Source organism: Zingiber officinale, chromosome 4B (assembly GCF_018446385.1).
Source record: "Zingiber officinale cultivar Zhangliang chromosome 4B, Zo_v1.1, whole genome shotgun sequence".
Classification (NCBI taxonomy): Eukaryota; Viridiplantae; Streptophyta; class Magnoliopsida; order Zingiberales; family Zingiberaceae; genus Zingiber; species Zingiber officinale.
The window spans coordinates 101,066,637-101,204,003 of NC_055993.1; the positions used below are offsets into that span (position 1 = coordinate 101,066,637).

The 137,367-nt window shown below is 38.9% G+C and overlaps 11 protein-coding genes and 1 long non-coding RNA gene across 16 annotated transcripts; 9 read left to right on the forward strand and 3 right to left on the reverse strand.

Moving 5' to 3' along the window:
- Positions 1 to 37,829: 37,829 nt before the first annotated feature.
- LOC121975735 (chaperone protein dnaJ 10-like) lies at positions 37,830 to 44,130 on the forward strand. Of its 2 annotated transcripts, none has more exons than XM_042527564.1 (10): positions 37,830 to 38,305; positions 39,598 to 39,657; positions 40,728 to 40,810; positions 40,999 to 41,158; positions 41,954 to 42,083; positions 42,371 to 42,529; positions 42,798 to 42,976; positions 43,066 to 43,146; positions 43,624 to 43,770; positions 43,866 to 44,130. In XM_042527564.1, exons 1-10 carry the CDS (start codon positions 38,219 to 38,221, stop codon positions 43,956 to 43,958), a joined length of 1,179 nt encoding a protein of 392 aa, XP_042383498.1. In that variant the 5' UTR covers positions 37,830 to 38,218; the 3' UTR covers positions 43,959 to 44,130. The 2 variants fall into 2 exon arrangements, with proteins under 2 accessions (XP_042383498.1, XP_042383497.1); XM_042527563.1 differs by having other exon boundaries at positions 37,831 to 38,305; positions 43,621 to 43,770.
- Positions 44,131 to 49,045: 4,915 nt separating this feature from the next.
- On the forward strand, positions 49,046 to 49,555 carry LOC121978458 (transcriptional regulator TAC1-like). The gene has a single exon (XM_042530801.1). It carries the CDS (start codon positions 49,046 to 49,048, stop codon positions 49,553 to 49,555), a length of 510 nt encoding a protein of 169 aa, XP_042386735.1.
- Positions 49,556 to 49,958: 403 nt separating this feature from the next.
- Positions 49,959 to 50,735, forward strand: LOC121977780. The gene is made up of 2 exons (XM_042530204.1): positions 49,959 to 50,184; positions 50,274 to 50,735. Exon 2 carries the CDS (start codon positions 50,279 to 50,281, stop codon positions 50,654 to 50,656), a length of 378 nt encoding a protein of 125 aa, XP_042386138.1. The 5' UTR covers positions 49,959 to 50,184; positions 50,274 to 50,278; the 3' UTR covers positions 50,657 to 50,735.
- Positions 50,736 to 63,892: 13,157 nt separating this feature from the next.
- Positions 63,893 to 67,198, forward strand: LOC121975736 (ETHYLENE INSENSITIVE 3-like 3 protein). Of its 2 annotated transcripts, none has more exons than XM_042527566.1 (3): positions 63,893 to 64,112; positions 64,904 to 66,755; positions 66,846 to 67,198. In XM_042527566.1, exon 2 carries the CDS (start codon positions 64,956 to 64,958, stop codon positions 66,753 to 66,755), a length of 1,800 nt encoding a protein of 599 aa, XP_042383500.1. In that variant the 5' UTR covers positions 63,893 to 64,112; positions 64,904 to 64,955; the 3' UTR covers positions 66,846 to 67,198. The 2 variants fall into 2 exon arrangements, with proteins under 2 accessions (XP_042383500.1, XP_042383499.1); XM_042527565.1 differs by having other exon boundaries at positions 64,948 to 66,755.
- An 803-nt stretch (positions 67,199 to 68,001) lies between these two features.
- LOC121975738 lies at positions 68,002 to 77,803 on the reverse strand. Its single transcript, XM_042527567.1, has 18 exons — positions 77,671 to 77,803; positions 77,443 to 77,539; positions 77,247 to 77,300; positions 77,114 to 77,160; positions 76,079 to 76,112; positions 75,036 to 75,126; positions 74,519 to 74,610; positions 73,762 to 73,836; positions 73,391 to 73,470; positions 71,797 to 71,926; positions 71,152 to 71,241; positions 70,530 to 70,595; positions 69,545 to 69,636; positions 69,263 to 69,325; positions 69,106 to 69,169; positions 68,753 to 68,841; positions 68,469 to 68,595; positions 68,002 to 68,354 (listed from the first exon to the last, which is right to left on the reverse strand). Exons 1-18 carry the CDS (start codon positions 77,718 to 77,720, stop codon positions 68,301 to 68,303), a joined length of 1,395 nt encoding a protein of 464 aa, XP_042383501.1. The 5' UTR covers positions 77,721 to 77,803; the 3' UTR covers positions 68,002 to 68,300.
- Positions 77,804 to 79,250: 1,447 nt separating this feature from the next.
- LOC121975739 lies at positions 79,251 to 95,314 on the forward strand. The gene is made up of 2 exons (XR_006110411.1): positions 79,251 to 79,360; positions 93,517 to 95,314. It is a non-coding gene; the product is annotated as an uncharacterized LOC121975739 (long non-coding RNA).
- A 388-nt stretch (positions 95,315 to 95,702) lies between these two features.
- Positions 95,703 to 99,582, reverse strand: LOC121975740. Its single transcript, XM_042527568.1, has 6 exons — positions 99,170 to 99,582; positions 98,358 to 98,567; positions 98,143 to 98,271; positions 96,721 to 96,840; positions 96,566 to 96,652; positions 95,703 to 96,480 (listed from the first exon to the last, which is right to left on the reverse strand). The coding sequence occupies exons 1-6, from the start codon at positions 99,512 to 99,514 to the stop codon at positions 96,016 to 96,018; spliced, it is 1,356 nt and encodes a 451-aa protein (XP_042383502.1). The 5' UTR covers positions 99,515 to 99,582; the 3' UTR covers positions 95,703 to 96,015.
- Positions 99,583 to 100,754: 1,172 nt separating this feature from the next.
- On the forward strand, positions 100,755 to 101,772 carry LOC121975742. Its single transcript, XM_042527572.1, has one exon. The coding sequence runs from the start codon at positions 100,890 to 100,892 to the stop codon at positions 101,547 to 101,549; it is 660 nt and encodes a 219-aa protein (XP_042383506.1). The 5' UTR covers positions 100,755 to 100,889; the 3' UTR covers positions 101,550 to 101,772.
- A 29-nt stretch (positions 101,773 to 101,801) lies between these two features.
- On the reverse strand, positions 101,802 to 105,323 carry LOC121975741 (disease resistance protein RPM1-like). 2 transcript variants are annotated; one of them, XM_042527571.1, is made up of 3 exons: positions 105,192 to 105,323; positions 102,154 to 105,005; positions 101,802 to 102,081 (listed from the first exon to the last, which is right to left on the reverse strand). In XM_042527571.1, the coding sequence occupies exon 2, from the start codon at positions 104,920 to 104,922 to the stop codon at positions 102,175 to 102,177; it is 2,748 nt and encodes a 915-aa protein (XP_042383505.1). In that variant the 5' UTR covers positions 104,923 to 105,005; positions 105,192 to 105,323; the 3' UTR covers positions 101,802 to 102,081; positions 102,154 to 102,174. The 2 variants fall into 2 exon arrangements, with proteins under 2 accessions (XP_042383505.1, XP_042383503.1); XM_042527569.1 differs by having other exon boundaries at positions 102,154 to 105,323.
- An 858-nt stretch (positions 105,324 to 106,181) lies between these two features.
- Positions 106,182 to 109,743, forward strand: LOC121975743 (disease resistance protein RPM1-like). Of its 2 annotated transcripts, none has more exons than XM_042527573.1 (2): positions 106,182 to 106,448; positions 106,680 to 109,743. In XM_042527573.1, the coding sequence occupies exon 2, from the start codon at positions 106,740 to 106,742 to the stop codon at positions 109,470 to 109,472; it is 2,733 nt and encodes a 910-aa protein (XP_042383507.1). In that variant the 5' UTR covers positions 106,182 to 106,448; positions 106,680 to 106,739; the 3' UTR covers positions 109,473 to 109,743. The 2 variants fall into 2 exon arrangements, with proteins under 2 accessions (XP_042383507.1, XP_042383508.1); XM_042527574.1 differs by having other exon boundaries at positions 106,683 to 109,743.
- Positions 109,744 to 110,380: 637 nt separating this feature from the next.
- On the forward strand, positions 110,381 to 113,579 carry LOC121978459 (putative receptor-like protein kinase At3g47110). The gene is made up of 2 exons (XM_042530802.1): positions 110,381 to 113,129; positions 113,206 to 113,579. The coding sequence occupies exons 1-2, from the start codon at positions 110,381 to 110,383 to the stop codon at positions 113,577 to 113,579; spliced, it is 3,123 nt and encodes a 1,040-aa protein (XP_042386736.1).
- On the forward strand, positions 113,217 to 114,793 carry LOC121975744 (UPF0014 membrane protein STAR2-like). The gene is made up of 2 exons (XM_042527575.1): positions 113,217 to 113,967; positions 114,035 to 114,793. Exons 1-2 carry the CDS (start codon positions 113,722 to 113,724, stop codon positions 114,593 to 114,595), a joined length of 807 nt encoding a protein of 268 aa, XP_042383509.1. The 5' UTR covers positions 113,217 to 113,721; the 3' UTR covers positions 114,596 to 114,793.
- The last annotated feature ends 22,574 nt before the right edge of the window (positions 114,794 to 137,367 follow it).

A 137,367-nucleotide genomic window follows, 5' to 3' on the forward strand; every position in this document is an offset into this window, starting at 1 on the left:
CAACCTTGACCTAAGGTTGCACCAACACATGTCCTGCAAGGCAGCCAGCTGACGAGCTCGATCCCTGGACATGCGCTCCAGTTCGCGTTCTTTCTCGGCAAGTTGCGAGGTGAGTTGATCTATCCGCATTTGGGAGGGTGGTTGATCAACCTCATCAGAAGAAGGAGAATGCATCGCGAGGGGAAGAAGCTGGTGGAACGCGGGTTATTGAAAGAAAATAAGAAGCATGAAAGAAGAATGGCATGACAAAGAAGCGGCTGGAAGGTTCTTTAAAAAGGGGAGCTTGTCTTCAAGTCAAAGCAATTATGTAAGCACGGTATCCCAAGCGATTGGTAAAGCAATTAAGGAGGCACAGTATCCCAGGCGACGGGACACAGAGGTTGGTACGTGAGGCAGGAAGCAGAGGGCGCAGAGGTATGGTAAAACATAGAGATATGCTGAGGTCGCAAAGATATGCTGAGATCTTAGAGATGTGCTGAGGTCTAGTCAGTCAGACTGTCGTCCTCCTTCGACTAGACTTGTGGGGGAGGCTTGTGATACGGCTGGCAATGGAGGGGCCCAAAAGGAAAGAGTACGAAGGGTCAAGGCCCTACAGCGGTCAGAAGTCAAGGTGACTTGGCAGTCAATAGTCAAGCTGATTGGGCAGTCAATGGTCAAGCTGACTGGGCAGTCAAAGTCAAGCACATGTGGAAGTCAGAGGTCAGGCAGACTTGTCGATCAAGGGGGCAAATAGTTGAAAGACAAAAGGAGGCGACAGACAAAACGCAGGGTTCAGGTCGGGATCGGCAGAGCTGTTTAGAGACAGCTCGATCTACAGGCCTACGGTCGAGGGCCAGGAAATACAAAACGCAGGGTTCAGGTCGGGATCGGCAGAGCTGTTTAGAGACAGCTCGATCTACAGGCCTACGGTCGAGGGCCAGGAAATACAAAACGCAGGGTTCAGGTCGGGATCGGCAGAGCTGTTTAGAGACAGCTTGATCTACAGGCCTACGGTCGAGGGCCAGGAAATACAAAACGCAGGGTTCAGGTCGGGATCGGCAGAGCTGTTTAGAGACATCTCGATCTACAGGCCTACGGTCGAGGGCCAGGAAACACAAATCGCAGGGTACAGACCGGGACCGACTGAGCCGTTCAGAGTCAGCCCGACTGGTAGGTGATGCTTAGATATTAGATCTGATCGGAGGACGCGAGGCAGATGCAGGCCACAATAGATCGGATAAGCTAAGCCGTGCGGAAGTCGGAGAATCACAATCGTCCGTCAAGGAGTAATCATTACATACCAGCGATATGGGCGAAGGCGGAGGCTTCTAAACGAGAAGATGCTTTCACAGCCAATAGCAACCTGACAGATGACCTTCATTACAAGACAAAACCCATGTGTAAAGGCGGAGGTTCCTAAACAAGAAGATGCCTTCACAACCAATAGCAGCACGGCAGGTGTCCGGGACTACACGACAAAGCCCGGCGTCTAACGCTTTCTGACATAGTTGCAGGTTCTAGAAGCGAGGCGGGGGCATAAAAAGGAGAGGCTTCTTCGGACGCGGGTACGCTCTCTCGTCACTTTTTCTCCACAACTTTTCACTTTCAGTCAGTTTTTTTCCTTCTCTTTGCGTTTTCTGGGGAAAAAGTACCTGACTTGAGCGTCAGAGGGCCTGATCCGGGGACTTTTTCCCTGGGTTCTGGTCTCTAACGTGAGGGGGGGAGATCGTCTGAGTGTGTGCAGGGGCCTGCAACATCGTCAGCCGCCCGTGGGAGCCAGATCACCCACAACTTTCCGTCAATAACCAGGCCGTCGCGATCAGCTTTCGTCCGACTCAACTTTCGGACAGGATCATAAATGATGTAAAGGAGAACAAACTAAACCAAATCAGCAAGTACAAAATTAGGTCAATTCTAGTAGTAGATTGATTGACTCTAGATAATGATAAGGAGAAAATTGTCCACCTTGATTGATGATAATGCACTTCGGATTTTAATTGATTGTATTTAATTATGCTCCTTAATTGGAGGTATAATTATAGATTCTATAAGAAAGAATCAGATAATAGCTGCTTTGCTCATTAGAATATGAAAAGTTATCCTGGGATTATGGTATCACAGTTAGACATCCAATTTATCATCCAAGTACCTACGATTAGATCCTTAGCTATGACGTATTTGTAGGAATTTTTCCTCCAAATGAGATGCATAACTAAAAGATGTTGGATTTTTGGGCTATCCGCCATGTGCACTTCCCGATTTACCCTAATGATACATGAAAAATTTTTATGAAACCGAATCGATCACTTCAGAACTAGTCAATGAGACTAACTTTATCAATTAGAAGAGGAAAAGTTTTTGCTGAGATGATAATAAAAGTGAATCTACCATACCCAGCATCAACATCAAGATCATGATGCCCCTAACATAACCTATACAAATTAGAACTAACCACTTTCACATCCTAGCTATGATGATATTTTGTGAATTATATATATAAATAAACTAAAGTTTATTAATAGATCATCAAGAATACAGTGTGCCTCTCAAATCACTAAATTATTTAAAATTTCTAAATATGTATAAGTTTTTTTTTCCATTGATCCACTAACAAACATGAATTCTGAAACTGATATTGGAAATAAATTGGCTTAGAACATGAGAAACGTAGCAAGCTTATTGGAATAAAGTTCATTAGAATATCGGTAACTTTAGTTTGAGTAGGATTAGTTTATACATATACATTAACTCTATTTAAAAAATGGCAACTAGCCAATTTAATTAGCAATACGAAGCTACACAATTCAAGCAATGCCATTATTTTTTTTATAGCATAAATATATACACAACAACATCAACGAGAGAATATGAATCACAAGTAGACCATCTCTAACAACTCATATAGTATGAACAACAAAATGGACAATTTTTAAATTGAAGATCAAGAATACATACCTCAAGTAATGCTCCTTTTGAACATCACTAAAACCCTTCAATTCAATTAGATAAATTATTTTGAGCACTTTCTTCACCATGTGCATAACGAACTTGAGTCCATGTTTTCTTTTCTTGAAAGGCTTTCAAAAACAATGAACAAAAACTGAGCAACTTCCATGATTTGAAACCAACATGAGAACTTGTTTGATCTCATAACTAGTTAATAGTCATCGTGTTAGGGTTAATGAGAACTAGCAATGTAATTTTAAACAAATATATATAAGTATCGTGCATTTAGACCTTAATGCACTGTTAATTAGATAGGGAACTTACAGAACAATAACAAAAAATTTCATGTACCAACAGATAAAAGAAAGAAGCCAATATGTTATCCAATCTAACCTTCATACACTCCATATCTTGTCTTTGGATTGCTAGGAACTAAAGAACAAAAGAGAAGATTCAGGTCCCACCATGAATTAGGTTAAAGAAAGATTGAGATCACAATAGAGGAAAGAATCAGCTGAGGTTTATGGAAAGAAAATAAATATTGAGATTAGAAGGAAGGATTCACCAAGGTTTTGGTTAATGAAAAGAAAGAATGAGATCTCAATAAAGGGAAAGATCCATAATGGTTTAGGTTAAAGAAAAGAAGAATCAAACAATATTAGTTTAAAAAGATGGTAAAACCCAAACCAAGATGAAACATTCATTTCAATAATTAAAAGAAGCATTTTAGATTATTCTAAATAAGAAATTTGATATTGGAACCAAACCTTTGAATCTTCAAAGAATGAAAGAGTTGAAAAAAATGGAATCAAGTAGATAGCGACATTGACATTGACATTTGACAGCGAGATGTAGTGTGAGACGAATATGAATCAAACCTTTCAGATAATCTTGAAAAAATAGATACAAGACCTTAAAAGATAAAAATAACAAGATTAGAACATCAAATAGAAAATGATATTTGTGAAGAAAAGAGACATATCTTTTCAGATTTTAAGAAAAAAGAGGGATGACTTCTTCACCAGTAGGGGAGAAAATGAAAATGGAACCGAACCTTCAAAGAACAAAAAAAAAAAATCATTTGCAAATTATAGCATGGATAATAACAAAAAAAGAATCAAATCATTTGCAGATAATAACATCAATAATAATTTCTTTGAAAGATGAATCATACCTTGAAGACTGCTGAGATCCCAAGGCTTAAATTGACAAGGGAAAGAACCCAAAGAAGGTGAAGAACTCAAACCAATAAGACTGAGGCTTTTGGGCGAAGAAAAGATCCACCAAATGAAGAACCCTAAGATTTTCGATTAACAGAGGATTAGGATTCGCGACTTCGTGATGGAGGTAGGGAGTTCGCAACGTGCATCGTTGATGATGCACTGTGGAAAGTCATATTTCTTGTATAACTTTCATATTGGAGGAATTTTCTTGACCATTTTATTCCTTTTAAAATTGTTCTTATTTTGACTGAATGGGTAATCAATTGGTAAAAATTTTCAATGATTATCAAACCAAAATAGCTTTCCACTACAAAGTAATGAAAATGCATCAGACTCACTCATGCAATGTGGACATGTTAACTTACCAGCCGTGGTCCATCTTAACAACATTGAGTATACTGAAAAATTACTAATCGTTCATAACAAAGCAACATGCATTGCAAAGTTTGATTTACTTACAATGTCATAAGCCTCAAATCCTACATTCCATAAATGGTTCACTCTGCAATCAAAGGTTATAAAGAAGCATCTATTTGCTCTTTTAGATTCTGAGCACGTAAAATAAGCACAATAAGAAACATGAATTCATCTTTCATGCATATTCATAGAGGTAAGTTATATGGTGTTAATATAACTGACCAAGATGAATATTGTTCTCCATAACTTCCCAATGCGTGAAATTCATCTACTGAAAGTCCAAGTCTCACATTATGTGATTCCATTACAAAAGAGGAAAATGTTGTATCAAGATATTTTCATATAGGGGAGTCACTAGGATGACACATTATATCTCCTTCGTATGCATTAATTTCATGCCTCCTCATGTGGCTTATAATTGTGGCAAATGCATATAAGTATTAGAACCTAGCAATTAACGGAAAGTAATACATGACTTTCAAAAGAATATGTTTGTTCTCTTATAACAAGGGGGATTATACATTATGCATTGCATCAGTTCGCTATCTTCATTCAAAAGATAATGCAATTATTGATATATCAACAAATCTTCTCTACTAACAAACTCAAATTTCTAATCAATTTTTTTGTGTTGTAGAAGCTATCAGTCATGTACTTATCAGCGGGGATTAACTCTGACATCAATTGACATATTTCATTGTAACATTGTTCAGAGAAATGATGTTTTACTTTCATGTTCAGTAATCTTGCAATAGTTGATAGTTGAGAATGGTTAAAAGGAATGCTTTCTTATACTTTTCTTTCACTAGCCTTCAACATGTTATACATTTTCTAAATTTCGGGCGTAGGTGTTTCCTCTATATTCAATTGATTATATGCATTCATTGTGTTATAAACCATTGATTGCATTTCATTCACTTGCCTTGATGATTCGTCTGGAGCAATTGGGCAGGATGTCAAAGCAACGGAAGGTCCAATTTGGTTAAATACACACGACTCTCGATGCCAATACCAGTTATAATAATTTGGAACAATTCCATACTTACATATATGCGTTTCCACTGTATTTTCATCATGAAAAGTTGTATTTCTACATCTGTGCTGATTACATGGACACTTTAACTCAACATCATTTAAACATTCTTGATGAGACTTAGCGAAGTTCACAAACTCTTTAACTCAAAAAAAATTTTTAACTGATAAATCCATTAACTAACCTATTGTACGTCTAAGCTTTGTTCATATACATTGTATCTTACTGAGAATAAAATTTCCAACATACTTAATCATGTCAAACTAAGCATGATTATATTTAAATCATTTTTTATTTAACTAAGCATGCTCTTCTAACGTAAATGTCAAAAACCATAGTATCTTGTAAAATGATCAAGGCAAGTCGAACAGACAAAACAACAATAAGCTTGGGGAGATTATCGAAGTTATCTATCAAGTTATCGAACCATACAAATAGGATGACATCCTAAGTTATCAGTAGATATACAAGTCATCAATAATATAATATCAATATGGATAAATATTGAGCATCAACATGTATAAATATTACTAATAGTCTAAATCTGATAAATCAATTAGCAAATAAATCATGGGAGGCAGTGTCACTTAAATACACTAGCATTGGCATTGCTTGGCCATGATTAGTAGAGTAGGGTCACGACGAGCACTGCTCAACTGTGATGGGCACTGTTGGGCTGCTGCTGACCATTACCTAACTGTGGCCATGCTTTGTCAGCCGCAGTCGAGCAATGTCAGCCGTGACTCTACTATACTGGTTGCAGCCCTGCTCTGTCGGTCGCGACCCTACTCTATCGACCACGATCGAGCAGTGTCGGTCGCGATTGAGCAGTGATAGCTATGACACTTCTTAGAGCAATGGCAAGAGGAGTACCTAAACACCGAAGAAGGAAAAGCCAGAGGAGGGAGGAGAGATCACAAGAGCAGTCAAATCGTCGGAGTAGGGAAGAGATCGCGCGTAGAGAAGAGAACGGGTACACGGAAGCCATAATATCTCAATTTTAGCAATAGATTAATTATTTCGTTGTTAATAGCGATGAATTAATTATTCCGTTACTAATAGCGATGAATTAAGAATCCATTGTTAATAGTAATCCGTAGTGAAAATGGTGGATATTAGGGTTTAGCGCTTTTGTCCACTAAATACAAAGAACTTAATGATAAAATATTATTGTTCGTCACTAATTCCAACGCTATGAGGTGTTTTTTAAGTGGGGGATAGATACATTAAGAAGGTTTTCAAGAGTACATTGATTATGATTTGATGTGATCTAGAATTTAAAATTTTTAAAAGTTTGATATTTTTCGAACTAAGGGACTCCTAGGAATCTATTAGTGGTATTGATTAGTGAGCATCATTATCCTAGACCTTATAATGAGTTTATGATAAATTTTGTCGAACTTTTATAAGTTTAAAAATTCACTGCTCTCAATTTTTGCTATCGAATTCAGATCTAAGGGCATAAATATATTAAAGAAGCTTTTCAAAATTATATTAGTTTTGATTTGAAGTGATTCAGATTTAATTAGGTCCATCAATAAATTTCAAATGAAATTGACTGATGAATCTATACAATTCAAAATTTTAATATTTTTTAAATTAAAGGAGTCTTAAGAATCCATGGATGGTATTAATTAATTAATATCATTATTATCTGAAGTTTTATAAGTAGCTTGTAATAAAATATTATAATGTATTTGTTGTTGGATATTGGAACTTTAATGGACTAATATCGGTTTTGTGGAAAATCGGAATGCCATCAATAGATAGAAGTCATAATTGACTTCAAAATTGAAATCTACGTTTCGCGTAGATAGATTTAGACTATTAATTTGCTCAAAACCGATTAAATGTGAATGAGAAATTAATTGTTTAAAGTCGGCCCAAATAAACATTAATTACTCATTAATGATATATAAGGAAATGCATGGGAGAATAGTCCCATATCGGGAATTTTCGATGTGCATTCTTTGCTTATTAATGATGCTATGTTAATGGAGTTAACTCAGAAAAAGACCAGGTGCTCTCTTCTCAGGGGCGAGCAGGTGCTCGCACCTGTGAGCCCGCCACCCGCCACGTGCGCAATGAGCGCTTTGTAGGCGCACTTTGCACTATCCACTCACCCAAAAGGCATTCAACCTCTTCATTTGGCATAAATAGAACCCTCCAGATGCTGAAAAATTCATTTGAATCATCGAATTCATCTATTCTACTCTCTCTTGAGCATCTCATCTTGTGCATAAAGAGTCCAAAAAGCCTACGAGAAGGTTCGTTGGTCTCAGAATTCGGAGTGCTACGATTCTGAGATGTTCATCGTTGTATCTTGGGAACGAATTGTTGCTATCCGTTAGCACCATAGCGGAGCAATACCGTTTATGAAGATAGTGTCGAACACTAGCCTCGACGATCCATATCAGTTTGCGCACTCCGGGAGATACAGTTCCCAACAGTCGTAAACGATATTCTGCAAACTGATATGGCTACTTCCAACGACGTTCCGACCGCCATTCCGCCAACATCAATTCCGTACGGAGAAAAGCCGGAGAAATTCACCGGAGCCGACTTCAAAAGATGGCAGCAGAAGATGCTGTTTTATCTAACGACGCTAAACCTTGTACGGTTTTTGTAGGAAAACCCGCCAGCCGCTTCGGAAGGTAGTAAGGCTGCCTGCGATGCATGGTCACACGGAGATTTCCTGTGCCGCAACTATATTCTCAACGCCTTGGACAACACTTTGTATAACGTGTATTGTTCATTGGAGACGACGAAATCTTTGTGGGAATCACTTGAGAAGAAATACAAGACCGAAAATGTCGGATTGAAGAAATTCATCGTCGGCCGGTTTCTGGATTTCAAGATGATGGACTCTAAAAGCGTCTCAGCTCAAGTCCAAGATATGCAATTAATACTGCATGATCTGGACGCCGAAGGCATGAAGCTGAACGAGTCATTCGCAGTAGCTGCAGTAATTGAGAAGCTCCCTCCGTCATGGAAGGACTTCAAGAATTACCTCAAGCACAAGCAAAAGGAGATGGGACTGGAAGACCTGATCCTGAGGCTACGAATAGAGGAGGATAATCGAAAATTATCCGACTCTAGAGGAACCAAGCGGACTATTGATGAAATGTCCAACCTGGTCGAGCCAAACGTCAAAAAGCCAAAGCAGTTCAAGAAGAAGGCTCAAGTAAAGAAGTTCAAGGGCTCTTGCTACAACTGTGGAAAGTCAGGACACATGTCCAAGGACTGCAGACGCCCGAAGAAGTCGACCAAGGGGCCAAAAGATGCTGCAAACCACGTCGCAACCTCTCTTGACGACTTGGATCTCACTGCGGTCGTGTTTGAATCCAATACATTGGAGGATAACCTGAAGCAGTGGTGGATCGATACTGGAGCAACTCGTCATATCTATTCAGATAAGGCGATGTTCTCCAAGTATACTCCGATAAATGGAAGGAAGCTTTATATGGGCAATTCCACGACATCTCCGATAGTCGGACTCGGAAAAGTTGTTCTGAAGATGACGTCTGGAAAGGAGCTAACTCTGATTGATGTGCTCCATGTTCCCGACATCAGAAAGAACCTAGTTTCTGGATCGGCACTTGTTAAGGCCGGGTTTAGACTAGTGTTCTAGTCCAACAACTTTGTCCTTACGAAGAATGGTGTCTTCGTAGGAAAGGGGTACTTAGAACAAAGTCTATTCAAAATGGTTATAATGACTGTACTCCGAAAATTTGATGGTAATAAAATAATTGCTTCCAGCTATGTGGTTGAGTGTTTTAATTTGTGGCATGATCGACTCGGACATGTGCATAATAATACTCTGAAACGTTTCGTCAAACTAAATTTATTACCGAACGTCAATCTTGACGAAACACACAAATGTGAAGTGTGTGTGGAAGCTAAAATGACAAAACTACCTTTCCATTCGGTGGAAAGGTCAATGACTCCTCTATAATTAATACATAGTGATCTATGTGATTTGAAATTTGTGCAAACTAGAGGAGGTAAAAAGTATATCATTACTTTTATCGATGACTGCACGAGGTTCTGTTATGTTTTTCTTTTAAGAAGTAAAGACGAAGCCTTAGAGGCGTTCAGAACCTATAAAACAGAAGTTGAAAATCAACTTGACAAACGAATTAAAATAATTTGTAGCGATAGAGGTAGAGAATATGATGCACTGTTTGATGAATTTTGTTCAGATTCTGGCATTATCCATCAAACAACGGCGCCTTACTCACCTCAATCGAATGGTGTTGCTGAACGTAAAAATCGGACACTAAAAGAGATGATGAATGCATTGTTGATAAATTCAGGCTTACCTCAAAACTTGTGAAGGGAAGCAATATTATCGGCAAATCACATTCTCAACAAGATCCCTCATAAGGAAAGTGATAAAACTCCATACGAACTATAGAAAGGCCGCGAGCCATCATACAAATACCTGAAAGTGTGGGGGTGCTTGGCAAAGGTCGAAGTACCTAAACCAAAGCAAGTAAAGATCGGACCTAAAACATTCGATGCGGTATTTGTCAGATATGCCCATAATAGTAGTGCATATCGTTTCCTAGTTCACAAATCAGACATTCCTGATATTCATGTGGGAACAATCATAGAATCTCGGAATGCAATATTCTTTGAAAACGAATTCCCAAATAAGAAGGGAAACGTTGAAAATGATAACAACGGAAGTTCAAGCAAAAATGATGTAACCGAACTTAGCTGTTATAAAAGGACTATTGACGATCATAGCGAAGGGCCACGTCGTAGCAAACGGGCTAGAGCTGAGAAATCGTTCGGGCCAGATTTCATGACTTTCATGTCGGAAATGGACCCAAGAACATTAAGTGAAGCTCTCTCTAGTCCCGATGCTCCAATGTTGAAAGAAGCTGTCAATAGTGAAATTGAATCCATCATGAATAATCATACTTGAGAATTAGTAGACCTTCCTTCTGGTAATAAACCATTAGGTTGTAAGTGGATACTAAAACGCAAGTATAAAGCTGATGGATCAATTGACAAGTATAAGGCCAGACTTGTAGCCAAGGGGTACAAGCAAGAGGAAGGCCTTGATTATTTTGATACCTACTCACCGGTGACAAGGATTACGTCCATACGAGTGCTAATAGCCATTGCAGCATTGTATGACCTTGAAATACATCAAATGGATGTTAAGACTGCGTTCTTAAATGGTGAGTTGGAAGAAGAAATTTATATGGAGCAACCCGAGGGGTTCGTGGCTCCAGGAAATGAGAAAAAGGTGTGTTTGTTGGTTGCTACTCGGAAAACCTAGAGGTTCCACTGTACAAAAATTTTGTACAAAGGTCTGAACCTTTTCCTAGCTACCATGTGTTCTTTTAAATTAAATTTTGGATCGCTTGCGGAACTTAACACGTTTGATCCAAAACTTAATCTATTTGTTCTTTTAGGTTTTGACTTGGATCTCCTGCGGAACTTAACACGTTCGACCCAAGTCACCTTAAGTTATTAATTCCATTAAATATTAATTTCCATAATTAGTTCCCAGTACTGACGTGGTGAGGCACATGACCTTCTTGGATATGGGAGCAACCACCACCGACTAGACAAAACCTTTTATGGAAAACTAATATTTAATTTCCTAAAATAACTTTAGGTTAACCGAAAGGAACAATCAAATCACAAGGAAAAGAAAAAAACAAAAGAACACAACATCGAAAAAATATATTCGAAATCCTAGAATCGTAAGCCTCTTGTATTTGGTATTATTTCTAAAAATAACTAGTATGATGCGGAAAGAAAAAATTACTAGTTATACCTTTTAGAAAGACCTCTTGATCTTCTACCGTATTCCTCTTCTAACCTCGGACGTTGTGTGGGCAACGATCTTCCGAGATAAGAAACCACCTAACACCTTCTTCTCCTCCTAGCTAGGTTCGGCCAAAACAAGAAAGCTTCACCAAGGAAGAAGAAAACCACCAACCAAGCTCCAAGGGATGCAAGCTTTCTCTCCTTCTTCTTCTTATTTTCCAAGTAGTATCCGGCCACCACAAGAGCTTCAAGGGAGATGAAGAATTCAGCCACCACAAAGAGGAAGAGAGAAAGAGAGGATGGCCGGCCACAACACCAAGGAAAAGAGAAAGAGAACAATAGAAGTTGTCACCCATGAAGGCACCCCTACCCCTTCTTTTATATTCCTTGGCTTTGGCAAATAAGGAAATTTATTTATAATAAAATTTCCTTAACTTTCCTTGACAACAATTAATTAAGAAAAATTAAATAAATTTTCCTAATTAATTGTATGTGGCCGGCCACCTCATGTAGAGCAAATAGGATAATTTTAATCAACAATTAAAACTTCCTTATTTGTCTTTGAAAATTTTAAAAAATAAAATTTCCTTTTAAAATCTCTTCATGGTTGATAAAAAGAAAATTTCTATAATTTTAATTTTCAATATGTGAATAATTTTTCAAAGAGAAAAAAAAATAAAATATCTTTCCAATCTACAAATAAGGAAAGAGATCTAATCTCTTTCTTTTAATCTATTGTAGATCTTTTAAAAAGAGATATTTTAATTTTAATTCTCTGTAATAAATTATATCTTCCACATAATAAAAATTAAAATTCTTTTTAATTTAATGGGGGTCGGCCACCTAAGCTTGGGTTCAAGCTAGGGCCGGCCACCCATGAACCAAGGCTTGGCCGGCCCTAGCTTGAACCACAAGCTAGCTTGGCCGGCCCCCTTCTCATGGGTATGAAGCTGGGTATAGGTGGATATAGTACTCTATAAATAAGAGGCTACGATAGGGACCGAGAGGAGGAATTGGTTTTGGTCTCCCGATAAAATTAAGCATCCCGTGTTCACCCCGAACACTGATAGTCATGATTTTGGCTATATTATTGTGAATCATAATGCATGTTTTTATTATTTTATTCATAGCTTAATCTCTCATTAGCATCATATCTCAATATTACATTTGATTTTGGACTTAATTGTAAATTAGCTAGTTTTCATGGTATTTGGTGCTAATATTTGACTCTTATTTTGTAGACATCAAAAGGGGTATGGACCCGATCAGATTGGACCACACTTGGGCTCAAATCAAAGGCAAATCAAGTCGATCAAGCCTCGGAGTATTATGGGCCGTTCATCCAAGATTGATCAGATCTGAGCCGTCCATTGAAGATCTGGCCGATCCAACTTACTGGGGAGCAGATCTGAGCCATTTATGAAGATCCAGAAGTTTTGATCCAGATCTGAGTTCATCCAGCCATTGATCCAGCCGAATAAATTTGGACCGTTCATTTAAGACTGGTCGGATCTGGGCCATCCAGTGATGATCTGATCGATCCGACCTACAGGAGAGTAGATCCAGACCCTAGATCAACATCAGTACCTTCGGATCAGATTTTAGATGACTCTTCACCGTTGATTTAGCTCCAAATCAATCTCAGCCGTCGGTTCAAATATGAGATCTGTTTAAATGAGAAGCTACAGTGTTCCAGCTTCTTCGTCGATTCCTCCGCGCTCAGCTCCGCGTCCTGGCGTTTTCTTCAGGATTTCGGCCCCATCCTCCTTCAGATCTACTTCTCAACGAGTCTAATTGGCGTTGGAGCTTCCATTCTTTTGCTTCTAGGCTCGGATCTTTTGCACGCGCCGGCGAACATCTCTCCAGAGCTCAAATCTGTTCGTATGTCTTCTGTTTCAGCCATCATCGGGGGAATTCTTCGGTGATAGTGGCTTGCTCTCTATCAGAGAGTATCGATCCAGAGAAATCGGATTCAAGATCTGCGAGATTTCGAGCTGTGCAGTTCCAATTTTCACCGGCTTTTCCAGGAATGTTTTCCTTGGTGCTGGAAGAGGTTGAATTGAGTTGAAGTTTTCATTCAATTAGCTTGTGTTGTAGCAAGAGAAGCCTTGTTAGAGGAGTAGTTTTGATTGGAGATGGTTTAGAATTTAGTTTCGCAGTTTATAGTTTCTGCGTTTTTTGTTTCTTGTAGATGTTGTCATTGAATTCATTGTTTCTTTAATTCTGAACTATATAGTTCTAGTTTTGTTTCCTTAGTTATCTTTTGTGCAAGTTAATTTTGTTTTCTTTCTTGTTTTTACAGCTAGAGTTTTGCATTTCTATGCTACAGTTATTCTTCCTGCAATTCCAGTTTCGAATTAAACTTTATGCACATGTCATTTTCTGCAATTTAAGTCTGATGAATTCCTTTTAGTTGCAAAATCGCATAGTAAGTTAGTTTTCTTTATTTAGATTAATTGTGTTTAAGATCAGATCTATTAATTGCACTTCAATTCTTTACTTGGAATTTGAATAAAAATTAGATACTTCTATTTCATCAGGAGAAAATTTCAAAAGAAAAATAATTCTGATCTAAAATCAATCATCCTTCAATTAGTTTCCTTGTGAGAATCGACTTGGGACTTTATGCTACATGTTTATCTTTAGTTTTGGAATGTTCCGATCTTTATTAATTTGATGTACAATGTGACATGGAAATGGTGCACACCAAATTTTGGCGCCGTTGCCGGGGAAACTAGTGGAGTTTACTTGTTTTTTTTGATTGCGTATAGTTCATCTTTTCTTTGTTTTCACTTTCTTGATTTCATTGTCTATCTATTTTTATTCTAACTATTGATTTTTGGTGATATGACCAGGTCCTCGTGTGGTAAACTACTTGATTTTGATCCAGAAATTGAAAGGACCTTCAGAGCTTTGAGAATTCAAGAGAACATTTCAGAGGACTCAGGAAGTTCTTTATCATCTTCAGATACCCCTATGGCTAATCATAGCAGAACAATGAAGGAGCTTGCAGCTCCTGATGAGGCTTTCAAATATTCTTGCATTACATATCCAGATTTGGCAGGAGACTTCGAGCTTAGATCTGGATTGATTCATTTACTGCCAAAATATCAAGGATTATCTGGAGAAGACCCAAATAGACATTTGCATGAATTCCATGTGGTCTGTTCAACCATGAAGCCACAAGGAATCTCAGAAGAAGATATCAAGCTGGGGGCTTTTCCATTTTCATTGACTGGAGTAGCAAAAGATTGGTTGTATTATTTGCCACCAGGATACATCACTTCTTGGATAGATATGAAGAAGGCTTTCTTGGAGAAATTCTTTCTGGCTTCAAGGACTGCAATTATCAGGAAAAGTATCTGTGGGATTCAGCAAGTGGTGGGAGAGACATTATACGACTATTGGGAGCGATTCAAGAAATTATGTTCAAGTTGTCCTCAACACCAAATCAGTGAGCAGCTACTAGTCCAGTACTTCTATGAGGGTTTGCTACCTATGGACAGAAGTATGATAGATGCAGCAGCTGGAGGAGCTTTAGTGAACAAGACTCCAGAATAAGCTAGGGAGCTTATTTCAAACATGGCAGAAAATTCACAACAATTTGGAAGTAGAGCTTTGACAACAAGAGGGGTTGGAGAGGTTCAAATGGTTTCCAATGAACAAAAGGAGATAAGAAGCTCATTATTGGAGTTAACATCTTTGGTAAAGCAATTGGCACTGAATAATGCTAATCAAGCTTCCATTTTGCCAAGTACACAGTTTCCATATCAATCGAAGGGAGTTTGTGGCATTTGTTCATGCCAAGATCACAATTCAGAATTGTGTCCAAATCTTCATCAAGATGAGTCAGTAGCAGCATTTTCTAGAGCTCAGTTTCCTCAAAAATATGACCCCCACTCATCTACTTATAATCCTGGTTGGAGAGATCATCCTAATTTTAAGTATAGCAACTCATTCTATCAAAAACCATTTTCAAATCAGTAGTTCAGCAACACTTCCAGCAATTTCCAGCAACCTCAGCAAAGTTTCCAGCAGTAAAATCAGCCTTTCCAGCTATATTATCAACCTGCAAATCAATTCCAGCAGCAATTTCAGCATTTTCAGCAGTTTCCAAATCAAAATCAGCAATGGCAATTCCAAAATCAGGGAGTTCAGCAGGGGCAAAATGCAATCCAGAATGCACTTCTAGCACCTTCAAGATTAAGTCCGACTCAAGGAAGTTCTAATAACTCTTCCAATTCAGATGCACAACAAAAGATGGATGACTTGATGCAACAAATTTTGCAACAGCAGCAATTATTTTTATAGCAGCAGCAACATCAACAAAGGACAGATTCAGCTTTGCAAAATCTTGAAAGACAGATCAGCCAACTAGCAACGAACTTAAATCAAATGCAAGCTCAAGGTTCAAGCAAACTACCTTCTCAAACAATGCCAAACCCAAAGAATGTGAGTTCGTTGACTCTTCGAAGTGGAAGAACTATAACTGAACCCATGAAGAATATTCCAATTGGATCATATTATGTTGCACCAGCTCCGGATTCACATTCACCAGATCTTGCACCAAGAAATTTGAATTCAGAATCCCCTCAACCAGTACAGAACAGTGGAAGAAATACAAAAGAACAGATTTCAACAGATTTTGATTCAGCAGAATAAAATGACTCGCAATCAGCTCCAATTTCAGCTCAAAATGTAGAGAAAGAATCACAACAGCAAGGTACTGAGATTTCTGCTCCATTACCTTTTCCTCAAGGAAGAATCCAGCAAAAGAAACATGTTGAGGAAGAGAAAGCTAGGGAATTTCAAGAACTTGTTAATTTGTTTAGCAAAGTGGAGGTGAATGTGCCCTTGTTAACCATGATAAAGCAAATTCCGAAATATGCAAAATTTCTCAAGGATGTATGTGTGCATAAGAAGAAATTAAAGGGAAATGAATTAGTTAGCATGGGAAAAAATGTTTCTGCTCTTATTCGACATATTCCTCAGAAGTGTGATGATCCAGGAGTTTTCACCGTGCCATGTACTATTGGAAATTATGTATTTGAGGATGCTATGCTGGATTTAGGAGCTTCTATTAATGTAATGCCGAAATCAGTTTTTCTATCATTGGGTATTGGTCCTCTACAGCCTACGGGAGTTGTAATTCAGTTAGCCAACCGTAGTCAGGCTCATCCAACTGGAGTGATTGAGAATGTTTTGGTTAAAGTGAGTGACCTTATTTTTCCAGCTGATTTCTACATTTTGGATATGGAAGGCGATGTATTAATGAATAGAGCTCCAATTATTTTGGGAAGACAGTTCCTTAAGACTGCCAGAACTAAGATTGATGTACATGCTGGAACTTTATGTTGGAGTGTATACTGAAAGCCTAAGCTTTGTAAACATTCATTATGAATAAAGAATCACATTTGGTCTAATTATCTACATTTGTTTGTAGTTGTTCATTTAATTTATATTGTAGATAACATAGTATGTGGTGTCTCATACAGAAGATGATGTTATCAGTACCTTATAAATTATAAACAGTAACTCACGACCAGAATGGAAAGGAACAAACCATTAGAAGGTCGTAATGTAATTAGGTATTAGTTTATCTTAACTATATAATTACACTAGTACACTCAGAGTGTATTGAGTAGAACCATTTGAGGTCGTTTCTTTTATACTGACTTTATAAAGGAACAAAGACCTCGGTTATTATGGAAGTGTGTGCTCTTAATCCTAATATAATAACAAGCACATATATTTGATATTTATTTCTTTAATTTATCAATGGGTGAGATTTAGTTCGATGAATCAATAAGCCCGATAAATTGGGAAATGATATCACTTATAGTGTGTGTTGTTGATTATAGAAGGAAACTGTGTCCTAGAGATACTAGGTTGATAATGTCCCCAAGAGGAGCTCATAAGGATTGTCATGGTAAACCTGCAGGTGGACTTAGTCCGACATGACGATAAGGTTGAGTGATACTACTCTTGGACTTAGACATTAATTAAATGAGTTGTCAGTAACTCACTTAATTAGTGGACATTCGATATCTTAAACACAGGGAGACTAACACACTCATAATAAGAAGGAGCCCAAAATGTAATTTGGGATTGGTGCGGTAGTTCAATGATAGTTCTCTAGTGGAATGAATTATCATTGATTAAATTAAGTTGTGTGTTCGGGGCGAACACGGGATGCTTAATTTTATCGGGAGACCAAAACTAATTTCTCCTCTCGGTCCCTATCGTAGCCTCTTATTTATAGAGTTCTATACCCACCTATACCCACCTTCTATACCCACCCAATAGGGGCCGGCCAAGCTAGCTTGGGATCAAGCTAGGGCCGGCCTAGGTATAAAATTGGGTGGCCGGCCCTAGCTTGAACCCAAGCTAGTAGGGCCGGCCAAAATAAATTAAAAAAGAAATTTAATTTTAATTTTTATTATGTGGTAGATATAATTTAAAGAGAATTAAAATATCTCTCTTGTAAAAGATTTACAAAAGATTAAAGAAAGAGATTAGATCTCTTTCCTTATTTGTAGATTGGAGAGATTTTTTATTTTCTCTTTAAAATTATTCACATGTTAATAAAATTAAAATTATAGATATTTCCTTTTATTAACCATGAAGAGATTTTTAAAGAGAAATTTTATTTTTAAAATTTCCGAAAACAAATAAGGAAAGTTTTAATTGTTGATTGAAACTTGTCCAATTTGCTTCCTCTTGATGTGGCCGGCCATTAGAGTTTATTTGGGAAATTTTATTTTATTTTTCTCAAATAAATCAAGTCAAGGAAATTAAGGAAATTTTATTGTAAATAAATTTCCTAATTTGCCTAGGCCAAGGAATATAAAAGAAGGGGTAGGGGTGCCTTCATGAGACACAACCTCTATTGTTTTCTCTCCCTCTTTTCCTTGGTGTTGTGGCCAGCCATCATCCTCTCCCTCTCTTCCTCTTGTAGTGGCCAAAACTACATCTTTCTTGGAGTTCTTGTGGTGGCGGATACTACTTGGAGAAGAAGAAGAAGAAGGAGAGAAAGCTAGCATCTCTTGGAGCTTGGTTAGTATTTTGATTTTCTTCTTTGGTAAAGTTCTTCCTTTGTGGCCGAACCTTGCTTGGAGGAGAAGAAGGTGGTTGGTGGTTTCTCATCTCGGTAGATCGTTGCCCACACAACGTCCGAGGTTAGAAGAGGAATACGGTAGAAGATCAAGAGGTTTTTCTACAAGGTATAACTAGTAATTTCTATTTCCGCATCATGCTAGTTATTTATGGAAATAATACTAAATACAAGAGGCTTACGTTCTAGAATTTCGAATATGTTTTTTCAAAGTTGTGTTCTTTTGTTTCTTTCTTTTCCTTGTGATTTGATTGCTCTCTTTGGTTAACCTAAAGTTATTTTAGGAAATTAAATATTAGCTTTCTATTAAAGGTTTTGTCTAGTCGGTGGTGGTTGCTCCCATATCCAAGAAGGCCATGTGCCTCGCCACGTCAGTACTGGGAACCTTTTATGGAAATTAATATTTAATGGAATTAATAACTTAAGAAGACTTGGGTCGAACGTGTTAAGTTCCGCAGGAGATCCAAGTCAAAACCTAAAAGAACAAATAGATTAAGTTTTGGATCAAACGTGTTAAGTTCCGCAGGCGATCCAAAATTTAATTTAAAAGAACACATGGTAGCTAGGAAAAGGTTCAGACCTTTGTACAAAATTTTTTGTACAGTGGAACCTATAGGTTTTCCGAGTAGCAACCAACAATTGGTATCAGAGCTAGGGTTTTGCCTCTGTGTATTTGGTATTTAGTTTAATTATGCACATGTCATACATAATTTAGGCAGGATAATAGTAGGATGTGCTAACTTTGTAGATGCAGGATCCAACTATTATGGCTTTTAGTTAATTATGTGTGTGATTGGACCCTTGGACATGTCAAGGGCAATTTATATGTGTGTGCATGATTGTATTAAAATACAGAAGCTGTATTTAGTTTTATTAGGATTTTATTTTGATCTAGATACATGTACATTCCTTTTATGGAATATAGGATCAAAATGTAAAATTCTATTTATGTCATGGATCGAATCTTGCAAAGCGTGGAACCTTCTAAGGACCAGAGGCGCAGCGGAACTCGGAGCAAGATGGATGTGACAGTTAGACCCGGTGGCGGTGGCCAAATATGGCAGCAGCTTCGGATGACAACACACGGAGGACAATTAAAGATAAAAGCCATAATAGTTGAAAATTAGATTTTCTATTTATTGCTATTATATTGTGCTACGTGTGCATGTTAGTTTACAAGTTTAGTAGGCTAGCATAGTTAAAATTCCTCATTTATAAATAACTAAGTGGGAGAGGGAATTTTAAATAAATCTCATGGTCTCCATTACTGGTTTGTAAGTGATGCAAACAAGCTTGCGCGTTGGCTCTGAGTGCCTTCCTCCATAACGGATGAGCTTGTTTGCGGATCACTAGAACAGACTTCCATTTTTGGATGACTATAGGAAGTTAATTAAGAGCGTGTGATCTTCCCCAACGGAAGGGGCATAATCTTATTAATGGACTTAGTGTCAAGTAATGGTGTACACTTAGACACATCTAATAGTATCCTCCCCAACGGAGTCACTGCTATTATTTGTGTGACCAAATAATACCAACTATTAATTTTATTTGTCAAAAGTTAGGTTGACAAGATAATAAAATTAATGGGTTAAAACCCTCCTTTTACAAATGTTGAATTTGTATACGTCCACACTAACGTGGCATACAAAATTCACGGTGTTTTAAGGTGTTGGTTAATTTAAAATAGTATTGTTTGAGGAATCAATATTATTCTAAATTTAGAGTTCGACCAAAAGTTATTTGTGATTCTTAGGATGTCTTTCAACACATCGTCCATCATACTTCAACAAAATAGACTTCTTGGACCTAACTACATAGATTGGAAAAGAAACACGGACATTGTTCTTCATCTGAAAGCTATAAATTTATCTTGTTGAGCATTGCCCCGATGCGCCATCTGGTGAATCTACCCAAGAGGAGATTGAATATCATAGGAAATGGGTAAAAGCAGATGAGATGGCGCGGTGTTACATTTTGGCTTCAATGTCAAATGTATTGCAACATCAGCATCAAGATTTACCAACAGCCTATGATATCATGAACAATCTCAAGGAACTCTTTGGTCATCAGGATAGGGCTTCTAGGCAAGAAGCCATGAGAAAGATAATGACAGCCACCATGCAAGAGGGTACTCCTGTAAGGGATCATATCCTAAAGATGATGGCTTATCTGAACGAAATACAGATCCTTGGAGGAGAAATTGATGGGGAAACCCAGATCGATATGATCCTCCAAACGCTACCTAGAAGTTTTGAGCAGTTCCGCCTGAACTATAATATGAATAAAAGGATTTATTCATTAGGGGAACTACTGACAGAACTTCAAGCAGCAGAAGGGTTATTTCGTCACAATGCTCAAATTCACTATGCTGAAAATGGTTCTACTTCTAAACCGAAAGGAAAGAAGAAGAAGAAACAAACTGGTTCAGCAAAGAAAGTGAATAAATCTCAGAGTACGGGATTTAAAGCTGGAATGAAGAAGCCGAAGGGCAAGTGCTTCATCTGCAAGCAGGAAGGCGGACTGTCCTCGTAAGAACCAAAACAAAGGTATATCTCATACTCTAGTTGTTGAAACATGTTTAGCGGTGTTATCTACTAGCACATGGTGTGTAGATACGGGAGCCACTGATCATGTCTGCAATTCCTTGCAGGGGTTCCAGGAAACCCGACGACTATCTGAAGGGGAGATTACCGTACATGGGCAATGCTACTAAGGTGGCAGCTGTTGCAGTGGGAGACGTCTACTTGTCTTTTAGTAGAAATAGAAATTTGATTTTAAGAAATTGTCTTTATGTACCCAGTTTTAGAAAGAATTTAATTTCAGTTTCTAAACTGTTTTTAGATGGATATTCAGTTTCTTTCAGTAACGATGTAGTTATTAAAAGAAATAAAGTGATTATCTGTTCTGGTGCATTAGTTGGCAATTTGTATATTTTAAATCCAATTTCTTCCACAAAGCAAAACATGGAAATTTATAACTCATCTTCTAATTCTAATAAGAGAAAAGAACCTTCAGAAATGAACCAAGCATATCTTTGGCATCTAAGACTTGGTCATATTAATTTAAGTAGGATTCAGAGGCTTATAGCCGATGGACTTTTGAGTTCATTAGAGTTGGAAAATTTTCCAACTTGTGAATCTTGCTTAGAAGGTAAAATGACCAAGAGGCCGTTCAAGGCCAAGGGGTATAGAGCCAAAGAAGTGTTAGAGTTGGTTCACTCCGATTTGTGTGGTCCTATGTCTGTCCAGGCAAGAGGAGGTTTTGAATATTTTGTCTCTTTCATAGACGATTATTCAAGATATGGATACATTTACCTAATGCGCCGCAAGTCCGAATGCTTTGATAAATTCAAAGAATACAAGGCTGATGTGGAGAAACGATTAGGTAAAAGTATCAAGACACTACGATCTGATCGTGGTGGCGAATACCTCTTAGGAGAGTTTAGGAATTACTTATCAGAGGCTGGGATTCAATCCCAATTGTCTGCACCTAGAACACCCCAACAGAATGTTGTAGCAGAACGAAGGAATATGACTCTTATGGAGATGGTTAGATCGATGATGAGTTATTCAGAATTACCAAATTCGTTTTGGGGATATGCTCTGGAAACAGCAGTATACGTTCTGAACTTAGTACCTTCTAAATCAGTTTCTTCTACTCCCATAGAATTGTGGAATGGGCGAAAACCCAGTCTAAGACATATTCGGATTTGGGGTAGTCCAGCACATGTGCTGAAACCATATGCTGATAAGTTAGAATCTCGTACAGAAGTTCGCATGTTTGTAGGATATCCTAAAGGAACGAAAGGTGGTTTATTTTATAGTCCTAAAGACCAGAAGGTCATTGTTAGCATCAATGCCCAGTTTTTAGAAGAAGACTATATAATGGATCATAAGCCCAGTAGTAAAGTTGTTTTAGAAGAACTTAGAGAGGACATGTCTACTTCAGTACCAACAGTACAAGATGAAGTACCACAAGAGACTGCAACACGTGTCACACATGATACACAACCACAGACAGTGCCTCGTCGTAGTGGGAGGGTTGTGAGGCAGCCTGAGAGATTCATGTTTTTGGGAGAGTCTTCGGACTTGATCCCGGGTAAACATGAACCTGATCCCCGGTCATATGACGAAGCACTCCAAGATACAGATGCAGCATCTTGGCAAAAGGCGATGAATTCTGAAATAGAGTCTATGTACTCTAATAAGGTCTGGGAGCTTGTAGAACCACCTGATGGTGTAAAAGCTATTGGATGCAAGTGGATCTACAAAAGGAAAAGAGGGACAGACGGGAAGGTAGAAACCTTCAAAGCTAGGCTTGTTGCAAAAGGGTACACTCAAAAAGAGGGAATCGATTATGAGGAGACCTTTTCACCGGTAGCCATGCTTAAGTCTATCCGGATACTCTTATCCATTGCTGCTCATATGGATTATGAGATTTGGCAAATGGATGTCAAGACAGCTTTCCTTAATGGAAGTCTTGAAGAGAACATCCATATGAAGCAACCAGAAGGGTTCATTGAAAAAGGCAAAGAGCATCTAGTGTGCAAGCTCAATCGGTCCATTTATGGACTGAAGCAAGCTTCAAGGTCTTGGAACATCCGATTTAATGAAGTAATCCAGTCATATGGATTTATTCAAAGTCCGGATGAATCTTGTGTATACAAGAAGTGTAACGGAAACGTGGTGGTATTTCTTGTACTATACGTAGATGATATTTTGTTAATTGGCAACAATGTCAAGGTATTATCAGACGTAAGGGTATGATTGTCCAAACAATTTGATATGAAGGACTTAGGAGATTGTGCACACATTCTTGGGATCAAAGTTATAAGGGATCGTAAGAAAAGAATGTTGTGTCTGCCCCAAGCTTCATATATAGATACAATCCTTGCTCGTTTTAGCATGCAGGATTCCAAGAAAGGTTTCTTACCTTTTAGACATGGAGTAGCTCTATCTAAAGAGATGTCTCCAAAGACATCGAAAGAGATAGAGGACATGAAAGCAGTTCCTTATGCTTCGGCTGTAGGAAGCCTAATGTATGCAATGCTATGTACGAGACCCGATATCTGTTTTGTTGGTCAGCAGATTTCAGAGTAACCTGGACAAGGACATTGGACTGCGGTAAAGCATATATTAAAGTACCTGAGAAGGACTAGAGATTATATGCTAGTTTACCAAGCAAACGATCTGCTCCCTGTGGGTTACACGGATTCAGATTTCCAATCAGATAGGGATAACAGTAAGTCTACATCAGGCTATGTGTTTACTTTAGGAGGTGGAGCCATTTCATGGAGGAGTGTTAAGCAGAAATGCGTTTCGGACTCAACCATGGAAGCTGAGTATGTAGCATCCTCTGAGGCAGCTAAAGAAGCAGTATGGCTCAGGAACTTTCTAATGGACTTAGATGTGATTCCTGGTTTGCCCAAAATCATCACAATTTATTGTGATAATAGCGGTGCAGTTGCAAACTCGAAGGAACCACGAGCTCATAAGGCAAGTAAACATATAGAGCGCAAGTACCACCTGATACGAGATATTGTGAAGCGAGGAGAAGTTGTCATCGCCAAGATTGCATCAGCGGATAACCTGGCAGATCCTTTCACTAAGGCCCTTCCGGCGAAAGCTTTCGATCGGCATGTGGAGGGAATGGGAATCAGATGTATGGTAGAAGATATGGCAGCTTAGTCATTAGTATAAGTGGGAGATTGTTGGAGTGTATACTGAAAGCCTAAGCTTTGTAAACATTCATTATGAATAAAGAATCACATTTGGTCTAATTATCTACATTTGTTTGTAGTTGTTCATTTAATTTATATTGTAGATAACATAGTATGTGGTGTCACATACAGAAGATGATGTTATCAGTACCTTATAAATTATAAACAGTAACTCACGACCAGAATGGAAAGGAACAAACCATTAGAAGGTCGTAATGTAATTAGGTATTAGTTTATCTTAACTATATAATTACACTAGTACACTCAGAGTGTATTGAGTAGAACCATTTGAGGTCGTTTCTTTTATACTGACTTTATAAAGGAACAAAGACCTCGGTTATTATGGAAGTGTGTGCTCTTAATCCTAATATAATAACAAGCACATATATTTGATATTTATTTCTTTAATTTATCAATGGGTGAGATTTAGTTCGATGAATCAATAAGCCCGATAAATTGGGAAATGATATCACTTATAGTGTGTGTTGTTGATTATAGAAGGAAACTGTGTCCTAGAGATACTAGGTTGATAATGTCCCCAAGAGGAGCTCATAAGGATTGTCATGTTAAACCCTGCAGGTGGACTTAGTCCGACATGACGATAAGGTTGAGTGGTACTACTCTTGGACTTAGACATTAATTAAATGAGTTGTCAGTAACTCACTTAATTAGTGGACATTCGATATCTTAAACACAGGGAGACTAACACACTCATAATAAGAAGGAGCCCAAAATGTAATTTGGGATTGGTGCGGTAGTTCAATGATAGTTCTCTAGTGGAATGAATTATCATTGATTAAATTAAGTTGTGTGTTCGGGGCGAACACGGGATGCTTAATTTTATCGGGAGACCAAAACTAATTTCTCCTCTCGGTCCCTATCGTAGCCTCTTATTTATAGAGTTCTATACCCACCTATACCCACCTTCTATACCCACCCAATAGGGGGTCGGCCAAGCTAGCCTAGGGCCGGCCTAGGTATAAGATGGGTGGCCGGCACTAGCTTGAACCCAAGCTAGTAGGGCCGGCCAAAATAAATTAAAAAAGAAATTTAATTTTAATTTTTATTATGTGGTAGATATAATTTAAAGAGAATTAAAATATCTCTCTTGTAAAAGATTTACAAAAGATTAAAGAAAGAGATTAGATCTCTTTCCTTATTTGTAGATTGGAGAGATTTTTTATTTTCTCTTTAAAATTATTCACATGTTAATAAAATTAAAATTATAGATATTTCCTTTTATTAACCATGAAGAGATTTTTAAAGAGAAATTTTATTTTTTAAAATTTCCGGAAACAAATAAGGAAAGTTTTAATTGTTGATTGAAACTTGTCCAATTTGCTTCCTCTTGATGTGGCCGGCCATTAGAGTTTATTTGGGAAATTTTATTTTATTTTTCTCAAATAAATCAAGTCAAGGAAATTAAGGAAATTTTATTGTAAATAAATTTCCTAATTTGCCTAGGCCAAGGAATATAAAAGAAGGGGTAGGGGTGCCTTCATGAGACACAACCTCTATTGTTTTCTCTCCCTTTTTCCTTGGTGTTGTGGCCGGCCATTACCCTCTCCCTCTCTTCCTCTTGTGGTGGCCGAATACTACATCTTTCTTGGAGTTCTTGTGGTGGCCGGATACTACTTGGAGAAGAAGAAGAAGAAGGAGAGAAAGCTAGCATCTCTTGGAGCTTGGTTAGTATTTTGATTTTCTTCTTTGGTAAAGTTCTTCCTTTGTGGCCGAACCTTGCTTGGAGGAGAAGAAGGTGGTTGGTGGTTTCTCATCTCAGTAGATCGTTGCCCACACAACGTCCGAGGTTAGAAGAGGAATACGGTAGAAGATCAAGAGGTTTTTCTACAAGGTATAACTAGTAATTTCTATTTCCGCATCATGCTAGTTATTTATGGAAATAATACTAAATACAAGAGGCTTACGTTCTAGAATTTCGAATATGTTTTTCAAGTTGTGTTCTTTTGTTTCTTTCTTTTCCTTGTGATTTGATTGCTCTCTTTGGTTAACCTAAAGTTATTTTAGGAAATTAAATATTAGCTTTCTATTAAAGGTTTTGTCTAGTCGGTGGTGGTTGCTCCCATATCCAAGAAGGCCATGTGCCTCGCCACGTCAGTACTGGGAACATTTTATGGAAATTAATATTTAATGGAATTAATAACTTAAGGAGACTTGGGTCGAACGTGTTAAGTTCCGCAGGAGATCCAAGTCAAAACCTAAAAGAACAAATAGATTAAGTTTTGGATCAAACGTGTTAAGTTCCGCAGGCGATCCAAAATTTAATTTAAAAGAACACATGGTAGCTAGGAAAAGGTTCAGACCTTTGTACAAAATTTTTGTACAGTGGAACCTATAGGTTTTCCGAGTAGCAACCAACACTTTATCTATGGAGATTGCTGATGTAGTTGTTCAATTCAGCATTTTTGATACGATGCAACAAAAGAAGAACCATTCTATTTTCAGTGTTTATAAATCCGAATGGCTGGATACTATGAATTTTATTGATGCGGATTATGATAAAATTGTTTCAGACTCTAATGAATTGGGTTGTGAATCTAAACATTTTAGAGGTTGTATTGATAACAGGGAAATAGTTGAGGTAAGATCTGATTGTGGTCAAACTTCTGTGGATGAATCTATAAGTGTAGGGGATTGCATGGAAGCATTACCCCAAGAATCACCTAAATTGGATGCAAGTGAAGATAGTGTAGGGACTTGTGCTATGGAGCCAAACACCCAAGAATCACTACCATTTATTGTACCTTCATCAGAACTAGATATTGAATCACAGGAAATTTCAAAGGACAATGCAGAGGAAGTTGTGGAGCCAGTGAGACAATCAAAGGAATTAACTAACCAATTGAACTCTTTTTGTGTTAGCAATATTTTTTCTAATGGTGTTATTGAGATGCAGGAGGTGTCTACTGGTCAACCCTTCAAAGTGTATAGCAACCAACTTAAGAAATTCCTTCGGGGGAGGAAATGATGCAGAGTGGACAAGGTGGACAATAATGATGCAATTCACCAAAATCAAAGGGGAGTTCGTTCCAACTTAGCTTTTATTTTTGTTTTCACAAATAATAAGTCTTTGCTTTCACAACTTAGTTTTTAGTTTGTTTCTTTTAGCTTGCTTAGTTGCTTAATAAATTCTTTGTTTTCAAATAATAAGTTTAGTATAAGGGAATAAATTCTTTACTATTTACAATTCCCTTATAGAATAAAGTTTGAATTTGGAATAAGAAATGGTACCCCCTTGACAATTTTTCTATAACATGTTAGAAGTAAGGAATGTGAGCTAGATTTGAGAATCTATTTTGGGGCTTAATGTCAATAATGGACTTTTAATTTTCTTAAGGTTTCTACTTAATGATGGACACTTGATTGGTAAATTAGATTGATACATTTTCATGCCTAGTGAGGATAAGCCTTATTTGAGTGATGCACTTGTGTTATTGCACTCTAGAACTTGCTTTGATTCTTTCAAAACCACAATTCAATTGATTGAATCATGTTTATGAAGGTAATTCTATTTGCTTCTTTCTTCTACACAAATCTTGCTAATTTTTCTTGATAATCATCATATCATTTGATGTCTTTTCATTTGTGGATATGGATATATTGCATGTTATATGATGGATATTTTGGCTAAGGTAGATTAAGTTGAAGTGTGGGGGAAAGAGTTTTTGGAATAATGGGATGTATGAAGTAATTGGAATGGTGCATGATTTAGGAGAGCAAGTGTTAAAGGGTTATTTTTGGAAAAAAATTTCTTGTGCCAACTGATATTTCTGATTTTAGATAGCATGGTTTAAATTCAAGCTTTTAATATTACATTGCCAAATAGAATCATTCTTTGAGTTTATTCATGTATAGAGCAAGCTTAATTAGCTTTGAATTATGGAAACTAGTACCATGGTGATCCCTTGAGAACAATCTTTGTGCTGTTTTGATTTGAAACGAAATGGATCAATATATTATTGATTGAAATTGAGAGCTGGAGTCTCCGCAAACAGATATGCAGTTGCAAAGATCAGGTTGGAAAACTGTGAATTTCAGAGAGAGTTATGAGCATTCAAAGGAAGTTTGATCCGAAGACTAAGTTTGTACCAATTAGTGTCATCAGTTTTCTAAATTGCAGGAAAAAGCAGTGAGCATTTTATGATTGCAGATTCTAATGGATATCTGTTTTGGAGAGCAGAATTTGGAATTAAGTTAGTGGACAACATTTCATTTATAGAGCACTAGAAGATATCTCATTTAAATTGAAAAGAAGGAATTTTAGAGTGAGACTTTGATACAAAACAGTGATACAAACTGAAACTGCAAGAATCTGTTCTGGAATTGTTTTCTGTTTCCGGGAATTGCAGCTAGCAGAATTTGATAACTGAAGTGTTGATTGAATTGCTGAATTCAATAGCTAAACTTAGCTACGGAATTGTAACTAATCATTGTGAAGAAATCAGTAATGAGCTTGGTTGCTATTAGTAATTCTATTGTGGTGTGGAGCTTGTCAATCTGAAATTAAGCTTAAGAAGTTGCTGAAACTGTGGAGTTTTTATAGCTACTGATATTTGATTTAAATGGATCCAAGTTCGGAATTCTTTTGTTGAGCATCATTCCTCTCATGGAGAACCTTCAATTTCTATTTATATAGTACTTCAAGATATTATCATAATTTTGTAAATGAAGGAGGTGAAACATGGGAATTTCATAACTATGAAATTGAGCTACAATTCTGTGATCAAACTATTGGAAACTTACAGCTGTACCAATTTTTTTAATTGATGTTATGATCATTTAGAGGATTGAATTCAAATTTTTATTGAGTGAATGCTAAATGTGGGACATTGATAAGTTCAATTATTCAATTATCATGCTTGTATGACTTGGAATTCCAAATCTTGATACTCAATCCGGGAAATTGAATCAAGGTCAGTGATATATGTAAGCTTCTGATTTTGTGTATTTTCTGTTGTAAATGAGGAGCAGTTGTAAGCCGATTCTGAAAATGTGAGTTGGGAGCTGCTGAAACTGAAAAGTTCAGGGAACTGAAATTGGAAATCTGACTATTTCATTGAACTGAAATGAAGTTGCTGAATGCTGAATTGTTGTAGAAATGCTAGAGGATTGCAGAATGGCAGAGAGGAACAGATTTGAGGAGATTCTGATTTCTGTTATTAGGGTATACAATGTCATGATAAATTGTAATAATGTCATGATAGATTTGAGGAGATTCTGATTGTAGTGGGTTGCAGTGACAACTACTTGAAAATTCTGTGTCAGCTGCATTATAATGCTTTTATCAAGTAAACCTTTGGGAGATCATTTAGTTATGGTTTAGTTGCTGTTGGAATGGAGAAGCTAACAGCTGATGCAGATTTGATCCAAGTAATCTTTAAGTGAATGAAGTGTTGGGTTCTTCGGGCCGCGAAAACTGCTTTTTCGCGTCGCGGAAACCCCGAGTCACCCAAAGCCATGGATCTCGTGCAAAGATTCGTAAACAAAATTATCGAAAAACCTTTTCTTGTACGAGTTTGTAAAAACTTTAGATCTACACTAAAGTTAAGATCATTACCCTTGTAGCGAAGCCCTTCGCGTTCCCGCTTGTCCAAGATGTCGCCGGATCTCTAGTTGTCAAAGTAGACAACCTCTATATGTATCCACACGGACACAATTAGAAGGAGATGACCAAAACACAAGGTGTGCTAGCACCAATGGAGTGTTCGGCCAAGGAATGGGAGAAGGAGAAGAGAGAGCACCCAAGGGAGAAGAAGAGTGAATGAATCAATTAGAGGAAATTCAAACAACCCCTTAGCCATCAAGTGGCCGGCCACTCTAGGAGGTGTAACCCCCACATTAATTCCAATTAATGTGGAGACCATTAAGAGTTGTAACCCCCATGAGGTGGCACTCTAGGATGATGTGGATCAACACTATTGGTCCACATCTTGCCACCTCACTAAATGACATGGCAACAAGTGTAACCTCCTCATTTAATGTGGGTCGGCCACATTAAATGCTATGGAGGCTTGTAACCTCCATGAGGTGGCACACATTGATGATGTGGAGCAATCCTATTGGTCCACATCTTGCCAACTCACTAGTGATGTGGCAAAAGTCAAGTCAAACATGACTTTTCTCTTCCTCTCAAATCAAGTCAAACTTGATCAAATCTTTCTCATGGTTGATCTAATCCAACCATATGATTCAAGCCAACTTAATATAATGAATCTAATTCATTAAATTAAGTTGATTTAATGAGTCATAATCTAAATTAGACTCATTGAATACATGAATCAACTTGAGTCCAACTCAATTAGCCCAATTTGGATTACTCTTAATCCAATATGATTCATCAAATGAATCTAATCCTCTTGGTTCATCATATGAACCAAATCTCCATCTAATTGTCCTTAGTGTGTGACCCTATAGGTTCTTGTAACGTTGGCAATGTCCTAAACCCATTTAGGAGCATAAGTAATGAGCGGTATCTAGCAACACATCATTACTACCCAAGTTACAAGAATGTCAAGATCCGACATCACCTTGTGACTACCAATTGTGACTCCTCACAAAGTATGTGACATTGCCCTTCTATCCTAGACATCTAGATTGATCAATATGAGGCATAGACCGTGTCATCCTCTAATCAATCTAAATCTTGAACTCCAAGTAGACTCACTCGATCAAATAAGCTCAACATCTCATGTTGACTCATTTGGGCATGGTCATGCACTTCGTGGTCTAACTCTATCAAGAATATTGATGTCGCTCCCGTCATATGGGAGGGATAGATCCCATCACATCACTCACATCCCTCTGCATAATTTATTACATACCCAGTAATCGCCTTTATAGTCCACCCTGTTACGGGTGACGTTTGACGAAACCAAAGTACATAACTCCTTATGTAGGGATCCATGGTGACTTCAGGTCAAAGGACTAATAGTCATACTAATAGCCACATGAGAAAGTATATGACACTCATATAACGATCCATGATACTTTCTCATGGTGGGTCATTCAGTATACATTCTCTAATGCATACCCATGTGTCAGCTTGATATCTCTATATCCATGACTTGTGAGATCAAGTCATCGAGCTGACCTACATGCTAGTCTTATTGTATTAACATTGTCCCTGAATGTTAATACTCGACTAGGAATGATTTAGAGTAGTGTTTCCTATATCATCTCACTATCGATTCAACCAATCGATTGATATAGGTAAGAACCTTTCTACTCTAGGACGTTACTATACTTATTTTATCTGGCACTAATACAAATAAGCATAATAACCAAAAACCAAATGCCTTAATATATATACATGAATATGATATACATGAGTCCATACAATCATCAAATGATTGGCTCTAGGGCTCTAACTAACATGAAGTATGCTGTAAGTTGCTGCAGTGAGGAAATATTCAGGAATTGAGCAAGTTCGTGCTTAAAAGTTCAAGCTAATTGATTATCAGAAATGAATTGAACCTAAGCTAGATAAAACAGAAGCTGTTAATAGCAGATACAAAGAACAGAAGCTACAGCAGGAAAGGAATAAAACAATGATTATTTATTGAGTTTTATTGCTCGAGACGAGCAAGGATTTAAGTGTGGGGGAAGTTTTAGATTTTCTTTTCACAAATTGATTGAGTTTTGTGTCTTGTGTATTGTAGGTGATGAAATGCAGCTGAAATTTGATTGTGAACTATTTTCTGAAATGAACTAGGAACAAAGCAAGAATGTGCATAGAATTGCTGAAACATTGCAAGGAAATCTAGTAACTGAATTGAAACAGTGAGGGAACAGCTGGATATCAAAGGTGAACTGATGGAAGCTGTTGAAGTCTATCAATTGGAATGCTGTGCAGGAAGTCTTCAAGTTACAGAGGAAACTTTTCAGAAATTGATACTGAATAGTGCTAGTGGAGCTGGTATTTGTTTGTGCCGGAATTGTGAAAGGCTAAGAATTGAAGCTGAGTAAATGAAGATTGCTGGAATTTTGAATGAATGAAATGGTTTTCAAGGGTTAATTTGTAGAGATGCATTAATTGAAATTAAAGAATGAGGAATTGGAAGTTTTGATTAATGGTGAAGCGATTAGAAGAGAGTTAAGGAAGAAGTTAAAGAAGGGAGTATGGTCAAGTATTCATTAGATAGCATTCTTTTGTATCCATGTCTTCCACTAGAACTAAAATTCATTCATTCTTTCTTATCTTTTCCTTGTTGCTAATTCTTTCTTTTCTTATCTTTTCTTGCAATTAATGTTTTGATTTGCACTTAATTCATATTCTTACATTTTCTTGTTCATGATTAACCTTTATAATGTGATTGATATCCATGATCATGGTGGAGAGTAGAAGATAAGCAAGCTTATGGTAGAGCAAGAAGCACAAGTAGCATGAGCGCCCTCCAATTGTTGCGACTACATATGAAATAGGACGAGGGCCACCAAAAAATTAAATCTTGTGAGGTTTTTAGTGTGAAATCAATTCCAATTTACTCATGATAGATGGAAATTATTATGTTGTTAACCAAGAGTAAAATTTGAAGTCCATGAATGCTTGAGATTTTTGAAATGTGATAATCTTAGATGGGTTACCTTCTTTATTTTCTAATCATGTTTAGGAATTTGTTTAGGGGGTGCCATTTAAGTAGGATTTTAGTTCTCTTTACTTGCACGAGACGTTCAAGACTAAGTGTGGGGGATTTGATAGCCATGATTTTGGCTATATTATTGTGAATCATAATGCATGTTTTTATTAGTTTATTCATAGCTTAATCTCTCATTAGCATCATATCTCAATATTGCATTTGATTTTGGACTTAATTGCAAATTAGCTAGTTTTCATGGTATTTGGTGCTAATATTTTACTCTTATTTTGTAGGCATCAAAAGGGGTATGGACCCGATCAGATTGGACCACACTTGGGCTCAAATCAAAGGCAAATCAAGTCGATCAAGCCTCGGAGCATTATGGGCCGTTCATCCAAGATTGATCAGATCTGAGCCATCTATTGAAGATCTGGCCGATCCAACTTAATGAGGAGCAGATCTGAGCCATTTATGGAGATCCAGAAGTTTTGATCCAGATCTGAGTTCATCCAGTCATTGATCCAGCCGAATAAATTTGGACCGTTCATTTAAGACTGGTCGGATCTGGGCCATCCAGTGATGATCTGATCGATCCGACCTACAGGAGAGTAGATCCAGACCCTAGATCAACATCAATACCTTCGGATCGGATTTTAGATGACTCTTCACCGTTGATTTAGCTCCAAATCAATCTCAGCCGTCGGTTCAAATCTGAGATCTGTTTAAATGAGAAGCTACAGTGTTCTAGCTTCTTCGTCGATTCCTCCGCGCTCAGCTCCGCGTCCCGACGTTTTCTTCAGGATTTCGGCCCCATCCTCCTTCAGATCTACTTCTCAACGAGTCTAATTGGCGTTGGAGCTTCCATTCTTTTGCTTCTAGGCTCGGATCTTTTGCACGCTCCGGCGAACATCTCTCCGGAGCTCAGATCTGTTCGTATGTCTTCTGTTTCAGCCATCATCGGGGGAATTCTTCGGTGATAGTGGCTTGCTCTCTATCAGAGAGTATCGATCCAGAGAAATCAGATTCAAGATCTGCGAGATTTCGAGCTGTGCAGTTCCAATTTTCACCGGCTTTTCCAGGAAAGTTTTCCTTGGTGCTGGAAGAGATTGAATTGAGTTGAAGTTTTCATTCAATTAGCTTGTGTTGTAGCAAGAGAAGACTTGTTAGAGGAGTAGTTTTGATTGGAGATGGTTTAGAATTTAGTTTCGCAGTTTATAGTTTCTGCGTTTTTTGTTTCCTGTAGATGTTGTCATTGAATTCATTGTTTCTTTAATTCTGAACTATATAGTTCTAGTTTTGTTTCCTTAGTTATCTTTTGTGCAAGTTAATTCTGTTTTCTTTCTTGTTTTTACAGCTAGAGTTTTGCATTTCTATGCTACAGTTATTCTTCCTGCAATTCCAGTTTCGAATTAAACTTTCTGCACATGTCATTTTCTGCAATTTAAGTCTGATGAATTCCTTTTAATTGCAAAATCGCAGAGTAAGTTAGTTTTCTTTATTTAGATTAATTGTGTTTAAGATCAGATCTATTAATTGCACTTCAATTCTTTACTTGGAATTTGAATAAAAATTAGATACTTCTATTTCATCAGGAGAAAATTTCAAAAGAAAAATAATTCTGATCTAAAATCAATCATCCTTCAATTAGTTTCCTTGTGAGAATCGACTTGGGACTTTATGCTACATGTTTATCTTTAGTTTTGGAATGTTCCGATCTTTATTAATTTGATGTACAATGTGACATGGAAATGGTGTACACCAAACACACAACTTAATTTTATCAATAATAATTCATTCCACTAGAGAACTATTATTGAACTACCGCATCAATCCCAAATTACATTTTTGGGCTCGTTCTTATTATGAATGTGTTAGTCTTCCTGTGTTTAAGATGTCGAATGTCCACTAATTAATTGAGTTACTGACAACTCATTTAACCAATATCTTAATCCAAGAATAGTACCACTCAACCTTATTGTCATGTCGGACTAAGTCCACCTGCAGGATTTAACATGACAATCTTTATGATCTCATCTTGGGGACATTATCAACCTAGATTACTAGGACACAGTTTCCTTCTATAATCAACAACACACACTATAAGTAATATCATTTCCCAACTTATCGAGCTTATTGATTCATCGAACTAAATTTCACCCATTGATAAATTAAAGAAATAAATATCAAATATATGTGCTTGTTATTATATTAGGATTAAGAGCACACACTTCCATAATAACTGAGGTATTTGCTCCTTTATAAAGTCAGTATAAAAGAAACGACCTCAACTGGTCCTACTCAATACACTCTAAGTGTACTAGTGTAATTATATAGTCAAGATAAACTAATTCCTAATTACACTATGACCTTCCAATGGTTTGTTCCTTTCCATTTTAGTCATGAGCTACTATTTATAATTTATAAGGTATATTGATAACATCATCTTCTGTATGTGACACCACATACTATGTTATCTACAATATAAATTAATTGAACAACTACAACAAATGTAGATGATTTGACCAAATGTGATTTTTTATTCAAAATAAATGTTTACAAAAGCTTAGGCTTTCAGTATACACTCCAACAGTGTCGACTTGTTAAGTCGTTGTACGGACTTAAGCAAGCGCTTAAACAATGACACGAAAAATTTGACAAAGTAATGCTGTCAAACGAATTCAGAATAAATGAATGTGACAAATGCATTTATGTCAAAGACACACCTAAAGGTTATGTAATCATCTGTCTATACGTAGACGACATGCTGATAATGGGCAGTAATCATGATATAATCATGACTACAAAGAAAATGTTGACTAAAAATTTTGATATGAAAGATATGGGTCAAGCAGATGTTATATTGGAAATTAAAATTTTCAGGACATCAGAAGGGATAGTTCTGACACAATCCCATTATGTAGAGTTAGTATTGAAAAGATTCAATGCGTACGATCTCTCTACAATAAAAACACCTATGGATCTAAGTCAACACTTAGCGAAAAACCATGGTGAGACCTTATCGCAGTTGGAATATTCTCAGATAATAGGCAGTTTGATGTATCTCATAAACTGCACACGTCCGGATATTGCCTGTGCGGTCAACAAGCTGAGTCGTTTTATGAGTAATCCAAACGACACCCATTGGAAAGCATTGATGCGAGTTCTTAGATATTTTAAATATACTATGAACTATGGATTACATTATGGAAAATATCCCGCTGTGCTGGAGGGATATTGTGATGCTAATTGGATATCAAATACAAAAGACTCCAAATCCACTTGTGGATATGTTTTCACGATCGGTGGGGGAGTAATATCTTGGAAATTCACTAAGCAGACGTGCATTGCTCGGTCAACTATGGAATCCGAGTTTATAGCACTAGACAAAGCAGCTGAGGAAGCTGAATGGCTGAGGAATTTCTTGGAAGATATTCCGAGCTGGACGAAACCTGTGCCTGCCGTACTGATCCACTGTGATAGTCAATCGGCGATTGGAAGGGCACAGAGTAATATGTACAATGGGAAGTCACGACATATACGTCGTAGACATAATACCATTAGGCAGTTGATCTCGAATGGAGTGATTGCAATCGATTATATTAAGTCCAAAGATAATTTGGCAGATCCTCTTACGAAAGGGTTGAGTCGAGATCAAGTATACTACTCATCAAGAGGAATGAGATTAAAAATCTACAACTAAAAATGACTGTAGCGGTAACCCAACCTTGTTGACTTGAGATCCCAACATCTTGGTTCAAAGGGACAACGAAGTTACAGAAGTTGTGTTACAGCACATGAGATATTTTATCTCTATCCCAATTCTAGGATGAATTTGTGCTGTCTTACCTCATGTAGTGAGGTTAAGCTTATGCTTTTAGTGACTTCTATACCTTATAAGGTAGAGTATGGTAGGATACTCCTGATAGAAGTGTCACCTATATGAGTGTGAAGATAGGCCGCTTCAATGAAACACTCATGAATCCAAGATGGTGTCCATGGCCGAAACGGAACCAACCATGAGAACCTAAAGTAAGTGAGATAGGTCTCTGTGTGGGTGTTATTGTCTTAGTATACACCAACAGCTGAGCAGTTAAAGACATCACGTTCACTGCGCAACCTAATATACTCGATAGCATTCCACTATGGAAGGTTCAAAGCCACAAGCTACCTCTCCCGATGCAGTGACTTATCGATTGGACTCTTGTAAAGTGTCAGCATGCATACATGCATTGCATTAATTTCCATTCATGTGGGAGATTATTGGATATTGGAACCTTAATGGACCAATATCGGTTTTGTGGAAAATCGGAATGCCATCAATAGATAGAAGTCATAATTGACTTCAAAATTGAAATCTACGTTTCACGTAGATAGATTTAGACTATTAATTTGCTCAAAACCGATTAAAGGTGAATTAGAAATTAATTGTTTAAAGTCGGCCCAAATAAACATTAATTACTCATTAATGATATATAAGGAAATGCATGGGAGAATAGTCCCACATCGGAAATTTTCGATGTGCATTCTTTGCTTATTAATGATGTTATGTTAATGGAGTTAACTCAGAAAAAGATCAGGTGTTCTCTTCTCAGGGGCGAGCAGGTGCTCGCACCTGTGAGCCCGCCACCCGCCACGTGCGCAATGGATACTTTGTAGGCGCACTTTGCACTATCCACTCACCCAAAAGGCATTCAACCTCTTCATTTGGTCTCGGAATGGAGTGATACGATTCCGAGACGTTTGTCGTTGTATCTTGGGAACGAATTGCTGCTATCCGTTAGCACCGTAGCGGAGCAATATCGTTTACGGAGATAGTATCGAATACTATATCAATTTGCGTACTTCGGGAGATACATAAGAAGATTTTTAAAAATATATTGATTTTAAACGGATAGACTAAGAGAGAAGAAAGAAAAGTATTTCAAGAATAATTACGTGATTTAGATATTATAAAAATCATGTTACGTCAAATTCAAAATCCGGAAATATATACACGGTTCAGTAAAAAAGCCGAAAAGATTTGTTATTGGATTCAGTTGACTCGAGGCGGCAGCAGGACGTCTAGGGAATCGATTTGCGGTCAGCGACGAACTGGGACGATTCCACTCCGTCGGACACTTTTCGCCTTTATTTTTCAGTTGCCTCCGTGTCATCTCGGCCGCCCTTTCCTTTCGTATGGTCCCTTCCCATCGAGGCCCCTAACTTGTGGAACTGACGACGCGGAGTGGGAGCATTTGCGGAAAGGGGAAAAAAAGCTGCGTTTTTGATTCCTTGACGACTAGGAGTGGGATCAGATTGCTGGAACAAATTCGCCTACTACTTGGGCTTGTCAGGCAGGAAGCTAGGAGCGGAACGTAAGAGGAGGAGAAGGGAGCGCAGAGGCTCCGGCGAAAGGCTAGGAAGATGGTAAAGGAGACCGATTACTATGACGCTCTTGGGGTCAGTCCGTCGGCCACGGAGGCCGAGATCAAGAAAGCATATTACATGAAGGTATGCTCCGCTCCCTCCGGGATCTTAGGTTTTTTTTTTTTTTTGAAGAATAATAGGTAATTCCGCAGTCATTTTTGTTACTAGTTTATACAATACAACGTAGCTGGATTACTCTATTTCACAGTGGCTCTAAATCATCTATAGAACTCTATTGCGGCCTCTTATCTGATCTGAGCCCCACAGATTGCCCTCTTTGCAACTGGCATTTCCCCTTTCTTTGAAAACATTGTTCCTTTCTCAGCGACCAACTGTGATGTTTCTTCCCACTTCGGACACAAGACCTGTTATGTTATGACAACAGAACACTGCGCTTCTGAAGTATTTAAATTGCCATTTGAGTATGCTTCTACCAACAACAGCACCAAACATCTCAACGTAAGCTGTCAAACTTGTTCACACTACCAACACTGGCGTACTTATGGAAAAAATAAAGTGCTTAGACTAGCTGGCGACTTTCCTTTTGCTTGTTATTTAGCCTATTGCTGGGTTGTCCCCCACCTGTTTTCAATAGCATGTGCTTCTTTGCTATGAAATATTTGTTGTTTCATAGAATGATTGAACAGTGTGTAATCACATTGTTTGCACTGTGTCTACAGAGAAACTCAAACCAAAGCAGAAGCTGAAAGTCTGAAATCATAGATGAACATACACTTTCAAAGCAAAAGCTTTATCTACTGATGCAATTATTTAGGAAGCAAAGCTTCCTGAATTTGTTATATATGTTTGGCATAGTTAAGACCAAGGTTCAAAACCTCAAGCCTGACAAATGGATTTAACTTAGCTTCAATGGGAGCACTTATTCTATCACCACTGACATTAGTGAGCTTCAAAGAAATTGCTGAACTCCAAAGAGTCTACAATAACTGTAGGATGCTACAGGATAGTATTCCTATGAAAACACTTCAACTGGCTTACAAAAATATAGCAATTTCAAAGTCTTCATGACAACTTTCCACTGTTTTTGTCCACGTTGCTTCCTAAAATGTCCACAATTTTTTAAAATTAATTTTGTATGTTCAACAATGGTATTGGGAGAGTTATCTGTAACATTTATGTGTTAGTCAATCTCAAGGAAAATTTATGTGTGCATGGTCGAAGGTTAATATCTTCCTTCTCAGTGTTTCTGCTTTGACACATGATAATTTCTCAAATTTCACTGATTATATATCTTTCCAATCCTCATGAATATGAATTTTCTATTTCATACCTAATTGTTATATGTTATCACTGTAGAAATATTTCTTAGAATGCATGTTATATGCTTAAGTTTAACATGACACTTGTATTTGCAGGCAAGGCAGGTGCATCCTGATAAAAACCCAAATGATCCTCTTGCAGCTCAAAATTTTCAGGCAAGTGATATATTTTCGCCCAAAAGCTTATACAATTCGGCTTCTTTTGGTTGCTTTAATCAATATCTAACTTGAAGTTGGAGTTCACTAGTTTTGTTGGGTAGTGTGTCTCTTATAATTTGCCTTTTTCTTTTTACATCTTCTGGATCTAAACTTGTTCTTTCATTTACATCTCAATGTATCTAGATTGTGATTTCTGACAATTTGACCCTTTTTTTTTTTACATCTTCATCTATACTTGTTCTTCCATTTACATTTCAATTTATCCAAATAATCTTGACATAAATGTTGACTTTGTCAAACATTTGTATATATTTTTTCTTGATGATTAATGCAAAGTATTGTGTCGTATGCTTGTGCATTTGGAGATTCTAAGTGGTGGTATGCCAACCCCTAGTGAGTCAATATCTTGCATCTAGTATTACGTTGATGGATTATCCAAACATTTTCTAAGAAATATCTCACATGAACACTGATTACACAACCCAACATCGCAAATGAATATTATTACCATAATGCTCCGAATAATCTTACAAACCAAAATCGCCATGGCACATATAATTGTTTTCCTCTCAAGGGTAATCACAATAACAACAAGAATAGATCAACATAATTGAAAACAAAGAGTGATTCCGTCCACAAATACGAACTTTTATGTTTCCCAATGGAGGTATGCAAATCGTACCTTGATCATTAGGTCCTTATTTGGAGTTATTCTTCCTAGATGGAGAACCTTTCAAAGTCATCATGATTGATGAAGAAGATAACTGTCTCCTTGCACCAGTCTCTTCCTTCGCCACTTAAACCTCCCTATTCTTCCTCTCTAATTCTTGGCAATCCATGCATCTCTAATCCTCTCTCCAATGTGGTTATTGTGAGTAACTCCCCTCAATCCTCTCTTAATTTGCTCTCCTAATTCAAGTCTCTAATTGCTCGTGGCAACATCAAACTTAGTCGATAGTCATGGTTTCTTTGTTGTTATGATTGTTGACCTGAATTATATAATTACAGAGGGATTGAAGGTTTTCTTACTCGCCTTTCAAGTGTTTCTAATTCCCAGTGTTCTTCAGGCTTTGGGTGAGGCATACCAAGTGTTAAGTGATCCAACACAACGTCAAGCTTATGATGCTTATGGAAAATCAGGCATTTCCACGTAAGCTAAATTACTGTATAATAACTTTTAATGCATCACAGAGTACCAGATGTTATTAAAGATGAGAAATGGATTCATCAAATCTGCATCCTATTTCAATAGTTAAAAAATGTTTTTTTTTGTTTTGAGTTCATTTCAAAATCAAGGGTCAAGCATGGACTGACATTTTCATATTTATGCACTTTCAGGGACACAATTATCGACCCTGCAGCAATCTTTGCAATGCTATTCGGGAGTGAATTATTTGAGGACTACATTGGCCAGCTTGCCATGGCGTCAATGGCTTCACTTGATATTTTCACTGAAGGAGAACAGACTGATGCAAAAAAGTTGCAAGAAAAAATGAGGGTATCTATCTGTTTTACCTATTTCTAACATGTTTCTCATGGACTCTATTTATTTTATGTAAACCCAAAAGCATCAGCAAAGGATTCATGTGAGTTATGTGCTTAGTTGAAAGTTTTATTAAGAGATGGTAATTTGTTCATTGGCAATTTATTTATTTCATGTATTTGGCGAAGAGAGTCATGTAGTGCTTTATCATTTCAGAAGAATTAGAAAGATATAAAGATTCATGCTAGACAGAATATGTCTTGTCTATCAGTCAGATTATTGCATGGTATGTGTCCATTTGATGCCTACTATTTTGCTTATGGATGGAGAAGAAATGGATAATTTGGGTAATTTTGCATTGCTGTTCATATTGGTTTAGCTCTAGCAGCCTAAATTGGTGAATCAATAAGTAAATCTATCGTCACTTGTACTTTTACCTGTTATGCCAAAATAATTTACCTCTAGTGTTTTATTAGTTGATAACTTGATGGCACATAATATTCAAGTCTTTCTGCTGAACTAAAGATCTTTCTCCCTCAGTAATGATGGTATTATAACTTACTGTTTATTTTTTCCTCATCCAGTAACGTCCATTTGTTGGTGTGACATTATTCTTTCCTAAGGTAATGCTGTGTTTTTTTTTTCAGTCATGCCAACTTGAGAAGATATTTATTTTATTTCTTAAAATTTCTACTGTATTTCTGCTTCAGTGACACAAATGTTTCCAAATATACTGTAATTTCATGATTTTATGTTTGTTCTCAATACCTTTTTCTTTGATCAACAACATCTTCTGAATTTTATATGTAGGCTATCCAAAAGGAGAGAGAGGAAAAACTTGCTGACATACTGAAAAACCGGCTCCACCAGCATGTTCAAGGAAACAAAGATGAATTCATTCGACATGCTGAAGCTGAGGTCACAAGGCTTTCTAATGCAGGTATCCATACTTTCATTGCTTGTGGTTTTTTCTGTCATCACGATACCTATGCTGGTCTCTCATGTGCTGCTGGCATGATCAAAAGTGAAGCATGTATAGGCAATTGTTCTGAAATTTAGGCTTTAAAAAGCAGCTTGCATTTTTTCAAATTCAAATTTTTAAGTTATAATCACACTCAGCTTGATGATTCATCTGTTATATCTCATCCCATATTACACCATTTGTTCAACTATTTTCTCAGGCTATATCAAGTGACAATCTAATTGATCACACTATTTTTGCTACAGCCTATGGAGTAGACATGTTAAATACTATAGGCTACATCTATGTGAGACAAGCGGCCAAAGAGCTTGGAAAAAAAGCCATATACTTGGGTGTTCCATTTGTTGCTGAATGGTTTAGAAACAAAGGTCACTTTATAAAGTCACAAGTAACTGCTGCAACAGGTACGCATACACTTGTTTCTTGGATGCTTGAGTTGCACTCTATATAATTTTTTGATTCAGTATACATTTAGAGCGTTCCTAATCATTTCCAGTCATTAATTTTGAACTGATGTGTCCACTGAATCTCATGTGTTCTCTGCATCCATTAATCTTAAGATAACAATTGAAATGATAATTTTTTTCACCAAGAAAAGTTATCTGAAAACATATCATGACACATCAGTTCCATATTCATAATACAATTCTTGGCATTATTCTGGATTTGCAGGTGCCATTGCACTAATGCAGCTACAAGAAGACCTTAAAAAGCATCTTAGCACTGAAGGCAATTACACAGAGGAAGAACTTCAAGAATACATGCAAAATCATAAAAAAGTGATGGTTGATTCGTTGTGGAAGCTTAATGTTGCTGATATTGAAGCTACCTTGTCCCGCGTTTGTCAGATGGTCTTCCCTTTTCGATTTATGTTTTTCTGAGACATTGTCATCTTATGTCTCATTCATTAGTCATGCTAAATTCAACTTTTCAATTTCAGGTGCTTCAAGAAAACAATGTCAAGAAAGAGGAGCTCCGTGCTCGAGCCAAAGGTCTAAAAGCTCTTGGAAAAATATTCCAGGTATATCTCCAGTGAAGTTCTCTTTTGAATTCCTTACATTTGCTCTTCATCCCAATCCACCTGTTGATATCTTTCCTTTCAACCATGGTGCAAAATATAAACTTTTTATCCCAACTTTTTTTTTCACGTGGCTTCAATCTACATTTTCCTGCTCAACCTCCAGCTATGCCTTCATAGTTGATATTGACTGTTTGATCAGTTTGTCTATGGTTTGTGTAAGAGAAACTCAATTATTTGCATTAACACATGATTCTCGACATGCTTTGCAGTAGATAAGCTGTTAAATTGATTTACTTATCCATAAACACTCCATGGCTGTTCTGTGCTAAATTTTTGACGTGCTTTGCAGTAGATAAGCTGTTAAATTGATTTACTTATCCATAAACATTCCATGGCTGTTCTGTGCTAAATTTTCAGCTGTAGTTAGTTCTCTGAAATTTCCCAAGTAGAACTAAGTTGTTTGCCTTAATTTAGAAGGTTAAAGTTAACAACGGAAGTGAAGAATCAGAATCAACACGAAACAAATTGGGTGGAAATGATGGATGCGATGGTGGCAGTTCACCAGACACACCACCAAAATCCCCTAGTGGGCAATCCTCATATGCAAGCCCTTCAGCTACACAGGTTCTGTTGCTTTTCCTATAAAATATAGTTCATTGCTATCCGAGTCAATTTCGGTAACGGAGATGTTCATTAAAAACTGGAATTATCACTGGCAGAGTCCATACGTGGTGGAGGCCCCTCAGTTTACTGCTGCTAACTTCAACTTCCCCATGCCCACTGCGCCACCCGGCGCTCAAAGAAACCCATGATCATCATCAACTTGCTTGTTTGTAGTTTTAGCGACTTGCTTTCTTATGCTTTTCTGGAAAGGTTTGTTGTACATCAGAGTTTATATTTCATGTCTGGCTTAATCATTATTTCCTGCTGTAGAAAGATGATGCCATGTAAATAATATGTATTATACATGTTTGTATACTTGAATCCATCCATCGCCATATGTAAACTAGAACCCCGAATAGATTATGCATTGAGCTACTTGATTTTAGTTAGAAGAGACAATGTCCACTGAAGAGTGGGCATGTTCCAACTCTTGGTTTATTGGGATGAACAAAGCCACTCTTCTTAGCTATAGCCACTGTTTAGAGATATCTCGAAGAGTACTATACATACATATCGATATAATATAATGCTTTCCTAGAAGAAACTATAGTCGTTGAACATATTAGGCTTCCAATGGCATAGTTACTGAGGATCTCATTATGTGTAGACCATAACTCTGCTCTCAACCTTACTCTCCTCAGTGACTTGAGCACCTTGTTCCTGTTCCTGTTTGCGTGTCCTGTGATCACAACTTTCTGAGTGCTTGCATCTACTTCAACCTTCTCTATCCCTGACAAAAATGCCATCAAGGGTGTCTATTTCTATATTAAAAAATATAACCAAAAGCTAGTTATGATGAACAATCCTTCGATCGACCTTTCACTCAGGGGGTGTTTGATTTTTTCATAGGAATAGAAATCGGAATGAGAATCATTGTATTGTGGAATGAGAATGAGTATGAGCATGAATACCACTCTTAAAAGCAATGTTTGATTACTTGCATATTTTCTATCGGAATAAATCAAAATTTTCTTTTTTACCTTTAAAGGAAAATAAGAGAAAAAATTAGATGTGAGAGAAAGATGAATGTGAGAGAAAAATATGATGAAAGAGAATGATGAGAGAGAAAGTGTGATGAGAAAGAATGAAAAGAGAGAAAGTGTGATGAGAAAGAATGAGAAAAGAGAGTGTGATAGGAGAGAGCATGATCAAAGAAGATGAGAAAGAATGAGAAAAGAGAGTGTGATAGGAGAGAGCATGATGAGAGAAGATAAGAGAGAAAGTATGATGGGAGAGGATGAAGAGAGAGAAAATGCACTGAGAAAAAAAAGAGGAGAGAGTGTGTGATGAGAGAGATTGAGGAGAGAGAAAGTATGGTGAGAGAGAAAGTATGATGAAAGAGAAAATGTGATGAGAAAAAAAAAGAAAACAGTGAGTGTAATAGGAGAGATTGAGGAGAGAGAAAGTATGATGAGGGAGAAAGTATGATGAAAGAGAAAGTGTGATGAGAAAAAAAAAGAGAACAGTGAGTGTAATAGGAGAGATTGAGGAGAGAGAAAGTGTGATGAGAAAAAAAGAAAAAAGAGAGTGTGATGGGAGAGATTGAGGAGAGAGAAAGTATGATGAGAAAAAAAAGGAAGAGAGTGCAATGGAAGAGATTGAGGAGAGAGAAAGTATGATGAGAGAGAAAGTGTAATGAGAAAAAAAGATGAAAGAGAGTGTGATAGGAGAAATTAAGGAGAGAGAAAGTGTGTGATAAAATGATGAAAGAGAAAATATGATGAGAGAGAACAAGGAGAGAGAAGTGATATAAAAGAATAAATAAATAAATATATTTTGATATTTGATATTAAGGGAGAAAATTTTAGTTTTAGGTCAAGGGTATTTTTGAAATAAGGAAATATTTTGATTGATGAAAATAAGGTAATGACTCATTGAAGGGGAGGTACATCGGAATGAGTCATTACCCAATTTCAAGGATTCATTCCCTTATTTGTATTCCTATTCCTATAATCCAAACATTAACAATGGCAATCAATGATTCTCATTCCTATTCCCCTAAACCAAACGCCCCCTTAATCTCTTCTCATGTAATGCTACCATCTTCACCTTCAACTTGACATTCTGCATGAAGGAAGATGCATTGACGATCAACAAGATAGAAGTGCCCCGACCAGAACTAAGTGTTACGAATGTGGTGCTTCCGTAGTATTGTCAATATTTTGAATTATGAGCATTTTTGGCATATTATTACCTCCATGAAGACTCTGAGATTGGAAGAGAGTGATCAGGACCGGTCCTGAGGTATGTGACCGGGGGTGATGGCCAAGGGCCCCCAATTTTTAAAGGCCCCTAAATTTAACATGCATATATAATATATATTATATATACTTAGATTGTTTTAATAAAAACCTAAAAAATATATTTGATTGGATTATTTTAATAAAGGTCCAAAAATATATATATTGTTGAATTGTTTTAATAAAGGTTCAAAAAAAAATATTTTTTCTATTAAAATTTAAGAAAAAATCTAAAAAATAAAAGAAAGAAAAAAAGAAGGAAGGTAAACGATCATTTTCTTCTCTTTCCAAGATTTTATTTCTTGTACAATTCTTTCTTCATTAATTTGTTTACAGAAGTCATAAGACTCTAAAGAGTAAAGTATGAATCTTGAACGCTAATTTCCTCCTTTTTTCTCCTTTGAATCTCTTCTAATTAAATTAAAAAAGTTTATTAATTTTAGTTTCATCAATATCATCATTCATCAATATATAAATTTACAACGTAAGTTACCTACTTATCTATATTTTTTCTTATTGTCAATATTCAATATTGATTTTTAATATTGTATTGGAGTCAATATTTTATGATTTTTTTTTACAGATTTGAAAGAGTTTAAATAAATTATCCCAATTTTAATCATTATAGAATAAGTTATATCAATCGCTTCAAGCACAAATCAAGCTTTATTGTTCTTTGACTATTATTTTCACTGCTTGTGTTTGTTTAATTGTTAGTTTTGTTGTTGGTTTTGTATGTTTTATTTTTACACTTGAAATTTGTAATACAAACATGTTTCTAAAAAAATATCAATCTTGGAGTTAGAAAATAAACAAAAGAAAAAGAGTGGAATAAATTATTAAAACTCACAAAGGTGTTCTTCGTAAGTTTTTTTAAAACTAGCTCTTCAATTGAAAATTTAGTTGATGAATTGCAAGAAGAAAGTAAAAAAGAACTAAATGATCATGTAACAAATGAGCAACAATCGAGTAATCAAGAAGAATTAAATAATCATGCAATCAATAAGCAGGAAGAATTGAGAGAAAATGATGATCATAATCATGCAACGAATGAGCAGGAAAAATTGAGAAAATGATGATAATGATTTGAATGTAAATGACTTGACAATTTTATGTATCAAAAATAAGGTGTTAGAAAAACTTGATTTTGAAAACCTTATTGATGATTTTACTTCTCAAAATGCTAGAAGATATAGATTTTTTCAATGATTATTGTATACTTATTTTTTTTATTTGTAGGTATTATATTTTTTTGGAGAAACTTAGGAAGCATATTTTGTTTGGTGTTGTACTTTTTGAATAATTTTGAGAAATAAATTTTGTATGGAGTTTACCATATTTTAAATGAAATATATTGATTTTTAAGTTTTTCTATTAAACTATATTCAAATTGTACGTTAGTAAATTTTTTTTCTTATAGAGGTCATATTTCTCTTTTCGTCCAAGGACCTCCAAAAATCAAGGCCGGCCCTGAGAGTGATTGGGGAAGAGTGTGGAGGAAGGAAATGGTAGACACATAAGCAATGGGAATCAATAAAACTTGTATGAGAGAAGGCTTGCTTATATAGTGTCGAGGTAAAAGAAGAGGAGAAGGGGTAGCCAAAGTTGATTCCGAGTGTTCGATCAGAGAATGAGAGCTTCTTTGTTTATGTTGCTTTTCTTAAAGAAAACACGGTTGAGATTGAGGGTGTGAAGGTGGCCATTAGGCTCTGTTTACTCTGCACAAAAGGAGGGGAGGGAAGTTAATGAAAAGAATAAGGAGAAGGGGACTGACAAGAGAGAGAAGAGAAAGAAAGGTTGATTACTTTGACAAGGGAAAGAAAAAAAGGATCAAAAGAATGGAAATTAAAAAAATTATCCTCTTCCATTCTCAACCCAACCTTGTCTGGTACTAGTCGTTGCTTCGGAGGAACTCAAAGAGGATGATCAAGACGAAGGCTCAAGTTATATATGTGCCGTTATCTTTTGTACACTTTTAGCAAAGTAGAAGCATTTTAGGCAATCATGCTTCGGAAGTCATACCTTTCCGAAGTTATTTTTGTCATCCTAAGTAAACATAGGCATCATGAGTTCAAGCTCGCTTATGGAGTTTTTGAGCTAAACATTGTTAGGAATGTATGGAAATCAAAGAAAGGAAAAGAGGAAAGAAAAAGTGACAAAAGGGAAAGATCTCTATCAAGAATTAGACTACACAAGTTTGGTATATTGTTTTCTTCCTTTTTTGTGGATATTAATTGCTTGGAAATGTACATATTTGATTATTTTCTTCTCCAACTTGAGTTTAGTTCTTTACATTCTCAAAGAATTATGCACCTCCTTTGAGATTGCTACAGAGTTGTATAATTTAATACCGACAAGAACATCATGATATTGCTTTCAATGCTCAAAGGAAATTAACAACCAGCATCTTGTACGAGATTCAATCCAATCGATCTCATTTGATCTACTTCACTGAATAGACAACGATGTTATAGAACTTGCGACAAAGAGGACCGTTGCACTTTGTCGTCTTGCTTGAACGAGGCGGGCTTAATTCAGTCGATTGATTCACCAAATAACGTCTAACTCGAAAAGAAAATTTAAATTGGTTCACACTATCGATTAACTTCTCGAATCATACCAAATCTTTAATATGTTATGTTGATCATGAAATCTTCTCATCAATGACATTACAATTATCTCGAGAATGAAATTAATACTTTGGTTGAACTAACCCAAAAATAAATTGAAATCTAGCAAATATTTACCCATTTACGCCAATGATTCTCTTTCCACTTAATTAGCTTCTAGACTCTATACATTTTCTCTAAGCATATCTAAGGGGTTGCCAAAATTCATCCAATCTTGGCACTAGATCCTATAAAATCTACTAAAGATTTAGTGACATTCCAAAATTAAAAAATTGTATATAAATACAAAAAATTCCTAGTGCATGCTCCAATTTTCGCTATAAATACTCATCAAGCAATCCCACAAGTATCCACACCACTGTAAAGATGAGAGCCACACAGGAGAATAACGATGGCAACCAAAGCACCGACCCGTCTCCAAAGCTGAAGATGGATGGCTTCTATGCCTGTCCAGTGTGCCCGCGTAACTTCCGCAACGGCCTAGCCCTCGGTGGCCACCTAGCCTCCCATCGGCGCGCCAAGAAGAATGCAGATCAAGGCGCCTCGAACCAAGCCCAAGTGAACCACCTGCCCGCGAATCCGTCAAGCCAACCACAAGCCCCCACCCCAATCGGATCCGATAGCTACTCGAAAAGGTCACTTAAATTTAACTTTGCACAGAGTCAACAATTCATGTCGAGTGCTAACCGTGCAGGAGAGAGTTCCACTCAACCAAGTAACTTTCGATTTCATCGAGTCATTCAACGCTTCGACGGTTGGGCAACTGCTGAAAGGTTACAGACTCGAGACTTTCTCGGTAAGATAAACCTCAAGCACGGTAGAAAGGAAGAGGCTGGTGGTCACTGGGACAGCTTGGATCTCTCTTTGCATCTTTAGAGCTCTACTATTTCTATTTGGCCATGGGCACATGATGTTGATGTTGTTGTTGTTGTTGAATTCTTCAGTTATATTATCGCAAAATAAGTGCCAAGACTTCAAAGAACAAACTAGTATATTGTAAAACCTCTTTAAATATGCATGAACAATTCTATATATATATAAGCATATAGATATTATATATATGTTTCTTCTTATCTAACATCTTTGTTATGGAAACTAAACAAAGATTTGAAGTTGATTTCGAATCTTTGTTGTCGTGGAATCGGCATGTGGAGGCAGCAATGGTAGTTTTGATCAAAACTATTCTTCTTGATGAGAAAAAAAAAATTTCTTTTTTGCTTTTGCCTAGGCAAGTATTTATAGGTTGGGCTTTTCGGCTGTTCTTTCCTTCTCTCGGAGATTGGAGTCTTCATCTTTGTGCTCAAGAATCAGTCTTGCCTTTAAAATCTTCGATTTTGCGCCGGCAAGGATCATAAAAATTTGATCTTTTCGACGGCTCTTCCTCCAGTTCTCAGATTCGGAGGAAATGGGTGCGACGTGCGGCGGCGAAGACCTGCTGTCCATGTGAGGTCAGATTCAAGAACTATAAAAAAAGGGATTTTGTAACTCTTCCGGTGATTCCCACGGTGAATGTGTTTTTCTCTTCCCTTGCTTTGAAGACTTGCTTTTATTTCCCTGAATGCTTCTTGAGTTCTCTTTTATTTCCCTGATCCAGTGTTGATGGGTAGAGGCAGAGGGAAAGGGAAGAAATTGACTGCGTCCACTTCTCATGAGGATTCAGGCAAGAGTGGTGAAGAGGTGCTCCCTTATAGGAGAGGAAGGCCTCAGAAACCTCTGAAGGGTGACGTTGATGAAGATGGTGCTGAAGAAATTGAAGGAGAAGATGATCTCAAGCTCAGTGCACCAAACCAAGAGGCCAAGGGAGCAACCACAGTGAATGTCAAGAAGAGGAAGAGAGACTCAAAGTCTACAGAAAATGGTGTTGCTGGATCTGAATCCATGGAGCAGCCAACAAGTTCTAATGATCTTCGGCATAGCAGGCGCCGGAGGAAAAACAAACCTCGTAGGGCTGCCGAAGCTGGAGTCGAGTGCAAGTGATCAGCACTTCAACTGATTCTACAGAGTCCCTATGCCATTTCATTCTCAATTCAGTTATCTTCTGATAGTTTTTGGTTGTTCTGCATTCCTACGGATACGTTCATTGTGTCTAAAACAAGGTGCATTCAGTCTTCTTCTGCCATTTATTGCATGATTCTCTATCATATATGAAATGTTCCAACACTGTAAAGAGTACTCGTTCCTCGTGGGTTACATTCTGTTACAACTGTTCATATCGAACATGAACTGGTTGCTTCATGATGATCTTTCCTTCAACATGAAGGATTGATCTGTCTGTTGTCTGAAGATCATGTTAGCTGCTGCTTGATAGATCATTCATCATTGCCTGTGGAACAAGTGGCAACCTGCCTTGGTGACAGATTAAATGCAGTGCAAGCACATATTTCTGACCAAATGCAGATCGCATGCCTTGTGTTTTCCTTTTTCCTCTTGAAACTTGATTGGCTAATCAGAGAAGGGCCATTTATTTTGCATTATATCATTAAAATAAAAGAGAGAAAAATATAAAGAGAAAAGTGCCACTGTCATTGTTTTGTTTGGTTGTGTTCTAGTGTTTCTAGACAGATTAAATGCACACGTTCTGCATTTAACTCTTTGTCTATTATAGACAGAAACGTGTTATTAGCTGATCCCGTCCGGATGAAAGGCCGGTGACGAGGGTAGGGATGACAGAGCGGTGACTTGAGGCGGGGATCCGACGATGAGCTGAAAACCTCAGACTTCCATCGGCCGTATAGGGTAAGTAGGTGGACGAGAAGGTACTCACGGTTCTACGCATGTCAAAGAGACAGCACAAGGGAGCATTAGTGCAAGAACCAGAGAGAGGGTCCATGACACAGACACTCTGACCCTCAAGTCAGGATCAGAACAGAGCGAAAAGTATGGTAAGAAGAAGATAAACAGTAGTAGATGTGTGTTTGCACGTACCTGCCAAACGGAGAGTATCTTTTTTTATATCGTCTCTCATAATCTCTGCAATAATAAGACATCAGAGAATGTCTGGCATTAGAGTATGTCGAGTCATGGAGGATGTATGACAGATTTCCATTGGGTAGAGGTATGTTACATGATATACATGTGGCAGAGTATCAGAATATTTTCTAACGAATAGTCGTATTTCCTAAGAGGTGGTTGTGATTACTTGATAGTGTTGTCTCATGGCAATAGTCTGATCGGCTTGGAAGGCGACCATGAGTCATGCCATGAGAAGTGAGGGGCTGAGCCCTGAGGGTCCAACCTGCACGGGGGCTGACCAAGAGTAAACTGAGAGTTGTGCCCATGAGAAGTGAGAGGTTGAGCCTTGGAAGTCCGACTGGCTTGGGGGCCAACCGGGAGTAGATTGGAGATGTGCCTATGAGAAGTGAGGGGCTGAGCCCTGAGGTCCAACCAATGCTAGGGCTGATTGGGAGTAGACTGAGTTATGCCCATAAGAAGTGAGAGGTTGAGCCATGTGGATTCGACCTACTCAAGGGTCGACCGAAAGTAGACTGGGAGCTATGCTAATGAGAAGTAAAGGGTTGAGCCTTGGGGGTCCAACCGGCTCGGGGACCAACTGGGAGTAGACCCACATCAGCAACCACGTGGCACGAGGAGCTGTCCCAGAAGATTCGACCAGCTATGGGGGTCAGTCGACTAGGAACTAAGAATAGTGACCCTGAGACGAGAGGAGCCAAGTTTTGGGGAAATGGTTCGTTCTGGCACATACTCCCAAACCTTGACTACTACCTTCTTTTGATTTTTGCCCACCATACTATCTTGATTATTGACTTCACACTATCCCTAGGACCACCCATTATATGTCGTATCATTAGCAAAGAGTATAACCCTAAATGGATTGAACAAGAATTTTGATATATGAGGCTGCATCTGATCATTATTCATGTTTCAATATTTCATCATCTAGATTTTTCGATTCGATTTGTGTTTGAGTCTTTTCTTTAACTTTTGAGACAACATTTCTCTGTTTTGAGCGATCAAGCCAAAAGGTTTGTTTAGTTAGGCGGATGGAACAGGCTTGGTTAGATGAGTAATTTAATCTGGACAAAAACTATGCAAACCAGATCAATTGGATGATTATGTGATCGTAGCACACCAGTCGAGTCGATCTAACAACGACAGTCCGATGGACTCCAAGGCCACATAGGCCATTGTTGTAGCATCAAAGCATGGGCTCTTTCAGCCTAATTCATTGACACTGGATTCTTATTATTAATAATATTATTATTGTTCCTGTCCGGAATCTGAGAAGACGGGGCTATCGGAATGACGTGTCTGGAATGCTAACCGCATCTCCATGACTCAGATGGTGAGTTGTCCTCTGTGTTGACCAAGTCATTAGAGGTCCTCCGGTCAATGCTACCTGCAACCAGCGACCGGATTGCCCCGGTCTCTGTATCCCGATACTCGGGACGGATCCCGCGGATATATAAGCAACCGAATAATAACAAAACAATGGAATAAGTACAAGATGATTACGATGACGTACCCTGGCCCAGGGGGGCGCCCTCGGATGGGTCGTTGAGATGATCACGGTGTCGATCGAGTCATTGTGGCCCTGACCAGTAGATGGGTGTGAGCCAGCTGAGGAGCCGGATCTGAGAGCGACGACATGGAATCCAGTGCAACAGGGATCCAAAAGGATGATGTGTAGGTCGGATATGATAACGGCTCGCAGGCCGGCACACGGCACGCAGGCCGGATATGATAGCGGCTCACAAGCCGGAGGAGCTGTTGGTCCCTTTGGTGGCCAGCAAGAGGAGAGGGGTGAATTGCCCTACAAAAATTAAACCAAAAACCTTTCTCGGATATTCAACTAATTAACAGACACTTGTAATAATAAAAAGAAGAGACTAAATGAAAAGATCAGATATAAGAGATTTACTTGGTTTGCAATCAGGGGATTGTTAATCCAAGGAAAGTAAGCGCACTATCTGACGATCTCCTTTGGGCGGAGTAGCCTCTTTACAGCGTTGAGAGGACAGACAGAAAAGTAGAAATGAAAGAACTGATTACAAGTTGTTGTTCTGAATGAATTAATTAGCTTCTGGACCAAGACTATATTTATAGCCTTGGTCGGGGCGCCTGGAAGGGTTCCGGGCGTCCTGGGGGGATAAATTTTATCCCCCAACGTTCAGATCGAGTCAAACCTCGATCCTAGTCAAAATCCACTTCCGGGCTGCTCTAGGCGCCTGGAATGGTTCCGGGCGCCCCGAGCCTTAAAGTCAACAGAGTTGACTTTTTCGTCTCCGGTTCAACTCATCTCGGTCCGGGTCTTATTCGCTCCGCCTCCGCTAGCTTGGGTGATCTCAGCCATCCGGAATAGGGCTCACCCGAACCCAAGTTTCGGCCTTCTCCTCGAGCAGTCTTCCTTCCCGATTTCTCGTCCCTCGAACGTCGCACACGTTCTTCTCATCCACCAGTATACTCTTCCGCCGTCACCTCTGTTGGTGCAATATTTCCTAGGTCAAGGTTGACCTGGTTGACTAAGCTTGAGTTGGCTCAAGCTTGAGTCTTGATGTTTGGGTTTCGATATTTGACAATACATTGAGACAATACATGGAGACTGACAGGTCGTGGAGATTGCAGGTGAAATCATCCGTGTGGGAAGTCCTGATGAGTGAAACCAGGTAGATGAAAATCCTAGTTAGTGAAGCTAGGTGAAAGTCCCGGTGAGTGAAGTCGGGCAGTTGAGAAGTCCTAGTGAGTGAAGCTAGGTGAAAGTCCCGATGAGTAAAGCCGGGCAGTTGGGAAAGTCCTGATGAGTGAAGCCAGGCAGGTAGAAGTCCTGGTGAGTGAAGCCAGGCAAGTGAAAGTCCTGGTGAGTGAAGCCAGACAGGGGAAAGTCCCGGTGAGTGAAGCCGGGCAATGGAAAGACCTGGTGAGTGAAGCCAGACACGAGGAAATCCAGATGAGTCAAGGGTGACCGGACATCTGGTAGAAGGAAGTCCAAGTGGGTCATGGAGGACCGGACATTTGGCACAAGATGATAAGTCCAAGTGGGTCAAGGTTGACCGAACACTTGGCACAAGGAGAAAGTCTAGATGGGTCAAAAGTTGACCAAACTCTTAGCGGTCGTAAGTCCAATAGGGAGTTGGCATGGAACTAGAAAGTTCGGACGTAGTGAGCTTCCGAATGCCATAACTTTTGACTCGGATATCGGAATGAGGTGATCTCGGATGCGAAACGAAGCTAATTTCAAGCTCTATCCAGTTTTCTGCTTTCTAATCGATTGCGGGGTTCAATCGATTGGGTGGCGTGAATTCATGCAGAAATGGGTTGAATCGATTGGTTAATCGATTGAAACTTCCCCAATCGATTGGGAGAGTTTTTGAGCGAGCAGTGAGCTTCTGAATCGATCGGGCAATCGATTGAGAGGCTGGGAATGTGCACGACAGCGTTGGAAAACATGCGAGACGTGCTGGATCGATTGGGCAATCGATCCAGGCAATTCCCAGAAGCATAGAGGCACTCTGGATCAATCGGCCGATCGATCCAAAGCCTCTCCAATCGATTGGGAGCAATCCAATCGATTGGGATTCAACCGTTGGCGTCGTTTTTAGCTGTTGGCGTGCGTTCATCTTCGATAGTTCTTCCTTGATTCTTCTCCAGCGACACAACAGCTCTCCACAGTTTCTTTTCCACTCTACCGCCAGTTCTTGAGGGGTTCTTGGAGCAAGGTTTGCTGGTGATCCAAGATCAAGAGGCGGGCTACAACAAGAAGTCAGGGTTAGGGTTTTCAGTGCATATCTTGTATGCTTTTGCTTGTATTTTGTTTTCCCTTTCCTTACTTCTTGTATTGAGAGTGTTGTAAGGCTTCTCCGTCTTCGGTAGTTACCGTAAAGGAGTGTTTTCATAGTGGAGGGTGCGTGAGTGTGTGGATCCTTGGATTAGTCACCTCTTGTTGAGGTGGATACCAAGTAAATCCTAGAGTTAGCGTTGTGTGTTTGTTTCTTTGTATTTTCCGCTGCATATCTTTGAAGAAACAAGCAACGATGAGCACGAGATCGCGCCGAGCTATTCACCCCCTCTAGCTCCATTTCCGGTCCCAACAACCTCGTCCCTCGGAGGCACCGAGCACGTCGGCTCTCTCCTGTGTCGTCCTTCTCGCTTGCCGCGTCTTCCACTCGACTTCCTGTGTTCCTAAGCTCCTACACATTTAGACACAAGAGTTAGACAAAGCAGGGCCTAACTTAACTTGTTTGATCACATCAAAACACCTTGGGGTTCCAACAGAGACAAGTAATTCACAAGCATGATAATAATATGAATAGTGAAATACAACATGGCTCGATGACCGGAACCCCATCTCGACTCGAAGGTCGGAGAAAACAAGCAGTACGCAGGCGGCGACTGCCCAGAGGGTGACGACGTCCACGGGAGACGGCGGCTGTGACCGCGGGAGGAGGCGACGGCGGTTGCCGGAGGCGACACCCGCTGGAGGCGATGCTTGTAGCCGTGGGAGGAGGTAGCGGCAACTGTCGACGGCAACACCCGTTGGAAGCGACGGCTGCCAGCGGCGATGTTCGCAGGAGGCGGTGACGATGCCCGCTGGGGGCGGCGGCATGCACTGGTGACAGTGGTGATGGCCGCAGAAAGCGACAGTGAGAACTGCTAGAGGTGACAACTAAGCTCCTCGGCGACGTCAGCGCCGAAGGGAGTGGGAGGAGCAGAGGTAGAGGAGAAGAGCGGCCGGAGGTTTCTGCCGACGAGCATGGAGGGATAGAGTAGCAATGGCCTGTCTGTCCGGTGATCCGGCGGCAACGCCACGAGGAGGAGAAGGAGAGGAGAGGTAGTTGTCATCGACGTCGTGAGGAGGAGAGGGAGAAGAGAGGTGGCGAGGACCGGAGACGGTGCCGGCGAGGAGCATGAGAGGATGAGGAAGAAGACCTTTCCCATCTTGTTGGCGACGGCGGAGAAACACGAACCAAGCCCCCTCCCTCTCTCGAATCGGCCTCTTCCTTTTGACACATGAACAGGGCCCCCTCCCAAGCCCTAAGCATCAAATGACAAAAATAGCCCCCTCTATCTCCATAATCTCCCCTATATCCTCATGCTACATCCACATCACAAGTCTCCCCTTCAAGTCTAGTCGAAGGAAGCGCAAGCCCGACTGACTAGACCAAGCCCAAAATAGAATCGCTACCGAACGCGAAATCATATCACTGGGCTCGTCTTATCGCATCGAACGAGTAGTTGTGGCGATGCCGAGCAAGTGACTCAAGTAGTATCGAGTGAGCGACGAGAAGAAATGCGGTCCAGGCAACGGAGATAATGCTGATCAGGTAGAAAGACTGGCGATCGAGCCGAGCGCGTGATCGAGAAGATGCCGATTAGGCAACCGAAAAAATGCGAATCGAGTAATCGAGAGAGCGTCGCGCGAGAGATGGTAGAGATGCCGAGCGAACTAAGAGAAATAATACCAAGTCGGCAACCGGACCGACGCCGAGCGAGCGGCAGAACGTCAAGCGAGCGACGAGTAAAATGATAGTAGATCGAGCGACACGCGGGAACATGAGTAGACCAAGCGGACGAGCGATGCCGAGCGCACGACCGCGAGGATGCCGACTGGATGATTGGAAAGATGTCGATCGGGTGGATAGACGTCGGGCGGACGATGCCGAGCGTGCAACCGCAAAGATGTCGATCGGGCGATCGGAAGGATGTCGAGTGAAACAAGCACGTGGCTGTTGGTTAGTCCTAGGAAAACGTACCGGTTCCACTGTACAAAAATTTTTATACAAGTGTCGAACCTTTCCTTAAATAACATTGTGTTCTTTAGAAGTTAAATTAGGAATCGCAGACGGAACTTAACATCATTGATTCCAAATTTAACTTATCTGTTCTTAATGGTTTAGATTTGAATCGCAAGCGAAACTTAACACTATTGATTCAAATCTACCTAAGTTATTAATTCCATAAATATTAATTTCCAAAATTGGCTTCCAGGACTGCATGGCGAGGCACATGACCTTCTTGGATATGGGAGCAACCACCACCGCCTAGGCAAAGCCTTTTAAGGAAAGCTAATATTTATTTCCTTAAATAACTCTAGGTTAACCAAAAAGAACAATCGAATCACAAGTTCGAAAAAGAAGAAAACACAAACTCAAAAAACTATTTCGAAAAACTAGATCTAATTGCCTCTTGTATTTAGAATTCTTACAAAGAAAATAACTAGTATGATGCGGAAGAAAATTACTAGTTATACCTTCTCTTTGTAAGCTAATAAGCTCGAGATCTTCTACCGTATTCCTCGCCTTGCCTTAGACGTCGTGTGGGCGACGATCCTCCAAGATGAACACCACCCAAAAGAGTCCTTCCTCTTCCTCTAGAATTCGGCCACCACCACCACCAAGGAGAAGAGAGCAAAGGGAAAGGGAGAAGGGAGAGGGCCGGCCACCAAGAGATCCTCCAAGCAAAAGAATAAGAGTTGTGTCTCATGAAGCCCCCTCACCCCTTCTTTTATATTACTTGCCCAAGGCAAATAAGGAAAAACCTTTTACAAAAATAAAATCATCCAAGAGTTTTTCCTTTTCCCTTTTTATTTTTCCTTTTTTTTCCTCTTGATTGAATCAATCATCAATCAATGGTTGTGATTAATCCTATTTGGTTTAGGATTAAGCTTGGCCGGCCCCTTGCTTGGGCACCAAGCAAGGTGGCCGACCACCATCTTTTAGGAAAGGAATAATAATTTTTTTATAAAATTTTACAAGAGAAAAAAACTCTTATAAAATTTTACAAGCTCTCTTTCCTAGAGTTAAAAAATGAAAAGTTTTAAAAAATGAAAACCATGTTTTAAAATTTAAAACTTCTCTTATAAAATTTCATTTTTTAATATGATGATAGAAAATTTTAATTTTAAAACTTATCTCCCTTTTTTCTTAAACCATAAGGATGGTTAAAAAAGGTAAGTTTTAAAACTTTTAAAAACTCTCTATTAAAACATGTGGCCTAATTCAAATAAGGAAAGTTTTAAAAATTAAAATCTCTCTTTTAAAACTTATAGTTTTCTACAAAGAGAAGATTTTAAAAATTCAAAACACCCCTCCTATTTGAATTAATCTTGGCCGACCCCTACAAGCTTGGTCACCAAGCAATAGGGTCGGCCCCTATAAGAGGATGCGGCCGGCCATTGCTTGGTCACCAAGCAATGGTCCGACCCCCTTCTTGGACACCAAGAAGAGCCTTACATTTGGATGGACTTGAGGCTATAATGAGGCTACGACAGGGACCTAGAGGAGAAATTGGTTTTGGCCTTCCGATGAGCTTGAGTATCCCGTGTTCGCCCCGAACACATAACTCAAGTTCATCGATAATAATTCATTCCACTAGAGAGTTATTACCGCACTACCGCATCAATCCCAAATTACATTATGGGCTCCTTCTTATCATGAGTGTGTTAGTCTCCCTGTATTTAAAATTACGAATATCTACTAATTAAGTAAGTTACTGACAACTCACTTAATTAATATCTAACTCCAAGAGTAGTACCACTCAACTTCATTGTCATGTTGGACTAGGTCCACCTGCAGGGTTTAACATGACAATACTTATGAGCTCCTCTTGGAGACATTCTCAACCTAGATAACTAGGACAGAGATTCCTTCTATAATCAACAACACACACTATAAGTAATATCATTTCTCAACTTATCGGACATATTGATTTATCGAGCTAAACCTCACCCTTTGATAAGTCAAAGAAATAAATATTAAATATATGTGTTTGTTATTATATTAGGATTAAGAGCACACACTTCCATAATAACTAAGGTCTAGTTCTTTTACCAAGTCAGTACAAAAAGAACTTACCTAAATGATCCTACTCAATACACTTAAAGTGTATTAGTGTAATTTATTAGTCAAGATAAACTAATACTTAATTACACTACGACTATTCTGATGGTTTGTTCCTTTCCATCTTAGTCATGAGTAACTTGTTTATAATTTATAGAGAACCGACAACATGATCTTCTGAGTGTGACACCACACTCCATGTTATCTACTATATAAATTAATTGAACAATTACATTTAACAAATAAATGCAGATATTGACCAATGTGATTCTTTTATTTCAACAAATAAATGTTTACAAAAGCTAGGCTTTTAGTATACACCTAACAGTGGCTAAGTGGACGATTGGGCAAAGCATCAGGCGACTACCAAAGTGTCGAGTGAGCGACGAAAAATAGTGCCGAGCGGCTGCCAGGCAAGCTCTCAGCCGAACGCCAAGTGAACGCATAGGCGAATACCAAGCGAGCGATGAAGCAGCGCTGGGCAGGAGTGGAGCCCGAAAACCGAGCGGGAGCATAGCCCGTGAAATCGAGTGCGCAAAGACGCAAGTAGTGAGCCGAACGGCCGCATCGCATGTGAACTGAACTGGAGTGTAGCCCGTGAGTCGAAGGCGCATGGAAGCGAAAGTCATGAGTCGAACGGGCGCAGAGCCTATGAGATATCCTAGTCTGAAACCAGTGGAGATACTTTTGTCCGTGATCATCGGCGATAGTTCGACCCCCAACAGGGGAGATAAGTTGCTCTGATATGCTCCGTGACCAATGAAGACCTCTCGACCCCGAACGTGGGAGTTATGAGATCCAAGGAGCTGGTCCGAGACCAGTGAAGATCACTCGATCCTGAACGAGGGAGATAAGGAAATATGATATACTAGTCCGAGACCAATGAAGACCGCTCAACCCTAAATGGGGGAGATAGGAGATCCGATGGTGACGATCGCTCGACCCTGAACGGGGGAGATAGGAGATCCGCTGGTGACGATCGCTCGATCCCGAACGGGGGAGATAGAAGATCCGATAAAACTGGTCTGTGACCAGTGAAGACCGTTCGACCCCGAATGGAGGAGATAGGAGATCCGCTTGTGACGATCGCTCGACCCCCGAACAGGGGAGATAGAAGATCCGATGTGACTATCGCTCAACCCCGAACGAGGGAAATAGAAGATCCGATGGTGACGATCGCTCGACTTCGAACGGGGGAGATAGAAGATCCGATGTGACGATCGCTCGACCCCGAACGGGGGGAGATAGGAGATCCGCTGGTGACGATCACTCGACCCCGAATGGGGGAGATAGAAGATCCGATAAAATTGGTCTGTGACCAGTGAAGACCGCTCGACCCCGAATGAGGGAGATAGAAGATCCGGTGGTGATGATCGCTCGACCCCGAACGGGGGAGATAGAAGATTCGATGTGACTATCGCTCGACTCCGAACGGGGAGATAGAAGATTCGATGGTGACGATCACTCTACCCCAAACGGGGGAGATAGAAGATCCGATGTGACGATCGCTCGACCTTGAACGGGAGAGATGAAATATCCGCTGAGCTGGTCCGCGACCAGTGACGACCACTCGACCCTGAACGGGGGAGATAAATGCTCTGATAAGCTGGTCCGAGACCAGTGAAGACCACTCGACCCCGAGCGGGGGAAATAGATGCTCTGATAAGCTGGTCCGAGATCAGTGAAGACCACTCGACCACGAGCGGGGGAGATAGATGCTCTGATAAGCTAGTTTGAGATCAGTGAAGACCACTCGACCCCGAGCGGGAGAGATAGATGCTTTGATAAGCTGGTCGGTGAAGACACAGGTTTAAGGTCGCCGCTCGACCGCCGGTGGAGACTTGGGTTTAACGTCGCCGCTCGACGATCTTCAAGGCAAGGTTTAAGGTAGTCGCTCGACCGCCGGTGGAGACTTGGGTTTAACGTTGTCACTCGATGGTCTTCAAGGCGGGGTTTAAGGTCGCCGCTCAACCGTCGGTGGAAACTTGGGTTTAACGTCGCCGCTCGACGATCTTCACATGGGTTTATAGTCGCCGCTCAACTCTGGGGTTTATAGTCGTCGCTCGACTCTGGGGTTTATAGTCGTCGCTCGACTTCTAGAGCCTGCGAGTCTAATATAACTCAAACCCGACCGATTGACACGAGAGTCTTCGCAATTAAGCATGTGGCTATGATATAATATAATCTCGGTCGATCGGCGCGGGAGTCTTCACAGATATAATCCCGGCTGATCGGCTCGGGAGTCTTCGCAGATATAATCCCGACCGATCGACGCGGGAATCTTCACAGATATAATCTCGGCTGATCGGCTCTGGAGTCTTCGCAGATATAATCCTGGCCGATCGGCGCGGGAGTCTTCACAGATATAATCTCGGTCGATCGGCTTAGGAGTTTCCGCAGATATAATCTCGCCCGATCGGCGCGGGAGTTTTCACAGATATAATCTCGGTCGATCGGCTCGGGAGTCTTCACAGATATAATCCTGATCAATCGGTGCGGGAGTCTTCACAATTGAGCCTGTGGCTCTGATATAATATAAACCCGGTCAATCGGCACGGGGTCTTCGACAACGAGCCTGTGGCTCTAATATAATATAAACTCAGCCGATCGGCACGGGGTCTTCGACAACGAGTATGTGGCTCTAATATGATATAAACCCAGCCAATCGGCACGGGGTCTTCGACAACGAGCCTGTGGCTCTAATATGATATAAACCCGGTCGATTGGCACGGGGTCTTCGACAACGAGTCTGTGACTCTAATATGATATAAACCCGGTCGATCGGCACGGGATCTTATGGTGGAAACCCGACCGATCGGCACGGGAGTCCTCGCTCGGGAAACTATGATAGATTCTATGACCGAAAGAGAACGTAATGGAAAAACTAACCTGCCGACCAGCTGAAGGCGATGGCTGTAGCCGCGGGAGGAGGCAGCGGCGGCTACCGGCGGCGACACCCGCTGGAGGCAACGACTGCCGGCGGCGATGTTCGCAGGAGGCGGTGACGGTGCCCGCTGGGGGCGGTGGTGTGCACTGGTGGCAGCGGTGATGGCCGCAGGAAGCGGCAGTGACAACTACTAGAGGTGACGACTAAGCTCCTCGACGGTGTCAACGCCGAAGGGAGGGGGAGGAGAAGAGGTAGAGGAGAAGAGCGGCCGGAGGTTTCTGCCGACGAGCAGGGAGGGATAGAGGAGTAATGGCCGGTCTGTCCGGTGATCCTGCGGCAACGCCGCGAGGAGGAGAAGAAGAGGAGAGGTAGTCGTCGCCAACGTCGCGAGGGGAGGGAGAAGAGAGGTGGCGGTGGCCGGCGACGGCGCCGACGAGGAGCATGAGAGGATGAGAAAGAAGACCTTTCCCATCTTGTTGGCGGCGGCGGAGAAACACGAACCAAGCCCCCTCCATCTCTCGAATCGGCCTCCTCCTTTTGTTGCATAAACAGGACCCCCTCCCAAGCCCTAAGCCATCAAATGACAAAAATAGCCCCCTCTATCTCTATAATCTCCCCTATACCCTCATGCTACATCTACATCAATAATAATAATAATAATAATAATTATTATTATTATTATTATTATTATTATTATTATGAAGGTTGACCATCCTATGATTATTGGGAGAGAGAAAATTAAAAAATCAAAATTAAACATTATATGAAAAGTAATTTTTTAATATTTATTATAATTCGATGTTGACTCAATATTAAAGTCTATCATGTCTGAGACACTAATTTATTGATATTAGAAAAAATAATTAATCAGATTAAATAACGTCGAGTTTAGAGTAATCGATTTGACTCCATAGATATTTTCTATCGATCATCAGGGTAAATCAGGAAATGCTCACAGTAGATAATCTAGGAGTCCAATATTCTTTTAATTATGTATCTCATTAGAAAAAAAATTTCTATAAATTTATCATAATCGAGACACGAATTATGAATATTTTAATGATAATCTAAATAACCTACTGTTGCATCAGAGCCCGGGACAACTCATTGGCAGTAGAGGTCCAACCAATGGTAGTTATGATGGGCTCTTAAGCGTAAGAGTGTCAAGTAACAGTCAATCAGAATTCGATTCTTAATACAAACGAATATTTTAGACATCTACGGCTTCATAAGCTCCGAATTTATTACCTTCTGGATTAGTTTTGACACCTAAATTATTAAAAAAAAATAGTCAATGTCTTTTTAATAATATTTTAAAATAGAATATATTTTAATGATAAGGGAAATAATGGTGCTTTTTTGTTTTTTTTTGTTTTTTTGGTAATTGTTGTTGTTAGAGCTTTTTGTCAAAATTTAATCTTCCCGGAACATTGTTACCCTGTCACAGACCCTCAGAGAGTCAGGTATGGGCCCACTAAAAGGGCCTTCTTTCCTCCGATAATGTTTTGGGTGATTAAAATAAATCCAGATGCGTTCCTCGTCGTTTCCCAATGTCATTACACGCCGCCGCGAAGCTCGCAACGCAACTGGCGACCAAATCCAAGTTGTCTTCGTGCCGCTCTCCATCCTTTCCTCTCTCGATCATCGCCGACCTGAACGGAAGAAGAAGAAGAGTAAATAGTCGGAAGCGAGAGCTTAGATCGCGGATCGCCTTCGGTGGAAGCCTGGGACGCAGCCTCGATCGATTTCATAGGTATCATTTCAGGATCGATTGGTTGTGTTGTTCTTTTGCGGGTTGAATTTGTGGGGTAGGCGATTTAGGGCTCATGGGGGAATGATTTGTTTAAGAAACATTTTGACCGTGGTTCGTGATCAGGTTTAGTTTCCTAACCGATGGAAGAGATTCGATTTTGACCTCTTTTTTGTTGCGTAGAGCAAAGGGACCTTGAGTTTGTTGCGAGGGAGCTGAATGCTTAGTTTATTGATAGAGATAAATAGAAAATCTATTACTTTTCTTTCCATTTTGTAGTTCTTTGGGATTTATCGAGCCGGCAGTTCAATGGGATCTGATATCTGATTTATTAGGTTTCGCGTGGCATTTCATTTTCTAATGACTGTGAAATAAGTTTTTTTTTTTCTTTCCGAATAGATCTATTGTTTTCAAGATTAAATTCGAGAGAGCGTTACATGATGAGAAAGCCGATTCAGGTAACTAGTCAGATTGATTCATCATAGTAGAATGCAAATAGTTTTGCAGTTTCAGATCTTTTTTATCCTGTAGAAATTTTCTGATGAAATTTGACATGAATATATTTATCCAATACGTCATCCTCAATACTTGTTGATTGACTTTAGAATTGTTTTAGAGGACTTAGTTATCTTGGATGAACTTGTTTTTTTCTTAATGGTTTGTGCTTCTGTAAAACCATATATATTTTCCTCCCTTTTTCATTTGCTGGAGTAAATATAGTTTTTTCTGTTAGATGCTCGAAACAAGATTTTATTTTGTTAGTTTTCTTTCCTGTGGATCTCGATCTTCTTAAGGTGTCATTCTTGGAGAAGATAACACTGTTTTGTTGGCTTCAAAGGAGAGATTATGGATCATCTGGCAATAGTAGCTCAGGACTTTGGAGGTGATGTTTCCGATTTCGAGGTCGATGGTATTCAATGCGGCAATCTCAATGAGCATGATGTTAGTGATGAAGAAATCGAACCAGAGGAGTTGGAAAGAAGAATGTGGAAAGATAAGATTAGGCTTAAGAGAATCAAGGAAAAGGAAAAGCTTGATGCCCAGAAGTCTAAAGCAAAGCACACATCAGACCAGGCTCTTAGGAAAAAGATGTCCAGAGCTCAAGATGGGATTCTCAAGTATATGTTAAAGTTGGTGGAGGTGTGTAACGCCCGTGGGTTTGTCTATGGAATAATTCCTGATAAAGGAAAACCTATAAGTGGCGCTTCAGACAATATAAGAGCTTGGTGGAAGGAGAAGGTTAAGTTCGACAAGAATGGGCCTGCTGCCATCGCCAAGTACGAAGCAGAACACTCTGAAGCACAGAATGCACAAAAACGCGGGGATAGAAATCATCATACTCTGATGGATCTCCAAGATGCCACACTAGGATCTCTCCTATCATCACTGATGCAACATTGTGAGCCTCCGCAGCGAAAATACCCATTGGAGAAGCATGTTCCACCACCTTGGTGGCCCTCCGGCAATGAAGACTGGTGGATAGCTTTGAACTTACCCAAGGGCCAAGCACCCCCATACAAAAAACCGCATGATCTGAAGAAACTATGGAAAGTAGGGGTACTAACAGGAGTTATAAAACACATGTCTCCTAATATTGGAAAGATCAAAACTCATGTGCGGAAGTCAAAGTCCTTGCAGGATAAGATGAGTGCTAAAGAGAGCTCTATTTGGTTGGGAGTTCTTGATAGAGAAGAGATGACTGTCAATCAGCTTAGCGGTGGAAATGGCATGTCTGATCTAACACAACATAGTGGTTATGAGGAACAAAGGGAGGAGACAAACAGCTGTAACGATGAGTATGCTGTTGATGGCCTTGAAGATGCTCGAGGATCTACTTCATCCAAAGATGGTGGACAAAATATGCAGAGTGACACACAAGTAGAGAATGTAACAACTTTGAGGGAAGTTTGTCCTGCTGGAACTCCCAATCAACTTAATCAAAGCACAGAGCAAACAAATGAACATGCAAATCCAAAAAGACATCATGAAGCTGTTGCATCTTCCGACAAGCAGATGTCTATGCCGAATGAGGGAAGACCAAAGAAAATAAGAACTGCTATTCCAGACAGGAATGGCACAGAAACAGCAATATTGGTTCAACATCCACAAAATACGAACCAGGACTCTTGTGTCAATGCAAGGTCAATGCATCCAGAGACAGTTTCTCAAAGTCAATACCTCATATTGGAATCTGGGGTTGTTGATTATTTGAGCATCCCTCTTAATGCTGCTGCAGATAACATGTACATTGGTAGGCAACCATTGCTGTGCCCAGGAGTTCCTGATAATGAGTTGTACAATGATACAGTAATTCATACTGGAGCCGAGGATGGATTTTATAGGGGTTTCAGTAGCTTGCACGATACGCAGCAGAAGGAAATGTCTGTCATCAATCATGGAGTAAGGAATAATGGAAGCAGTAACCCTGCTGAGAATAATTCATATGAGCATCTCCTAACACCAAATCTAAATCCACATCCAATCAATGGAGACATGCATCTATCTCTGGATGACTCTTTCTTCACAGGACCTGATAAGTATGATTTGCCACCAGATATTTCTGGACTCGATTGTTCAAGCCCAATTCTTGACTTGGGCGAACTTACGAATAGTGACCTATGGATAATGGAATATTTGGGAACATAGGTAACAATCTTTTCTTTTCTTTTACTTTATGGTCCGTCTTCTGTGCTAAGTTTACTAATGCATGCTCTTGTCGCAAAATCTATTTCACAGGGTAGCATTCCTAAATGTCTTCACAGTAGTGGGAACTAAGCAGTTACTGACTAAATCGACGTGCTAAGTATGATGTTCGTTCTTATTGGCCCAAACATCAACTCGATGTTCCAACTCAGTTCTCTCTGTCAAGTGTCAATTCTCAGGGAGGATTCTTATTTACTGCAACAATGAAGAACTTGATGGTTACAAATTCTTTCCTCTTGAATTTTTGCTGTATATACATCTTTGTGCGTCTGTGCATTTTCTGTTCCTTCATTGTTGTCACCTTGGGGGATAAAAATCCTTCATTTTCTCGGTAGTTTCTGGGAAAAGTTATTGTCATAATTAATTTTTCAAGAATTGGACATGGCTGATCATTGGACTCTATCCCTCTTTCCCTGCTTATTTATAGAAGCAACCTTCACAATATTAAATGATCACCCTCTGAATACTACAACTAACATGAATATTACAACTAACAGGAACTCTGAGAAATCAAATTTGAAATATATATTAAACGCCAAACAGTGGTGGAATACATGCCTGCATTAGTTCTGAAAAAAAAAACTAATTATAAATGAATAACTTAATTTAGGATCACTTTCGATAAAGAGAAACTAAAATATCTCTAACTTAAAGTAAAAGAGAAATTCGAATAGTTTATTTATTTTAGGAAGATCAGTTTTTTTAATATCTATAATATTGGATTTGCATAAAAATATTTTATTTTATTTTATTATCAAAGTACCCCTCTTCTTTAATAAATGAATGATTTAAAAAGATTAAATAGATAATATTAATGTTTGATAGAAGATATTTTGATGATAAAATAAATAATTTAGAAAGCATTTTAACATTTATTAAATTTTGAAAAAATAATAAATATTTGTAGTTCTGTTGTGATTGGAAATGAAACAAAGGTTTTGATTTTTTTTTTGTTTAAGATAAATAAAATTTTGATCTTTCATACTTCAATATTAGTTTTAACAACTTTATTTCTAATTTTTTGGTACCAATCAATCATTTACATCCATTTTAAATTATATTACAATATATTTTAAAAAATGCTTGATGTTTCTTATAGATTACATGCAGACACGGTAAGATCTCATAAAGTTTGATTTAAAAAAAAAAAATTAGCTCATCCAAAACAATTGTGCTTGTGCAGCATGCAAATTTCTCAATTGAATTCTAATTTTGATGTTATTGCATTTTTATCAATGAATTTCTCTTTGAAGAACTTGGTAAGGATCGGAACAACTTAGATACAAGGATCAGATTTACTCTCACCGGCTTCATCAAAGTGGCTCCTCACTTCCCTTTTTGTGATCAGGCACTTGTAGTAAATAAACATGCAGAATGTTAAAACTCTTGGTCAATACGTTGACAACTCAAAAGCTTCATTTGGTCTATATTCTTCACATTTTAATTTCAATGTTCAAATGTATTAGCACTTTCAGGTAGTAGTAGCATTTAATCACCATTGTCAGCCTTATGCTTTGGAGATATCATCATTAAACAAGATTGCTGCAAAGGAAAAAAATTATAAAAGAAAATAAATAAAATTAATTATACTGAGAGCACAAAGTGAGCAATTCAAATTTAAATAACATTTTATTTTTTATTTCGTAGATTATTTACCTTAGTCCCAGCAATTATAGTATTGTTAAGGGGATGAACAGCACAAACTAGTATGTTTTGTGACACAGGAATATGTTTGTTTTCTAAAATTCTACTGCATTCTTGAGAATTGCTTCTTGCTTCTGGACTGACAATGAAAAGAAAGATACGTAAAGAATTTGATGGAAAATCAATATTAAATATCTTTTAAGTAAAAATATTATAGTAATAATTTGACAGAATTTTAAAATTCATTTTCATTTTATGAATAGAGCTTCTAAAAATAAATAAACAATAGAGCTTACTTAAAGTCCACGTGACATGCAGAGTCTTTTCTTGGAAAGAAGTCCAACAAATATAATCCTTTATCAGAAACAGATCCAACTGCGTAAATCTGAAGACAATATAATTAGTGAACAAGTTGAGTGTTCTAATCATGATTGTATCCAAGAAAAACTATAAGAATGTCGTGTAATAACCAATTAATTGAATGCACAAATGATGCTTTTAGCCAATTAATTGAACACATCTCATGGGATGGATTTTAGATTCAACAGATCAGGCTAACTAAAATTATCAGTTGCATCATGTGGCTTACTTAAAAGCATTTCTGAAGACAAAGTGAGGATAGTCATCTTGTAATTACAGGAAAACATACCGAGGATGTTGGAAACCACGCGGGTCTTCTCATAATTGAGTGTGTTGATATATCTGTTCCATCTCTATTCGCACAACAAAAATATCAGAACAGCGTACAATGGGGAATAATGCAATAAAAACAAGTGCATTGTGTGGGCACAAGTTTATGAACTTACGAGTCAGCAGGTGGACAGTGCACATGCGTCACAACAACATTCCTGAGATCAAGAACTCCAGACCTGAAGGAAACCATACAGGTTTATTAGAATTTAGAAAGTTGAGCATTGCGTCTAATAGCTTGATACTCAATCTGAAACCAACTGAGGAATTTGATCAGATAAGTTGTTTAACAAAAACAATGAAAGCCTTTTTTCTGTATAGCACAGAAAATAAGGGAAGGCGTTGCAAATTCCAAGAGTTGATAACAGAAAGTTGGTATTTAAGCCAATGTGAGTTACCAGCCATCAACCATATGGAAAGCTAACTGATCGGAACAAGATGGATTGATGTTGATGCTGTGGATTTCTTTTGGAACAATGTGTGTTTGTGCCTGAAAGTTAATAAAAATTAAATTTCACTCAGAATATATTTGAAACTGGATGCACAAGTTGAATTGAAGGATTCTACACGTTGGCATGATCATGTGACAACATGATACAAGATACACCAGCATCATAACATTGACAAGCCATAAGCACAATGTTTAGGCAGCATCTTGCATTGAGATCAAGAATAAAGCATAGGTGATTTAAGGATACAGATATCCAGCTAACTTGATTCTTGAAAGCCATGATGAAGATTAGAACACTAAATTTCTCTAAGTATCATGCATAAAGATTGAATGAAAGTGTTGAACCTCTCTTTCTGCTATAAGAACAATGGTTATCTTGAAAAGATTCTGCAGAATAATATGAGGATTTAATGGGATCTCCTGTATAGAGATTTTTATACCCAAAATAAACAGCAAATTGCCTCATGACTACCTTTCTGCAAAAGAAGTTCAGAGAATAGTTTTCCTACAAAAAAAAAAAAAAAAAGATGTCGAAAAAGACATACACCAAAAATGATGAGAACTAGACATGCTAAAGCCATTCATTACGAGTGTAGTGAAAAATATCATTACAGGGACTATAATTGACTTGGGAGTAACATTTCCATGAAGCATCAACTCTTCTATATCTGATCAACATTTGTACGGATCCAGGATCCATTAAATTATTAGATATTCAAATCAGATTTGAATTGAATTAAAGGTTAATATATTGTGGCATGTACCATATCTAATGTCTGCTAAACAAGTAGAGAGTTATGTAGTCATGTCTTCTACATATGACAAGTTTAGACATTATTTCAGTGGGCGTTGATAACATTAGCATCCAAAATTGTTGCAACAATGAGTATTAAATAAAACAGAGATGAACATAAATCATTTTGTTATTATACCTTCAAAGATGAGATTTTCTCCAGCTCAGCAGATACCTTTATAGATAGTAAAGGATAGATAGAACTCTGGGAAAAGATTCAACAAGGGAGAAATTTAAGATGATATAGTGAAACTGGGAACAAAAACACTCTAAAAATATAAATGAATCCGATTTGAAAATCCATAAAATATTTTGGCATTTGTTCTTTGCATGATAAATTTTAAAGCACACATCATTTTTTTTCAAGGCAACTATTAATAGGCAACCTTTCATAATATTTTAGGTTATACATGTGTTTTTTTCTGAACAACAAAGATTCTTCAAATATTTTGATAATTTCAAAGTAACCTACTTACCAAAGGGGTGGTTGGGGCTAAGAAAACTTGACAACATCAGCCATTGGTAGCTATCAACTATTAGGAAATATATTCTGTCATATTTGACATAATAAGAACATATATAGAACCAATTGAAGTATCTTAGAGAAGTTTGATGTTTGGGTTGAACAGAAAATGTTAATTTTGGAAAGGAAAAAATATGAATATATTAACAGGAATATTGTTCGAGATGCGACAGTGGAAACATATTTTTCAGTAGACAAGTTAAATCATCAAAGACATCTCTACATATTTGATTCTAACCTGATTGTGACTTTGAAAAGCATGTGATTGTCGTCCTCCACGAAGATCCCAAGAGTGAATCAATCCACGTTTCCCTGCCCCTAATACAACCTATATATAGAAAAACAGAACCACAATAAACCCATATATGATTATTACCATCCTGATAATCTTGACTTCCAAGATGAACTCTTGAGCAATATCATAGATATTTTTATGAAAAATATTTTTCATAAAACAAGGCCCAAATTCCTTAGTTAACTTAGACTTTGGTATAATTTAAGTAAGGTTACATTGCCTGCCTCATCTATGCATCCATCTACGATGGTACCATGCCAAATTGATATCAAAGGTTTATTATGCGAACAAAATAAGTTTAAATTCCACAAGACATTGTTTGTCATATTACCATGTTAGTGTTAGCAAATAAAAAAAAAGAAATTGCAATCTTCTAGCTCATAATAATCAACTACAAGGAAATCAAAATTAAAAAAAAATATATTATAAGATTTAGAAACTTATACAATAAGAATGTCTTATCAACTACTTCTAGGAAAAGTCAACAAGTCATGAATTGTGAACACAAAATAGCCCAATATCTAATTCAATATCCTTCCAAATATGCACATAATTGTTGAGAACTAAGGCTGAATTTAGGACACACACCCGATCTTGCAGGTATAGTGCAATACTATTAATTTCTCTTCGTGGATCTGTTGTAAGCATGAGACATTGAGAATTGCTCGATCGTGTATCCAAAACATAAACATTGCCATCTAGACAAGAAGCAAACAACCTACAAGAAGAAATTCAGAAGCAAAAAGATCATACTATTAACCAACACAAGTGAAGTTATTTAATAATGTTATTTCTATTTGAAACACACAGAATTATTGTAGCGCAGGATCATTATAGTATCACAAAAGAAGTTAGGTGGTATCACATGTATCCCCTTGAATTATGGGTATTTCATGTGCCTTTCTAACTCCAAAACCTCCATTTTTGTCCCTCTTTAACATCATTTGATCTTTTAGCTGTAAACAAAAGAATTAAATTAAATTACAAGAAAAACAACTTTGGTGGGATTCAAATAGAGTGAGTCTAACCCAAACCCAACAAATGGTTTGTTGTAACAAAATAGGGAGTATAGATCTCTCAAAGACATTCCTCTTTCCAACAAACAAAGCTGAACTAAAAGAGCCCAGCTTAGCTTAGCTCAGCTCAGCTCAGCTCGGAAAGTTTTCATCTTAAGTTGGATCGTCTTGTTTCCTCTTTGCATTAAGTCAAATTACAGTGATAATAGCTTCAATTTCCTTTGCCATTCTTATTTATGTCAATTGCTTTTCAGATTTTAAAAGAGTAGTTTTTTCTCTCTTCCAAAATCTCAAAGTCAACGTGAACAACAGTTTTTTACTGTCTTTCATGACAAATTTTCCCTCTCTCAAATTAAATGAAGATAAACTCTTCTATCCCAGTAATTCTCACTCAAAGTAGATGTTGGAACTCTAATCTCACTTTTTGTACATAACAATTTTATTAATTTCTCTATTACTTGCAATTTCCAAAGATAGTTCAGCCACTTTTATCTTTGCAATATAATTTTATTCTTTTCATGAGTATGCGTCAAAACTTTAGTTAGTCTCTTCTCTAACATCTTTCTTTTAGTAATCTTTGACTTCACTCAATTTTTCTCATCATTTATATCACGGGACCAGACAGTAGATACCTAATTTATCTTGTTTCATTGGAACCCTTCACAGTTTATCACTTTTCATTTGCACAAATTTCTTCTATATCTTCAATGAGGAAGAGTTAAAGAAGAGTGTCTACAAGAAGATTTTGCACTTCTCTAAAGTTCAGATCAAGTCCTCAACTTCAATGTCTCTCAACTGCAACAATGTATTGCCTTTGCATTACTTTTGCTAAGTTTCTTATCAGTCTTATTTTCCTATTTTGTGTAACAAATTAGACATTGATCAATATTTATGCTTTGGCTCAAGGGAAAATGTTTAAATATATAGGTTTTAGTCCACACAGGGTATTATGTCATTAGATATTTTGTTGGATAAAATAGATATGAATATAATGTTCTCTCTAATAATGAATGACTGATATATTTCTTTTAACTTCTGGAAATGATAACATTGTGAATACAATGCACAAGCGAATAATGGAACAATTTTTTTTTTCAGTTGACCTTTATTGAACACAAATATTCCAAACAAGTAAACTTCAGTATTTGTTTTTATAATTCAGTAACCTTGATTTATTAGCTGAATCAAACAATACATCAGATAATCCATTGGAGAGCTCATTAGTGTGACGCTTGCAGCAGAGTACCTAGTTTTTTTGTTTTAAAGGAAAATAAAAAGAAGGATTAGAATGTACGACGTACAAGCAAAAAATTTGGAATATAAATAAGAATGACTTGCTACAATATTTTCAAATGACTCACTATTCTTGAGATAAAATCCATGAAATTTTCACAGATTCAGGAAATACAAGGAATTTGTATTAAGAAAACTCTCTTATGAGGATCATTTTAAATAGATTGAAAGATTAGATTTGAAATTATACAAAATTTTGTCGAACACACATATAAGGTAAAATATAAGCTAATGATAAACTTACTTGTACTGGATCGGGTGAGATATAAGTGATATCAAAAAGTAAAATATTATTGTTTTGTCTGGAAGCACAAACCACCTAAAAAAGAAAAGAAAAATAGTTAAGACAATACAAAAATAAAAGTGAACTGAGAACGTGTTAAACCACTAGTCATTGAAGTAAAGTCAGTATATTTCTATTAATCATATCATATATTAATGTGTAGCTGCACATCAACTAACTATGCCAAAAAAACAAAGAAATGTTCTCTTGTATCCAATAGATAAAGGACCAGGGAAGATCATTCTGCCTCACATATGTAAATAAAAAAACTTGGATGGAAATATTTGCACAAAGAAGCAACTTATTATGACACAAAATTTACTCAATAAATATAGAACTGCAAGGAAAGTACAAAAAAAACAAGCTAGTCTACATAGATGACAAGTAGAGAAACCAATATGTTCTCATACATGTATATTATGCTCAACACACCATTGCTGCTAGTATATGAATTGAAAATCTATTGTGTAAATACAAAGGTGCATTAAACACTTTTATATAATCTTAGGCAAGGAAATAGACTTTTTGAGTGACGAAAAGAAACAATTGAAATTAATTGGAACATGCAATTAAGATATGTTTATATCAATTTTGCACATGTGTTTGCTAGACTTAACTATAGTTCAAAAAATCAAAATATCTAATAGAATATACGAATGAATGTTATTCATTTTAGTAATAGGAAATCAGTCATATTTAGAATAAATAACAAGCAAACCTCATGTTGATCATTTGGATTCCACCGAATAGAATCTAATTCATGACCCTTGGAAATATGGACCAAATCTTTTGCCTCATTCACCAATTGACCTTAGCAAATGACAAAGTGGATTATGTTCAGCCTAATCTACAAATAATTGAGAGAAGCAATAAAAAAAATATTAGTTCCCAATCAACATCTAGCTGAACCATGATTGATTACATTAAGGGAATAGAAAAGCTTAACTTAAAAGAGCTGAGTAGAAGATAATTAATATATATTCATCTTGTAGGAATTAATTTACATGAAACACATCATAATTTATTAAACGAATTAATAAGTAGCTTTGTTTTCTTTTTCTGCTTTGTAAAACCATAAGTTTTCTATTCCTTCTAGGTTGTAGTCACAAATGAGAATAATCTTTGATTTGTTATACTAATTCCATTTAATAAGTAAATGTGTGCACAAGTACCAACATAATCATAAAACACACCACAAAGAAAGAAGCATAACCTTGTGCTAAATTAAAGCTTACATGGAGTTGGACCATATATTGCACAGTATAATGTTTCGAAGTCATGTACTGTCAAGCATCCTGATTTTGTCACCGAGGCAAGATAGATTCCCTACAAAATGAAAGCAAATTGAATACAATGATAATGTTGTCATTATCGAATGACATTGAAGACCCATCTAGTATGAACCTAGGGTTCCAAACCACATTAATTAAATTATAGTATATTATTTCTTTACTCGCTTTGAAATTAGTTTTTAAATATCTTGTTTCCACCGCATAAGTGTTATAAAATGCTTTTCTAAAAATTAAAAGGCACTATCCCCCTAGCCAACTGTTACTATGCTATATAAAATTTAGGATGAGATGTTGTTGTAATATTTTTTTCAATATAGGTCACCTTTTGATGATAATAAAAATAAGGAGTGCCATTTTGATTTTTCCCCTAAGTTTTATGTAAAACTAAGTGCTACTAAAAAGGGACAAGATATGGTCAAATATTTATGATCCTAACAACACAATCTACAAAAATCTACAACTTGTACTACAAAATGAAGTGTTGAAGATCCAAGATTATATTATTGATTTGACCTCACCAAGTAATATAATTCAATAGTTAGTTAGCACACAAAGTGAATTGAAGTTCACATCCAATCATATATTTGAATATCTACAAAATTCATGAGTTGGAAAAGAAAATTTGATATAAGCTAATGCAAATGAAAGTGATATATGTCTCTTGTATTAGTGAATTTTTGGAGTTTGGGGAATAGTGAGACTGTGTTTGGCTGTTGTATATTTATATCTTGCCCTTGTAACTTTTTCTTTTCCGTTGTTTTCAATTTCTTAAGAGGATCATTCATGTCACCATTGGTATCCTCCAGTTCATTCATCTAAGCAGGAAATTACAGTTCGCTAAAAAATTAAGCAAGAAGATAGGCATAAAAGACAGACACCCTAAACAACATAAGTCGGTGCCTAAAGATAATTCTAAATTTAATAAGACAGAAAGTAATTGTTTACAATAAATGTAATTCAAACTTTTATAGAATATCAATAGCGACCTTATTATCAAATTCAAGTCCCGAAATCCCTTGCCTGTAAAAGCAGCATGGGCAAGTCAATACTCTCTTCCACGATAATCAAGCAATACTGATAATTCATGCCAATACAAAGCTTAGGAATCAATATAATGCTAGCCGTAACCAAACAAGAAGATATGAACGCTAGTAGAAGTGAAGTGTTTGCATCAAGATTGAATGTATGCATAAGGTAGATAAGAAAATTGAATTTTGATGTTCAATATAAAGCATCTGTATATTATTGCATTTTTAGCTAATACTTAGAATTGGTCATACAATGAGAAAGCTAGGTCATGTTATGAATCAGATTGGCTGTCCTTTTTCCTTATTATCTTAATGTAAGAAGGACCTAATATTCCCTAAAGGCCTGCAATCCACCAGCACACACACTCCTCCCTCCTCACCTTTTCAGATAATTTAAACTTAGCGAATACAGCATCCTTCAATGTGTTACCAGATTAATCTCTGGAAAATCATGCACTTCTAAAGATTGCAATGTGCATGCTCAAAGAAATACTTAAGATGATATTGACTCCAATGTTTTAACACTTTAAGAGGATAACATAGTTTGGCATTCTTGAAAATGTCATAAGAGGTAAATAGGCAGAGTTACATGTGAAGGTCCAGAAAGTTACACGTGAAGGTTCAGAAAGTTAAGTAACGCTCTAAAACACAACATTTATAAGGTGTTCTTCTCTTTGAAATAGAAGCTTAGCATTTAGCATGTTATTCTGAAATCAACTGATTTTAGCAATCTCATGTTCCTCGTTCATTATAATGTATAGCCAATTACCTCATCAAACAAAATATATCTTAGAGTATGCTTTGCAACCATCCAGATAATTAAGCAAGTGATTAGCATGGTTGATATCAGAGAAAGTGTCGAAGCATGACATCATAACAACATTTTGCAAGCAACCACATTTCAGGAAGCAGAATCCCAGTAGATGAAACCAAAGACTGGCCCACTATGGTGCAAATTGAGTTGAATAAAATGGAAGAAAGAGATAAATGGACCTTACAAAAGAGCCTGATGGATAAGCAGGATCGGCCATATGTGCCAACTGAGAAAATGTAATCCTGTTGGTAATATACATGAACTGACCAAAAGCCTATTCCATGTAGAAATGGCAGAGCAAGGTGCACTTACAAAAGTAGCACAACTCTCGGGCTCGAATAGGTAATCATGACCGAAAATCCTAACCTGAGTAAGACATGCAGAAGAGTAAATACTAGATCCGACACAAGATTTAGATGTAACCCAAAATGAAAGGAAAAATAAAGTGCAAAAGTACTTCACTTATCAGAAGAATAAACTTCTCCATCTGGGAAGAAGAAGATATTACCTCTCCCAACGAATTATGAAAAAGTGCAGAAGCCTCGCGACGATAACTGAGAGGAATCCTTCCTTCTATCTCTGGTATCATATGCGTCCATCTTGGCCTTCAAGATTCAAAACGACCAAATCCCCACCAAAACGAATTAAAAAGTAGTCCGATTAAATGGAGTATTATTAGAAAACTTGCTCAATAGCACAGCAATGGATTTCGCTGGAAAAAGATGGCTAGAAGTACCTGAATCGAGGCTTGCGGAGTGGCTCAGCGGAGACGGCGTACTTCTCCATGAAGGCGGCGAAAGGAGGCGACGCGCTGTAACTGAGTCGACTTGATATTGGGGGAGCAGAGGAAGGGTTTCCCGCCCAAATAATGCGCCGACTGCCGAGTCACTAGCGTATATTATAGCTATATAATTTGGAATTTAAACTTTTTTTCCATTAATGAGTTTTTCTCTATTAAAATAGTAAATTCTTAAAATAAAATGCGAAGAAAATTGTAACTAACAAATATAATATATGAAATTTAATAATTACGGAGATAAAATTTTAACGAAACATCATTGATATTGTGATATCAGATTTTAAAATGACAAAAATTTAAATTTGGAAGAGTGTTTATGTATTTGCTTCTTAAACAATATCAGTTGCCGGCTTACAAATTTAAAATTCGTTTCAATTGACGTCTAAATCAGAGATTTTAGATTAATGTATATGAGGTAGGATCTCTTGGATTATTTTTTGTGATCTAGAAAATGTGTCACCCGTATTTATGGTCGGATCGTGGTCACGATCCGGCCGTAAATTGTTGTGATCCCTTCTTGGATTCACTGTCCCCATCATGTTATAATTTTTGTTTGGAGCGGACGGTCGGAGACCGTCCGGAGGACATCCTCGCTCGGCGTCAAGTAACCTGGCCACTTATCAACCACCGGAGACCTCCGTATGGACTCCAGCCACCCGTTCCGAACAAAAATTATAATATGGTGGGAACGATGAACCCAAAAAGGGATCGCAATAATTTATGACTGGATCGCGACCACGATCTACCTATAAATATAAGTGACATATCCTTTGGACCATAAAAAAATGGTACCTATAAATACAAGTAATATATCCTTTGGATCATAAAAAAAATGATCCAAAAAATCGGTGCTCAATATTTTGTTTGGTGCATTTTTCTGAACACTTTTCCCTTTTCCTGGTATTTTTTTTAAGAATTCCTTTTCAATTAAAGCACAGAATTTATGGGCATTCTTTAATCCATGAAATGCTGGAAAAAATCTCAGAAAAAACTTTTACGGATAGACGTATAAATTATGTCCACTATTTTTATTTTTTGGATTTCATCCTTTTTTTTTTTTATGTGCCTATCCTATAATTTTCTTAAAATTTTTATTCCTGTATATCATTATTCAAACTAAATGCAACCCCAATAAATATGATTTGACGATATACGATATACGGATATGAAGTTATATATATATATATATATATATATATATGAGATGGCTAATGACTAACAGATGAGGTGTTGTCATTAATGAGGTATGGAGTTCGAATCTCGATAAAATCGAAATAAATGTCTTCCTTATGTACTAGTCACTATTCCGTAGGCTAATAGACTCCTTCATGTTGGTCCTGGGACGAATTGGCACTAGAGGCGAATGTATTCTTTTTTTTTTTTTTACCACCAATATATATGGATAGTAATCCCCGTAAGATGATTATAAAGTACAATTCTTTTTTCTACCATACGGAGAGGAGATACAACAGCAAGTTGGAGCCAATGATCTGGACATCGATAATGCAGATCCAATTAATTAACAGGAAATTCACGCAACATCTGCACAGAAAGTCAAGTCGTCCTCTTGGTTCTTATGCATATCTAACAGGATAGCAATTGAGATCTGTACAACTTCCAACTGCAGGTAATCAAGTTAACTTTCTTCTTCTCTATCTTTGTTTTTTGGTCAATTTTTTCTTTAGTATCTCTGCTACATCTTTCTCTTTCTCTCTCGGTTGTCTAATGATCGATATCAATTTATCTTTTTTCCCTGCAGATTAGAGGAAAGTTGTCTGAACATGTCTATTTAATAATATGATTATTAGAACAAGTTTAATTGTGAACAACAAGTAGATCTGATATATTCCTCTTTTATCCTTTTTCTGTTTGTGTAACTAATTTTCCTTTTTTTTCTGAGATCACAGTTATTATATGTGTTTTTTCAGGAAGTTGAAGATCATGAATAATTAATATCTAGTTTATCTTAAATCATTGATCGATAGCTGAAGCTTTTGTTTGTACTCATTTACCTTTTGTTCCCGGTGACCAGAGTTAGTTGTCTGAACAAGTAGATGTTCAGCCACTATGTGTTTCTGAGATCCCAGCTTTTTCAACCACAGGCGGTATATTTTACTGATTTTTATTTAAGATGGAAAAAGGATCGATAATTACTTATCGAACAATATAATAATTGATTGCTTAGAACTAATTACGATTCGTTGTGTAGGTTTTGATTGACTCGAGCGTTTATTATCAATGAAACACTTAGGAGGTAATGGATATATATATATATTTTTGCTTAGAACTATATATATATTTTTATCTAGCTTATTATTCAAATGTAATGGATGTCATTTAGGAATTGAAAATATTAAGAGGTACGTAGCGGAATCAAGATTTAATTTGATCCGTCTCATGCTATAATGTTAATCTTTGAGTTTTGAGTGCCTTATTTTTGTATGATACTTATAAATATGAGTTCAAGCAGAGTACGGTGGTCCGTCGATACTCAAAACTTTTACTATAAATAAAAATGGGTATAGTTATCTTGGGCTCTTTTATTTATATATATATATATATATATATATATATATATTTATGCATGAATAAAGAGATAAATGAGATTATATATACTTATATAATTATTTTAAAAAGAGGATTAAAATTATATTTAAAATAATGGAATGAGGGTTTAAAATAATTAAACCAAGGTAAATCATTGATATTATTTCATATTTACATATGTGTTTCCATTTTGAATTACTCTTTTGTTAATATGGGTCTTTATATTGTTTTGACATTTCATGCTCCTTGATACTTCATACGGTTGATACTTATAGCATTTTTATTTGTCAATCATATAATGATTAATTAACACACTTCATACGAAAATGTTAACTCGATTGATCATTCAATATGAAAAGAGAACAATTATGATAAATGAATAAATGAAATATAAAAGCGAAATAGCAAAGATGATAAATGAAGAATATTAAAAAGTGAAAATTGTGAGTCTAGCTTTATACCAAAGTTTTATACCAGAGTACTTGACTGCTCACATGTTATTATGGTAGCATGGTCATCCGCGGTCCAAAGTACCTGACCGCCATATGTTGTTAGGACTTATAGCTCATACGTCAGATGACGTATGTGACAATATTACACTCTAACGAGGCTTTTAGCTTACATGTATGACATTATTAAACTCTGAAAAAAAGGTAGATCCGCTACCTTAGCGGCCCCCCTAGTGCCGGCCCCACGGATATGGAGGGAGGTTCATGCAGGTACACAGGCCATAGGCGCATGGCTCCAGTTGATCACTTAGTTGATTTATCAGCCTTAGATCATTTATATGCATACTGATACTCACATGATTTATGATATTTATTCATATTGATATCATAATATGAATGACTATATACTTGATTAAATAATTAGACTTGAGAATTGATTTTAATTAATGATAATAAAGGATGATATATGATTGTAAATGATGATAACGGAAGATGATTATATATATATATATATATATATATATATATATATATATATATATATATATATATGTATAAACGAATAATTATAAGAACTTAAAGTTGTAATAAGAGATTATGATTTACCCTATTTCTTTAACCTCTTAAATAAGATTAAATTTATGCACATCTATTTTAATTACCACCTAGCCATTTTGGCATGATGTATGCTCTCTTTGACCTCTAGATTTGCAGGCACAGACATACTTTTTTTTTTTTTATGAAAAGGTAATTATATATCATCAAAATATACAAACATACAAAAATGATCCTGAAATCCCTTATGTCATGTCTGACAAAGTATCAACTTTATAGTTGGTTCCATCAAAAGGCACAGACACACTTTTGATATTATAGTTGGTTTCAACTTTACATAGAGTTGTTCAGAGACCTCTGTAAATATCTCAGGATAGTTTTGATGTGGTCAACCAAATTCAGTTATGTCATATTGTGTTTGATCATTGTGTCTAAGTGTGCATGAGCTTAGGAAAACAAGAAGTCGAGTGGAAGACACAGCTAGCGAGAATGGTGGCATGGGAAAGGAGCCGACGAGCTCGGTGCATCCGAGGGACGAGATGTTGCGGAAGAGTACACCGATGGACGAGAAGGACATGCGTGACATTCGAGGGACGAGAAACCAGGGAGGAAGCCTCCTTGAGAAGAAGGTCGGAGTTGAATTCGGGTGAGCTCAACTCCAGTTAGCCGGAGAATCACCCAAGTGAAGAGATCAACTATTAAGGAGTTAATTTTTCACTTGGAAGGCGCCTTCCATGGATGGAAGGCGCCTTCAATGAACAATACAAAGACGTCTTCCAACCTTTGAAGGCGTCTTCCGATAGCCGTTAGCGAAGATAAAGTTTTATCTTCGCACGAATAAACTTAACCGATTGAAGGCGTCTTGAACCCTCTTAAAGGCGCTTTCCACCCTCGGATAAGATTTTTCAGGAGCTATAAAAATGCTCCTGGAGGTAGGAAAAAAATAACAACTGTAACTATAATTCTTGTACTATTTTCTAGTCTATTTCTTGAGTTGTCAACATCTGTAAGAGGCTTCTCCGCTTGCAAAAAAGGAGATCTACTAGTGTTTTTCACTGTCTTGGATTAACAATCATCTAGGTTGTAACTAAGTTAATTTCTGGCTTTCTTATATTTTTCTTTTAAGTTGTTTAGTTCAGTTTTATTATTATTATTGTGCTACTAATCAAGTCCAAAGAACGAGAAGGGGTTAGTTTTTATTTTATACGCAATTCCCCCCCCCCCCCCCCCCCCCTTTTGATGACCCCGCTGCGTCAACAATTTCTTAGTTTTGGTTTACTTTTGTTTTATTCATTTTATTGTATTTACGTTTTGTTTCCATCATTTTTATCCATACAACTTTTTTTTCTTGTATATAACGAAAATGTTATAAATATGTAAAGTTCATGAATTTTTTGGCTATTTTGTTTAGACGGTTCCTAGGTTCTCTTTTATTATATTGTCACTGAAAAAGGTATTTTCTGGTGTGTGGAAATTGCACCCCGGGACATGACAATACCAGACAGAATTATCTACAACAAGCTTATTATTATTTGAGGTCATGCAATTCTTCCTAGCGAGATGTAGAGCTACTTGTAGGTTTTTTCTTTGGAAGGTTTATTAGCTTATTGGAACAATAAGAAGAATTACTCAGAAACGAATATCATGGGCTACTCACCTCAATGATATTTTTCTTCTCTATGAGGCATCAAAATGCTCTTTGAATTCAAACCTTGTCAAAGACGGAGCCAGTTTTTATGTTCAGCAGCTATTCTTAGTCAGTACGTTAATCTAAGATAACTTGAGGCTCATACCGTGAAGGCAATTAGAAAGGAACAGGACAGTAAATTTTCGTCTCAACACAAATTTAAGTACTACATACGAGACAAGATATTAGAGGAAACAACCTCCTCAGAATTAAGAGTGTGCATAAGTACCATCAAAACTAAAAGTCAGAATGCAAAATAAGTTCACAATTACATCATTCAATATCCCATTTTGTCCTCTAGGATGCTATCAGACACTTCCTGAATATTGAGAAAATCAGAAGAAATACCTTCAGGATAATAACCAGGCTCTTTGAATTGGCTGATAGCTCCGTAAAAACTATGTTCCAGAAAGGGACGCAGATCTAGCACCTAGCAAATCATAAAATTCCTCATATCCTGAAAACTCTTTCTTCTTTCCTCATCTGCCTCTTCAAAAAAGTTTTGCTGTGCATAATTCCAATTGATTCTACATTCCAGGGATTTATAATTAGCTTCTAGACATAGATTGTTAGACTTCTTTAGCTTCTCCTGGAGTAGCTGTTCTGAATAGTAGTCAGTTTCAGTTTTATAAAGGGCAGTCTCGGCCTTTGTCGATTCTAATTATATTCTTTAGTCTGTCATTCCAATTGAGCCAAAATATCTTTTTCGCAGATTTGCATCTTGCCATATTGTTCAATCAAGGAGGGAAGTCGACTTAGCATCTCTTGTTGAGCCATCAAAAATTAATGTGAAAGAAAATAGTTAGCCTAAGCCAGTAGGTAGAAAGAATTTACAAGTATTTACCTCCTAACTATAATATGTCATAATGTCTGCTAGTCCTGTAAAGGAAAGTTCCTGTATTGCTTCTGCTTTATCTTTAAATAGAATATCCATGTAATCAGAATGCTCGGGGCAGCAGAAGTAGAAGAGCTACCATATAGAATGTCTAGTACGGAATCAACATGGGGGTTTGAAGAAGATGATAACTTTGGGATGGTGGAAGATTGCCTAGGCATTGAAGAACTAGTCCGTAATGCTCATGGCTTCGACGATTTAGAAAGGAAATTAGATTCAGATAAGGGACGTTTTTTTTACACACGACCTTCTCAAAGGTCGTAGGGGTACCAACTATTTCATCTGACAATGTTAGGCGAGTGAGCCTGTACATCATCGACTGCACCAAGACAGGGAATTAATATAGTAAGCTTCTATCCCAACATAGCAAAAATATTTATGATACACAAATTAGTCTCTGCATTTGCAGTTAGTTCAAACATGCCAGATAAGAATATAAAAACTAGTCTTAAATTGGATGGCGGGGAATATTGTCAGATAAAGATTCAGGGTCTAAGAAGTCGGTAGGAGCACCCTCCGGTGGATACCCAGCTTTCCTATACTATTTGACTGCTCCTTTGTATGCATAGCTAAACATGAAACCAGTTCGTACCTCAATAATATCATAGACTTCAGCAGATTTTAGAAATTCTTTTTTCTTCTGTTCCCAGCGTCCTTCCTCATCAGCTTTTAGCTCTTTCAATTTCTCTGTCTCAGCCTCTAGTGCTTTAATCTTTTCTTTTTCCTGAGCTACTTCAAGTTTTGTCAATTCATAATTTGCTTTAGTCGTCTCTAAAGCAGCACAAATCAAAGTAGTTTGTTTTCTAACTTCCATTGATTGCTGATTAACCTGTTTTAGCTCCTCAAATAAATAATTGTGTTAAGCTTCATTATCTTTTAGCTCCTGGGTTAGCCGCTTAATAAGATCTACCTGGCGAGCTTCCAAAACTAGACGAGGGCGGAGAGCGGAAGAGAAGCAGAGTAATAGAAATAAGGCGAAAGATGATAAAAACTCACAGATAATATTACTTTGCTTTCGAAAAACTTGATTACAAAGATACCCAAGTAGTGCTCAAGTGATGCTTGAATCCTCTGCAAGGTCTTCCTGCTTCCTTACTTATAGAAGGATAGAAGGCATGTCGGGTGCTCATAGGGCCTCGTCGTCACATGGCCTGCCTGTCCTTAGATAAGCGGGAATCTTTCTTTACAGCTTGTTTGTTCTTGTAAGACCTTATCCCTCGTACACTTAAGATAAGAGGGAATCCCCTTTACAGCACATTTAAGATAAGAGGGAATCCCTTTACATCACACTAGAATAAAGTAGGCAAACTATGGTGGGTTGCGTCGTCCTTTTGATGGGTCCATCACTTCTGCAAAGTCACAGATGGGAAGAGTTCATTTGGTTAACGACGTCCTGAAGTGAGTAAGTAGTTGTTGTAAGTTGCTCATCTATTTGCTTGGTAGCAAGGTACCAATCTGACCACCAGTTATCCTTTGAACTTCTCCGCAAGCACTCCTATTTTTTCAAGGAGTGTAGCAGCCTAAGCTACTGGAGGGCGTTAGTGGCCTGGATGGTTGCCCTCTGTTGTAGATTGTGGAGGTGTTGGTCAATTTGTTCCGCCATTTCCAGAGTGATTGAATATTGTCGATGCAAGGATTGTAGTTGTTCTTGATATTGTTCAGCAAGGTAGAGAGGGCTTGAGTCATTTGTGCCCGCGCCTCTAGGTGGGGATGCTCCTTGTAGAGCTGGTGCCACGGGTTTCAGTTTGCTCAGGGCTTCTTCCAGTCATTCTGTAACAAGATAATTAATGAGACGGGATAAAGCATATGCTAACTGGTTATCCTTCCTGTCTATATGTTCAAAAGAAATAGAAACCCCAATGTCGGTTATGTAATCAGTAAAAGTAACCCATCTAACACGAGATGGTTTGTTGTTAGCTGATTTCCCAAAGAAGCTTATGATTGTCTGGCAATCGATCCTAATAATCAGCTCACTCCTATCCAGAAAATAAATTTTTAATGCCTCTAATGAATCCATAATTGTATGAAGTTCGACATCAATTGTTGATTTTGGGGGGTTGAACTTGCCGCTTGCGTATGCACAAATTTTTTCTGTCGTTCTTGGATCATGCTTTTATTTCTTTCACTTGCAAATCCCTCACCATCCATCATACAACCATCTACTTCAAGAATCATAAAACATTGCTCTGATGGAATTTCTAAGTCCGGTAGCTTCTGGACTTTTTCCTTGATCAACCTTATTAGAGCCCAATCTTGCTTATTGAGTCTTTTATCTTCTTGTGGGCTTGTTTTTGCATATAGAGGGTTGAGCAACTTTCCCAGGTTTGGAATGTAATTTCGGGCATAATTGAGAAGCCCAAGCCATGATCTCATTCCTTTGGTTGTCTTCAGATCTTCATCTTTGAAGATTTCATATTATTACTAAGGTTGCACCAAGGAGCCATCGGGAGCATCTAGGAGGAGGATTCTTCAAGCAATCCATGTATTTTCTTTCTCTTCTCTGCTTTCTCTGATTTCAAAACTGTTTGATTGTTATTGTTAATCATGTTTGCTGGTTGTAACCCCTTGGTCATGGGGTAATTTGCTGGATTCTTGGGTTAGGGAGTAATTTCTTTGTGATGCAAATACTTTGCTTTGATCTATGCATGTTTTCTATCTTGTTTGTATGATATGTTGGATTATGGTTCAAATATACCGTTTTAAAATGATCTTGATGCCAAAAGCATGAGATTTATATTCCACGAGGGTTTGGGGATGAACCGAAAGGAGAACCCGACTCTTTGACCCATAGACAACCAAGACGCGGAGAGTTGGATACAAAAGTACAACCTGGCTTTCCGTCAGAAACCCTAGACAATCATAGAACTTAATGGATCATAGCTAATACATTCAACGGTTAGGTTTGGTATGCCATTGTAGAAATAACGTTCACATCGGAGACCTTAGGATTGTCTACCTACACAAGTCAATATTGAGGACAAGAATTAAGACATAGATTAAGTGTTTGCTAGCATGGAAGTGAAACCGAAACCCTAGGATCATTCTCTTTGACTGTCTTTCCTCTGTCTACTTTCTTTGATCACATTCTGGCTTACTTTGGTGATCTCTCCGGATTCCCTCTCTCTCTCTCTCTCTCTCTTACCCTCTCGCTTCTCTTTCATATTTAGATTTTGATTTACAATCATGACAACCAACACTTATGATTTGGTCTAGAATGTTAAGTTTGATTGGTAAGCTAGCACTCAATTCCCAGTCCTTGTGGATTCGATCTTACTATTACTTGATGACACTTCTGTACACTTGTGGATTTTCCACACATATCAGTTGACCTATATAAACTTCTTCCTTGATTAGTCCGTTCAAGAAAATAGATTTAGCATCCATTTGATATAGTTTGAATTATTTATGGGTTGTATAACTTAATAACATTCTAATGGATTCGAGTCTAACTACTGGGGCATGAGTTCCATTATAGTCAAGCTCCTCTACTTAACTAAATCCTTTAACTACACCTTACTTTATTTCTTATAGTTTCACCTTTTGTATTTAATTTAATTAATTTCTAAATACTCATTTTGTTTCTATGAATTTTTTATTTTTGAGCAAAAGTACTAAGTCCCAGATCTCATTTCATTCAAATTGAGTCAATTCTTCTTGTATGTTTATAATCCAATTTGGGTCAAGAAGTGATTCCTCTACTATTATTGGTTTTCATATATTAATGCAATTTGACATAGATTTCTAAATGTTGATCTAGTTTAAACCCTTAAGTCTGGGTCACCTAATATTTGTTCAATTAGATGATCTGAAATAACTCTTATTGTTCTTGAATCTGTTAATTCTTGTTGATTCTCTTGTGGTTGATCTTGTTCATTTTCTTGATCTTTTATTTGGTTTAGGTTTTCACTAATTCCTTCTTGATCAGTGCTAAACCTAACAAAGTCTATTGGTTAGTTTGATTTTGGTTAGGTTCTTTAGAGTTAGATTTTTCATCAAATTTTATATTTGTAGTTTCCTCAATCCATAGTATACTTTTATTATAAACTCAGTAATCTCTAATATTAAGTGAATATTCTATAAAAATTTTATTTTCAACTTTTGAGATAAATTTTCCTAAGTATTCTATTGTATTTAATATATATACTGAACATCTAAATACTTTAAAATATTTAATATTTGGTATTTTGTTCTAATAAATTTCATAAAAGGCTTGATTATGATTTTTATTTATTGTATTTCTATTTTGGACGTAGCAAGCTGTTATAATAGCCTCAATCCAAAAGTATTTGGGTTATTGATATTCATTAAGCATTGTTCTAGTGGCCTCTTGTAGGGTTCTATTTTTTTCTTTCCAGTATTCCATTTGTTGAGGTGTTTTAGAACATGAGAATTTATGATGGTACCCATTTTCTAAACAAAATTTATTAAACCATAGTTTTAAATTTACCAGCATTATCACTCCTAATTCTTTTAATTTTTTAATCTTTTATATTTTCTATTTGTTTACAAAAATTATTAAAGATTTCAAATATTTCATCTTTATATCTTAAGAATTTTACCTAAGTGAATCTTGAATAATCATTGATTATTACTAAGTGGTATAAACTTTTATTTATTAAAAAAGTATGGAATTGCCACATCAGCAACCTTCCTAGAGGCGGCCATACGGATATGGAAGGAGATAAATGTATAAATCCTAACTGATAAGTGCATGGGTGGAGGTCCAACAAAGGGTGATGGGATCCCCCGCCAAGATTTGACCCTCTGACCTCTACGACCATTACCCATGCACCCATCAGCTAATCCTGGGGACATAAACTTCTATTTATTGATTTAATTCCATATGAGTCAAATAAGTCTAAGAGTGATAATTCAAGTATTGAGTTGGTTTGAAATTGATTAGTTGGTATGTGAGTTGATTTAGTTTGTTTTCTTTATTAACATGCATTACAAATTGTTGATTCCAAGTTGGGTAATTTTAGTAATTCTTTAACTAAACCATTCAATTTAGTGATATTTTTAAAGTAAGTATGGGACAATCTTTTATGTCATAGTCATGTTTCCTCTTTTTGTGTCAAGTGACACTTAAGTGATCAACTAGTTAGGTTAATTGTATAGATATTATTTTGTCTAAATGCTTTAAATCTTATATTAGAGTTGTCTGCTTGCTTAATCAAACATTCACATGATAGCAACTTAACCTTATAACCTGAATCACACAATTGACTAATACTAAGTAAATTAAACTTAAAATTTTTGACAAGTAAAACTTTTCGAATAATGAAATCAAATTCGAGTTCAATGTTACTTATTCCAATTATCTTAAGTTTGTCGTTGTTTCTAAAGACAACTATTCCTAAGCTCTTGAGTTTTAGTTTTGTAAATTTGGTGTGATCCCCAATCATGTGCCTGGAGCATCCACTATCCAGTATTTACTTAGATTCCTAAAAAAAGTAGTAGATGCTATTATTTAATTATTAATTAAGTGTTTAATTAAATTGAGTTTAATTAAATTTTTAAGTTAAGTTTAATTAAGGTTTTTAAGTTAAGTTTGAAATTAAGTTTTTGAGTTAAGTTTAATTTTTCTTGATTTTGCATATTGTTTGACCTTGTGTTAGATTCAGGTTTAATTGTCAATCAATTAAATATACATTTCAAAAATTGACTTCGAGGCAATGAGGAAACACAGGGGCCTTCTTGGGTATCAGAGCAACGACTACTTCTAGACGAAACATTTTTAAGAAATTATACATTGAATCTTCCTATTGAAAAACCTTCGTCTAACTAGTCTAGGATTTGGCGAGGTAGCTTCGGTTATCTAAGTAGACCAAGTAGGGTATGCCTTACCTGCAAGACTTCCTAGACCAAGCTTCCATAATGTATTATCATCTCACCCAACCCTAATACTATGTTAGAAAAGAATCAAATTATCTTTTTCCTATCTAGCCCTAATTACTCAAATGGGTAGGTTATATTTTTGAGATTCCAACTAATTTAGTGTCTCCCCTACTAAATAATAAATTCTTTGTTTTGTATTTATATAATAAATTTTATTTTTAGGTACATAATATTTATTTGTCCTACTTGTTTGGTTAGATAAGCTTTCATAATCCATGCTTTGGTTTAGTTTTTATTTTGACTTACAAGTGAAATGAATATTTTGTTAGTTGAGCTGGATTTGTATCCAAGTATGGATTTGTTATATCCAACTCTTTGGAATCCAAGTATCAGATCTATATATTTGGATTTTGTGGTGAATTTTTTTAGAAGTCCTCTAGACTTCTCAACTTTGTTGGGGGATCTTGTATGGCCGGCTAGAAGGGGAGGGGGGGTTGAATAATCGGTGCCCTCAAATCAATAGCTTCCTACACTTGTTAGTTTGCGCAGCAGAATAACACAAAACAAACAAGCTAAAGACTAAGAAAGAAATGCAAACCGCTAACAAGCTCGTTTACGTGGTTCGGAGATAACTTGCTCTTACTCTACGGTTGTCCGTAAGGTGGACGATCCCTCAATCCGTCGGTGGATTAATCCTCAGAAACTTCGGCTAGCACAATCCTCTTTGTCGGTGGAGAAACCTCGCCATAACTCAACCAAGAGCACCCGGATTGTTAGGACATTAGTTGACTACTAATTAGGGTTAACCACCACTAATTTTTTCAACCTTAACCAAGCTCCAAAGCTTTGGTTATATAGGCCACGGGTTGGAAAACTTTGCCTACCAGTCGACTGGTGAAAGTACGAATCAACTGCTCCAGCCGAATGAACAAAAGTATTCTGTTCACTCCCAGTTGATTGCCCAGTCGACTGTACCAGTCGACTGCCATTTCCATCAGTCGACTGGTACCCCGAGTACAGTCTCTCAGCATTCGGACCCACCCTTACGACTCTTCCTTGTAGTTTTGACCTCTTGCCTTCAAGCCTACTTTCTTTGACTCTCGTCCCTCGGATGTACCCAAACCCGCGGCTCGTCCCAATGTCATCCTTTGAGTATGCCTCGAAGTCACTTCCCTCAACTCTTACCTTCAAGTCTTCTTCCTTTGGCTCTCGTCCCTCGGATGCATTCAAGCCCGCGGCTCGTCCCAATGACATCCTTCACATATGCCTCGAAGTACGTTTCTCTCGGCTCTTGTTCTTGCTATCTTGTCCACGGTCCCTCGGATGCTCCATCCTTCATCGGACCTGAAACCATCAAGCCGAGTCATATGCTGTAAACCTGCACAATTCAAATACACATATCAAATACAAGAGTGAACATAACTTAAACCCTTTGCCCAAACACCAAAACACATGGTCGCATGGACCATTGGGATTGCTCCAACAAACTTCACATTTCAAGATGGAATTTTCTTCCTCAAGTTTTGTAACTTAAGTTGAGTTTCTATTTTGAATTTGTACGGTTGAGGAATTTAGGTTAAGTTGTTCCTTAAGGTCTTGATTTTACTTAAGGAGCAATTTAACTTATTCTTCAACTTTAGTTAACTTTCTATTTAAGCATGTAATTACTTTAAAAATATTTGCATTTAAATTAAAATGTACCTCGTTGGGACTTTCGGAAATGAATATGAATCTGTGGCTTAATTCGTACTTAGACTTATCTTATTGTTCTGAATTGCTTTCTAACTCGGGTCTGATTGTCATCAATGTGAGATAGTTTACTTGCTTTGGATCTTCAGCATTTGATTCTTCTAAAGAAGACTCATCCCAGGTGGCTTGGAGTGTTTTCATCCTTTTTCTCTTCTTAGACTATTCTTTTTTAAGATTGGGGTATTAGTGCTTGAAGTGACCCTTCTTATTGCACCCGAAGCACATAATATTTGCCTTTCGGTTGTTGGAAGTTGACTTGATCATCTTTTGTAGGTTCTTCTTAGTGAAGTCTTGCTTTCTTCTAGTGAACATTTTTCTTACCATGGCCACTAGTTATTATTCTTTATCTGATTCTGAATTGGGCTCAGATTCTGGCTTGAGTTTGCTTCTGATTTTTGTCTTTACCTCCTTGGTAGAACCTACAAGAAATGTTATAACTTTCTCGACTTGTTTTGAGTTGGTCTGTTCAAGCAATTCTAACTCACAGAATAATTCATCTAATTTTAATTTAGACAAGTTCCTCGAAGTTTTATAGGCATCTACTATAGATGTCATAGAGCATTTTGAGGTTGCCCCCTCGGAAGGTCTAGTGGCTAGCACATGAGGTGTTGCCACCATAATGTCTGAGGTTCGAATCTCGGTAAAGCCGAGGTAAATGCCTCCCTTATGTGCTAGTCACTATTCCAAAGGCTAGTAGCTGCCCGTGATTTACCTCCTCCGTGTTGGCTATGGGGTGGGTTGGCGGGGGCGTTGGGGCGCGAGCGTATTCACCTTTTACTACCATAGAGCATTTTGAGGAAATAAGTTTAGGCTATACCTTATTACGTCATTGTTTTTCCGATCAGATGAAGTTCGTTGAGGATATCCTTGAACTTTGCATGTAACTGACTAGCTTGGAACTGGACTGGAGTCCTGAAGTAAATCAACATGAGGTTTTGGCGGCTCTACAACCCCATCCCAAAATTAGATAACTCATCATTAGAAGGTATGAAGGTGCTAGGTCTGCACCGTGGATGGATACTTCATCTCTTTCCCGGCTTGAACTTCTTCAATTAGATTCTTGTACAAGTCGGGAAAAGCTGCCCCCTCTATGGAAGTTGCCATCCCTTAAGTTTCTAAGATTGTGTAAGATGAAAGCTATTAGAAGTTTGGGTTGTCACTCCTCCGATCGGATCGACATACAATTTTCAATTTTAGAGGAACTTGTATTTTGTGATCTTCTCCTCTGGGAGGAATGGAATGGTGTGGATGCCCATATATGGTTCCCTCATCTCAAAACTTTTAAAATTTCTTCGTGTCCCAAACTAAAGAAAATTCCTGACCTTTTGTTGTCTATAGAGGCACTCCACGTGCAAAGTTTGGGGTTAGAAGCTCTTCCACGGTCCTACAACTGTGAGTGTTCTAATGGTTCTAGGACATTTGGAGGATTTCAACTATTGATGTCCCTCAAATCCCTTGAAATTTATAACTGCACAGGAATTGTGTAGATTGGATCAATTTGTGAAGAGGATGATCATCTCCTTCCGTCGTCACTGAAAGAACTTGGACTTGATAATATTGATGAACACAAGGACTTTGCAAGTTATCAACGAGGTCTTACTTCGCACACTAGTTTGTCTTTATATTGTTCTCCGGCTTGGAATCATTGCTTTTAGCAAATGAGATGGAACATCTGACTGCACTTTAAGACTTGAATATTGATGGTGCAGCTTTGACTTCACTTGGAGGTTTATATACTATAAAATCTTTTAAGAATATGAGAATTTATAATTGTCCAAAATTACTCTTTGCTGAGGCTGAGTCACAGGAATTTTTAAGACAAGACAAAGAAGCATGCGGTATCATCTTCCTCAGTTTTTGATCACTCTACAAGTAATAAAGTTGCTAGCATCCTTCCCTCCTCCCTTGAATCCCTAGATTTTACACACTCTGGTACTTCACAAGAGTCGTTGGGTCGATGCCTTCAAGGCCTTACCTCCCTTAAAAAGTTGAATGTATAATGTTTCCATCATTTGGTGTCTCTTCCCAACATAGAGTATCTACATAATCTGACAACATTGCAGGTATTGAATATTTATAAATGTAGAGAATTATGTGAATTGGAGTCATTGACGGCACTTGCCTCCCTCAGAGAATTGAAAATCTTTCACTGCCCCAAATTACTCGCTCCAACATTTTCCACTCTACAAAATCCTGCAACAACAGCAACAAAACAAAGTGCCACAAAGATAAAGAAGGGAACATTACCTTCACTTGAAAAGATTGATATTGACAACATATTGTATCTACCCATTTGCCAATTCCAGAAAGGTTAAACACCCTTTTTATCAATGACATACCTCTCGAGTTCACTTGTTTCCCTTCTGAGATAGAGGAGTGGTTGTTGCAATGTCAGAAGTCTCTGAAAGATTTAACATTGAGAGAGATGCCTCGTCTGCAATCTTTACCGACAAGTTTGGAGAGCTTTTCATCGCTCAAGGCTCTTTGCATATCTTACGCTCCAATACTCAAGTCATTGCCCAGGATGCCTACCTCACTGAAGATTCTGAAGATATATGGATGCAGTGCAAAGCTTAAGAAGCGTTGCCAAGAGAACATCGGTCCCGATTGGCCTAACATCAACCACATCCCTGACATTCATATTATAGTGGGTAAAGACGACAAGGACGAGGTGTGTTAATGCTAACAAGGAATCGTCAGTTTGTTCATACTGCATCTTGTGTTTGCTTATTGAATTACCTCATTATCACTTACCATGCCATTGACTAAGTTTTCTCAAATTGCCCGTGTTCATTTTATTCTATGAGATTAATAATCTTCATGTTGCTTATTTTGCGTTATATACTTATAGTTCAAGTCAATTGCAATTGTGTCAGCAGCAGGCTTTGCAGTTCCACATTATCACATATATATAATACCAAGCACAGGACCTGGTCTGGTCATTCATCAAAAGGTCAAGTTACTAAGCACAGGACCTGGTCGTATCTTTGTGCTTTAAGTTTCTGTTTCCATTCATTTTGAAAATAAACCACAAAGAGAAAGAACCCATACCGTGATAATACTCACCTTGGGTGTTGTTTTCCACACTTCTAAAACACAACTGATTTGCTTGATGTATTCATTAGAAGGGTCACATTTCTAAGACACAACTGATTTCTAAATCGATTAATGCTTCTATTAATGTTGCAAAAGGATTACTGAAATTTGATGTTCTTGGGAGACTTGAGGTTATAATCATGGCTGGTTATGCATAGTATATAATCTCATCTTCTATTATTTGAAGCTTTCCTTCAAAAATGTACTGAGTATATTTATCTATTTCCACTTGATATTATTTGTTTTCATGGAAAATTAATCTTCTTCATTTTTGAACTCTTTAAATGCTTACAGGGTGACTTATAGTCTTGACAAGAACACCATTGCATTATCAATTCCAGATGTCATATACATCTTTTTTATGTTGATTAAGTGAAAACATTCAATTTGTTGATCTTTCTTGAGTGTCTACCAGATCCACATTCAACAATGAGCAGATATTGCTACCAAGAATTAGGTGATGATCAAATTTTTTCTTCCACTCTTGTCGCTGAATCTACAATCATTGTAACTTCTGGTGAAGTATATGAACAGAGATTATATATTTGAAGTGCATCCTCAACTATATGAACAGAGACAACTTCCTCAAGCTCTCCCCTCTCCTATTGTTGATAATTGGCTTGTCTCAGTACTAATTCCAACAAATCTATAAGAATTTCCAACAATGTATTTGATCTCCCAACCTCGTATATTTTGTTCAATGTTTGTGTGGTTTAACATTCATCTTGTGATGGACATTGAGATGATGCATTTATCTGTTTTTTCTTGATTACTTGTACTTTACTCACATTCATCAGCTGTTCAATTGTTGTGACAATTTCTATAGAATTTTTCCATTGACTCCTTTGTTTATCGTATCGTATCTGCATGATAGTCAAATATAATCAGTGAAGCTCCAGTAGCAGTGGTAGAGTTCTTCCACTTTATTCTTACAAATATGGTGGAACAGACTAAAGAGTTATAAAGAATCAACGGCAGAATCAAAGCAACATATCAAGGGCACAAATCACTCAAACAGAAATATCAGTTGTCGCTTATAAATTTTAAATTCATTTCATTTCATCACTAAAATTAAGATTTTAGAATACTGTATCCTTAAACGCATTTTTCTGAACACTTTTCCTTTTCTGCAAATAGGAAAATAAATTGAGAATTTCTTTCCAATCAAAGCACAGAATTTATAGGCGTTCTCTTGTTAAGTATCCATCAATTCTGAAAATGCTTATTAATTAAATGCAAAAAAACTGATACATGCTACACCAAACCATCAACCAAACTAAACTAAACTAAAATTAATTTGGCTTAAAAAAAACCAATTGCATCAATGAAGTTTAACTCAGTCTGAAGTTGCAGATCAGTAGATTACATTGCTAATCATGGCATCAAAAGATTGCAGATTGAAAAGCCATGCATCAGTAATTATGCAATGGCAAAAAAGAAGTATGAAACCAAAATGACAGCATGATTCAACTCCACCTCCTCCTTGCAGCTATGGGATTTCCTTTCTGGCAAGCAGCACTTCTATTGCTCTTTGAAGCTTCACTAGATTTTGCAAGTTTCCTCTGTTTAAATGCGGTAGCTGGTTCAGATCTCTGAAGCCTCCAGTTCTCTTTAAGAGGACTAATAGATCGTTGCGACCGAGGGCTATCTGTTAAGGAAATAGAATGCTCTGATAAAGGCTGTTCTATACTGTCAACTGTTCTGCTGCAATGCTGCTGGGATTCATCCTTGCCAACTGGAAATCGCAAAGGGTATCCTTTCCTGACCACAGGAGAGTCAGGATCAGAGGATGATGGACTGGTGTTACTCATGTCAAAACAAATATTAGTTGCCATGACCGGAAGTTGTGAACTTTCAGAGTATGAAGCACTAGAGGAATCAGACTCCAAAGTAGTAGAAGAACGTCTTCGGAGCCTCGTAAGTTCAACAACCTACATCAGTTTTTTATTATCTCATTAGCTAAGCCAACAGGAAGTATGATGCTCGTAAATTTGAAAAGGAATGAACGTCATGGACCTGCTTCTCCAGAACAACCATATCTTTCTTCAATTTGGAGATGACCATATTCTTCCTTCGTATGATTTCTTCTAATTCTGTTATTCTCTATTGCAAGAAACACGTAAGTAAACTTTGCTATAACTTGCCTAACTCTATGAATGGGCAAGATTCACCTTGGTGTCAGCAGCCTTAATTGCATTGGTAGCAGAAGTTAATTCCTTTATCATCACATCCTTCTCTTCACATTCCTTGCGAAGGTTGTAAAACTCTTGCTCTGATGCTAGTGTGCTTAGCTGAAAGCAACAAAGCAGAAGCTAATCAAACCTAGTAGGATCTCATTCCATAAGAAATTTAAGCCTAATATACATAGTGGAAAGGAATTCAATAGGGCATGTATTATTTAGGGGGCTTGAGTTATAAATAATATGGAATCACGAGCACTGAGTTGGGATGATAAAAAATTTTGTCCTGAATTTTCATTCCTGACGGCAATAGACTATGATGGAACATATAAGATATGTAAGTTAGCAATAGAGTATATCATTCTTATTCTTAAATATTAACCAAAAAAAAAAAACAATTAGACATCAGTTAAAATTGAACATCTGGGATTCACCTGCAAGTCCACAGATGATGCAACACTCCAATTAAAATCAGACAAGTCCACAGATGAATAATATGGAATTGAGAGCACTGAGTTGAGATGATAAAAAAAAATATTGAATTTTCATTCCTACAGAGATGGTGTGGTGTGTGACTATGAGGTGGAACTGATGGCAATAGACTATGATGAAACATATAGGATATGTAAGTTAACATGAGGGCTGTAAATGAACCGAATGTTCGTGAACAAGCTTGGTGTTCAACTTGGTAAGAGCTTGTTTTTATTAGTCCTGTCCGGACGGGCAATTGGCTAGTGCAGTGTTGCCACCATGAGGTCTAGGAGTTAATTCCGGGCTAGTAGCTAGGTTCCTGCCCTTCCCCGTGCATTGGGACAGGAGAGGCGCCTGGGTGAGCGTTATCATCTTTTGCCACCTTAGTAAGAGCTTGTTTATGTTCGTTCAATATACACAAGATCAATTAAATGAACAAACTTGAACAACTCATTTAAATAAATAAACAAGCTTGAATATATATGGGTTTAGCTCGTTAACGTTTGTGAACAATGTTCGTGAACAACGTTTGTGAACAATGTTCGTGAACTATGTTCATCAATAAAACTCTTATCGACTTGCTAAATAAATAAAGAAACTTTCAAAATGAACAAATAAATTTATATTATTAAACTCAATAACTAATTAAACAAGCTTAAAATGTAAAAGTTTTAAACAATCAAACAAGCTTGAATTGAGAACTCGATAAGATCTAAACGAACCAAGCTCAAGCCAAGCTCAAACCAAACTCAAGCTCATCAAAAAGAAACCAAGCCAAGCTTGAACAATCATTTTAACGGCTTGATTCATTTTAAGCTCGGCTTGCTTACAACCCTAGCAATAGGAGTATATCATTCTTATTCCTAAATATTAAGCAAAAAAGAAGAAGAAGAAGAAGAAGAACAATTAGACATTAGTTAAAATTGTACAATTGGGATTCACCTGCAAGTCCACAGATGATGCAACACTCCAATTGAAATCGGACAAGTCAGACATTCGGCGCTCTTCTTGCTCCACTATAGTTGTGTTATTTATGTCGAAGATGCCCTCTTTCTCTACTTCAGTGATATCCTGCCGAATGAAACCATCTGCTACTACTGAGCAACAAAGTATATTACTTCAGCTTTTAGTTAGGCATCTACTTTTCTAGCATGTACCTCATTTGATGTATCCTTGCAAAGTGGCACAGTTCCATTCTCATGATTTAGTTCTTGCAGCGGTTTCCTAGAACAGCAAAACTGAGTTGCATCATGAGCTAGCTTGGAGACAACAATTCTGGAGTTATTTTTGACTGCTTGATCTGGAACAAAAGTCATCTGCTCGCATAAATCATCGAGCTTCTGCTGCATACTAAGGAGCACCTCATCCTGGTCCATTAAGCAACTTATGATTCATCCACTTTCAAAAAATTCAACAATCAAATAAACATTACAGAAGTCAATAATTTCTGATGCATCTAAAATTCGATCAATTAAGAATGAACATCTCGATAACAGAAAATTGATGAGAGTCACTGTAAAACCCCACGCCAGTTGAGTTCATTCATACAACTTCAAATGAAAAATCAAGTATGTGCTAGCTCTTAGTGAAGTGACAGACATGTTATCATAGCAACTGTCAGATGGAAACCCTTTCATTCAGTAAGTGCAGTTTTGTATCAAAGGTGAGATCTTGAACAAAGATTGTATAGGGGAAACTAATAAAATGGTCATGAAAAAGGGAACAGGACGATGCATTCTATGCAAGTCTATAGATTGTTTACGACTATCATCCTTATATCAATATTATATGGAGCCGTCAAAATCTGTGAATTCTGTGTTCCACAAACATGAACAAACAACTTCCAGACCAAAACCTAAGGAACCTTGTTGAACACTTAAATCAAACTAACATACTGAAGAATAGACCTAAAAAGCATGTTTTAAATGGGGGGAAAAGAAGAATTTTTCAATTGAAATATATCACTGACCCTTATCTGTACGGATCTCTGCAACTGTGCAATCCTCCGTGACCTATTCGAGGCGGCGGCCACTACAGCGACGAGGAGGACCCGCTGGAGGGGGCTAAAGAGCTCCCAGGCCACTGCTTCCTCGCGACCAGCCAACCCGCCTCCGATTGCGGCGGCCGACGTTGCTTCCTCGGCGCCGACGAGACGGCCCTGCAGCGAGAACCACGCGACCGTCCGCGGCACCGGAGCGGACGGCACGGGGAAGAAGCTGCTCGAGAGGCGCCGAGCGTAGGTAGTGGAGATGCACGGCATCGAGACGCGGGGCGGCGTCGTCTTGCTCCAGTAGGCGGCGGCGTCGTCCGCCATTTCGGTGAGCGAGGAAGGGGGCGCGTCGCTTCGCCGACAAATTTCAAATTTCTGTCTCACGGCGAGGGCGTGATAGTAAATAGAGGAGAAAGTTTTGGAACTTTCCGAAATAAATAAATAAAGCATCTACTCCGCCCTAACAATACCGCTTGTCGGCCCCACAAAGCTTTTTCACATGGGCAAACTCGGTACGTCTGCGGGCGACTTCGAAGCGAGTGGGAGAAGTGTTCAGGAATACTAGCCGTTCACAACTCACAGATCGAAATAGAAGCAATGATTTAGAAGGCATTTGAACTTTCCTTCTATTAATTTCTTGAATTGTTAGTGATTGCCTTAAATTGTTTTAGAAATTTCTCCAATCTTTTAGAAATGAACAATCTTTCACATTCTCATAGAAATCAAACAGAAAGACTGAAAGAGGAATCAAACAATAAACACATCATCGACATCGACAACACAGGCCAGTTATTAAGCTCGATTTGCGGGCTTCTGCTTCTCGTCGAGGTTACTGCAGGCAGAAGGCGAAGAAGGAGAGGACGGAGGCGCCGATGGCGGCTCCGACTGCCGGGGCGATGGCGAAGGAGGCGCTGGAGGCTGGGCCGGGCGCCGGAGCCTCGGCCGCTAGGGCGGTGGTGGCCGCAGCCGCGACGGCAATGGCCCCGAGGGTGGCACAGGCGATCTTCCTCATCTCCATCTCCGCGAGCGAGCTCGAAGGGGAATTAGAAGAGATGAGAAAGATCGAAACTTGGGACGATTTCCACTTCGCTCTTGCAGGCCTGAGGACGAACGGAGGGGAAAGGAGCCAACTTTATAGGCATCGAAGGAGGAGGAACGGGTGGATCCACGCCATGGTCGGTTGTTTGGTTGGTTCTGCAGCGCTCCGCATTGCGCTTGGAAAGCGGCGATCTAACTACCTTTGTTTGGTCCATTCTTCTTCTTGGATCGATTCATCTGTCACGTTGCTCCAGAAGTTCATCGGAGTTGTTGATCTTTGACCAGAGATGGTGCATCGCTGTAAACTAACTAAAACCCTAATATAACTGTCAAATTCAACTTCTATCATTTTTAACGATTAAACAGGTATTTTTAGGGTTTATGTGAATTTTGCTTGTATATTAATCAATTTATTTTCCCCCCCTTAAGTTTCCAACGGTCTAATTTTTATTAAAAATTTAATGTTTCATCAATTCGACCGTTGCCTTCAACTCCACCCCCTAAATATTCTGCCTGCAAGCAAACCTGAGCTCTTCATTTGACCCTTTCCATTTCTTCTTCCATCTCTTGCTCTCATCTCCCAACTTGCCGAAATCATCAGGTTTTCCGTTCTCGATCTCTAAATTTCCAGTTTTAACGCCGATCTGTGGTTTTTTTCCTTATGGATTCGCAGAGTTGCCATGTTGTCGACATCCCCACCGACGTTAACTCCGGCGAAGAGTCGCACGGGAAAGCCAACTCCGGTGAACAAGCGCTGCAGTATCATCCTTTGAGCCAGATCGCAGAGAGCCCCGGCCATCTGCTCCTCCTCAAGCTCTGGCAGCGCGAGGAGGACCTCCACGGTCGCCGCGCCGCGGCCCTCGAGGCCCGCATGGACGCCGCCAAGCGCGCCGTCTTCCGCCTCTCCTGCGTCTTCCTCGCCTTCCATGGCCTCTCCTTCGCGCTCCTCTTCAACGCCTCCGTCGCCGGCGCCTCCTGCAGAGGCTGGTGGCTCCCCTCCAGCCTCTCCCTGACCTCCTCGCTGGCGGTGGCCGGCGCGGTGCAGGCCGCCGTGCTCGCCTACTGGCGGATATCGCGGCGGCTGCAGAGGGAGCGCGAGGACGGGCGGGCGCTCGCGCGGTGCGTGCAGGAGCTGCGGATGAAGGGTGCGGACTTCGACCTCTCCAAGGAGCCACAAAAGAGCTCGAAGCGGATGAAGAGCTCGAGCGTGGAGGTCAAGTGGCGGCCGCTCGCCTGGTGCTCGCGCAACCTCGTCACCATTTGCCTCCTTTCCGTTGCCGGAATCCTCTTCCCTGCCTTCCGATTCGTACTCTGCGGTTGATGCTACACCAAAAGCTCTTCCTTTTGCTCGCGACTACGACCATGGTTCTGTTACTTTGGCAATTTGGATTGCCAACTTGTAATTCTTCAACTGTTCTTTCTCAGTTCACGTTTGATTAGACGATCTTATCCAAAACCAAAAAACAAAAAAACTCGAATCTTTATTCAATAAATCTGTGCTTGTTTGGGAAGAAGAACTCAATCATTCTGACAATATACAAGATGACCTCTTTCATGTGATCTGAAGATGAACCAACAAATCATAATATAGGATTTTACATGAATCTTCAAATTACAATGCATGCTTTAACGTAAACCTATGGAAAGTCAACACAACATGGAAACGACATCATGTTTACAGATGAACCATCGTCTACTGAAACAAGTTTGGAATCAGACTGAAAAAAGTGGTCTGAAGCCAATATTTACAACCATCACTTGCATTAGAAAAGTCTACATTTAAACATGTAACAGCATTCTTCTGTGAAGATGAAGATGAAGATGAAGCATATATAGAAACCATGACTGTAACCCTGTAAAAAGAAGATGTCTGATCATTTTAACATAGAAAAACGATTTCAGGATTGAGAATAAGAGCCACTCACCAAACAATCAGTTGTGAAGTGCTAAATCTCATAAACACGGTTTTGATCATCGTACGATCTTACGATTGGAATGTGATTGACTTTTGGATGATCTATTCCTTTCAGCCTCCATAACCTCTGCAGGAACACTTCGGGCATGTCGAACAAATGGAGTTCCTTGAGATGTATCAATTCTTCAATTCCTTGGGGAACCATCTCTAGTTGTGCACAAGATCTGATGTACATGATCTGAAGGTTCGGCATAGCACCGTCCAGGATAACATAGTTCAGGCTGTCCAACTGTTCTAAATCCAGGACCTTAAGCCTTTGAAACCCTCCTTTGTGAAAAAACAATCGGGCACCAACATATGCATGGACTAGGACGAGCTCGAGTAGATTCGGAAGGGCTTCGAGAATTCCAAGTGAGTTCTCTGGCAATCTAGACCACCTTAGCCTCAAACTGATGAGGGAGTTTAACGAGCTAATCCAACTTGGTAAACTCCTCAACGGCCCTCTAAAATACAATCGTTCAAGGAAAGGTGGAGGGGACTTCAAAGCTTCCAGATGGAGAAATTCACCCATGTGTGAAGATGATGCTGAAAATGATTTTAGTTGTTTCATTTTCTCCAATGAAGAACAAACATTTGCTCCATCCTCTCTTCTTAGTTTCACAATGGCCAACCTCTTTAGCTGTGTTAGGCTTCCTAGCTCTTTAATTATGCCACCATCTTGATCCATCTCCAAGTATGCAAGCTTCTGTAGTTCTCTAAATGCACCGATCCCTTTTGGCAACTTCATACCGACTACATGATACAAAGGTGGCTCATCATCAGTGTAGTAGCGGTAAGCGAGAAGATGCCGCAGTCTTTGAAGATTCAGGATGGTCTTTGGCAATTCAGTAACATAGGTACCTTTTAGATCTAAGGTTTCAAGGTTCTTGAGCTTTCCCAAAGATTTGGAGAGCTTCTTTATCCTTGTGTTTCTGAAGCTCAAGTACCTCAAATGAGGAAGGTTCCCAAACTCAAATGGACAGCTTTCGATAGGTGCTTCACTCAAATCCAGAATCTTCAACAACTTGAGTCTACTGAAGAGGTTGGCCTGGGAAGAAATAACAGAAGCATTTTGCCCAAACACAAAAATGGCTCGAAGATGGGACAAGTCTGTACCTTGCAGTAAAGGCTCGCTGATGTTGTGTGTCGATAGACGTCGTATTTTCTCTTGAATTTGACTTCCCTTCCTGATGAGTGAGGTGCTGAAATTCTCCTCCTTCGACTTGAAGACGATGAGCTCATGGAAAAGATCATGCACTCGACAACTTTTCACTCTTCCGTAGTCATAATGCACTGCAACTTCGACCATGTTTCGATCAATGAGGTCATTGAGATACTCTGTTGCCACTCTCTCCATGCTCTCACTTTCATCAGTTTCTATGAATCCTTCAGCTATCCACAGACGAATCAGAGTGATGCGACTGACTGGGAGCTCCACTGAGCGCTCCTTCGGGAAGATGCTGAAGTACAAGAAGCATGGTTTGAGGTGGTGAGGCAAATCATTATAACTCAGCTGGAGAATTCTCATGATAGTTTCGAGCTTCGGATTGTTAGCTAACTCAGCGTGAAGATTATCACGCATCGTCGTCCATTCCAACACACTGTTCTTCTTGGACAGTAGACCAGCCAGCGTCACGATTGCCAGGGGCAGCCCTTCGCACACTCTCACTATTTCTTGAGAAATAACATGCAACTCTGGAGGGCAGGCTGCGCCAGGGAGGGATCTGAAGGCCTTTTTGCAGAACAGTGACCAAGCAACTGCTGGAGGTAGAGGTTCTAGTTGATAGACATGGCCACAAGCTTCTAGGCAGTGAAGACCCACATCCCCAATCCTTGTGGTGACGAGAACTCGGCTGCCACAATGATCATCTGGGAGTGCCAACTTGAAGCAATTCCATGCATGGATATGCCATATGTCATCGAAGACAATTATGTACCTCTTGTGTTCGAGAAAATGCCGCAGTGTAGGAATCAACTGAATGATCCCCATGGTTTCGATCCGAGCAGGAAGTGTCTCGTGTATTTCCTCGTAGAGTTGACTTATGATGCTCCTAAGAAGCACCTCCTCCGTGTAAGACTGGGTGACAGAAATCCAAGCATGGCTTGTAAAAAAGGCTTTGACTCTTTCATCATCATAGACTTTCCTAACGAGAGTCGTCTTGCCCAAACCACCCATGCCCACCACTGAGATTGCCTGCAGATTTGATTTTCCTTCTACTAGCCATCTGATGATCTGTTCTCTTGGTTCGCTGATGCCCACCAGTTCAGCTTCATCCATGAACAGAGCTGCTACATGTCGATCATGCAATATGTTTCTGGAAGCAGTAGAGTTTGTTGTTCTAAATTTGTACATCTTTCTTCTGTCTGAGATGCTGCGAACCCGTGATTTGATCTCCCGTATTTCAGTAGCCATCCTGTGCCAGGAACGCCAATGCTTGAGGTCATGTAGACTTCTTCTCAGCATGCCAAAGCATCGATCTTCTTGTGGTTGGCCAAAGTGAAGCGTGTAGTCTTCTAGGTGATCTTCAATGTCATATGCTATTTCTCTTAGTTGTCTCATGAAGGCCTTTGCGCCATCTTTGTCTTCACCGGCATCGGCTTCTCTGATAAACTCTGCAATACACTCAAGCTCATCTCTGATATCTTTGATAGCAGGCCTGAGCCCTCCGAGCAACTGTTGTTCTTGTACAATCCAGTAGTTCAACTTCTGAAGAACAAATTGTAGAGCAGTTTCAGCCATTTTTTCTTTTCTTCGTTTCTCTCCTCTCTCAGATAAACCTTCTCGTTGGTCAAGTTGCAAAATTCTGCATGTATTTGGTACAGCTAAAATACAAACAAAATAAAGTTCAGACAGCTAAAATGCAAAATTCTGTAAGGTTGCTGCATGTTGCTGCTGAAAATGAAAAACAATAGAATCTATGTTGTTCGTATGCACAATTGAAGAAAGCAAAAGCAAATAGATATAACTGATTCTGTTTAGAAGAAAAACAAGAGGTTTAGACTTTCAACATGATTATGCTTTTTGCATCAGGCAGTGCAACACTCCACCATACACTGCAAGCGAAGATGCATTAGATTTAAGCACGGATTGAGAGCTTTAACTGCAACTCATGCAGTGTATTAGAGCAATTTCTCCAGAAATCTGCCTATTTAGTCTCTTCATTTGCTGCGCTGAGATTTTATTTCATTTTTAATCTTTTATTTTTGGATAAGACGTGTGTCATCAGTTTAACTCTGATAGGGTGTTTGACTGTGAGAAGCAGACCTTGGCTAATCATCTTAAGCTCAGACCCTTTGCTCAGTGTTGATATTTTGTGACATCGTTGCATATCAAGTTGAGCCGACAAAACTCTTCCAAACACTCAAATGTTAATTCACCCACCGTTTACTTATGATATTTTAAATTGACTACTGCTCGAAAAGATCATCAAAGGAAAAACTAAGTTGGGTATTAAGGCCTTATACATTAAATTAAGCTGCCATATCGTTTTCAGAATGAGATATTCCCCTCAATTCATCAGCCAAAACTGGCCACCATTGTCAGAACTGTGCTGGATCCTACATAGCAATGCAAATAGGCTCATGTCACTTGACAATGAACAGCCAGTTCATTCACCATTGGTTGCTTGAATATATAACTGTAATCTGAGTCAGTGTGATAAGATCATGATGCAAAAAGAGTAAGTTACTTGTTAAAGACAGTCCACCAAGCTTTTACTAAGAAGCTTCCTTGATTAACAATGTTAGGGCGAGGCCAACTATGACATCATTGAGCTTCAACAAGGGAGCTTAAAGAGATTAAAGATTAGTTTGCTTCTTGGAACTTTCTTGCATTTATGTATATCTTGGTCAATGTTGAGACAAAGGCATCCACCAATCATAAAAACACCACATTAACGGCCCCTAATGTCGGCCCTACGGATATGGAAGGAGGTACATGCAGATACACAGACGTCAGGCGCATGGTGGGTTAAACCCCAAGTCATCAGTTCCTGAGAATCGACCTATGGTCATTACGTCATGCGCCCACCATCTGTGCTACACCCTGGGGGCTAACTCAAAGCTTTTATAGACTATAGTCTTCAGTTGAAGGGAAGTAAATTCTGGATAAGCTCTTGGCTTCTGAAACACATCCTTTTCATTAACCGCAGGTGAAGCATCATCGATCGAAATAGAGGAGAAACCAAAGGCAATTCAAGGGTTCTAAAGCATTTTGGATGAAGCATCAAATGCTTGCAACTCCTTTTACATGCACAAAAATTTCCTGTAAGTACAGACTTAGTGATATTAGTCATTTAGTTCCTGATTATGATTTTGAACTTCAAAATGACTAGTAAGTTATAGAGTGCTAGGTTCAACATGATCTCTACCAAATTGTTCATGATAATTATGTCTTTTAACTTATTTCTTTAGTTTTTCTTGAAGATAAATTAGTGTTTTATTATTGAAATTTATGCTGATCTACATAACCAAAGCACAAGATTGCATTTTGACCAGAAGGATATCAAAATTTCTGAAGAAGGCATCTACAGAGAGGGGAACTAGGCAAGGAGGGCCATGGCGGCCAGTGGCGCCCTACAATTTGCTCTTCAGAAGTTGGACTCTATATTGGTGCAAGAACAGCAGCTACTTCGAGGATTCAACACCCGCATCAAAGATATCAGGGATGAGCTCGAGAGCCTAAAGATATTCCTGAGAGGTGCTGATGCCGGAGACGACAAAGACGACATTAAAGCATGGATGAGGCAACTGAGAGACATAGCTTACGACATGGAAGATCTCCTGGAAGAATACACCTTTCACTTTGGCCAACCTCACCGCCACCGGTTATTGGGATTCCTGACTACATCCATTCAAAGCCTAAGGCACTTGTTCACTCGTCGGAAGATGAGCATCGCAATTCAAGACATCAAAACCCAACTTCGAAACATCTCGGAGAGAAGAAGCACGTACAAGTTCAACTCAAGCTTCAATGCCACCAAGAAGAGAGTGCACGACAGACATCTCGCAGCTCTTTTCATGGAGGAAGCCGAATTGGTGGGCATCAGGAAACCCAAAGAAGAAATTGTCGGACGGTTAGTGAAAGGAGGAGGATCGTCAAGCCTGACAGTGGTCTCGGTGGTGGGCATGGGCGGCTTAGGCAAGACAACCCTCGTCAGGAAAGTCTACGATGATGAACAAGTAAAAGGATGGTTCAACAGTCATGCTTGGATCACTGTCACTCCATCATTTACAGTCGAAGAGCTTCTCAAGAGCATCATAATCCAGTTCTATGAAGAAAGGCACGAGAAGCTCCCAGCGAGAATTCAAACAATGGAGTGCATCCAGCTGATCGATACACTGCGGCAGTTCCTGCAGGACAAGAGGTACATAGCCGTCTTAGATGATCTGTGGCATATAACTCCATGGGAGTGTCTCAAATATGCACTCCCTAACAGTGAGTGTGGTAGCAGAATCGTAGTAACGACGAGAAACAAGGATATTGGTCTCTCGTGCATCGAGTCATGTGGCTCTCTCTATGAACTCCAACCTCTGCCTCAACCAGAAGCATGGTTCCTCTTCTGCAAGAAGGCCTTCCGATCAGTCTCCGCCGGAGTCTGCCCGTCGGAGCTGCAGGACGTCGCTGAAGATATCGTGAAGGTTTGTGGAGGATTACCTTTGGCAATCGTGACGATTGCTGGCCTCTTGTCTAAAAAAGCTCATGTTTTGGAATGGAGAAAGCTGCGCGATAATCTTCATGCGGAGTTAGCCAACAATCCTAAGCTTGAAATCATCAAACAGATACTGCTGCTGAGCTACAATGATCTGCCGCACTTCCTCAAATCATGCATCTTGTACTTCAGTATCTTCCCCAAGGAGCACGCTGTCACGCGTATAACTCTGATCAGACTGTGGATTGCCGAAGGATTCATAGAGAGTGAAAGGGGAGAGACCATGGAGAGGATCGCCGGCGATTACCTCAACGATCTCATCGACCGGAGCATGGTCCAAGTGGCAGAGCGCTATGACTACGGAAGAGTCCGAAGCTGCCGAGTGCACGATCTCATCCACGAGGTTATCGTTCTCAAATCAGAGGAGGAAAACTTCAGCACGCTGATGATCACGAGGGACACAAAGCGCCACGGCAAGATTCGACGCTCGTCTACGCACGCCGCCGGTGAGCATTTGCTACAGAGCGACTTATCTCACTTGCGTGCCTTGTTCATGTTTAGAGAAAATGTACTCCCCATTCCTTCCGTGGTGAATCTCTTAAGCAGACTGAGATTGTTGAGGATCTTGGATTTGACTGGTGCACCGATCGAAAGCTTCCCCCTCGAATTCGGAAAGCTACCACATCTGAGGTACTTGAGCTTCAGAAACACAAGGATCAGCAAACTGCCCAAGTCCTTGGGACAGCTAAAGAACCTAGAGACCTTGGACCTGAAGGAAACTTATGTCACTGAATTGCCTAAAACTATCTTGAACCTCCAAAACCTGCGCCATCTCCTTGCTTACCACTACTACACGAGCCACCGTCCGCCTTACTACCTCGCAGATGGCGTGAAGTTGCCTCACGGAATAGGCAAGTTCAGAGAGCTGCAGAAGCTCACGTACCTGGAGATCAATCAAGACAGTAGAATCGTGAGGGAGCTAGGGAATCTCACGCAGCTAAAGAGGTTAGGCTTGGTGAAATTGAGAAGGGTGGATGGAGCAAGCCTTTGCAAATCGATTGAGAAGATGGAAAAGCTTCTATCTCTTTCAGTGACGTCTGTCGGCATGGATGAGTATCTCAATTTGCGATCTCTGACTTCTCCGCCACCGCTTCTTCAGCGACTCTACCTGAGAGGGCCACTGCAGGCATTGCCGAATTGGATTTCCTCGCTGAAGCACCTGGTGAGGATGAGGCTGAGGTGGTCGCGATTGAAGGAGGACTCTTTTGGTGTTCTTGAAGAACTTCCAAGCCTAGTTGAGCTCACGCTCATACATGCATACGATGGTGCCAATTTACGTTGCCAGAAAGGAGGGTTTCAGAAGCTCAAGATATTGGATTTAGAGCGACTGAACAACTTGAACCATGTTGTTGTTGATGGTTCAATGCCGAACCTGCAAAAGATGTACATCAGATCCTGCGTGCAGTTACAGGAGGTTCCCCAGGGAATTCAGCAACTAGTGCTCCTCAAGGAGATTCATTTGTTCGACATGCCTGAAGAATTCGTGCAGAGGTTGGAAGGTGAAGATTATGCACTAGTTAGTCATGTTCCGATTCGAAGATCCTACGATAGTGAAAAGGGTGTTTACAAAGAGCTTTAGCACTGGATAGCTAGCAATGCAAGAACAAAAATGATCAAGGAGTCTCGTGGGAAGATCAACAAGTTTCATAAGATTGTTCAGGATTATGTTTGAATACTTTAAAGTGTTTTGGTGTTGATGATGTCTGGTATAGAACAATAAGGCTGTGTGGATTTCTCTTTGTATAAAGCAATATGGTTGGTGTGGATGATAGATATGTTAGTTTAGAAATTATATGTGAGATTGTAATGGATGAATGGGATAGATTGGAGGAAGAAATTGTAAAATTATACATTTTCATTAGACAAAAATGAATTGTAGAATTGTAATTCAATGTAATGAGTTTTCTCTTGTCTGATGTAACATGTGATAAAAAAACGATTCGCTCCCACTTTATCTTCCTCAATCCGCCCTAAGTCAATATAAAGAAGATAAATCACACATAACTACCCGTAACAAAATGTAAGAGAAAATATGCTCAAATACGTTAAGTTTTGACTATAAGATAATATCATATGCACCCCGCTGTGCTCCGAAAGAACAAGATTTCTCCGGTCTTATTTCCGTGTGTGAGAGAGAGAAAAAAAAAGTCTTGAGTGCAATTGATACTAGAGAATTAATGAAATCATAATAAAACAAAAAAATAGTGCATTCCATCATTTTCACTTGGAATATAATGGTGGAATTTTTGGTGCGTCGAAAAAGTCTAAGAACGTGACCAACATATGGATGCAATTGAAGAAATATATGAACTTTCACAAGTGATTTGTAGTTGGGTCAACAAGTTTTTCCAATAGTTTGGGATAAAGACTGAACGGGGTTACGGGAAGAACTGAATGGTGTAAGCTAAGGTCAATAATCACTGTCTGATATATACAATCTGATGGATCGATCGTTGAGGAGAAGAGAACCCGAAGCTACTAATTAGGATGCTGCGCATGATCAAAGCTCTCTTTTCATTCTTGTTTGCGGCAGCTGCAGTAAAGGCCGGAATTACCCCATCGCCGGCCGGCGATATGGCGGCCCTGCTGGCTTTCAAAGAGGAGCTGACCAGCAGAGGCACTGCACTGCTGTCGTGGAATCAAAGTACCAGTTTCTGCACGTGGGAAGGAGTGAGCTGCGGGCGTCGACACCCGGAGAGGGTGACCGAGATAGAACTCACCTCCGGCGGCCTCGTGGGCCCAATCTCCCCCTCCCTCGGCAACCTGTCCTTCCTTCGAAGCCTCAACCTCTCCTTGAACGCACTCCACAGTGGGATCCCTTCCTCCGTCGCCGGCCTACACCGTCTGCGGTACCTCAACCTCAGCTATAACTTCATCGGCGGTGAGATCCCGATCGCTCTGAGAAATTGCTCGGAGCTGAGAATGATCAACCTACATGGCAACCAATTCACGGGGTCGGTCCCGCCGTGGCTGGGCTCCCTGATGAGGCTTTCCGGTCTCTACCTAGGCAACAACAGCATCACCGGAGTCATACCGGCGTCGCTTGCCAACGCCTCGTCCCTCACCATGTTGAGCTTCCTCGAGAACCTTATAGAGGGAACCATCCCAGAAGGCCTCGGCCACTTTGCGCAACTCTGGTTTATTCAACTTTCCGGCAACTACCTCTCCGGCTCCATCCCTACTTCGCTATACAATCTGTCCTCTCTGCTCTATATCTCCGTGGCGGGGAACCAGTTGCACGGGGAACTTTCAGCTGACATCGGACGCAAACTCAGCAATCTTCAGGTGATCTATTTGGGAGGCAATCAGTTCACTGGAGAAATTCCCGCTTCCATCACCAATTGTTCCGGCCTCAATCGATTGGATGTCTCCTTCAATAGTTTCAGCGGCCGCTTGCCTCGCAACATGGGGAGATTATCAGAGCTTACCCTGTTCTCCATCGGCGAGAACCAGTTTGAAGCCCAAAACTCCGACGATTGGGATTTCTTCACTTCACTGACCAACTGTTCCGCGTTACAACATGTCTCCATCGAACTCAATGACAACTTACGCGGGTCGCTGCCGCCTGCCGTCGCCAACTTCTCCGAGCAACTCCAAGTGCTGATAGTGGGAGGGAATGCACTCTCTGGGAGCATACCAGCCGGGATCGGGAATCTCATCGGTCTGCAAAAACTCGTACTGCACGAGAACTATTTCACTGGTGGCATTCCGGAAGGGATTGGTCATCTTCTACAACTGCGAGTACTGTTTTTGGATGACAACAATCTCTCCGGTCAAATGCCGCCTTCTCTAGGCAATCTAACTCAATTGTATCTCCTCAATGCGTCCTACAACGCGTTACATGGCCCAATTCCAGCAGCACTTGGACGCTTGCAGAGCCTAACGACATTGTGGCTATCAGACAATTTCCTCGATGGCGTCATCCCCAAAGAGCTCTTCAACTTATCTTTTCTATTGGACACCATTGATTTGAGATACAATTTACTCACAGGATCTCTACCTTCGGAGGTGGGGAACCTACGGAATATGAGAAATTTGTTGGCGTCTGGAAATAGATTGCAAGGTCAAATACCCAATTCACTCGGTGATTGTCATGTATTGGAGTACTTGACCTTGGACGATAACTTATTCCAAGGTAGCATTCCTTTGACTCTCGCCAACGTAGCAGGACTCACAGGTCTAAACCTGACGAAAAATAATTTGTCCGGCGAGATTCCCCGAACACTGAGTTCCATAAGTGGGCTTCAAGAGCTATACCTTGCACATAATAATTTGTCAGGTGCCATTCCTGCATTCTTACAGAATTTGAGCTCTCTATTTGCAGTTGATCTCTCTTTCAATCAGCTGGAGGGTGCAGTGCCAACCAAGGGCGTGTTCCAGAACATCTCTCGCTTTTCGATCGTAGGGAATGATGGACTCTGTGGAGGAATTCAAGAACTTCACTTACCTTCGTGTCCCATGCATTCTTCTGAAAGAAAACACTCTAAATCGACTCCACTTCTGATCACTGTACCTACTCTTTGCTTCTTCTTCTTCTTGTTGCTCCTCTCGGTTCTTATTTATCGGAGGAAGAAAAAGCAGGAGGAGTCACCAACATCGTCTTCTCCGTTGGGCATGCACTATCCTATAATCTCATACTTTGAGCTGTCAAAGTCGACAGCAGGATTCGACGCCTCCAATCTCATTGGCAAAGGAAGGTATGGCTCGGTGTACAAAGCAACTCTAGATCGCGACGGCAAAATTGTTGCAGTGAAGGTGTTTGACCTTCAGCAATTTGGCTGCTCTCGGAGTTTCTTAACAGAGTGCGAGACTTTAAGCCGCATCTGCCACCGGAACCTTGTCAAGATCATAACCTGTTGCTCCAGCGTTGACTCAAACGGCAATGACTTCAAGGCTATAGTCTTCGATTTCATGCCGAATAAGAGCTTAGACAGGTGGTTGCACCCACAACTTGAATGCAATGGAGAGCATCAGCAAATAAGCAATATAAGCCTGAAGCAGAGGTTGAACATAGCCATTGATGTTGCTGAAGCTTTGTATTATCTCCACAGCTGTTGCAAGCCACCCGTGGTCCATTGCGACCTGAAGCCAAGCAACATTCTCCTGGATGAGGACATGGTGGCTCATGTTAGCGACTTTGGGCTCGCTAAGATCCTCCCTGAAGCTATAAGCAAATCCTTGGCGGAATCCACCAGCTCAATTGGATTGAGAGGATCTATTGGCTATGCCCCTCCAGGTGAAATCTACTCCTAGTTACTCAATTTCTGTTACCTGTAAACCTGCCTCATTTGATGATGCACTTGCTTCTGCAGAGTATGGAGAAGGCAGCCCTGTCTCCACGAGTGGAGATGTCTATAGTTTTGGGGTATTTCTATTGGAGCTACTCACCGGGAAGAGCCCCGTCGATGAGATGTTTAACGAAGGACTAACTCTGGCCAAGTTTGTGGGGATGAGAGGAGCCATGGAGATAGTTGATCCTGCGTTGCTCGGGCAGGACAATGAAGAAATCCACTGGTGGAACAATATCGAAGAGTGTTCGACTTCCCTTGCAAGGGTCGGTCTCGCGTGCGCTCATCAGGCGCCACGCGATCGAATGTGCATGCGAGACGTCGTTGCCGATCTGCGTACGATCAAGAACGTGTTCGCCGGAAAGACTGAAACCATCAGCCAAGAACAGAGACCTTAGAAGGATTGAAATGAAAATATTAAGGACTAGGAGAACTGAAATGAAATTTCTTTTTTAAAAAATACAGTAGACAGAGGTAAAGTTCTTCCATAGGTCACTGGTCACTGCTGATCTCTCCTCCAATTCCAATTCATAGTACGCCATGGATCTCTACCAGTTTTCATCTTTCTGGATCGATTTCGCCGGAGGCATGCTCAAACCGGTGGCTTCCACGGCGGTGGTAGCCGTGGCCGTGGCGCTTTCCTTCTCTCAAAACCTCGATCTCCAGGCCGAGATGATCTACGCCACCGCCAGGTGCTTTCTCCAGCTCTCCCTCGTCGGATTCTTCCTCCACTTTATCTTCTCTCAGAAGACTGCGGCGTGGATTCTGCTTCCCTACTTGTTCATGGTAGGTATCCCTTCTCGGGGGAGCATAAAAATTAGGGCTTTTCTCAAAGATCGCTCCTTTCTGACAGGTACTCGTCGCAGGGCACACCGCAGGGCATCGGGCGAGGTTGGTTCCCCGCGGCAAGTGGATCGCCGCAGCGTCCATCTTGGCCGGCACATGGGCGACCATGTCACTGCCCATCGCCCTAAAAATCGTGCCTTTCTCGCCCCAGTACTTCGTCCCCGTCGCCGGGATGATGGTCGGCCACGCCATGGCCGTCACCGGCGTCGCGATGAAGCAGTTCCACGAAGACATCAGGATCGAGAGAAACCTGGTTGAGACCGCGCTGGCGCTCGGCGCGACGCCCCGGCGGGCCACGATTCAGCAGGCCAAGCGGGCGCTGGTGGTCGCCCTGTCCCCGGATCTCGACAGCGTTAAGACGGTCGGACTCATCACGCTACCGGGGACGATGACGGGTCTCATCATGGCCGGCGCGTCGCCGGTGGAGGCGATCCAGCTGCAGATCGTGGTCACCAACATGCTCGTCGGGGCGTGCGTGTTGAGCAGCGCCTTGTCGACCTACTTGTGCTTGCTCGTGTTCTTCACCGGCGCTCACCAACTGAATCACAAAGCGTTTGCTGCACATTAAGAGCCGTTCTTCTCGTTCGATCCTTTGCAGTGAGGTTGCACAAGTCAACAAGAGGTCCACATAGCGATGTGAATTTTTCAAGTTCGTCTTGGGAAATTCGATTTTGCCACAAACCGCCTCTAGTTTCAAAGTCTTGGTTTGCCTGATTGCCTCAAACTTCTCATTTTTTTTTAATCGAAATGTCTCCTCTATTAGTCATGTATTTTGACCTAGTTCGATGGTGGGCCAACAAAGAGAGAACTAGGCTTCTGGATCCGAAGATGCATTATAGACTTTTAAATCTCCGAGGGGAGTAGGGAGTAGATGTCAAAAGCTGTACCCACAAGCCTACACACATCATAGAAAGATCCTACAGGGGTATAAGATCCTTGACGCAGATCTTCCATCGTTTAAATTAGAAAAAAAAATCAAGTAAAAAGTGCAAGAAAAAATAGAATTGTAGTAGATGCGTGTACTTGACCAACGAAGAGGACATCTCTTGTTATACTGTCTTTCATATCCTGCATAATAATAAGGCATCAGAGAATGATGAGTATCAGGGTATGTCGGTTGATAAAAGATGTACGATGGACTTTTATTGGGCGAAGGAAGGTTCCACAACATGCATATGACAGAGTATCAGAATATTCCCTGACAAGTGGTTGTGATTTCCTGACAATATTGTTTCCTGGTTATAGTCTGACCAATACTTGGACTGACCGGGAGTAGACTAGGAGTCAGGCCAATGAGAAATGAGGGACTGAGCCCTGGAGAATCGATCAATGCTGGGACCGATTGGGAGTAGACTGAGAGTCGTACCCATGAAAAGTGAGGGACTAAGTCCTAGAGGACCACCAACACTGGCGTCGATCGGGAGTAGATTAGGAGTCATGCCCATGCGAAGTGAGAGACTGAGCCCTAGAGGATCGATCGACACTTGGGCCAACCCGAAGTAGTTGGGAGTCGTGCCCATGAGAAGTGAGGGACTGAGCCCTAGAGGATCGACCCAGCCCCGGTCCTTCGACTCAGGAGGCCCTGGGCGAAATTTCTTTCAACCGATGCTACTGTAACAGGCATAATTAACAAAATTCTATAAACAATTACTATATTTGAATAACAATCTACACCTTGAAAAAAAAATTAAAGAAAACAAAAAAAACACAGTTCGAAACAGGTCGCTAAGAAAATTCTGTAATATTTTAGAGAGTTCCCACCTCTGGAATGTGCGGTGGAGATCTGAAAATTATAAAAAAAAAAAAAAAAAAAAAAAAGCAAACAGTTCGCTGGTGAACTGAGACCAGAGGAGAGCTCCAAGTGCAGCAAAAGAGTTCTTCTACTTGTTAATAAACGTCAAGGCCTTCGACCATAGGAAGTGCGTGAGCAAAGAGATGATGAGGCCATGGGAAATTAAAGGAAGTAAATGGTAGCAGACGAACTCGAACAGAATCCAAATAGCAGTGGCACCAACGAGTATTCCGGCTAAGATCTTCTTGAGGATACCAAAATGAGTTGGATCGAAAGGTAGTAAGGTACCTTGGCCACCGCCGAGGACGTGGTGAACGGACTTCTCCCTGCCGAAGAGGCGGAAGACCTTGGCTTTCTCAGGCAGCAGGCGGCGCCGCACGGCCGCAGCAAGCTTTTCTTCGCTCAGGCGGCGGCAGAAGCAAAACGGAAAGCCCTAAATCTGATTTTAATTACTGATTTCCTGCACTTCACCTATTAAACTTAAACATAATATTTTAAAAAAAAATTTGGGCCCCTCAAAAATCTAGGCCCAGGGCCATCGCCCAGGATGGCCCTCCTCCAGGGCCGGGCCTGGATCGACCGACGCTGGGGCCGACCGGTGTTGGGGTTGACCGGGAGTAGACTGGGAGTCGTGTCCATGAGAAGTGAGGGACTGAGCCATGGAGGAGCGACCGACGACGGTGCCAACCGAGAGTAAATTGAGAGTTGTGCCCATGAGAAGTGAGGGACTGAGCCCTAGAGGATAGATCGGGAGTAGACTAGGAGTTGTGCCCATGAGAAATTAGGGGGGCAAAGCCAAGTCCTAAGGAAAACGATCCACTTGGTCGCGTACTTCTCGACCTTAATTGTCACATTCTCTTGACTTTTGACCGTCACATCACCCTAACCATTGGTCCCCTATTATCCTTGGGGTCATCCCCTATTCGCCGTATCACAAGTCTCCCCTTCAAATCTAGTCGAAAGAGGCTCACAACTGATTGTACTAGACTCGAGTCCTACCACGGTCCTTCTATTTGACCTAGCCACCACTCCAATGACTTCTCCTCTACGTTACCGATAACTATCTTTTTGAAAAGAAACACTTGTCAAAAGTTTGTCAGCCATTTTAAATACGAGGTAGGGTTTCAGCGATAGTGTGTCATTGCAATGATTTAATTATCATGTCTATCATAAATGTCATTTTATGGGCAATCACCACGTGCCCCACTAACTATATTCTCATGTGATGGCTGACACACATCTTTTCGTATAAATTTTGAATGGTGATTCATTTCCCAGATCTAATGATTGCCTTTAATAGGGTCGTTTTGATCGGACAGTTTAGATTTCTCAGCACCCTCAAGGCCCTCGTTAAAAACCCCTAAGTATTATGGAAAATAATTCATTCATGTTTCATCTTCTTCAACTTTCAGCTCTAACAATTCTTGCTGTCTGTGGTTCCTTTTTTGTGATCTCTCTAGTAAGTATTCTTTCTTGACCTTTACCCCTTTTCTTTTGCTTTTCGATTGCTCAAGAAACGTTCACCTCCTGGTATGTCACATTCCATTCTGATTTTGATAGTTATGACATTGAATCGGATAGGTTAAACCTAGAGATTCCCAAACCCTTCCGTATCCGCATTCCTTGTCCTCAAGATCGTCCTCCTCCTGACTTTGTTACTTTTTTCAAAGATCAACTTCATACTGGTCTACAATTTCCCATCCTGCAATTCTTTTCAAAGACAAGCAGTATCTTTGCATTCTGCTTTAGCAATTTGTTCCGCCCAATGTGCTAAATGACAATCATATTTCGTCTGTATGATATCTCCTTATCCCCTATATATTTTATCACTTTTATTACCATAAGAAGTCAGAGCCTGGGGTCTTTATGGTTTAATCTCGATCGAAAGTCGTCTTCTTTCAAAAAAAAATGTCCTCCTCAAATAAGGGATAGAAATTCCTTTTCTTTTTCATCCAAGCGCCTGAGCTCATACTTTGGTCGACTGAATGGCGACCGGATCTCTCTTCTTCTTCTGAGTTGGGAAACCATCACCATGTGACTACATGCACTTCTGTCTCGGAGAAACTGACAGGTGTGTAGTTCCACATCCCTTCTCTATTGCGAGAAAGTCTTCTCCACGTGTTTGAATTGAGTCTCGTCCAAACAACACTTCCCTCCCCTTTTGGTAAGCTTAGGTAACTTAGCTCTTGCATTCTCACTAATTGAGACCCCTTGTTTTATTTTTGTGCAGAGGACATCATGTTTAAGGCCTACGCCCTCTGTTGGTGTAGTGCACTAACAGTCTGGTTTTGATGTATGACAAATAGGTTAAAGTTAGATGAGTTGTTTGTCTAACAAAAAAAAATGTGGAACCGTCACATCAGCGACCCCCCTAGAGTCGGTCCCACAGATATGGAGGGAGGTAAATGCAGGTACACAGCTGAAAGCGCATAGTCGGGACGCTAACCCCAGGCAATGACACCCCGAGGATCGAACCCTGAACCTCTCGCCCACGAAACCATACGCCCCCAGCTGTGCTATGCCTTGGGGACATGAGTTGTTTGTCTAACGCTTCTACAAAGTGTGCAAGAGTTTACTGGTCTGAAGGACCTGACACCTAGCTGAAATCTAGCTAAGTTCGCGGGGCTCGATAGTTGGTGGAAAATCCAGCTAGGTCCGTGGGGCTTGATGGCTAGTGCGAAGTCCAGATAGGTCTATGGGGTCCGATATCTAGCGGGAAGTCCGGTTGACTCCGCGGGACCTGACAACCGACCGAAGTTTAATTGGGTCTACAGACCTGACAACTAGCGAGAATACCTAGTGGGTAAGAAGCAAATCGAGTGACTGCAAGTGGTAAGTAAAAGTAAACAACTGGAGGAGGGATTTGTTGGTGCGGGTAGCACTAACGATCTAACCCAGGTTTTGATGAATGACAAATAGGTTAAGTTAGTTTTTGTTGTTATCTGACACTTTGATCAAGTGTGCAGGAGAAGTCCAGACAGGTCGACGGGCTGTCTGGACGGGCTGGCCGGATAGGTGGCGAGAAGTCCAAGCGGGTACAGGCTGGCCGGACGCTTGGCGAGAAGTCCGCTAGGTCGACGGGACCGGATAGTGGCGAGAAGTCAGCGGTCGACGGCCGGACTCTTAGCGAGAAGTCCAGCTAGGTCGACGTGCTAAGTAAGGTAAGTCACTGGATGGACGGATGGCACGAAGTCCAGCTAGGTCGACATGCTGACTAGAGTCGAAGGCTGACCGGACGCTTGGCGAGAAGTCCAAATGAGTCGAAGGGCTGACCGGACGGCGGACCGGACTCTTGGCGAGAAGTCCAGACGGGTGGACGGGCGTCTGGGTGGTAAGGTAAGTCATTGGAAGGGAGGGACTGTGCGTTCCGGGAAGGAACATTAGGCGTCGATCCGACTTAGATCCATTTGGATATCTAAGTCGAGATCGTGACTAGATTCGGGTCGGAAGACGGAATCTAAGTCATACTAACACTAATTCATACTATTATAAAATGTGCTAAAAATCTATGTTGCAGTTATATATTGCCTCGGACTAACTTTGTTTTGCGGGAAAAGTTTTCTCGAACAAGGTGGTCCGGGCGCGGGCGCCGGAAGGATCCGGGCGCCGGAAGGCAAATTATATCCAGCCGCGTCGCCACGTGGAGCATCATGGTTTGTGCAACTACGCCCGGAACATCATATAAAAGAAGCCCCAGACAGGAGCTTCAGAATCATCAATCACTCTGAGATCTCTTCTACTGCTGGTCTTGCTGCTCGACGTTCAGTGCGACGCCAACTAAGCTCCAACAAAGCGCTCCTTCGATTATTTAATTTCCTTGTCGGTATTGCTTTATTTTCACTAGCAGTTCCTGTGTTCATTTTTGTAACTATATTCGAATTGTTAGTGATTGCCCAACGAAAGTGGTCAAGGACCACGGGCCTTCGAGTAGGAGTCGTCACAGGCTCCGAACGAAGTAAAAAACATCTGTGTCTATTTTACTTTTCCGCTGCGTTTATACTCTAAATTTTCGAATCGATATTCACCCCCCCTCTATCGAATCTAACGATCCTACAAGTGGTATCAGAGCAGGTACCGCTCTGATTTGGTGCAACCACCAATCAGACTGGGGGTGAAATTCTTTTTTTTTTTCAATCTTCAGTTTTACACTCAAACTCCAAACTGGTTTATCATTTTTTTTTAATTAGCGCTAAATTGGTGCAACACCAATCTAGATTTTTTCTACTATTTTTTCTTCCCGCACTACTAATCCAAGACCAAGTCTTGGGATAATTTTTTTCGATTATTTACCTGTGCACAGAATGTCCCAACAAGAAGGATTCAGCACAGTACGACCTCCACTCTTCAACGGGGATGACTTTCCATACTGGAAGAAGCGCATGGAGGTCTACCTCAAAACAGACTTCGACCAGTGGATGAGCATTACGAGACCCTACAAAATTCCAGCAGACACCGCCGGGAATATACTGGATCCTGAAGACTGGACAGCTGACTTGAAGAAGAAGGCGTCAACAGAAAATAAAGCGATCAACACTCTACAGTGTGGACTAACAAGAGAAGAACTAAACAGAGTCGGTCCACACAAAAACGCTAAAGAACTGTGGGACAAATTGATCGCACGAGGGCAGCGCTAAGGTAACAAACGAGACCGCTTTTAAATAAAATTTTTAATATAAAAATGCGGGAAGGAGAAACAGTGAATCAGCTCCACGCGAGGATCAAGGACATCCTCGATGGGCTTCATGCGATAGGCCACCGGATGGAAAATAGAGACTTAATAAGTTACGCGCCTCTCACGTAATAGTTTGTGGGCATCAATAGTGGATGCCTACAAAATTTCTAAGAATCTTTCTAAATTAAAATTAGATGAGCTTTTCTGTGAATTAGAATTACACGAACAAACTAATGCTGGAGCCGAGAAAGGTATAGCTCTATTTGCAGGTTCCTCCAAAGAAAAGAAAAGTAAGCCTGAATTTGAAGAAGAATCTGACCAAGACTCCGAAGACGAAGAACACATGGTGAACTTGGTAAGAAAAATGTTCACTAGGAGAAAGAGGAGCTTCAGCAAAAAGGACCTTCAAAAGATCAGCTCTCCCTCAGAACAAAAGAATGTGACTTGCTACGGCTGCAATAAAAAGGGACACTACAAGAATTGAAGTTCGACAAACCAAAGCCAACCAAAAAGAAGGCACTCAAAGCAACGTGGGACGACTCCTCGGACGAATCGGAGGAAGAAGAGCAGAAACATCAGAGCCACCTCGCACTGATGGCCCGCGAAGCCGAAACAGAAAACGAGTCGGAAGATGGAGACGGGTCTGAACCCGAAACAAGCCACGAGTCCGTACTCGTTTCCGAAGGCCCGAATGAGGTATATTTTAATTTAAACAAAATTTTTTTTAGAATTATTTCCTGTTTAAATAGTAAATTAACTAAATTAGAAAATAAAAACAAATCACTTCTTGAGGAAAATCAAAACCTCAAGGAACAAATAAAAAATTCAAATCCAACTCAAGATCTAACACTTGAGGAGGAAAATTTATCACTAAAAAATGAGATTAACAATTTAAAAGAAATGTTAGAAAAGTTCACAACAAGATCAAAAAATTTAGACTTAATCCTAAATAATCAAAAAGCATGTTATAATAAAACTGGACTCGGATACAAGTCAAACTCAAATAAAACTTTTAAGTCGTTAATAACTCAATACAAATCAACTAATCAAGCTTGGGTCCCGAAAGCGTGTCTGACCACGCAAGTAGGACTTAATCAATATTATATACCTAAAGAAAAAATACATTATATAAAATCGAATAAACCAAACCAAAATCCAAAATACAAACCTAAACCAAATTCAAAATCTAAACACCTTAAAAATCAATAAAATTATCACCAAGTTAACCATAACTATAAAAAGAATCAACACAAACCTAAAACCAAAATTTAAATTAATAGCCAATAATTCAGGGGGAGGCTCCAGAATAGCTGGCACCTCCAAAACTAATTTACCCGACAGGGTAACCTAAAACAAACTAACCCGGCAGGGTAATTAGGATTAGAGACCAAGTTTAACTTGAATCATAGTACTGGTGAAATTTTTGGAAGATAGTACGTTAGGGAAGCTTGGGCATCGCATGTCTAGAAAGATATGACTTCGATCTGGTGCATTTGGCCAAGTGGAACTGACCGAAGCTACCCTTAAATGGATCCTAATCAGTTAGACCAAGATTTAGTACTAAGCTCCGTGGATAGGACTATTCGAAAAATCTCGAAAGGTTGGTTACTTCTAATGACATCCATGTGATTCACCAAGCTTAGAAATTTATCCGAAGAATGCCTATTTGTGGAGACCAAAGCTAAATCTGAATCTAACACAAGTTAAACCAAAACTCCATAAAAAAAAAAAAATCTAATTTCATCTCACAAAATCATAGGATTCCCTGATTGATAATATAGATCGGGTGAGATGAATAAGGTTTAAAATTAATTTCAAATTTTTAATTTTAAACTTAAAAAAATTATTTTCAAAATTTTAATTTTAAACTTAAAAAATTATTTTCAAAATTCTAATTTTAAACTTAAAAAATTATTTTCAAAATTCTAATTTTAAACTTAAAAAATTAATTTCAAAATTCTAATTTTAAACTTAAAAAATTAATTTCAAAATTTTAATTTTAAACTTAAAAAAAATTATTTTCAAAATTCTAATTTTAAACTTAAAAAATTAATTTCAAAATTTTAATTTTAAACTTAAAAAATTAATTTCAAAATTTTAATTTTAAACTTAAAAAATTATTTTCAAAATTCTAATTTTAAACTTAAAAAATTAATTTCAAAATTTTAATTTTAAATTTAAAAAATTATTTTCAAAATTTTAATTTTAAACTTAATTTCAAAATTCTAACTTTAAACTTAAAAAATTAATTTCAAAATTTTAATTTTAAACTTAATTTCAAAATTTTAAACTTAAAAAATTAATTTCAAAATTTTAATTTTAAATTTAAAAAATTATTTTCAAAATTCTAATTTTAAACTTAAAAAATTAATTTCAAAATTTTAATTTTAAATTTAAAAAATTATTTTCAAAATTTTAATTTTAAACTTAAAAAAAAAAAATTTCAAAATTTTAATTTTAAACTTAAAAAATTAATTTCAAAATTTTAAACTTAAAAAATTAATTTTCAAAATTTTAATTTTAAACTTAAAAAATTATTTTCAAAATTCTAATTTTAAACTTAAAAAATTAATTTCAAAATTTTAATTTTAAACTTAAAAAATTATTTTCAAAATTTTAATTTTAAACTTAAAAAAATTAATTTCAAAATTTTAATTTCAAACTTAAAACTTAACTTCAAACTTAATTTCCAAAAAAAAAAAAAAACAAAAAAAATAAAAAAAAAAAAAGTAGACGCCCGGAAGGGATCCGGGCGCCCGGAGTCCCCTATAAATAAGGGGCAGCAGGCGCCCCCAACCTTTGCCCCACCAATTCTCACTTTTGCCAAGGTTCACTCCGAACCTCAGTGCGAAAGTACTCTAAATCAAAATTTTCTTGCGGTGAAGACGCTGTTGCGATTCAACCGAGGTCGTCAAATCTATATTTGTCGATGGCTCCTCGGTAAAAATTCTTCCCCTCTCTAAAAATTTTATTAGAATTTGTCCTCTCATTTTTTTTCTTAGAATACTCTTTTATTTATATACAGTAGGAAACGAACAAATACTGGTGCTGGACCCTCCAATGCTAGTACAGACCCTAGGTTTCCCACAGACGAACTTAGGATTAAGTTTGAGTCAACCATTTATAAGGCCATTAGGACTACCTGCATAGATAGATCGTTCTTTCTAAGGTCATGTCCCTCCGCTCTAGAGGTTATAGGCCACTATAACTTAAGGAACCTTGTCGAATGTACCAGTCCAATAAACATAAGTCTGTGTGCCGAATTTTGCAATAACCTAGTGAAAGTAGACGATCTCACCTATACCACTAGGGCAGCAGGCACTGATATCACATTTTCCCCTACGACTATCCGAGAGTTTTTAGAGTTGCGTCCATCTACTTGTTCTTTTTTGTGCTATCCTCCGAGGGATCTACCATTCGGAGATCCCTACTCACATATTACTCTCGATACGATTTATTCGTATTTTTTTGGGGGAGAGAGAGATCCCACTGTCACACAGTTTAGGTCAGTAGAACTTCGGGTCCAGGACTACGCTCTTTATAGGGTTGTAGTCCTTTGCATTTTACCACTGACTACTTGGGACATCGCTGTGATGCGCCCATTCCATTCGTTCTTACTCTATGCCCTAATTCATAGGTTAGAAATTGACATCAGCCTACATATTTTCTCCACCATTATCTACTCGGCTGGATTCGTGACTGATAGATGAGTCCATATGTCATTTGGTCACATTCTGACAGCCTATATGTCCTCGTTGCGCATTGATGTCACTAGAGGAGACATTGCCCATATGACCGAGTTCGATGTTATAGCAGCTCGGAACTTCTCCCTAGCTGGTATCCAGATAGATAGAGATGACGGGACTATGTCTTGGCGGAGGGGGGCACAGCACCAGCCAGATCCAGACGCACAGGTGGACGAACCACCTCCCCCAGCTCGAGCACCACGTCACGCTCCCCGCTCTCTATCCGACCGTATGACCGGACTAGAGAGAGCTATGGCGAGTCTCCAGCAGGAGAACTCTGATTTTCATCGAGACATTCGGCGAGAGGTAGCCGAGTTACGAGCTGCCGGGGATACTCGACACACTGAGCTGATGGCGCTTCTCCTATCCTTGGGATTTGGACCACCCCCTTCATCATCTCAGTAGATCTAGTTATGACTCACTTCTGTAGCTACACTACCTGTAAAATATTTTGGATCTATCTAGTGATATTTCAGACTTACATTGATTATGTTCTATCTTGATAGACTAGGATCTTTCAAAAATACTTTCAAAAATGGTTTTATCAAATTATAGGTTAAACTTGTTTGTTTTCAAAACTTTCCATTTTTAGATTTTCAAAAACAGTTTTGGCCTTAGACTAGTTTTGAATCCCTAGAAAGCATGTACCCATAGGACTAGTTTTTGAGCATCTCACCAACATCTTAGGTTTACCTTGCTTGTGTTTGACAAACATAGAAAGGGGTGAGATGCATAGGCCAACTGTCTGGACTTAAGATGCTTATTTCAGTGCATCAGCATAAGTCTGGACGTTAAATACAACTCAGATTAAGTTCATCAGTCAAGTCAAACACTGACTGCTTATAATCAACTTAATCTGACTAACCAAGTGAAAGCTACTATCTTCTGATAGTTAGTTAGTACCTAATTGGTTAGACAACTGTCTAATTTTAAGTGTCAAGTTCAGGGGGAGAAATTATTCAAAATTTTATGTGTTTGACAAATGCTTTTTTTTTTTTAAAAAAAAAAACTATCTTATGTTTGAACATTAATCTAAATTTAAATTTAACTAAGTGTTTGAAAAACTTGAAAGTTTAATCCCACCTAATTTTCAAACCTGATTTAAAAAGTCGACGATTGAAAATTAAACTTCCCAAATTTAACCTTTAATCTTACTCGTTTAACTTTTGCTTTGTTTTGAACGATTGAAGTTAAAAATTTATCTTTTAAAAGTAAATGTTACTCAAACCTGAAAAGAAAAATTTACCTTTTGGAAAGTTGAAAAACCTAATTTAAAAATTTTTCACGCTTGAGAAGTTAAAACTTTAAATTTATACTTTTCAAAAATCAACTTGTCTCCCCCAAGTCAACTTGATTTTTTCCTTGGATTTAAAAATTATTTTCTTAAACCAAACTCAGATTTTTTCAAGATTAGCTGTGATTATTTTTACAGAAACTCTAAACTATGATTGTTTACCCTTGTTTTTTGATGAATGCCAAAGGGGGAGAGTTAGGTGGTTAAGTTAGATAAACCAAATTGAAAACATTGAAACTAACTGTAAAACCAATGTACCTGGCTTTTTCGTTCTTTCACTAACTTAACCAAGTTGTCATTCCATCAAAAAGGGGGAGATTGTTGGTGCGGGTAGCACTAACGGTCTAACCCAGGTTTTGATGAATGACAAATAGGTTAAGTTAGTTTTTGTTGTTATTATCACTATTATTATGATTAAGTGTTGTAAAAAATAATTCTTTGTAGGAAGTCCAGACGGGTCGACGGGCTGACCGGACGTCTGGCAGGTAAGTAAGGTAAGTCACTGGAAGGGAGTGACTGTGAGGACGCGTTCCCGGGAAGGGAACATTAGGCGTCGATCCGACTTAGATCCATTTCGGATATCTAAGTCGAGATCGTGACTAGATTCCGATCTCGGAAAGACGGAATCTAAGTCATATTAACCTGCACTAATTCATACTATTATAAAATGTGCTAAAAATCTATGTTGCAGGTTATATATTGCCTCGGACTAATTTTGTTTTGCAGGAAAAGGGAGTTTTCTGGAACAAGGTGGTCCGGGCGCCCGGAAGGCAAATTATATCCAACTGAGTCGTCGCCACGTGGAACATCATGGTTTGTGCAACTACGTCACATTCCAGGCGCCCGGAAGGGATCCAGGCGCCCGGAACAGCATATAAAAGAAGCCCCAGACAGGAGCTTCAGAATCAAATCAATCAATCTGAGAACTCTTCTACTGCTGGTCTTGCTGCTCGACGTTCAGTGCGACGCCAACTAAGCTCCGACAAAGCGCTCCTTCGGTTATTTAATTTCCTTGTCGGTATTACTTTATTTTCACTAGCAGTTCCTGTGTTCATTTTTGTAACTATATTCGAATTGTTAGTGATTGCCCAACGAAAGTGGTCAAGGACCACGGGCCTTCGAGTAGGAGTCGTCACAGGCTCCGAACGAAGTAAAAAATATCTGTGTCTATTTTACTTTTCCGCTGCGTTTATACTCTAAATTTTCGAATCGATATTCATCCCCCCTCTATCGAATCTAACGGTCCTACAGGATTCAATGAGGACACATTCCCCCGTTGAGGGAACTGTATGCGTTGGTCCAGCTTAGGTCCATTTGGGAAACCTACGCTGAGACCTTGACTAGATCCTGGTGGAGACATGATCTAATTACTACTCATAATCTATTATATTGTGCTGACTCTGTTTTGTAGGGTAAAATATATTTTTTGATTACCTGGACTAACCTTTTCTTGCAGTGAAAAGGCTGAAGAAAAGGGGTCCGGGCGCTCGGACCAGACTTGCTTTGGTAGGGCCATGGGCGCCCAGGCGGTCTGGGAGCCCGGACTCAGTCCAGGCGCCGGGACCTGAAAATTGATCCATGAGTTTATGTGGAGTGTGCCAATTGGCCGAGCCACTTGGTCTAGGCGCCCGAAGGGGTTCAAGACACCTAGAATGGACCTATTTAAAGGTGTTCGACTCGGAACTTCAGAACAGCAACTGCAACGACTTTCTCTTCTGCACGGTGCTCCGAAAGGGCTCCCGCAACACTACTACGCTCCACCGACAACCAGACTTCAGCTTTAATTAGTTTTTTATTGTCGATAATTTTTATATATAGTTCTTGTACTTGTAATTTGTAACTATTTCGAATTATTACTGGATTGCCCAACGAAAGTACTCGACGAGTGCGGGTCTTGGAGTATGAGTAGTCGAAGGCTCCGAACCAAGTAAAAAATTTAGTCGTGTTAGCATTACTTCTTATTCTTCCACTGCGTATCTGTTTTAAAATCGAATTTTCAACGATTGTCATTCACCCACTCTAGCGTTCTTTCTGATCCTACAAGTGGTATCAGAGTCGGTACCGCTCTGAATTGGTGTAACCACCAATCAGAAAAAGGGGTGATATTTTTTTTTTTTTTAGTTTTTTCAATATAATCCAAATTGGTACAATTGCCTCTTTAGATAATTTTTTTTATTGCAAATTATTCTGAATTGGCACAACACCAATTCAGTCTTAATATTTTAATTTTTCTCCCACACTGTTAATCCAAGACCCAGTCTTGGGACATCCTTTTCTTTTTCTCTTTGTGTGCAAGATTCATGGCCCAAACGAAGGATATAGCACCGTCCATCCTCCCCTCTTCAACGGTGACGACTTCCTGTACTAGAAGAAGCGGATGGAGATATACGTAAAGACCGATTTCGACCAATGGTTCAGCGTCACCAAAGGCTACAAGGCTCCCATCGACAACATCGGAACTCCAATGAACTTGGAAAATTGGAATCCGGAAATGAAGAAGAAGGCCTAAATCTACTTCAGGGCTCTCAACACAATCCAGTGTGGATCAACAAAGGAGGAGCTAAACCGCGTCGACCCACACGAAAGTGCGAAGGAGCTGTGGGACAAACTTATCGAACTTCATGAGGGAACCAACGATGCAAAGGTAACAAAAAGGGACCTTTATTTAAATTAATTATTTAATATAAAAATACAGGACGAGAATCTACGAGTCAACTACATGCAAGGATAAAAGACATCCTCAACGAGCTTCATACAATCAGTCATCAAATGGAGAATCGAGACTTAATAAGATATGCTCTAAATGCATTTCTTTGAAATGTACTGTGGGCATCTATCATGGATGCTTATAAAATTTCGAGAAACTTATCTAAATTAAAACTCGATGAATTGTTTTGTAAACTTGAACTCCATGAACATACTAACTCAAAACAGGTCGAGAAAAGTATTTGTTGGATCGATACGCATGTGAGAGGGAGATGAATCATGTGGTTTTCAAAAACTTATTTTGTCGATTTTAAAATCACAAGTATTCATAGCGGAAAATACATATGAAATCAGAATTTAAAAGACACGAGAAAGACACAAGCAGTTTACTTAGTTTGGAGTCTTCGACGACTCTTACTCCAAGACCTAGGTCCCGTGAACCTATCGACAGGTAATCCACTAATGGCCTCTTCCCGTACATCCAGAAAAAGAAATCAAGTACAAAATAAAGTTCAAACAAGTACAACACACTACACTTGTCCTTTTGCAGTAATCAAGTACATAAATGAAGGGTTACCAACACTCTAGAAATAGAAGTAGGTGTTAGAATATATACTAAAAGCCTAGCTTTTGGTATAAAACATTTATCTAAAAATAAGAATCACATTGGTCAAATGTCTACATGTAGTTGTTCAATTAATTTATATTGTAGATAACATGGTGTGTGGTGTCACACACAGAAGATCATGTTATCAGTACCTTATAAATTATAAACAGTAGCTCACGACCATGATGGAAAGGAACAAACCATTGGAAGGTCGTAGTGTAATTAGGTGTTAGTTTATCTTAACTATATAATTACACTAGTACACTAAGAGTGTATTGAGTAGGACCATTAGAGGTCGTTTCTTTTATACTGACTTTATAAACGAACAAAGACCTCAGTTATTATGGAAGTGTGTGCTCTTAATCCTAATATAATAACAAGCACATATATTTGATATTTATTTCTTTAATTTATCAATGGGTGAGATTTAGTTCAATGAATCAATAAGCCCGATAAGTTGGGAAATGATATCACTTATAGTGCGTGTTGTTGATTATAGAAGGAAACTGTGTCCTAGTAATATAGGTTGAGAATGTCCCCAAGAGGAGCTCATAAGGATTGTCATGTTAAACCCTGCAGGTGGACTTAGTCCGACATGACGATGAAGTTGAGTGGTACTACTCTTGGAGCTAGATATTAATTAAGTGAGTTGTTAGTAACTTACTTAATTAGTGGACATTTGTTATCTTAAACACAGGGAGACTAACACACTCATGATAAGAAGGAGCCCAAAATGTAATTTGAGATTGGTGCGGTAGTTCAATAATAGTTCTCTAGTGGAATGAATTATTATTGATAAAATTAAGTTGTGTGTTCGAGGCGAGCACGGGATGCTTAATTTTATCGGGAGACCAAAACCAATTCCTCCTCTCGGTCCCTATCGTAGTCTCTAGTATATAGAGATTTATACCCACCGCATACCCACCTTCTTACCCATCCAATGGGGCCGGCCAAGCTAGCTTGGAACCCAAGCTAGGGCCGGCCAAGACCAAGTGGATGAGCCATGTAGGTGGCCGGCCACTAGAATATTAAAAAGGATTTTTATTAAAATTATTTCTTATGTGGATATCATGATTTTAAAAGAGAGTTTAAAAATTAAAATTTCCCTTTTATAGCTTTCTACAAGAGATTAAGAGAAGAGATTAATCTCTTTCCTTATTTGTAGTTTAAAAGGATGGTTTTAATTTTTGGTAAAAACTTTCCTTATTTGTAAATCATCTACATGTTTAAAAGAGAGTTTAAAATTTGAAATCTTTCCTTATTTGTTGATTAAAGGAGGATTTTAAATTTTAAGAAAACTTTCCTTTTTAACCATGTTCATGATTTAAAAGAGAGTTTAAAATTAAATATTCTCTTTTATAAGTTTCTACAAAAGATTAAGAAAAGATTTGATATCTTTCCTTATTTGTAGATTAAAAGAGATTTTAATTTATAGAGATAACTTTCTTTTTATCCACATGTTTAAAAGAAAGATTTTAATTTATTTCCTTTTTATAAACCAATCATGAAGGGATAAAAATTATTAGAGAAATTTTTATAAATTTCCGGAAGCAAATAAAGAAGTTTTAATTGGTGTTTAAAATTTTATTTGCTTGGAGATTTTATTTGTTGTGGCCGGCCATTGTAATTTGAAAAGAGAAATTTTTTTTACTTAAATAAATTTTCCTTTTCAATGACAAAAGAATTAAGGAAGTTTTTATTAAATTTTCCTTATTTGCCAAGACCAAGGATTATAAAAGAGGGGGTAGAGGAGGCTTCAAGGCTAAGGACTCTATTCTATTTTTCTCCCTCTTTTCCTTGGTGTGGTGGCCGGCCCTTCCCTTTCTCTTCTCTCCTCTTGTTGTGGCCGAAATCTATCATCTCTTGGAGCTTGGAGGATGTGGCCGGATCAAGGAAGGAGAAGAAGGAGAGAAAGCATGCATCCCTTGGAGCTTGGTTGGTGGAAAATTCTTCATCCTTTGGAAGTTCTTGTGCTTGGCCGAAACTTGAAGGAAGAAGGAAGAAGGTGCCTAGGTGGTTCTCATCTCGGAAGATCGTTGCCCACACAACGTCTGAGGTTAGAAGAGGAATACGGTAGAAGATCAAGAGGTCTTTCTAAAAGGTATAACTAGTAATTTTTGTTTCCGCATCATACTAGTTATTTTTGGAAATAATACTAAATACAAGAGGCATACGATTCTAGTGTTTCGAATTTGTTTTCGATATAGTGTTCTTTTGTTTTTGTTTTCCTTGTGATTTGATTGTTCTTTTCGGTTGACCTAAAGTTATTTTAGGAAATTAAATATTAGCTTTCCTTAAAAGGTTTTGTCTAGTCGGTGGTGGTTGCTCCCATATCCAAGAAGGACATGTGCCTCGCCACGTCAGTACTGGGAACCAATTTTGGAAATTAATATTTAATGGAATTAAATAACTTAGGTGATTTGGATCAAACGTGTTAAGTTCCGCAGGAGATCCAAGTCAAAACCTAAAAGAACAAATAGATTAAGTTTTGGATCAAACGTGTTAAGTTCCGCAGGCGATCCAAAATTTAATTTAAAAGAACACATGGTAGCTAGGAAAAGGTTCAGACCTTTGTACAAATTTTTTGTACAGTGGAACCTCTAGGTTTTCAGAGTAGCAACCAACAGTAGGAGCACGCATGTGTCAGTGTCGGTCTGTCAGACACGATAGAAAGTCCTTGGAGCAGTTGTCGGGCGTAGCAGCTTCGCAGCATAGTCGTAGCAAGATTCTGGAGCAGTCGAAAGTTCAAACGGATGCTCAGTAGCTCGTATATTAGTGTTATATCAATGTCTTCTCAAGACAGCCTTATAAAAGGCATGGAAGGCGCCTTCCATAGCCATAGAAGGCGCTTTTAATGAGGCAAATTCGATCTCGAATAATCCGGCACTTATCCACGACTTCAGCTAAAATTTATCCTACGGAAGGCGCCTTCCATAGTCATAGAAGGCGCCTTCTATGAATAGTACGTTGACACCTTCACTGCTTGAGGGCACCTTTGGCACTGTTTATCCGAAGACAACTTTTCTTCTTTTGTCCTACAAAACAACATTAGTTCAAATAACCTACAAAATAAGTATTAGGATAAATAATAATTAATAAAGGATAGTAATTAGTTCCTGCCCTCCCAAGACCAAGAACTAGTCAAGGTCTCAGCTTAGGGATCCAAAATGAACTTAAACTGGACCAACACCTACTATTCCTTCAACCAGGACGCGTCCTCACTTGGTCACTGTCCTCCAGTGACTTACCTTCACTTATCAGTTTGCCAGACATCCGATCAGCCCGTCGACCTGTCTGAACTTTATGCTAGTTATCCGGTTGGCCCATTGACCTAGTTGGACTTCTTGCCAAATATCCGGTCAACGCATCGACCTATCTGAACTTCGTATCAACTATCCGGTCATCCCGTCGACCTACCTGAACTTCTTGCCAAATATTCAGTTAGCCCGTCAACCTATCTGGACTTCGTACCAGCTATCCGGTCGGCTCGTCGACCTAGCTAGATTTTCTACACACTTAATCAAATGGTTTAGATCACATCAAAACCTAACTTAACTTACTTGTTATTCATCAAAACCTGAGTTAGACTTTTAGTGTAAATTGCATCAACAATCTCCCCATTTTTGATGCAATGACAATCTGGGTTAAGTTAGGAAAACAAATGCAAACATAAATAGACAAATATGGTTATGATTTCATTGTTAAGTTGTTGATTAAGTTGTGAAGTTGTTTGCTAACATAATCCTTAACTCTTGCCCTTTGTCATTCATCAAGCACATTAATAAACAACTAAGCAAAAAAAATATGCTAAGTAAAAAATTTGACAACATGATAAGTTCCAAGTGTTGGACCCCGTGGGTGTTTTGATGTGATCAACCAAGTTGATTAGGTCTTGCCTTGTGTTTGATCCCTGTGTCTGAGTGTGCAATAGCTTAGGGGCGCAGGAAGTCGAGCGGAAGACACAGCTAGCGAGAAGAACGGTACGGGAAGAGAGCCGACGGGCTCGGTGTGTCCGAAGGACGAGAGAGTTGCGGAAGAGTACACCGGTAGGCGAGAAGAACGTGCGCGGCGTTCGAGGGACGTTAAGCCGGGGAGGAAGACTGCTCGAGGAGAAGGCCGGGAATTGGGTTCGGGTGAGCCCTATTCCGGTTGGCCAAAATCACCCAAAAGAACGGAGCGTCGGAAGTCAAAGCAAAGGAGAAAGTGGGCTGAAAATAAAGCTCAAGGCGCCTTAAACCAATGCTGGAGGTGCCTCCACCTTGGAGGCACCTCAAACATCATTGGAGGCGCCTCCACATTGAAGGCGCCTTCAATCTGGTTTAAGGCGCCTCCGACTGGTCAAAATAACCGTTTGCGCTGCGGATAAAGTTTTATCCGCTGACCGACCTGGAGGTGCCTTGAACCTTGTTGGAGGCGCCTTGGACCCTCGGGATAGACTTTCCAGGAGCTATATAAAGCCCCCTGGAGCTAGGAAATAAAAAAACAACTCAAGCAATCAACTGTGTAGTCTTTCCTAGCAATAGTTCTAAGCTTCAAAAGTGTAAAAGGCTTCTCCGCCTTCAGAGAAAGAGATTCTTCAGTGCGCTTTTTCTTACTGCCTTGGATTAACAACCTTCTTGGTTGTAACCAAGTAAACAGCTGAGTCTCTTTTCATTTCTGTTAATTTATTTGTTATTATTTACTATTGCTTTTATTTTGAGTTGAAAACTCCGAGGAGTGTATACTTTATCTTTTCAGAAGCAATTCATCCCCCTTTTGCCCGCCTCTGCTGCACCTACAATTGATATCAGAGCAAGACCACCTCAGAAGGACTAACCGCCGACTGAAGTACAACGATCAAGACGATGGTCGGAGCGAATATTCATACCCCGAAATTCGACGGAGACTTCGCGACATGGAAACGTCGGATGGAGGTATTTTTCAAGACAAAATTTGACATTTGCTTAATTATAAAATATGGTTATGCAGTTCCAAAAGATAAAGAAGAAAACACGTGGAGCAAGAAGGAGCAAGCCAATTTTGTCGCCAACGGAAAGGCAGAATTCCACCTGCTTAGCGTGCTGGCACCACAAGAGGTAAGTCGAATGGGAAGCTACGACTCCGCGAAAGACCTCTGGGAGAAATTCCTAGAGCTTCACGAAAGTACCTCCGAAGCTAAGATAGCGAGGCGCGGCATCCTCCGGAACTAGTTAACGAACCTTCGGATGAATAACGGCGAGAAGGTAGCGCAACTCCAAGCAAGGATTAAGGAGTTAATAACTCAACTAAGCAACCTTGGAGAAGAAGTAAAGAACCGAGACTCGATCCGGTACACGCTCAACGCCTTCCCCAGAACTCCAGAGTGGGCCTCCTTAGTAGATGCGTACTACATCTCTAAGGACTTCGAGGTAAGTAGTTTAGAAAATTTATTTTCAACTTTTGAACTTCACGAATCTCGGATTGCAAAACCCAATAAACTGGAGAAAATAAGTCAGAACATTGCCTTAAAGGCAAGAACAAACGATTCTGACTCCGAAGCCTCGATCGATGAATCCGAAACTGCATTAATGGTAAGACGATTTAATAAGTTTCTTAAATCTAATAAATTTAGATCGCAGAAGCATGAGCAAAAAAGAAGAACGGTTCGTTGCTACAACTACAACGAAGAAGGGCACATCAAGGACGACTGCCCGAAATTAAAGAGAAAGCAGAAAGAAAAGGAAAAAGTCAAGTACAAGAAGCCAGAATCCTCCAAGCATAAGAACTTGAAGGCCACTTGGTCAGATTCGTCGTCTTCCGAATCAGATGTCGAAGCCTTCTTGGGGTTAGCGCTAATGGCTAACCATTAGATGGAAGAAGAGTCAAGCTCATAGATGAGCATAGATGAAGGGGGAGCAACATCATCAGAAGAAAGCGATGATGAAGGGGAAGCATCACCGAGTCAGGTAAGTCAGGTACGCAACCTAACCCCGACTCAGTCTTTTCGCTTTATTATGTCTCTTTCTAAATACTTATTCAAATTAGAAAAAGAAAATGTTAAATTGAAATTGAACCTAGCAAAAACATGTCTACTAGAAATGTATGATAAACTAAAATTAGAAAATTAAAAATTAAAAGTTGAAATTGAGAAATTGAAAGTTAATGATGCATGCTTAAATAAATTTCCAAAATCAAAATTAAGAATTTTTGAAAAATTAAACTGGTATATAAGAAAACATTAGGGACAACTTAGAAGAATACCTAAAGGATATGTACCCCCTAAGTTTTTGACCAATCCTGTAGAAGGAACCTCTATTGGGTTCCGAAATCTGTGCTAAATTAATTTTTTTTTTGGCTTTCAGAAGAAAAATTAAACGTTAAAATTTCTTTATGAAGCTTTGTCTAAGGAAGTGGTTGTTGCTCCAATAAGCAAGAAGGCCTAGTGCCTCGCCACGACCTGGAAGCTGAAATATTAAAATAAAATGTTTAATTAACTTTCTGAAAAAGTATTAAACTAGAATTAAATAATGGTTTTAGAGTTTTTTTTTTAAATTTCTTTTTGAAAAATTCTAAAAATTAATTTTGACTTAGAAATTCATTTTAGTTAGAATTTTTTTTTGAAAATTCTGAAAACTCGTTTTGACTTAGAATTTTTTTTAAAAAAAAATTCATATCGCTCCTAAATTTTTTTTAGTATTTGCTAAATACTTTCTAACTTACTCTCTTATTATTACCCCGTTTTTACTGTGATCAAAGGGGGAGAGAAAAGGACAAGTTCAGGAGGAGAGAATTTTTTTAAAACTTTTAAATATTTTTGAAAACTCTTAATTAATTAGTTACAATTTTATTTATTACAAATTTATGCTTAACATGTTAGTTTAGTAATTTTCTTGTAAAATACTTTTCTGTCTATTTTTACTCTAACTTGAACTTGGGTTGATGCACATCAAAAAGGGGGAGATTGTTGGACCCCGTGGGTGTTTTGATGTGATCAACCAAGTTTGTTAGGTCCTGCCTTGTGTTTGATCCCTGTGTCTTAGTGTGCAGGAGCTTAGGAGTGCAGGAAGTCGAGCGGAAGACGCAGCTAGCGAGAAGAGCGGCACGGGAAGTGAGCCGACGGGCTCGGTGCGTCCAAAGGATGAGAGAACTGCGGAAGAGTACACCGGTGGGCGAGAAGAACGTGCGCGGTGTTTAAGGGACGTTAAGTAGGGGAGTAAGACTGCTCGAGGAGAAGGCCAGGAATTAGGTTCGGGTGAGCCCTATTCCGGTTGGCCAAAATCACCCAAAAAAATGGAGCGTCAGAAGTCAAAGCAAAGGAGAAAGTGGGCTGAAAATAAAACTCAAGGCACCTTAAACCAGTGCTGGAGGCCCCTCCACCTTAGAGGCGCTTCAAATAGCATTGGAGGCACCTCCACATTGGAGGCGCCTTCAATCTGTTTTAAGGCGCCTCCGACTGGTCAAAGTGACCGTTTGCGCTGCGGATAAAGTTTTATCCGCTGACCGAGCTGGAGGCGCCTTGAACCTTGTTGGAGGCACCTTGGACCCTCGGGATAGACTTTCCAAGAGCTATATAAAGTCCCCTGGAGCTAGGAAATAAATAACAACTCAAGCAATCAACTGTGTAGTCTTTCCTAGCAATAGTTCTAAGCTTCCAAAGTGTAAAAGGCTTCTCCGCCTTCAGAGAAGGAGATTCTTTAGTGCACTTTTTCTTACTGCCTTGGATTAATAACCTTCTTGGTTGTAATCAAGTAAACAGCTGAGTCTCTTTTCGTTTCTGTTAATTTATTTATTATTATTTACTATTACTTTTATTTTGAGTTGAAAACTCCGAGGAGGGTATACTTTATCTTTTCAGAAGCAATTCACCCTCCTCTTGCCGGCCTCTACTGCACCTACACCAGGATTACTTGGAGGAGTTAAAAAAATTGTTAGTACCATAAAGGCTTTTAGACACCTTTCAAAGCAATTTTCAAACATGGAAAGGGTTTCAAATTGATTTAAAGATATCTGTTAAAAATTATTGCAACACTTATATCAGGATTTTCAAAGGCTAAGAATACTTTCCAAAATCTATTTTAAAAAAATTTGAAGATACTTAAAAGAACTGTGAGGAAAAACATAAGTTTTCCAGAAATAAAATTTTGAAAATGCTAGATTTTTGAAACAACACTCAAGAATAAAATTTAAGATACTAAGTGTTGCCAAGCTTTTCAAAAAATGGTTTAAAGTAGTTTATAAAAATTGAAACAGTTTTTTCAAGATAATTTTTCAAAATATGTGATTTGATCAGAATTTTTCAAACACGTGATAAACGTTTTCAAAAGTGGAATTTTGAAAGATATCATAAATATTTTCAAAATTTATCAAATCTCAAGACAATTTTTAGAGATATTAATCCTCCCCCTAAACCTGATATTGTTTCAAAATAATCTAATCAACTATAAATTATCTTTAACTATCTAACAGTTAGTTACTGACTAACTATCAGAAGATAACAGTGTTCACTTGATTAGTCAGGTTAAGTTTTTTTATCCAGTTAGTGTTTGACTAATCTGGATTACTTAA

Coding starts and splice junctions, on each gene's coding strand:
- LOC121975735 (XM_042527563.1), top strand. CDS start 38,219: ATGGTAAAGGAGACCGATTACTATGACGCTCTTGGGGTCAGTCCGTCG. Junction 42,530..42,797: donor ACAAGTAACTGCTGCAACAG/GTACGCATACAC, acceptor CTGGATTTGCAG/GTGCCATTGCACTAATGCAG. Junction 42,977..43,065: donor TGTCCCGCGTTTGTCAGATG/GTCTTCCCTTTT, acceptor TTTCAATTTCAG/GTGCTTCAAGAAAACAATGT.
- LOC121978458 (XM_042530801.1), top strand. CDS start 49,046: ATGAGAGCCACACAGGAGAATAACGATGGCAACCAAAGCACCGACCCG.
- LOC121977780 (XM_042530204.1), top strand. CDS start 50,279: ATGGGTAGAGGCAGAGGGAAAGGGAAGAAATTGACTGCGTCCACTTCT.
- LOC121975736 (XM_042527566.1), top strand. CDS start 64,956: ATGGATCATCTGGCAATAGTAGCTCAGGACTTTGGAGGTGATGTTTCC.
- LOC121975738 (XM_042527567.1), bottom strand. CDS start 77,720: ATGGAGAAGTACGCCGTCTCCGCTGAGCCACTCCGCAAGCCTCGATTC. Junction 77,301..77,442: donor TTCATAATTCGTTGGGAGAG/GTAATATCTTCT, acceptor TGTCTTACTCAG/GTTAGGATTTTCGGTCATGA. Junction 75,127..76,078: donor GACTTGAATTTGATAATAAG/GTCGCTATTGAT, acceptor TTCATTTTGTAG/GGAATCTATCTTGCCTCGGT.
- LOC121975740 (XM_042527568.1), bottom strand. CDS start 99,514: ATGGCGGACGACGCCGCCGCCTACTGGAGCAAGACGACGCCGCCCCGC. Junction 98,272..98,357: donor GCAAGGATACATCAAATGAG/GTACATGCTAGA, acceptor TTCATTCGGCAG/GATATCACTGAAGTAGAGAA. Junction 96,481..96,565: donor TGGTTGTTCTGGAGAAGCAG/GTCCATGACGTT, acceptor AAACTGATGTAG/GTTGTTGAACTTACGAGGCT.
- LOC121975742 (XM_042527572.1), top strand. CDS start 100,890: ATGGATTCGCAGAGTTGCCATGTTGTCGACATCCCCACCGACGTTAAC.
- LOC121975741 (XM_042527571.1), bottom strand. CDS start 104,922: ATGGCTGAAACTGCTCTACAATTTGTTCTTCAGAAGTTGAACTACTGG.
- LOC121975743 (XM_042527573.1), top strand. CDS start 106,740: ATGGCGGCCAGTGGCGCCCTACAATTTGCTCTTCAGAAGTTGGACTCT.
- LOC121978459 (XM_042530802.1), top strand. CDS start 110,381: ATGCTGCGCATGATCAAAGCTCTCTTTTCATTCTTGTTTGCGGCAGCT. Junction 113,130..113,205: donor TATTGGCTATGCCCCTCCAG/GTGAAATCTACT, acceptor TTGCTTCTGCAG/AGTATGGAGAAGGCAGCCCT.
- LOC121975744 (XM_042527575.1), top strand. CDS start 113,722: ATGGATCTCTACCAGTTTTCATCTTTCTGGATCGATTTCGCCGGAGGC. Junction 113,968..114,034: donor TGCTTCCCTACTTGTTCATG/GTAGGTATCCCT, acceptor CCTTTCTGACAG/GTACTCGTCGCAGGGCACAC.